Genomic DNA, 128,465 nt, shown 5'->3' with positions numbered 1-128,465 from the left:
TGCGACATTTTACTGATGAATGTTGACTGTGTAAATGGGATATTTTTCTGATAACTGACTGTAAATGCGATATTTTGCTGATGAACGTTGACTATGTAAATGCGGCATTTTACTAATGAACGTTGACTGTGTAAATGTGACATTTTACTGATGAACGTTGACTGTGTAAATGCGGCATTTTACTGATGAACGTTGACTGTGTAAATTGGATACTTTACTGATGAACGTTGACTATGTAAATGCAACATTTTACTGATGAACGTTGATTGAGTAAATGGGATATTTTTCTGATGAACGTTGACTGTGTAAATGCGACGTTTTACTGATGAACTTTGACTGTGTGAATGGGATATTTTACTGATGAATGTAGACTGTGTAAATTCGATATTTTACTGATGAACTGATGATATTTGACTGTGTATATGGGATATTTTCCAGATGTACGTTGACTGTGTAAATGCGGCATTTACTGACGAACGTTGACTGTGTAAATGTGTTATTTTACTGATGAACGTTGACTGTGTAAATGGGATATTTTACTGATGAACGTTGACTGTGTAAATGCGACATTTTACTGATGAACGTTGACTGTGTAAATGGGTTATTTTACTGATGAACGTTGACTGTGTAAATGCCGCATTTTACTGATGAACGTTGACTGTGTAAATCCGGCATTTTACTGATGAACATTGACTGTGTAAATGGAATAATTTACTGAAGAACATTGACTGTGTAAATGCGACCTTTTACTGATGAATGTTGACTGTGTAAATGGGATATTTTACTGATAAATGACTGTTAATGTGATATTTTACTAATGAACGTTGACTGTGTAAATGTGACATTTTACTGATGAACATTGACTGTGTAAATGCGGCATTTTACTGATGAACGTTAACTGTGTAAATGGGATATTTTACTGATGAACGTTGACTGTGTAAATGCGGCATTTTACTGATGAACGATGACTGTGTAAATTGGATATTTTACTAATGAATGACTTTAAATGCAATATTTTACTGATGAACGTTGACTGTAAATGCAGCATTTTACTGATGAACGTTGACTGTGTAAATGCGGCATTTTACTGATGAACGTTGACTGTGTAAATGCGACCTTTTACTGATGAACATCGACTGTGTAAATGGGATATTTTACTGATGAACTGATGATATTTGACTGTGTATATGGGATATTTTCCAGATGTACGTTGACTGTGTAAATGCGGGATTTACTGACGAACGTTGACTGTGTAAATGGGTTATTTTACTGAAGAACGTTGACTGTGTAAATGCGGCATTTTACTGATGAATGTTGACTGTGTAAATTGGATATTTTACTAATGAATGACTTTAAATGCAATATTTTACTGATGAACGTTGACTGCAAATGCGGCATTTTACTGATGAACGTTGACTGTGTAAATAGGACATTTTACTGATGAACGTTGACTGTGTAAATGCGGCATTTTACTGATGAACGTTGACTGTGTAAATGCGGCATTTTACTGAGGAACGTTGACTGTGTAAATAGGGCATTTTACTGATGAACGTTGTCTGTGTAAATGCGGCATTTTACTGATTAATGTTGACTGTGTAAATAGGACATTTTACTGATGAACGTTGACTGTGTAAATGCGGCATTTTACTGATGAACGTTGACTGTGTAAATAGGACATTTTACTGATGAACGTTGACTGTGTAAATGCGGCATTTTACTGATGAACGTTGACTGTGTAAATGCGGCATTTTACTGAGGAACATTGACTGTGTAAATGGGATACTTTACTGATGAACGTTGACTATGTAAATGCAACATTTTACTGATGAACGTTGATTGAGTAAATGGGATATTTTTCTGATGAACGTTGACTGTGTAAATGCGACGTTTTACTGATGAACTTTGACTGTGTGAATGGGATATTTTACTGATGAATGTAGACTGTGTAAATTCGATATTTTACTGATGAACTGATGATATTTGACTGTGTATATGGGATATTTTCCAGATGTACGTTGACTGTGTAAATGCGGCATTTACTGACGAATGTTGACTGTGTAAATGTGTTATTTTACTGATGAACGTTGACTGTGTAAATGGGATATTTTACTGATGAACGTTGACTGTGTAAATGCGACATTTTACTGATGAACGTTGACTGTGTAAATGGGTTATTTTACTGATGAACGTTGACTGTGTAAATGCCGCATTTTACTGATGAACGTTGACTGTGTAAATCCGGCATTTTACTGATGAACATTGACTGTGTAAATGGAATAATTTACTGAAGAACATTGACTGTGTAAATGCGATATTTTACTGATGAATGACTGTAAATTCGACATTTTACTGATGAACGTTGACTGTGTAAATGGGACATTTTACTGATGAATGTTGTCTGTGTAAATGCGGCATTTTACTGATGAACGTTGACTGTGTAAATGCAGCATTTCACTGATGAACATTGACTGTGTAAATGGGATACTTTACTGATGAACGTTGACCGTGTAAATGCAACATTTTACTGATGAACGTTGACTGTGTAAATTCGATATTTTACTGATGAACGTTGGACTGTGTAAATGCGGCATTTTACTGATGAACGTTGACTGTGTAAATGGGATATTTTACTGATGAACGTTGACTGTGTAAATGCGACATTTTACTGATGAACGTTGACTGTGTAAATGGGATATTTTACTGACGAACGTTGACTGTGTAAATGCGGCATTTTACTGATGAATGTTGACTGTGTAAATGGGATATTTTACTGATGAAGGTTGACTGTGTAAATGCGACCTTTTACTGATGAATGTTGACTGTGTAAATGGGATATTTTACAGATAAATGACTGTTAATGTGATATTTTACTAATGAACGTTGACTGTGTAAATGTGACATTTTACTGATGAACATTGACTGTGTAAATGCGGCATTTTACTGATGAACGTTAACTGTGTAAATGGGATATTTTACTGATGAACGTTGACTGTGTAAATGCGGCATTTTACTGATGAACGATGACTGTGTAAATTGGATATTTTACTAATGAATGACTTTAAATGCAATATTTTACTGATGAACGTTGACTGTAAATGCAGCATTTTACTGATGAACGTTGACTGTGTAAATGCGGCATTTTACTGATGAACGTTGACTGTGTAAATGCGACCTTTTACTGATGAACATCGACTGTGTAAATGGGATATTTTACTGATGAACTGATGATATTTGACTGTGTATATGGGATATTTTCCAGATGTACGTTGACTGTGTAAATGCGGCATTTACTGACGAACGTTGACTGTGTAAATGGGTTATTTTACTGATGAACGTTGACTGTGTAAATGCGGCATTTTACTGATGAACGTTGACTGTGTAAATGCGGCATTTTACTGAGGAACATTGACTGTGTAAATGGGATACTTTACTGATGAACGTTGACTATGTAAATGCAACATTTTACTGATGAACGTTGATTGAGTAAATGGGATATTTTTCTGATGAACGTTGACTGTGTAAATGCGACGTTTTACTGATGAACTTTGACTGTGTGAATGGGATATTTTACTGATGAATGTAGACTGTGTAAATTCGATATTTTACTGATGAACTGATGATATTTGACTGTGTATATGGGATATTTTCCAGATGTACGTTGACTGTGTAAATGCGGCATTTACTGACGAATGTTGACTGTGTAAATGTGTTATTTTACTGATGAACGTTGACTGTGTAAATGGGATATTTTACTGATGAACGTTGACTGTGTAAATGCGACATTTTACTGATGAACGTTGACTGTGTAAATGGGTTATTTTACTGATGAACGTTGACTGTGTAAATGCCGCATTTTACTGATGAACGTTGACTGTGTAAATCCGGCATTTTACTGATGAACATTGACTGTGTAAATGGAATAATTTACTGAAGAACATTGACTGTGTAAATGCGATATTTTACTGATGAATGACTGTAAATTCGACATTTTACTGATGAACGTTGACTGTGTAAATGGGACATTTTACTGATGAATGTTGTCTGTGTAAATGCGGCATTTTACTGATGAACGTTGACTGTGTAAATGCAGCATTTCACTGATGAACATTGACTGTGTAAATGGGATACTTTACTGATGAACGTTGACCGTGTAAATGCAACATTTTACTGATGAACGTTGACTGTGTAAATTCGATATTTTACTGATGAACGTTGGACTGTGTAAATGCGGCATTTTACTGATGAACGTTGACTGTGTAAATGGGATATTTTACTGATGAACGTTGACTGTGTAAATGCGACATTTTACTGATGAACGTTGACTGTGTAAATGGGATATTTTACTGACGAACGTTGACTGTGTAAATGCGGCATTTTACTGATGAATGTTGACTGTGTAAATGGGATATTTTACTGATGAAGGTTGACTGTGTAAATGCGACCTTTTACTGATGAATGTTGACTGTGTAAATGGGATATTTTACAGATAAATGACTGTTAATGTGATATTTTACTAATGAACGTTGACTGTGTAAATGTGACATTTTACTGATGAACATTGACTGTGTAAATGCGGCATTTTACTGATGAACGTTAACTGTGTAAATGGGATATTTTACTGATGAACGTTGACTGTGTAAATGCGGCATTTTACTGATGAACGATGACTGTGTAAATTGGATATTTTACTAATGAATGACTTTAAATGCAATATTTTACTGATGAACGTTGACTGTAAATGCAGCATTTTACTGATGAACGTTGACTGTGTAAATGCGGCATTTTACTGATGAACGTTGACTGTGTAAATGCGACCTTTTACTGATGAACATCGACTGTGTAAATGGGATATTTTACTGATGAACTGATGATATTTGACTGTGTATATGGGATATTTTCCAGATGTACGTTGACTGTGTAAATGCGGCATTTACTGACGAACGTTGACTGTGTAAATGGGTTATTTTACTGATGAACGTTGACTGTGTAAATGCGGCATTTTACTGATGAATGTTGACTGTGTAAATTGGATATTTTACTAATGAATGACTTTAAATGCAATATTTTACTGATGAACGTTGACTGCAAATGCGGCATTTTACTGATGAACGTTGACTGTGTAAATAGGACATTTTACTGATGAACGTTGACTGTGTAAATGCGGCATTTTACTGATGAACGTTGACTGTGTAAATGCGGCATTTTACTGATGAACATTGACTGTGTAAATGGGATACTTTACTGATGAACGTTGACTGTGTAAATGCATCATTTTACTGATGAACGTTGATTGAGTAAATGGGATATTTTTCTGATGAACGTTGACCGTGTAAATGCGACATTTTACTGATGAACGATGACTGTGTAAATTGGATATTTTACTAATGAATGACTTTAAATGCAATATTTTACTGATGAACGTTGACTGTAAATGCAGCATTTTACTGAGGAACGTTGACTGTGTAAATGCGGCATTTTACTGATGAACGTTGACTGTGTAAATGCGACCTTTTACTGATGAACATCGACTGTGTAAATGGGATATTTTACTGATGAACTGATGATATTTGACTGTGTATATGGGATATTTTCCAGATGTACGTTTACTGTGTAAATGCGGCATTTACTGACGAACGTTGACTGTGTAAATGGGTTATTTTACTGATGAACGTTGACTGTGTAAATGCGGCATTTTACTGATGAATGTTGACTGTGTAAATTGGATATTTTACTAATGAATGACTTTAAATGCAATATTTTACTGATGAACGTTGACTGCAAATGCGGCATTTTACTGATGAACGTTGACTGTGTAAATAGGACATTTTACTGATGAACGTTGACTGTGTAAATGCGGCATTTTACTGATGAACGTTGACTGTGTAAATGCGGCATTTTACTGATGAACATTGACTGTGTAAATGGGATACTTTACTGATGAACGTTGACTGTGTAAATGCAACATTTTACTGATGAACGTTGATTGAGTAAATGGGATATTTTTCTGATGAACGTTGACCGTGTAAATGCGACATTTTACTGATGAACTTTAACTGTGTGAATGGGATATTTTACTGATGAACGTTGACTGTGTAAATTCGATATTTTACTGATGAACGTTGGACTGTGTAAATGCGGCATTTCACTGATGAACGTTGACTGTGTAAATGGGATATTTTACTGATGAACGTTGACTGTGTAAATGCGACATTTTACTGATGAATGTTGACTGTGTAAATGGGATATTTTTCTGATAACTGACTGTAAATGCGATATTTTGCTGATGAACGTTGACTATGTAAATGCGGCATTTTACTAATGAACGTTGACTGTGTAAATGTGACATTTTACTGATGAACGTTGACTGTGTAAATGCGGCATTTTACTGATGAACGTTGACTGTGTAAATTGGATATTTTACTGATGAATGACTGTAAATGCAATATTTTACTGATGAACATTGACTTTGTAAATGGGATACTTTACTCATGAACGTTGACTGTGTAAATGCAACATTTTACTGATGAACGTTGATTGTGTAAGTGGGATATTTTACAGATGAACGTTGACTGTGTAAATGCGGCATTTTACTGATGAACGTTAACTGTGTAAATGGGATATTTTACTGATGAACGTTGACTGTGTAAATGCGTCATTTTACTGATGAACGATGACTGTGTAAATTGGATATTTTACTAATGAATGACTTTAAATGCAATATTTTACTGATGAACGTTGACTGTAAATGCGGCATTTTACTGATGAACGTTGACTGTGTAAATGCGGCATTTTACTGATGAACGTTGACTGTGTAAATGCGACCTTTTACTGTTGAACATCGACTGTGTAAATGGGATATTTTACTGATGAACTGATGATATTTGACTGTGTATATGGGATATTTTCCAGATGTACGTTGACTGTGTAAATGCGGCATTTACTGACGAACGTTGACTGTGTAAATGGGTTATTTTACTGATGAACGTTGACTGTGTAAATGGGATATTTTACTGATGAACGTTGACCGTGTAAATGCGACATTTTACTGATGAACGTTGACTCTGTAAATGGGTTATTTTACTGATGAACGTTGACTGTGTAAATGCCGCATTTTACTGATGAACGTTGACTGTGTAAATGCGGCATTTTACTGATGAACATTGACTGTGTAAATGGAATAATTTACTGAAGAACGTTGACTGTATAAATGCGATATTTTACTGATGAATGACTGTAAATTCGACATTTTACTGATGAACGTTGACTGTGTAAATGGGACATTTTACTGATGAACGTTGTCTGTGTAAATGCGGCATTTTACTGATGAACGTTGACTGTGTAAATGCGGCATTTCACTGATGAACATTGACTCTGTAAATGGGATACTTTACTGATGAACGTTGACCGTGTAAATGCAACATTTTACTGATGAACGTTGACTGTGTAAATTCGATATTTTACTGATGAACGTTGGACTGTGTAAATGCGGCATTTTACTGATGAACGTTGACTGTGTAAATGGGATATTTTACTGATGAACGTTGACTGTGTAAATGCGACATTTTACTGATGAATGTTGACTGTGCAAATGGGATATTTTACTGACGAACGTTGACTGTGTAAATGCGGCATTTTACTGATGAACGTTGACTGTGTAAATGGGATCTTTTACTGACGAACGTTGACTGTGTAAATGCGGCATTTTACTGATGAATGTTGACTGTGTAAATGGGATATTTTACTGATGAAGGTTGACTGTGTAAATGCGACCTTTTACTGATGAATGTTGACTGCGTAAATGGGATATTTTACTGATAAATGACTGTTAATGTGATATTTTACTAATGAACGTTGACTGTGTAAATGTGACATTTTACTGATGAACATTGACTGTGTTAATGCGGCATTTTACTGATGAACGTTAACTGTGTAAATGGGATATTTTACTGATGAACGTTGACTGTGTAAATGCGGCATTTTACTGATGAACGTTGACTGTGTAAATTGGATATTTTACTGATGAATGACTGTAAATGCAATATTTTACTGATGAACATTGACTTTGTAAATGGGATACTTTACTGATGAACGTTGACTGTGTAAATGCAACATTTTACTGATGAACGTTGATTGTGTAAATGGGATATTTTACTGATGAACGTTGATTGTGTAAATGCGGCATTTTACTGATGAACGTTAACTGTGTAAATGCGATATTTTACTGATGAATGACTGTAAATTCGACATTTTACTGATGAACGTTGACTGTGTAAATGGGACATTTTACTGATGAACGTTGTCTGTGTAAATGCGGCATTTTACTGATGAACGTTGACTGTGTAAATGCGGCATTTCACTGATGAACATTGACTCTGTAAATGGGATACTTTACTGATGAACGTTGACCGTGTAAATGCAACATTTTACTGATGAACGATGACTGTGTAAATTGGATATTTTACTAATGAATGACTTTAAATGCAATATTTTACTGATGAACGTTGACTGCAAATGCGGCATTTTACTGATGAACGTTGACTGTGTAAATGCGGCATTTTACTGATGAACGTTGACTGTGCAAATGGGATATTTTACTGATGAACGTTGACTGTGTAAATGCGACATTTTACTGATGAATGTTGACTGTGTAAATGGGATATTTTACTGATAAGTGACTGTAAATTCGATATTTCACTGATGAACGTTGACTGTGTAAATGCGGCATTTTACTGATGAACGTTGACTGTGTAAATGGGATATTTTACTGATGAACGTTGACTGTGTAAATGCGGCATTTTACTGATGAACGTTGACTGTGTAAATGCGGCATTTTACTGATGAACATTGACTGTGTAAATGGGATACTTTGCTGATGAACGTTGACTGTGTAAATGCAACAGTTTACTGATTAACGTTGATTGTGTAAATGGGATATTTTACTGATGAACGTTGACTGTGTAAATGCGGCATTTTACTGATGAACGTCGACTGTGTAAATTCGATATTTTACTGATGAACGTTGGACTGTGTAAATGCGGCATTTTACTGATGAACGTTGACTGTGTAAATGGGATATTTTACTAATGAACGTTGACTGTGTGATTGCGACATTTTACTGATGCATGTTGACTGTGTAACTGGGTTATTTTACTGATAAATGACTGTTAATGCGATATTTTACTGATGAACGTTGACTGTGTAAATGCGGCATTTTACTGATGAACGTTGACTGTGTAAATGGGATATTTTACTGATGAACGTTGACTGTGTAAATGCGACAGTTTACTGATGAACATCGACTGTGTAAATGTGATATTTTACTGATGAACTGATGATATTTGACTGTGTAAATGGGATATGTTACTGATGAACGTTGACTGTGTAAATGCGGCATTTTACTGATGAACGTTGACTGTGTAAATGGGATATTTTGCTGATGAACGTTGACTGTGTAAATGCAACATTTTACTGATTACGTTGATTGTGTAAATGGGATATTTTACTGATGAACGTTGACTGTGTAAATGCGGCATTTTACTGATGAACGTTGACTGTGTAAATGGGATATTTTGCTGATGAACGTTGACTGTGTAAATGCAACATTTTACTGATTACGTTGATTGTGTAAATGAGATATTTTACTGATGAACGTTGACTGTGTAAATGCGGCATTTTACTGATGAACGTTGACTGTGTAAATGGGATATTTTACTGATGAACATTGACTGTGTAAATACGACATTTTTCTGATGAACATCGACTGTGTAAATGGGATATTTTACTGATGAACTTTGACCGTGTAAATGCAGCATTTTACTGATGAACGTTGACTGTGCAAATGGCATATTTTACTTCTGAACGTTGACTGTGTAAATGTGAAATTTTACTGATGAATGTTGACTGTCTAAATGGGATATTTTACTAATAAATGACTGTAAATGCGATATTTTACTGATGAACGTTGACTGTGTAAATGCGGCATTTTACTGATGAACGTTGAGTGTGTAAATGGGATATTTTACTGATGAACGTTGACTGTGTAAATGCAAGATTTTACTGATGAACGTTGACTGTGTAAATGGGATATTTTACTGATGAACAGGAGGCTGTGTAAATGGGACAGAATTTATTTTGACAAGATGAATTATCCAGACCAATATGATCTTTTTCTCCTTTCCATCTGCAACTATTTTTTGAATTTTGCCGTTTTCATTAATTGAAGTTGCTTTGTGTTTTGTATTTAGTGCAGAAAGTGTATCGCCGCACTCTTGCAGCCTGACTCAAACCAACTCTCCTCATGTTATGAAGGTAGCTTGCTATCAGTTCTAAGCTTCACTGTGTTGTCCTGCATGGTTTGGGGACTGGAAGCAAAATGTGCTCTCTACTTGAGGAATAGATTACTGTCCAGACTTGCTCTTTTCTGAGCTATCTGTGTGAATTTTCTGTTGAACGGAGGAACAGCTGGCATGGGGATCATCAGGGCTTCAGCCTCAGTTCTCCACTCTTTCAAGTATGCTGGGTTGTTGGCATTCAGCACGTGTGTCTTACAGGACAGGCTCTGGATCTGGGTAACATTTGGCAGCTGTCCACCAGGTGGTGGGCAGGACACCTTCTGAAGGCTTTTCCTTTCAACTTGTTCATGGTCCGAGATTGACTGAGACTCTTCTTGCTTTCTGACAGGATTTTTCACCAAATATTTTGGCTGTGAAGTTTGTTTAAGAAGCATAGGGGAAATCTTATCTTCTCTCCCTGGTATTGACCTCTGTCGCCTTTGCATGCCATTGTAGATCAGCACAAACTCTCTTTGTGACTCAAGTGGTAAGGTGAGCAACCCTTTCCTGCTTTTCTTGAATATCTCAATTACTACATCTGAAAATGAAGAGGGGACATTGTCTGACTTACATCTCATTTCATTATTAAATATATTTACCTTGTATCATTTAAAATGTGTTTTTTGAATGAAACAACAATGTGAGTGCTGACCCTCTTACCAAGAGTCTCATAGACCAGCCGGGGAATGAGAGATTGGAGTACAGAAGAGTGTCTCTGTAGGGATGGGTTGGCGTTTATCTCCAGTAACCAGACCTACAAACAAATCACACACAGCTTGTAAGCCAGGTTCAGTTTTGCATAGTAGATGAATTAAGGGTTATGAGTTTATGGGGAAAGGCAGGTAGGTGGAGATGAGTCCCTGGCCAGATTAGCCATGATCTTATTGAAGGGCTGGTTTGACAGGCCAAATGGCCAACATTTGCTCCTGTTTCTTACATTCTTATGTTCAGTTGTGCACAGGACAGATGAACTGTTGTGTATGTAGAGGAACATGGTTTAACCATGTGTGGATGAGTCTGACCTGCTCTGACCCAATGCTTCTGTGTAATATGAACATGGTTCGCCCAGATATGGAATGGTCTGACCTGATCTGGCCCAACGTTGTCTAGCTGAATTGAAGAAGTGTCAAAAAAAGATGATAGTGATGAATTGGTGATGAAACATTTGCAATCAAATTCCAAGATTGGAGAACTACTCAACCCCACCATGGACCACCCGAGCTACATATTTTCCTGAATTATTTCCAGAAAAAGATTTGCATGGATGTTTCCAGAACTGAGTGGGTATCAAGGGATATGGGGAAAAAACTGGAAATTGGGACTAGGAGAATAGTTTAGCTCATGGTGGAGTGGTGGAGTGGTGGAGCAGACTCGATGAGCTGAATGGCCTATTTTTGCTCCTTTGTCTTGTGATCTTGCCTGGCAATTGCAATGGTATTGTCCTTTGTGATTCACCTTCTGTGAAAATAAATCATGTGTGATAATTGTATTTCTGTCCCTTGGCTTGCGAAGTTGTTGCATTTTGTCCCAGATTTACAGTTGTTTGGAGATCCTGGGCCTGACAGCAGCTCTCAGCCATGTGTTGTAAATGTCTGAATACTTGTGCTTACTCAATGGAGATGTCCACACTGTCCATAGGCATCTCATGAGAAACCATGCTTCACGATACCCCCTCAGCCAAACCCACAGCAGAGCAACACCCTGAATCAGGAGTATTCACCTTTATTTACAGGCTCCTTTCAGACTTCCTGCCCTCTTACCTACTGACCCTCAACTGTTATCCAAATCCCACTGTGCCCAACATCCTGTTATATCATTAAGGCACCTACATCTCCTCATTCAGCTCCGAGCTCCAGCCCAACCTCATTGCCCCTCATGGGATATGGGCCTTGAGGCAAGTCCTGCCTCTCTGTCCACCAATGTTATCCCGCCTCCTTGCCCTCTCTTCACCAACTCCACACTTCACTCCTAAAAACCCTTCGCCCTCTGATCCATCAGTCAGGCCTCTGGCTCTGGCAGGCTCTGCATTAATGATGACTCTCTGGACAGGAAGGAAGGGCTCTCCCCTGTAGAGTTTTGAGTAACACAGTCATCGAGTCGTACAGAAACGGCCTTTTGACCGTCATGTCTCTGCCAACCATTCAGCTTGTCAACACTAATCCCATTTGCCTGCGTTTAGTCTGTACCTTTCTGTACATTTTCATTTCATTGCCTTTGAAGGCTGTGATTGTTCTCACTGGAGTGCTGTCCAGATAGAAACTGCACTCTGTGGAAAAACCTTCCATAAGAGTCTCATTAAACTCCTTCCTCTCACCTTAAGTCTACCCTCTTGTTTTTGATAACTCAAGCATGGGAGAAGGATTCTGAAGATCTTATCTGCAACTCTCATATACTGACTTCCTTCCACCCATCAGCTTCCTTTCCTCCACAAACAACAAACACATATCCAGCCTCTCCACATAACTGAACCCTCTAATCCACACAACATCCTGCTGAATCTTCTCTGTCCTTTCTCCAGTTCAACCACGTCTTTCATCCAGTGTGGAACGCAGTACACCAAGTGCAGCCTAACCAGTGTTTTGTAACATTATCACATAACGCCCTTTCTCTGGCCTGTGAAAGATTTCCTGACATTCAGTCCTCAGGTTCCAATAAACAGAACTATGCCTCATGTGATGTCACCTCTTTGCAGTACAGAACCCTGGAGCATTTCAGTTCTCTCAGAAATTACAAAAAGGTTCCTTGAGGGTAGAAGTGGTTTGTACTTTCAGGTTGACCTAAATCTATCATATGAGAGTTAACAGGAAATGTAGCGAGGGTTGCCAGTGAGGGAAGGAAGTGCTGCCAGCTCCAGCTAGTGGTGGTCAGGTGAATGACAGAGAGGGATCAAGGTGAAGTTAGATAAATATGGGGGCAGAACCTGATGTAATATGGCGGTAAAGGATTAGATAGTTTGGATCTCTTGGACCAAGTTACCTGTTTTTCTTCTGTAAACGCTCTAAATGTCTTTGGATGGGACTCAGTACCATCACCAGGCCCATCATCAGGAACCTATTCCGAGGGAGTCAGCATGGTTTTGTGTGTGGGAATTCATGTCTCATGAATTTGATTGAGCTTTTTGAAAAAGTTACCAAGAGGATTGATGAGGGCAAGGTGGTAGATGTTGTCTACATGGACCTTAGCAAGGCCGTTGAGAAGATCCCGTATGGTAGATTGAACCAGAAGTTTAGATCACATGGGATCCAGGGTGGATACAAATTTGTTTTTCTAGTTTAGGGGATGGTAGTGGAGGGTTGTTTCTCAGATTGGAGACCTGTGACCAGGGGTGCTTCGCAGGATCGCAGGAGCAGTACTGTTTGTCTGCTGTTGCTTGCCGTATGTGTTAAGATTGGATGAGGAGCTAGGTGGTAGGATTAATAAGATTACCCGTATCAGCAAAGTTTGTGGTATAGTGGACAGTGAAGAAGTTGTCTAAAGCTACAATAGGATTTAGAGCAAATGGGAAAGTGGCATGGGACTAGGGAATGGAAGTTAACTCAGGAACATTCAAAGTGATACAAAGACAAGCTCCACAAATCAGGTACATAGTATCTACAGAGGCAGAGGGATGCCAATGTTTTGGGCTGACACCCTGCTTCGGGACTGAGTCTTGGTGGGAATGTGGTTGTGGAGCAGAACAGTGAAAAAAGTGAGGGGGGAAAGCATGGTTGGGAACTTGGCTGATGTTGGGTGAGATGAGAACTAGAGGTCATGGGCTAAGGGTCAAAGATGATGTGTTCAAGGTTAGCATAATGGGGACCTTCTCTCAGAGGGTGGTGAGAGTGTGGAAAGAGCTGCTAGTTCAAGTGGTGGATATGGGGTCAATTTCAACATTTAAGGGAAATTTGGATGGGAAGGGAATGGAGGGCTATGGTCTGGGTGCAGGTAGATGAGACTAGGAAGAATAATGGCTTGGCATGGACCAGATGGGCCAAAGGGTCTGTTTCTGTGCTATAGTATTCTATGACTCTATGACTAACCTTTTCAGAGTGGCCAAACTTTAGAGAATTCAGAGAGGTGGAATGGAGACACAGAGACTGCAGAAAATGGAATCTGGAGTGAAATAAAAAAGATCTGCTGGAGGAACTCAGTGAGATGAGCAGCTTCTGTGGGGGCGAAAAGATGTGGTCAACATCTTGTGTCATGACACCACATCATAACCCCCGCGTTAGGAAGCTAAGCCAGACAAACACAGTGTATGGCAGGGCTCTGGGACAGTTGCTGACCAGAGATATAGAGTTCCTGAAAGTGCCAGCAAAGGTAGACAGGGTAGTGAAGAAGGAATATAGTTCAGGCTTTGAGTACAAGAGTTGGGACATTGTGTTACAGTTGAGTAACGATTATGTTACAGTTGAGAGATCCAGCACTTTGCTGTCCCTGAGAAGATTCCAGGAAGCAAACGTGTACTCAGACAGCCTCGATGCAGAGAAACATTGAGGTGTAGCACAAGTCAATGTTCGACTCCATTTTGCTGATTAAAAAATCCATTAATTGCTGATTAAGGTTTCGAGGAAGATTGAGACATCGCAGTGAATGTGTAAGTTGAGCAAGAGTTCAGCGCCGACTGTCTTCCTTTTGATTACTGTCAAGATGGGGTCTGTGAGTGACCTATGTGGCTTGTTGTGGCCTTTCTGTTGATGAATGTTGGTGATATTGGAGGATGGTATCGTGGTTCTGTGTTTACGGATTGCACTATTGCATTTAGGGACTGTGGACATTTTCAGACTCATGGTTTTTATATTCTGTGTTTTTTGTCATCTCTTCATTTTCCATTTTGCTGTGTGAAGGGAGGGGTTGATGTTCTATTGTGTTCTGTTATTTTTTTTGCGGAGTTTTTTGGGGGGGTTGAGGATCATGCCCCTTTTTTGGGGGTTGATGATCAGGATGCCATTCATTTTTGTGTGGGGGGATGCATTTGATGTTTCTCTCTGAATGACTTACATGTTCTTTCTTTGTATTGTGGCTATCTGGAGAAGATGAATTTCAGAGTTGTATATGCATACATGCTTTGATAATAATAAATGAACCTTTGAGTTATACATATATGTCACTGGCAGGGCTGTACTTGGCTCTCAGTAAGTACAAAAACACAATAGAATCAATGAAAGATCAAACCCAATAGAATGGACAAACAACCAAATTGCAAAAGTCACCAAACTGTGCAAAAGCAGAAAGAGGGGAAAAAAATAACAACAATAATAATAATAATAATAATAATAATAATAATAAATACAAAATAAACATCAAGAACATGAGATGAAGAGTTGCTGAAAGTCAGCCCGTAGGTTGTGATAACAGTTCAGCGATGGGAAAGTGAAGTTGAGTGAAGTTTGTCCACTCTAGTTCAAGAGCCTGATGGCTGAGAGGTAATAACCTATCCTGAACCTGGTGGTGCTGGTCCTGAGGCTCCTGTGTCTTCTTCCAGATGGCACCAGTGAGATAGCCTGGATGGTGGGGGTCCCTAATGATAGATGCTGCTTTCCTGTGACAGCACTCCATGTTCAATGGTAGTGATGATTTTACCCATGATGGACTGGGCCATATCTACTACTTTTTGTCAGCACTACAGGAGGTGTGTGATTAAAGGGGAGAAGATGCAAAAGAGATTCACCATGATGTTGCCTGGATTGAAAGACTTAAGTTAACAGGAGAGATTGGAGAGTTTAAGTTAACAGGAGAGATCGGAGAATTTAAGTTAATAGGGGTCAATGTACCTGATCCATTTTGTTTGTTTTTTGTGTGGGAGGGTGGATTTGAGGAAGGGTCGATGTACCTGATCAATTTTGTTTGTTTTTTGTGTGGGAGGGTGGATTTGAGGAGGGGTTGATTTTTTTTTGTGGGGAGATGGGATTTAGGTTTGATGATTGTGCTGCCTTTTCTTTCTTGGTTTCATGGCTACCCGGAGAATTGAAGAATTTATTTGCAATATTGCCTTAAAATTCCCCTTTTCTTTAAAGCAGTGACAATCTAGTGTTCGAATCTTCAAATCCCTGTTATGAGGGAAAATGCTTTCTGAAGATAGACATGGTATACACCCTTCTATTTAGACTTCTAATGAATGGGTTTGCACTCACACAGAATGTAAAGAAAAGTTAAAATGGAAGAAAATGAGAATGATAATCACCTTGAAATTTTGATCAATAATAAAGTCACAGCCCATGAGGTCAAAGAAGCCCAATTTTGAGTCCAGTTTGGTCTTGGCACAGTTTAAACAAGTTCTCATAATCTCCTGCATTCTCCTCTGGAGGAAAAAATTGAAGTTCTCAATCATATTCATGAATAAATGTTAATACATTAACATATATTAATAGATTAACCCTCATGTCTATCCTATCAGAGACAACCCTTTCTTCTCTTTATCTCCCCCACTTTCTGCAATGTTACACATAGTTTCTACCTTCTCTAGAAAGGTTGGAGAGTCTTTGGTGCGAAATGTTAGCTTTGTTTCTCTCTTCACAGATGTTGCCTGACCCATTGAATATTTCTAACATTTCATGTTTTATTTCAAATTTCTAATATCTGCAGATTTGTTTTAATTTCTGTAACCAGTTTTGTCTTGCAGTGATTAGTGCTGGGACCTCTGTGGTTTGTCATGTATATAAATGATTTGGATGACAACATAATGCCTTTGAAGACAGGATAATTTCATTAGTTGTAGAGAATGAAGAAGATTGTCCAGTAATACAGATAGGACAAAGATCTGCCAGAATTTAATTTAAACAAGTATAAGGTAATGTACTTTGTGAAGTTAAATTCTGGTAGAATGCTATATATAATTCTTTATATAAATTCTAGTAGAGTAAATAGAAGGGATCTTAGAATGTTGATGTATAGAGAGACTTTGGGCCACAAGTTCAAAACACTCTGAAAATGGTGCTGCAGGTCGATAGGGTAGTGAATAAGGAGTTCGGTAAGTTAGCCTTCACTGTCGGAGAAACTAAGTCTAATTTGGGCTGTCATGTTGTAGCTGTACAAGACATCTTTAGACCACACTTTGAGTATTGTGTCACCACACAACAGGAAGATGTGGTGGCTACAGAGAGGATGCAGAAGAGATTTACTAACTGTTACCTGGAAAACAGGGCTGTAGATATAAAGTGAGATTGGATGAGCTGGGTTAATTTTAAATAAGATCTTCTACCCTGTTTAAGCAAGACTAAAATTAGAGGGTGCTTGTTTATAGCGAGAGAGGAGGGTTATGATGGGCTGAGTGCAGGTAGGTGGACTAGGTGAGAGTAAGCATTCGGCACAGACTAGAAGGGCTGAGATGGCCTGTTTCCAAGCTGTAATAGTTATATGGTTATATTTAAAGATTTGTTGGGTAGGTTTTCCCCACAGAATAGTGAATGTCTGGAACGAGCTGCCATAGGAGGTGGTGGAGGCAGATAAAACTACAATGTTTATTTGGCATTTGGAGAGATAATTGGATCAGAAAGATGTAGAGGCATTCAGCTCTAAAGCAGGCAGATGGGATTAGTGTAGACAGCGAAATGTAGTGTAGAGAGTTTAGTGTCATGTTAGTGTAGTGTCGTGTAGTGTAGAGGGTGTAGTGTCATGTTAGTGTAGTGTCGTGTAGTGTAGAGAGTGTAGTGTCATGTTAGTGTAGTGTCGTGTAGTGTAGAGAGTGTAGTGTCATGTTAGTGTAGTGTCGTGTTAGTGTACTGTCATGTTAATGTAGTGTCATGTAGAGTAGAGAGTGTAATATAGTGTTAGTGTAGTGTAGAGTGTAGTGTAGTGAGTGTAATATTGTGTAGTATAGTATAGAGAGTGTAGTGTCATATCAGCGTAGAGTAGTGTCGCATTAGTGTAGTGAGTGTAGTGTTGTGTGGTGTAGTGTCATGTTAGTGCAGTGCTGTGTTAGTGTGGTGTTGTGTAGTATTAGAGGAATGTTGGTATAGACAGGCTTTAGGGTTGGTGTTGATGAGGTGGGCTGCAAGGCCCCATTTCTGCGCTGTACGATTCCATGATTTGATGAATATTTGCGTCCACCAGTGACTTAGGCAACGTGTTCCAGATTTCACCTGCCCTCAGGGTGAAGAGAGATTCCACAAATTTCTTTTAACTCTCTTGTCCCTTACCTGACACCCCTGCCTTCTGTAACCCACTACTCTGGCGTTAATATGACCAAATCTTGGTGAGGGACAGAAAACATGCTCACTGTAAAATCAATGAAGACCCAATCCTTTGGGAGATGTTTCGATTCCATGTACTTCTCATTAATGTAGTCATTCAAGCGTTCCATTGACCAGATCGTGTCTTCCTTCATGTCCTTGTACCTAGGGTTCTTTCTTTGAATGAACTGTAGGTAAGAAAAGACAGACCCAGCAAATGAACAGTGATTGGAGGAATATATAGGGGGGATGTCAGAGGTAGGTTTTTTTATACAGAGACTGCTGAGTGTGTGAGCCTCACTGCCAGGGGTGGTACAGTACTCCAGAGGCCAATATAATAATTGAGCACATTTAATCCTAGATGGCCAAATGGATGATAGAGAAATGGAGGACTATGTGGGAGGGAAGGGTTAAATTGATTTTAGAATATGTTAAAAGGTCAGCACAATATGATGGGCTGAAGGGCCTGCACTGTGCTGAAATGCTCTATGTTTTACAAAATGAGGAGGAGTTGCACCTTACCCCTAGTTCTAGAAGCACGTCAGTTTGAAGTGTTCAAAGCCTCACAGGTACATTGGCATGGTTGGGTACAGGCAGACACTGGGTCAATGAGATCTGTGTGGGTGACTCAGTTCCCCATCACCATGCCATTTACCCCATGTCTGGGCCAAACAGGTTTTTGTCTGCCCCAAACCTGGAACTGGTTCCCAGAAGTGGAAACAAGAGGATGGGGTTTTCCTGTCCAGAGGTTCCTGGCTTCTGGCAACATCATGTTTATTTTCTGGTTTCCAATGGATTGAAAAGCAGACCCATTCATTCCAGCCCGGGTCTTCCTCTCAGCCACCAGCTGAGCTCTCCAAATAGAATGGGACTGTGTGTCCATAAGACCAGAAGACATAGGAGCAGAATTAGGCCATTTTGCCCATTGAGTCTGCTCCGCCATTCCATTATGGCAGATTTATTATCCCTCTCAACCACATACTCCCTTTGACACCGTGTCCTTGTCACTTTGACCTGGCCAACTACCTGGGCCACCATTTCCTAACCCTGATGCCGGACTGACTGGTGCTCTGATTGCTGCTGTACAAGTTCAGCCGTTCTGAGGAACAAGCTATACAAGTCTATCAGTTAGGATCCTGGGAAACATATGAAGACCCAGTTGGGATGTGCTGAGGGGTGTGGCATCACCACATGCATACTCGACTTGCCTGATTGGTCAGGTGACATGTCAGGTCATCAGAAGCTGGGTTATATATGTTGCAGGTTGACTTGGCGTAACCATGGTGAAAGAAGGCCATATATGGTGAGGTGCAGGCAATCAGGAAGAAGGAACGGACGTCAAACTTCCTGCCATCTAGAAGTAGTGGTCGGCTGATGTATCTAAGGGTAAACCGCACAGACATTTCAACAACACCTACACATAATTTATTCAATGATCTGCCAACTCAACTGCTCTGGAACTCAACCCTGATTATTCTGCGATAGAAGAGTGTGTGATGTCATTTCCCATAGCGACTGTGTCCTCAGTGCACTGACTTTTAAATTGTTTCTCGGTGGTTGGACAAGACTATGCTTGCTCACCAGTCTACTGAAACTACAGGTTACCTATACCTTACTTCCCTTCCCCCACACTGAACACATGCCCACGATTTGCTTCATTCCACGGGTAGCGTAGCAGTTAACATGACACTATTGCACGGGTCGTCCTGGAGATCAGAATTCAATTCTAGCGCCCTTCTGTAAGGAGTCTGTACATTCTCCTGGTGGAATGCATGGGTTCTCCCCACAGTCCAAACTCATACCGGACAGGTTAATTGATCATTGTAAATTGTCCTGTGATTAGGCTACGGTTAATCAGGGTGTGAAGTTGCTTGGGGGCGGGCATGGCTTGAAGGGCAGGAAGGGCCTGCTCCACACTGTATCGATAAATAAAAGTAACTAAATAAAATTCTCTGTCCAGGCTAAGAACTTTTGTAATGTCCCTAGCCTGAATGGCTGGCCCTAATTCTGTTTCTACACCACCCCACTAATTCTCGACTCCCCAGTCTTGGGAGACACTTTCACTGTATCAATCCTGTAAAACTCCAGAAGTATTTGTGTCAGGAAGAGCTCTCTTATTTTTCTCAGCTCTGGCTAGTAAAGTCGCAAGTTGTTAGATCTCTGGTTTACTGTGATCTACTTTACCTCTGCACCACCCTGTGGACGATGGAATTATACTGTGTAGGCTTGAGCAGTGGGTTCTGTTCCACACTTTGCAGCTTTTCACGGAGTACTTTCACATCATTCACAGACCTTAGGAGGAAGATTCCTCGTCCCTCTTGTAAATTGCCAGGTTTACAAATCCAAATCTGACCTGCTGTAAGAAAAGGTAAGAAGCTGAAACTGAAGTGTAAAAACAGAACCAGCATTGTCCATGGTCACGCATTTCTAGTCAACAGGGCAGGTTTTTATTCAAAGACTGGTGGGTATGAGGAACGTGCTGCTGAAGTGGTGCTGGAGACAGATATACAGAGCTGGTTATAGAAATGTGCAGAAAATGAAGTGATGTGGACATTGTGCAGGCTGGAGGAATTAGGAACATGAATCCCAGACAAGACTTCTCTCAGCCTGTAGCAGACATGTCTTCTTGGTTCTGCTTGGAGTTTCGAGAATGATTTACTTTTAAGCTCAGTGCCAAGTGGCCAAAGAGTGAAACTCTGTGAGTCTGTAAGGGTGGGAGAGGGATGATAGATTGGTGAGAAGGCCAAGAGGAGCCAAAGGAGAGGAAAGGGAAGGATGGTGAGAAGATTAAATTTGGGAGAAATATTGGGAAGAAGACAGGTTTTACCTTTGTAGGCATCAAAGAAAGCCTGTCGCTCACTTTTCACATCCATGCGGTACGACTCGGGGAAAAACTCAACTAACTTGATGGTCTTACTGAGGAACATAATAACAAAGAATCAGTCAAAACTTCCAGGCTGGTTACAAGAACGGCAGGTGATCCCAGTTTCAATACAGTACTTGTTAATATTGAGATTTCTGATGATGAGGTGACTAAAATAGCTGATGAGGATAGAGAGGTAGGTGTGCTTTACATGGACCTCAGGAAAGTTTCTGACAAAGTACTGCATGGAAGCTGGGCCAGAGGATTAAGACACATTGACACAAGGTGTGTTGGCTTGGAGATAGGAGACTATATGGAGAAGGGGACCCTTGGTCCATACCACAGACCCAGAAAGATCAAGTTATTCAAATAATACCCAAGAAGTGAGAAAAGGGATATCCAGAGTATTTTTATGAAATTACTCTTTTCATTGCAAGGATAAAGTTGATTATCCAGATGCTGATGAATTAAGGTCAGGAGACACTGAATCCTTTCACTGGTTTGCTGTGGATAAGGAACACCTCTGTTAATGGCTTGAGGAAATGTCAGCCAAGGAATTCCAAAGGAACAAGATGGCAGTGGCAATATATGACAATATTTTGTGGGCGGCTCTCAAAGATATACTCCTTTTGAAATACAATCGCTGCACTCCACAGCCTGCAGTTTCCCACTGAGACCTTTGAACCATTTGTAAAGGGGGTTTCTTTTTTCTTTGTTACCGTGTATGTAATCAAAATGGTTTCTTTGTTTTGTTAAAAGCAGGAATGCTTCTTTGTTGCGAGAGTGCTGGAAGCTTGTTTGGGTTAAAATTTACTGATAACGAGAATTGTATTCCTTTGTAAACCAATTGGGATTAATGTTGTTCTTTCTTCTGAGTCTGTAAACTATTGTTGGCGGGCTTTTGGGGAGATCGGCGCAAGGGGGTGAGAGAGAGAGGGCGCGATGCTGTAAACTGGGCGAGGAACGGACCCCAAGTGGGGCTCCGAGGCCAGGAGGTACTCCGAGGAGAGGAGATGAGGCTAGACGTGCTTGGTTGACTATTTCAGATGGTCCTAACCTGCGAGTCGAGGAGTTCGGAGGGGATCGAATGGTGGCCAGAAGACTTCAGTAATTGAGCTCCAACTGTTGTGCACGGTGTTTTGGACTTTGATAAGTTTGGTGCCTTTTCTTTATTTTTTTCTTCATATATACTGTATCGTTATTAATCATTTAGTTATAGTAACCTTTATAAATTGTACTCATTTAATCGCATATGGTGTACTGTCTGTTTTTGGGCAAGGCGGGGACATCACACAGTATCCACACCAGCTGATTACCCAGTTTGGCGGGGCCGAAGGCTGCTCCCCCTAGACGAGAACGAGCTGAGCGAGCCTGAGGTGACCCAGGGGGTTACACATTTAAACCAGAAGTTCCCTACCTTTTTCAAGCCATGGACTAGTACCATTAAGCAAGGGGTTCATGGCTACCAGGTTGGGAACTGTTGGTCTAAATGAATTAGCGATTTTATGATCTCCTGAAGGAGTCAGCAAACTTAAATGCAGTTATGGCACCTTAAGGTGGGCAAAATTCAGCCATTTTTGCCAGAAGAGCGGGCAGAAGAAATGGCCAGACGGGCTTCAAACCAGATTAAAATGTTAAGGTGTGAGAGTGGAAAATGATAGGATGTTTTGCTCTGCAACTCTGCACAGGCCAAGATCTCCCACTTGAGCCTATCCCACCTGCCTGTGTGTCTGTCTCCCTCTCTTCTTGTACCACCATTAGGCAGGAAGCACAGGCATCTTGGGTTCCATACTGCCAGCTTAGGAAGGAGTTTGGCAGGCTCCTGGACCAGCTTCACTCGCTTCAGCACTGAACTGACTGCACAACCTATGAACTCACTTTTGGGGACACTGCAGCTCATGTTCTCCGTATATTTATTAACCTCTTTAAATTGCACGATCTGTCCTCTTGTTTTGTCCTTTGAATGTTTGTTGGTCTTTGTTATGTGTGTTTTTTTGTAGATTCTATTGTGTTTCTTTGTTTTGTGGCTGCCTGCAAGAAGATGAATCTTGGGGTTGTATATAGTATATAGTAAATGTATTTGGAATTTTGTTGATCACAATCTCTTTGTCATGTATACATCAGAGCATACAGTGAAATGTGTTGTTTACATTAACTAACAACACACCTAAAGATGTGCTGGGGGCAGCCCACGAGTGTCACCATACGTTCCGGTGCTAGTTTTATGCCCTCCCTCCCATGTTGCTCTCTACTGCACCAGACCTGTTTTACTGACAAGTACACAAAGCCACAAGCAACAATACTCACTGTGAATTCACGCCCTTTGAATATTTCATTGCTACTCTCTCATACTCCTTGAGGGAAGTGCAGAGACCTACTTTAGTGGTCAGTATCCTGTTGTTTGGGATCTGGCTGAGAATCTGCCTACCTATCAGCAGGAGACAATCAAAAGGAACAGAATATTAGAGAGAATGGGATCCATCAGCACAGAGCCCACTGAGATCTCTTCTGAAGATTGTACAAACAATGCTTATTTTAGTAAACTCTTCCCTTCTCTTTTATTCCAGTCTTTCCTCTTATCTCCTGACTTTCCATTTGTACATTTTCTGTGTTTTACTCTGTGAGGGAATAAAAACCATTGAGCATCAGTTCCCAGTTCACCTTCTGCCATTGATGGTAACTGCGGTGATGACAAGAGTCACCATGTCATAGAGAGATACAGCACAGGAACAGCTCCTTGGAACCATGCAGTTCATGCTGAGCTATTAATTGTACTTAATATTTCAGTAACATTTGAGTACTATTGTAAATATATTGTTTAGTTAAGTATTTTTTGTTTACTTACATAACTCATTAGGGGTTGTATGTGAGAAGTATGTGTATGGCATATGTCATAACACCACTATGACATATGTGAGCACCTTACTAGAGAAAAACTAAGTAGGCATTTATTTCAAGAGGAATAGAATATAAAAACAAGGAGATAATGCTGAGCCTTTATAAGACATTAGTCAGGTTACACTTGGAGTATTGTCAACAGTTTTGGGCCCCATATCACAGAAAGGATGTGTTGTCATTGGAGAGAGTCCAGAGGAGATTCACTAGGATGATTCCGGGAATGAAGGGGTTAACATATGAGGAGCTTTGGGCCTGTACTCACTGGAATTTAGAAGAATGCAGGAGGGATCTCATTGAAACCTACCAAATGTTGAAAGGACTAGATAGGGTGAATGTAGAGAGGATGTTTCCTATGGTACAGCCCTCTATTTCTCAAAATTGTGGGGCAATCTTTTAGAACAGAGGTAAGGAGGAATATTTTTAGCCAGAGTGTAGTGAATCTGTGGAATGCTCTACCACAGACTGCAATGGAGGCCAAGTCTGTGGGTATATCTAAGACAGAAGTTGATAGTATCGTGATCAGTCAGGACACCAAAGGATGTGGCAAGAAGGCAGGTGTTTAGGTTGTGTTTGGGATCTGGGGTCAGCCGTTATGGAATGGTGGAGCAGACTGGATAGGCTAAATGGCCTAATTCTGCTCCTATGTCTTATGGTCCAGGCAAATATCCTGGCTCCTATGCTTTTCTTTCAATTACTTTCTGGATTTATAAAACATAACAGTGGCAATGAGGAATCTGAGACGACTACCTACCTGTTGAAGTGCAACATATGTTTTCTTTGGAATGGGAGCAAGAGGTGTTCAAATTTAAAAAAAGGGCAGAAACAGACAAAATTAACAAGCAACATGTGCAGCCATAGGTCCATAATAAAAAAAATAACAGAAGTAGCAGGCTTTAATCAGAAAGATAGGCATGTTGGATTGCACGAATGATGTATATTGAATGAAATGGGTAGTATTTTGAAGCAAATGAAATAGCTAATGAGAAATGAGTGCCGGTTTGCTTAGAAGTTTTACTGCTCCAAATGAGCTTTGTGTGAACGTAATACAGGAACATTTAGAACTGAAACCATTGTTAATTGCAGAATGTTTTAGGTTTCATAAATGGAATCAAAAGGAAGGTGAGTCCACTTAGCTTGTGTGGCTGAATTGAAGAAATTGTCTGAACATTGTCAGTTCAGTGATGAGCTTAATGAAGCACTGAGAGATCATTTAGATTGAGGAATCTTACAAGAAAGCATTCAAAATAGCTCCTAAGCACAGCTCACATTTAAAAGAGCAGTTGAAATCAATGGAAGCAGCAGTCAGACACACAATTACGTTGCAGTCAGGAATGACCAGAATTACAACATTTTAACAGAAACCTTTTAGGCAGAACAAATTGCTTCACCATTGTGGCCAGGGCTCACATAGACAAGACCAGTGCAGGTTTAAAGGCAAAACTTGCAGAAAATGCAACAAAGTAGGACACATACAAAGATCATAATGGACAGACAAAAATAAATGAACTGCACAGGGAAAAGAAAACAATAAAAAGTCAAACTGCAGTTTCAGGAAGAGTGCTAATCTTCATGCTGTTAATAAAAAATCTGATAATGATGACAAAGACATTGGACTGAGTAGCCTTGAGATTTACAACATTAAAGCTAACAACAGACAAGCAATGTGGCTTACAACAGAAGTGAACAGCAAATTAACTAAAATGGAATTTGGTACTGACTTGTCTGTTTCGGCCATTCCACAAAATGGCATTCCAAAGGTACTGAACTGAAACCTGCAAATATCCAAATAAGAACTTATACAGGGGAAAAGATAACACCTGTGGGAATGACATTCATATCAGAGAATCAACCAAGAAGACACTGTGGGCTTGTATGTGGTTAAAAACAGGAGGGCTAGCACTTTGGGTTCAAGATTGGCTGAGGAATCTGTAACTTGTCTGGAGATCCATCCACCATTTTCATGCCACATCCCCTGCAATAGAGTCAACTGAAAGCAAATTAAGAAAGATACTGGATGATGCCACAGCAGTGTTCAAGGATGGCATTGCAAAACCCAAAGGTAAAATAGTGCTAAATGAAAATATCACACACAAATTTTGCAAAGCCTATCCAGTTCCTTATACCATCCATGATAAAGTAGCCAGTAAGCTAAATCACAAGGAGGCTGAAGAAATTCTTTCCAAGGTTGAGTACAGCCCATGGGCAACACCAGTGGTCCCAGTAGCCAAGAAAAATGGGGTCTGTCAGGACATGCGGTGATTTTAACATCACCATCAACCCAGTACCCTCTGCTCAGGATAGAGGGTATTTTTGCAAACCTTTCTGAGGGAAAATCTTCAGCACAGTGGATATTGCTGATGCTTACCGACAGATGGAGATGGAAGAAGAGGCTATGGCGTTTTGCAAACAAGACGGTGTGAGGCATTTTAATTTAAGGAAAACTGTAACAACTCATTGATTGTTGGCCAAACACAGAACATAAAGCATAGTATAAAACGTCATGTAATTATGTCATCACGTCAGACCAGCCTTTTAAGATGAACCCCAACTCAATGTTGGTGGTTTGAACTATGAATTTTTCCACCAATTACATTACCCTACACAGACACCCTCCCCCAGAATTCACTAAAAACGGCAGTGTGAGCCTGTCCGGAGTTCGGATGAGCTGCCCGGCTCAGGTCCTATGTTCCATGGGTGGAGTAACAGCAGGTGGTTCTGGTTCATCCAGAGCTGTGTTGCCATGCACACGGGCACGGTAATGAATCCTCCAAACCTCGGAGGGCCAGCTTGTGGCAATCTAATGAAGTACATCCAGGTTTAGCTCTCCTATCTATGATAAAAGTCCTTTCTCTCCATTCCAAAATGTGGAATGGACCATCTTAAGAGTGCTAAGGGGATGTTGGTGTATATAATGTCAGAGGAAAACAAACAACGTGGAATGTAGGTAAACAGGAACCCAAGGGTGCTCTACACTCTGATGGGCGGTAGGAATAGGTGCAAAGGAATTGAATTTACTGAGGAGGGTGGAGTGCTTGAAGACCATGATCTCATGCAACACAACTCGGTGGATACGATTAAATATTCCCTTTTCAGCCTGATACAGCTGAGAGTCACAACTGTTTCCAAGGTCTGTACAGTTAATAAAGATGTCTCAATGCGAGTGAATAATCTATCACAGCATAATACCAATGGAAACAATGCCAATTGTGGCCGTACTTGTTGCCGGACTCCTCTTAGGAAATGAGGCTGCCGGTCACGGATATATGTGTGTGTAAGAAAATGGAGTTTTCGACTCCCAATACCAACTACCTTGCTGACGAACGTACAGTCTCTAGTAAATAAAATCAAAGATCTCAGAACTAGGGTGCTATATCAGAGAGACATTAGGATCACTTGCGCCCTTTGTTTCACAGAATCCTGGTTAACCCTTCCATACCAGATGCAGTGATTTCAGATTGACAGGGTCACAATACACCATGGGGTGTCGTGTCTATCCACAGCAGAGGTGGAGGTGATTGCCTCATGATCAACTCCTTTTGATGCACAAATGTGTCAATGTTGTCCCAATTCAGGGCATGCCCTTTTCTCATTGTTACCATCAGGAAGGAGGTATAGAAGCTTGAAGGCACACACTCAGTGATTCAGGAACAGCTTCTTGGTGATTGTAGGGATGGCTTGAGCATGTAGATATTAAGAAAGAGGATGAGCTGGAGCTTTCAGAAAACATCAAGTTGGATAAGTCTCCGGGACTGGAGGGGATGTACCCCAGGCTACTGTGAGGAGGAGATTGCTGAGCCTCTGGCAATGATCTTTGCATCATCAATGAGGATGGGAGAGCTTCTGGAGGATTGGAGGGTTGCGGATGTTGTTCCTCTATTCAAGAAAGTGAGTAGGGATAGCCTAGGAAATTACAGGCCAGTGAGTCTTACTTCAGTGGTTGGTAAATTGATGGAGAAGATCCTGAGAGGCAGGATTTATGAACATTTGGAGATGTAGATGTCGTGTACATGGATTTTAGCAAGGCATTTGATAAGGTACCCCATGCAAAGCTTATTGAGAAAGTAAGGAGGCATGGGATCCAAGGGAAGATTGCTTTGTGGGTCCAGAAATGGCTTGCCCACAGAAGGCAAAGAATGGTTGTAGATGGGTCATATTCTGGTTACCGGCCTCCATGAAGAATATGACCCATCTACAACCACTCTTTGCCTTCTGTGGGATTCAATCATAATATGAATCTGGAAGATCAGAGCAGTGACCAGTGGTGTGCCTCAGAGATCTGTTCTGGGACCCCTACTCTTTGTGATTTTTATAAATGACCTGGATGAGGAAGTGGAGGGATGGGTTTTTAAGTTTGCTGATGACACAAAGGTTGGAGGTGTTGTGGATAGTGTGGAGGGCTGTCAGAGGTTACAATGGGACATTGATAGGATGCAAAACTGGGTAGATGGAGTTCAACCCAGGTAAGTGTGAGGTGGTTCATTTTGGCAGGTCAAATATGATGGCAGAATATAGTATTAATGGTAAGACTCTTGGCAGTGTGGAGGATCAGAGGGATCTTGGGGTCCGAGTTCATAGAACACTCAAAGCTGCTGTGTAGGTTGACTCTGTGGTTTAGAAGGCACAGGGTGCATTGGCTTTCATCAATCGTGGGTCTGAGTTTAAGAGCCGAGAGGTAATGTTGCAGCTATATAGGACCCTGGTCAGACCACACATGGAGTACTTTGCTCAATTCTGGTTGCCTCACTATAGGAAGGACTTGGAAGCCATAGAAAGGGTGCAGAAGAGACTTACAAGGATGTTGCCTGGATTGGGGAGCATGCCTTATGAGAATAGGTTGAGTGAACTCGGCCTTTTCTCCTTGGAGTGACGGAGGATGAGAGGTGACTTGATAGAGATGTATAAGATGATGAGAGGCATTGATCATATGGATAGTCAGAAGCTTTTCCCCAGGGCTGAAATGGTTAGCATGAGAGCACAGTTTTAAGGTGCTTGGAAATAGGTACAGAGGAGATGTCAGGGGTAAGTTTTTTTTACACAGGGAGTGGTGAGTGCGTGGAATGGGCTGCCGGATCCGGGCAGTTGTGGAGGTGGAAACAATAGGGTCTTATAAGAGACTCCTAGATGGGTACATGGAGCTTAGAAAAATGGAGAGCTATGGGTAAACCCTAGGTACTTCTAAGGTAGGGACATGTTCAGCACAACTTTGTGGGTTTAAGGGCCTGTATTGTGCTGTAAGTTTTCTATGTTTCTATGGTTCTATGCTTCTTCCCCTCTACAATGCGATTCCTAAATGGACATTGAACCCATGAAGACTACCTCACTTTTTGAAAAATATATTACTTCTGTTTTACTCTATTTTAATCTACTTAATATACATGCATATATACTCACAGCTATCTATTTATTTATTTATTTATCTATCCAGCGATCTATTTATTTATTTATTCATTCATTCATTTATTCATTTATTTATTTATCCACTTATTTTTCCTTTCAATGTTATCATGTATTGCTTTGAACTGCTGCCAAGTTAACAAGTTTGACAACAAATGCTGGAGTTAATAATCCTGATTCTGAGGTCGTCAGTGTCGGGAATAAAATCACCTGCCATTTGTAATGGCTGCCCGTATACAATGCCTATAAAATGCATTCACTGCCTCTCTCCCACCTCCAGAAGTTTTCATAGAACCGTAGAACACTACAGCACCATACAGGCCCTTCAGCCCTCCATGTTGTGCTGACCCATATAATCTTTAAAAAAAGTACTAAACCCACACTACCCCATAACCCTCTATTTTTCTTTCATCCATGTGCCTGTCCAAGAGGCTCTTAAATACCCCTAATGTTTTAGCCTCTACCACCATCCCTGGCAAGTCATTCCAGGCACTCACAACCCTCTGTGTAAAAAACTTACTCCTGATATCTCCCCTAAACTTCCCTCCCTTAATTTCGTACATATGCTCTCTGGTGTTTGCTATTGGTGCCCCGGGAAACAGGTACTGACTATCCACCCTATCTATGCCTCTCATAATCTTGTAGACCTCTATCAAGTTCCCTCTCATTCTTCTACACTCCAAAGAGAAAAGTCCCAGCTCTGCTAACCTTGCTTCATATGACTTGTTCTCCAAACCAGACAACATCCTGGTAAATCTCCTCTGAACCCTCTCCATAGCTTCCACATCCTTCCTTTAACGAGGTGACCAGAACTGAACACAACACATCTCACCAGAGATTTGTAGAGTTGCAACATGACCTCTCTACTCTTGAACTCAATCCCCCTGTTAATGAAGCCTAGCATCCCATAGGCCTTCTTAACTACCCTATAACCTGTGCAGCGACCTTGAGGGATGTATGGATTTGAACCCCAAGGTCCCTTTGTTCATCCACACTCTTAAGTAACTGACCATTAATACTCTGTCTTCTGATTTGTCCTTCCAAAATGCATCACCTCACACTTGCCCGGATTGAACTCCATCTGCCATTTTTCTGCCCAACTGCCTGTCTATATCCTCTTGTAACCTTCAACAACCTACAGCTCCATCCACAACTCCTTCAAACTTCGTGTCATCTGCAAACTTACTTCATGTTCTATTGTTAATTTGTTTTTTTTTGACACTGATCAACAGAAAAAGATTCTTGTGTCAAAGTGAAAACAGATCTCTAAATAAATTACAAATATAAAACTCAAAATAATTGATTGCACAAGTATTCACCTCCTTCATATGACACACTAAATCATCACTGGTGCAGTCAATTGTTTTTAGAAGTCACATAACTAGTTAAATGGAGCTCTTTTTTGGAGATTTCTGTACAGTCAAGGTGTTTCAATTGATTGCAGAAGAAGTGCACCTGTATCTGGAAGGTCCAACTGCTGGTGAGTCAGTATCCCAGCAAAAACTACACCATGAAGACAAGGGAACACTCCAAGCAACTCTGCATTGAAAAGCACAAGTTAGGAGATGGATTCAAGAAAATTTCCAAGTCACTGAATATCTCTTGGAGTACAGTTAAATCAATCATCGAGAAGTGGAAAGTATATTGCACAGCTATAAATCTGCCTAGAGCAGGCCGTCCTCAAAAACTGAGTGACTGTTCAAGAAGGGGACTAGTGAGGGAGGCCACCAAGAGACCAATGACAACTCTGGAGGAGTTATGAGCTTCAGTGCTTGAGATGGGAAAGACTGTGCATACAACTGTTACCCAGGTGCTTCACCAGTCGCAGCTTTATGGGTGAGTGGCAAAGAGAAAGCCACTGTTGAAAAACACTCACATGAAATCTCGGCGGGAGCTTGCCAGAAAGCATGTGGGAGACTCTGAAGTCAGCTAGAAGAAGGTTCTATGTTCTGCTGAAACCAAAATCGAGCTTCTTGGTCATCAGACTAAACGCTATGTTTGGTGTAAGCCAAACACCACTCATCATCAAAAACACACCATTCCTACTGTGAGGCATGATGGTGGCTGTATCTTGCTGTGGAGATGCTTCACTGCACCAGACTGGAAGGCTTGTGAAGACAGAGAGTAAAATGAATGCATCAAAATACAGGGAAATCCTGAAGGAAAACCTGATGCAGTTTGCAGAAGAACTGCAACTTGGGAGAAAATTTGTTTTCCAGTAAGACAATGACCCCAAGCACAAAGCCAAAGCTACACGGGAATGGCTTAAAAACAACAAAGTTAATATCCTGAAGTGGCCAAATCAGAGTCCAGACATCAATCCAATTGAGTATTTGTGGCTGGACTTGCAAAGGGCTGTTCACTCATGATCTCCATGCAATCTGACAGAGCTTGAGCAGTTTTCTAAACAAGAAAGTGGAAAAATTGCAGTGTCCAGATGTGCAAAGCTGATAGAGACCTATCCACACAGACTCAAGCCTATAATTGCTGCCAAAGTGCATCTACTAAAGGGGTGAATACTTATGCAATCAATTATTTTGTGTTTTATATTTGTAATTAATTTATATCACTTTTTAGAGATCTATTTTTGCTTTGACAAGGATGATGATTTCCCAGAAGAGAGAGCATTTTGTCCATTAGCTCCAATGGCCCAGCATTCCCGGGGCCGGGCAAGGAGAGCGACTGATTGGCATGCTGACTCCAATAGTCCAAAAGTCTGTAAAAAATGAGTTTTCAGCGATTGGTATTTATCGTGTTCAGGCAGATGTTCAAGTAAACTCACCTCCCTCACAGTTGTGGAGTACTGAATAATGTTACCATGTGATGATATTTGATGTCGCCCACAGAGATTTCTCCCAGCGTGCATTGGGTTCCGGCTTCTACAAACCAAGTAACGGTATTCTGCTCCCAAAACTTCAGCAGTTTCAAGGTGACTGTGTTGGCCAACATGTTCAATAACTGGAAGCATCCTAGAGCATCAGAGTCACCAGTGTAGGTGTTCACCAATTAAACCACGCAAGACATATTAGGTTTAGGAAAAACTGCAACAGCTCATTTATTGTATTCCAAACACAGAGCATAAAGCATGATAAAAAACTTCACATAATTACGTCATCATGCCAAACCAGCCTCTTAAAGTGAAATCCAACTGAACATCAATGGCTGTGACTTATGTACATTTCCACCCCTTACATTACCCTGCAAGTTCAAAGCATTTCTCACCATAAACATTTACAGAGGGTTTTATCACTATACTGTGCTTATATTTGGAGTAGCATCTGCACCTGCACTCTGGCAGAAAGTTATGGATCAGGTGCTGCAAGGCTGCCCAAGCACTCAGTCGTAACAGTGAGGATGACAAAGAACTTCTCCCAAATCTCAAGACAATATGAAAAAGAATAGAAGATTATGGGGTCACAGCATCAAGTGTGAATTCTTTAAATCAAGCATCTCTTATTGTGGTCACACCGTTGACTCACAAGTATTTACATAAGTGTGCTGAGAAAATTCAAGCAGTGGTGAATTCCCTAAGGTCAGAGGATGTGACAGTTGTGGTCCATTTTAGGATTTGACAATTACTATGACAGATTTCTGCCAAACCTGGCTGCTGTGCTTCACCTTTTGATCTCATTACTGCTGATCAGGAAGGAAATGGCAATGGACAAAGCAGTGTGAGGTGGCTTTCCAAAAGTTAGTGGTGATGTCAGACACTGTACTGACTCATCATGATCCATATCGTCCAGTGAAACTTGAATGTGACACCTCACTTTATGGTATAAATTACACACACAGATTAACCAAGAGGCCTTGAGTCTGGTTTGAGGTGTAAAAAGGTTCAACCAGCACTTGTATGGGAGAAAGTTCACCCTCATTACTGATCATCAACCATTAGTGTCCATTCCAATGCTGAGGAGGGTGTCCCACTAACAGCAGCAGCACTGATGTAGAGGTGGACTCTGCTTTTTGGATTGAACTCAAGAGGATGAACAATCATGGAAATGCTGATGGATTATCCCATTTGCCCTTGAAAAATTTACACAAGAGGACATTCCTCTTGGTTTATTCTGCCGAATGCAAATGGAAAGTTTCCCTAGTAGAGGAGAGATGAATCAAAAGGAAACCAGAAAAGACCCCACACAGAGACTACAAGGCAAAGCAAAATGGCTGGAATATGAAGCAGGAACTCCAGCTTCCCCAATTTCACCATTCCCAGGATGAACTTGCCCTTGACGGGGGTTGCTTTATGTGGGGATTTAGAGTAGTTGCACCATCCAAGCTGAGAGCTAAAGTGTTGGAGGAGCCACATGCTGGTCATCCAGGTATGGGCTAAATGAAAGTGTTGGTTCAAAGCTTTGTCTGATGCTCAGGGATAGATCAGCAAATCAAGCAGCTTGCCATGCACTAACATATCCAGAAGGTGCCAGACCAGCACCTCTCCATCCCTCGGAATGGTCTGCATAACACTGCCAGAGGGTTCATGTGGACTTTGCCAGACCATTCATGAGCACAAGTTTCTTGGTAGTAGTGGACACAGCAGCAAAGTGACCAGAAGGGTTCCCAGTAATGTCCACGGCAGACTCACGTACTGCTGAAATGTCAAAAAGTCTCTTCTCAGAATACTTAGTCAGTGACAATGCAGAACAGTTTCAGTCATTCCTGAAAAGGAATGGAATAAGACATATTACATCTACACCGTACCACCCAGCTACAAATGGCTTGTGAGAAAGGTTTATCCAGAGCCTAAAGAAAGCATGGTGAAAAATGTCAGCAGAACACACTACCCTGAATTAGAACCTCATCAATTTCTTCACTGCATATTGCAATTTTGCACACTTCACAACCAACAACTCTGCAGTTAAGCTGTTCTGGTGTCACCCCTTGTGCTTACACTCTGATCTCCTCAAAGCCAGTCTCAGAAGAAGTATATAGATGTTCCCTTGGTAGATTCTATGAAATATTTATTTAGTAGATGGAACCCACTTACCTTTTCACTAGCTGGTCACATCCATATAGTCAAAATGATGATTTGACCAAAATTTTTATATTTATTTCAGAATATCCCTGTTTTTTTGACTAATAAGTTTTTTTGATTGGATTGATTCTATTATTACATCTTTTATTTGGAATGATAAAAGACCAAGAATTAGTAAATGTCACTTACAAAAATTGAAAAAGGATGGAGGTCTTGCTTTGCCTAATTTAAGAATGTATTACTGGGTTGTTATATATGTCCTTTTGGTTATACTGGGTTGATAAGAACAAACGGCCAATTTGGGTAGACTCGGAATTGAAAGCTGTGAAACAGTTTTATTTAACCTCGTTATTGAGAGCGGCTTTACCTATACAATTAGCTAAAGTTGCTGATTTAAATTTATACCCTGTGATTAAGCACGCTTTACAAATTTGGCTCTAGTTCCGTAATTTTTTTAACCTTAAAGAATTTAAACTTTGTAGTTTAATTTATCAAAATTACTTTTTTAAGCCTTCTTTGAGTGATCCAATTTTTTTACTTTGGAAAAATAAAAGTATTAATTCTTTTTTGAATCTATTTAAAGAAGATAGACTGATGTCTTTTGAACAATTAGTTGATAAATATTCTCTTTCATACTCACACTTTTTACAATACCTTCAAGTTAGACATTTCTTACAAAAATATTTAAGTAATTTTCCTTACATATTGGATGCTGACCTGTTAGACACTATTACGAGTATGAACCCTTTGATGAAGGGTTCCATTGGAAGAATTTATAATTTACTATTATAATAGGATAAGCGTCCTTTATTTAAGATTAAACAAGATTGGGGAAAAGGAACTTAATTTGACTTTTATGACGGAGGACTGGACGTGGATTCTGAAGTTGGTTAACTCTTAATCGATTTGTGCTAGTCATTCACTGATTCAATTTAAAATTGTACACCATTACTATTTGACGAAGGAGAGATTGTCTAAAACATTTCCTAATGTTGATGATTATTGTGATAGATGTAAAACTGAGACAGCTGCACTGACACACATGTTTTGGTCTTGTTCTATACTGGAACAGTTCTGGAAGTCAGTTTTTTTCTACAATTTCTAAAGCACTTGGAATTAATTTACAACCTAACAGATTAACTGTGCTTTTTGGAATAATTCCTCAAAATACCCACAGTATTTCTTTGTCTGACCAACATGTTATTGCGTTTGTTACATTGATAGCTCGGAGGGCCATTCTGTTGAAATGGAAGGATGCTTCGGCTCCCACTCTGTCACAATGGTTCTCTCAAGTGATGTTCTGTTTGAATTTGGAGAAAATTAGAAGTCGAACCTTTGAACCTATGTTTGATTTTGAGAAAAGATGGGGTTCATTTTCTCATTACTATCATTTGAGTTAATTGATAAATTTCCTCCACGATCTAATTGTAAATTTTGGTACTTTTTTTTCTTGCTGGTGGTTTGATGTTTAGCTTTAGAAGTTTTTTATATGACGCATGGCTCCGGGGTTGAACATCTAATGGTTTTTTTTTTCTCATTTTGCTTTCGTAGGGGTTTTTTTTCCCTTTTTTTGTCACCAAATTTTTCAATTTTTAAAATAATGTTTTTCTTTCTCCTTGAGACAGTGTAAGTGTTACCTACTTCGATGTACTCTTGTTATTTTGGATAATAATAATAAAATAATTTGAAAAAAGAAGTATGTAGGACCAACAGCAGAGTCAAATTATACGCTCCTCAACAAGGGATTTTGAAGTTTCACTCCTGTACATGCAGTTCTGGTGAAGGACCACAGAGACTATCATGGAAATGCTACAAGTCAGTACTTGGAAAGATTAAGGATAGAACTAGACAACTTTCTTATACAGAGAATACTGAAGAAAGAAATAGAGAACATTTAAAAAATGCAAGAGAACACTTAAGAAAGAAATCAGGATGACTAAAAGAAGGCAAGAGGTTGTCCTAGCAGACAAGGTGAAGGGGAATCCTAAGGGATTCTGCAGACATGTGAAGTGCAAAATGATTGCAAGGTTTATTCTCTGGAAGATCAGAAAGGTAATCCATGTTTGCAGCCAAAACAGATGAGGAGAACTTTAAATAATTCTATTGTGTTTATTCAGGAGACGGACACAGAGCCTATAGAAGTGGGGCAAAGCAGCATCAACTTCATGGACCCTATGAAGATTACACAGGAGGAATTGTTTGCTTCCCTGAGGCAGATTATGGTGGATAAATCCCAGGGCCTGACACGATGTTCCCTTTCCCTCGGACCCTACGGGAGGCAAGTGCAAAATTTGCCGGGGCCCTAGCAGAGATCATTAAATCATTCTTAGCAATAGGAGAGGTACCAGAGGATTGGAGGATAGTCAATGTTGTTCCGCTGTTCAAGAAAGGCTCTAAAAATAAACCAGAAAACTATAGGCCAGTGAGCCTGATATCAGTAGTGGGGAAGTTATTGGAAGATATTCTGAGGGTCTGGATATATAGGTATTTGGATATATATGGACTGCTCTACTCTCTATATATGCATGACTGTGTGGCTAGGCATAGCTCAAATACCATCTATAAATTTGTTGACGATACAACCATTGTTGGTAGAATCTCAGGTGGTGACGAGAGGCCGTACAGGAGTGAGATATGCCAACTAGTGGAATGGTGCCATAGCAACAACCTGGTACTCAACGTCAGTAAGATGAAACAGCTGAGTGTGGACTTCAGGAAGAGTAAGATGAAAGAACACATACCAATCCTCATAGAGGCATCAGAAGTGGAGAGAGTGATCAGCTTCAATTTCCTGGGGGTCAGAATCTCTGAGAGTCTAACCTGGTCCCAATATATTGATGTAGTTATAAAGAAGGCAAGACAACAGCCATACTTTATTAGGAATTTGAAGAGATTCGGCATGTCAATAAATACACTCAAAAACTTCTATAGATGTACTGTGGAAAGCATTCTGACAAGCTGCATCACTGTCTGGTATGGAGGGGCTACTGCACAGGGCCAAAAGAAGCTGCAGAGGGTTGTAAATCTGGTCAGCTCCATCTTGGGTACTAGCCTACAAAGTACCCAGGACATCTTTAGAGAGCGGTAATTCAGAAAGGCAGCATCCATTAATAAGGACCTCCAGCACCCAGGGCATGCTCTGTTCTCACTGTTACCATCAGGGAGGAGGAACAGCAGCCTGAAGGCACACACTCAGCGATTCAGGAACAGCTTCTTCCCCTCTGCCATCCGACTCCTAAATGGACATTGAATCTTTGGACACTACCTCACTTTTTTTTATTTTTCAATCTTTTTATTACTGTTATTAATATCAACAAAATACAATTGATACATAGATAATGGGATTACAAACATACACATTTCAACTGCACATGAAAGAATACATAAGCAATGATTACAGTATAAATGAGTATTCCCAAATCATGGACGATACAATATATAAATAAACAAGGCAAATCTAGGTATATCATAATATATAATTTAAAAAAACAGAAAAAAGAAAAAGAAAAAAAATTATGCAAAAAAAACTAATCTAACAATCTAATGGCTAATAAAGAAAAAAAAACAAAAAAGGAAAACGAGAAAGAGAAAAACTGGAAAAAGATAAAAAAGGGCTGTTTATAATATCTCACAAGAATACAAAATCATCAGTGTTGTCAACTCCGATCCTCTCAACATATATAAAATCAAAACTGGGAAATCAAATAGGCTTGAAACAGGGTCATATTATATCATATGGAAATATTGAATAAATGGTCTCCATATCTTTTCAAATTTAATAGAAGTATCAACCATATAACCATATAACAATCACAGCACGGAAACAGGCCATCTTGGCCCTCCTAGTCCGTGCCAAACCCTTAATCTCACCTAGTCCCACCTACCCGCACTCAGCCCATAACCCTCCACTCCTTTCCTGTCCATATACCTATCCAATTTTACCTTAAATGACACAACTGAACTGGCCTCTACTACTTCTACAGGAAACTCATTCCACACAGCTATCACTCTCTGAGTAAAGAAATACCCCCTCGTGTTTCCCTTAAACTTCTGCCCTCTAACTCTCAAATCATGTCCTCTAGTTTGAATCTCCCCTACTCTCAATGGAAACAGCCTGTTCACGTCAACTCTATCTATCCCTCTCAAAATTTTAAATACCTCGATCAAATCCCCCCTCAACCTTCTACGCTCCAATGAATAGAGACCTAACTTGTTCAACCTTTCTCTGTAACTTAATTGCTGAAACCCAGGTAACATCCTAGTAAATCGTCTCTGCACTCTCTCTAATTTATTGATATACACCACTTCTAATTTTTTATACACCATTTGATATACACCATTTCTAATTTTTTCTAAATTTAAACATACCATAGTTTGAGAAAACCAATGAAATACAGTGGGAGGATTAATTTCCTTCCAATTCAGCAAAATAGATCTTCTAGCCATTAGAGTAAGAAATGCAATCATTCAACAGGCAGAAGAAGATAAATGAAGTGAGTCCATCATTGGTAAACCAAAAATTGCGGTAATAAGATGGGGTTGTAAATCAATGTTCAATACCTCAGAGATAATATAAAAAATATCTTTCCAATATTTTTTCAAAAGCGGACACGACTAGAACATATGAGTTAAAGACGCTATTTCAGATTAACATCTATCACAAATAGGATTTATATAGGAATAAAAATGAGCTAATTTATCCTTAGACATATGGGCCCTATGTACGACCTTAAACTGTATTAATGAATGTTTGGCACATATAGATGATGTATTAACTAATTGAAGAATTCTATCCCAATTCTCAATAGGAATAATAAGATAAAGCTCTCTTTCCCAATCATTTTTTGTCTTATAAAGGGGCTCCAAACGTATCTTCATAATTATATTATAAAGTTTTGATATAAGCCCTTTTTGAAATTCAAACAAACTCTCCAAAATACCTAAAGACACAAAATTTGGAAAAGTAGGAAGTACAGTATTTAAAAAATGCCTAATCTGTAAATATCTAAAAAAATAAATCTAGGCAAATTATATTTATTAGATAATTGCTCAAAAGACATAAAACAATTGAACAAAAATAAATCAGAAAATCGTAGTAATCCCTTAGTCTTCCAAGCCGAATATGCTTGGTCTATAATTGAAGGGTGGAAAAAAACTTTTTTTTAATATACAGTATTTCTGTTTTTGCACATTTTAAAAAATCTATTCAATATATGAAATTGATTTACTTGTTTATTATTATTATTATTTTATCTCTGCTAGATTATGTGTTGCATTGAACTGCTGCAGCTAAGTTAACACATTTTACTTCACATTCCAGTGATAATAAACCTGATTCTGATTCTGAAGGATAGCTAGCATGGCTTTATGCATGATAGATCATGTCGAACCAATCTTAATGAGTTTTTACCAGGAAAGTTGATGAAAACATGGCAGTGGATATTGTCTACATGGACTTTAGTCAGGCATTTGAAAAGGTCCTACATGGGAGGTTGGTCAAGAAGGTTTAGTAGCTTGGCATTCAAGACGAGGTAGTAAATTGGATTAGACATTGGCTTTGTGGGATAAGCCAGAGAGAGGTAGTAGAGGGTTGCCCCTCTGACTGAAGGCTTGTGACTAATGGTGTGTCACGGGGATCGGTGTTGGGTCCATTGTTGTTTGTCAACTACATCGATGATCTGGATGATAATGTGGTTAACTGGATCAGCAAATTTGTGAATGATACCAAGATTGGGGGTGTAGTGAACAGCGAGGAAGGTTATCAGGGCTGGTCAAGTGGGATCTGGACCAGCGAGAAAAATGGGCTGAAAAATGGCGGATGGAATTTAATGCAGACAGTGCGAGGTTTTGCATTTCAGTAGGACCAACCAGGGTAGGTCTTACACAGTGAATGGGAGGGCACTGAGGAGTGTGGTAGAACAAAGGGATCTGGGAATACAGGTCCATAATTCAGTGAAAGTGGTGTCACAGGTAGATAGCGTTATAAAGGAATCTTTTGGCACATTGACCTCTTTAAATCAATGTATTGAGTACAGGAGATGGGATGTTATGTTGAAGTTGTATAAGATGTTGGTGAGGCTTAATGTGGAATATTGTGTGCAGTATTGGTCACCTACCAACAGGAAAGATATAAAGGAGGCTCAAAGAGTACAGAGAAAATTTACAAGGATAAATTTTTGTACCAGGGCCATTTGGCAGCTTAAGGTAAAAATAGCTCTTAGCAGCCAGTGATCACAATATGATTGAGTTCAACTTGAAATTTGACAGGGAGAAAGTAAAGTCTGACATAGCAGTATTTCAGTGGAGTAAAGGAAATTACAGTGGTATGAGTAAGGAGTTGACCAAAGTAAACTGGAAGGGGCTGCTGGCAGGGATGTTAGCAGAGTAGCAATGGCATGGGTTTCTGTGAAAAAATGAGGAAGGTGCAGGATAGAGGTATTCCAAAAACAAAGAAATGCTCAAGTGGCAAAATAGTACAATCATGGGTGACAAGGAAAGACAAAGCTAACACAGAGGGCATACGACAAAGCAAAGATTAAGGGGAAGATAGAGGACTGGGAAACTTTAAAAATCTACAGAGGGTAATTAAGAGAATCATTAGAAGGGAAAAGATGAAATATGAAAGCAAACTAGCAAGCAATATCAAAGTGGATAGTGAAAACTTTTTCAAGTATGTAAAAAAATAAAAGAGAGATGAGAGTGAATATAGAACCACCAGAAAATGAGGCCAGAGAAATAATAATGGGGGACAAGGAGATAACAGATGAACTAATTGAGTATTTTAGAACCATAGAACCATAGAACGTTACAGCACAGAAACAGTTGTTTTGGCCCTTCTTGGCTGTGCCGAACCATTTTTCTGCCTAGTCCCACTGACCTGCACCTGGCCCATATCCCTCCATACACCTCTCATCCTTGTACTTGTCCAAGTTTTTCTTAAATGTTAAAAGTGAGCCTGCATTCACCACTTCATCTGGCAGCTCATTCCATACTCCCACCACTCTCTGTGTGAAGAAGCCCCCCCCTCAATGTTCCCTTTAAACTTTTCCCCTTCACCCTTAACCCATGTCCTCTGGTTTTTTTCTCCCCTAGCCTCAGTGGAAAAAGCCTGCTTGCATTCACTTTATCTATACCCATCATAATTTTATACACCTCTATCAAATCACCCCTCATTCTCCTACCATCTTCACTGTGGAAGACAGGAGTGGTGTGACAGATGTTGTAGTGTGTGAGGGAAGAGAATGGGTGCAGTTACTGTTACAAGAGAGAAGGTGCTCAAAAAGCTGAAAGACCTAAAGGTACATAAGTCTCCCAGACCAGATGAACTGCTCACTAGTGTTCTGAAAGAGGTAGCATTAGAGATTGTGGAGGCATTAGCAATGACCTTTCAAAAATCATTAGGCTCTGGCATGGTGCCAGAGGACCGGAAATTTGCAAATGTCACTCCACTCTTTGAGAAAGGAGGAAGGCAGCAGAAAGGAAAATATAGACCAGTTAGCCTTATCTCAGTGGTTGGAAAGATGTGGTGAGGCCTAATTTGGAGTATTGTGTGCAGTATTGGTCACCTAATCTTAATCAATTGTTAAGGATGTGGTTATGGGGTACCTGGTAACACAGGACAAGATAGGAAAAAGTCAGCATGGTTTCTTAAGGGAAAATCTTGCTTGACAAGCCCGTTGGAATCGTTTAGGAGTTTACATATAGGATAGATAAAGGCGATACAGTGGATGTTGTATATTTGGACTTTCAGAAGGCCTTTGACAAAGTGCCACACATGAGGCTGCTTACCAAGTTAAGAGCCCATGTTGTTACAGGAAAGTTACTGACATGGTTAGAGCACTGGCTGATTGGTAGGAGGCAGCGAGTGGGAATAAAAGGTTACACAAGTGAATCTGCAGATGCTGGAAATAAATAAAAAACAAAAAACACAAAATGCTGTCTGGCCTGCTGAGTTCTGCCAGCATTTTGTGTTTTTTGTTTTTGGGAATAAAAGGATCTTTGTCTGGTTGGCTGCTAGTGGCTAGTGGTGTTCCACAGGGGTTGATATTGGGACCAATTCTTTTTATGCTGTATATCAATGATTTAGATGATGGAATAGATGGCTTTGTTGCCAAGTTTGCAAATGATACGAAGATTGGTGGAGGGGCAGGTAGTGTTGAGGAAACAGGCAGGCTGCAGAATGACTTAGACAGATTAGGAGAATGGGCAAGAAAGTGGCAAATGAAATACAATGTTGGAAAATGCATGGTTATGCACTTTGATAGTAGAAATAAATGTGCATACTATTTTCTAAATGGGGAGAAAATCCAAAAATCTGGGATGTAAAGGGACTTGGGAGTCCTTGTGCAGAACATTCTAAAGGTTAACTTGCAGGTCGAGTTGGTGGTGAGGAAGGCAAATGCAATGTTAGCATCATTTCAAGAAGTTTAGAATACAAAAGCAGGAATGTGATGCAGAGGCTTTATAATGCACTGGTGAGGCCTCACCTTGAGTATTGTGAACACTTTTGGGCTCCTCATCTAAGAAAAGATGTGCTGGCATTGGAGAGGGTCCAGAGGCGGTTTGCAAGAATGACTCTGCTCTGTCATATACTATATATCCACAGCAGAATTAGGCCATTTGTCATTCCATCATGGCTGATTACTTTTCCCTTTCATCCCTGTTCTCCTGCCTTTTCCCCATAACCTTAGACACCCTTACTGTTTAAGGACCTGTCAACCTCCAGTTTAAATATACCCAAAGGCTTGGCCTCTACCGGGATGATCTTCTATTCTGACGTTGTGCCTTCTGGTTTAACATCTCCCACTGTAGGAAACTTGCTCTCTATGTCTACTCTATCTAGGCCTTTCAATATTCAGTAAGTTTCAATGAAATCTTCCCCCTCCCCATTCTTTTAACCTCCAGCAAATACAGGCCCAGAGAGGGGAGAAGTTTAAATGAGTCCTGATGGGTAGGGTTTTCACACAAAAGGTGGTGAATAGCTGCAACCTCCAGGTGAGGTGGTACAGTGAGATATAACTACAATGTTTCAAAGCCATTTGGACAGGTGCTTGGATAGGAAAGGTGTTGGGGGATACAGGCCTAATGTGGAAAGTGTTGACAGGTATCATGGTAGGTCTGGATGATGTTGGTCAATAGGTCCCATTTTTGAGCTATACGATCTATGACTTTATCTTTCCTCTTGAGTTTCCTGTATGCAATGTGGACACAGTGTTGGGTCAGACTGGGTGATGGGTAGTGTTCCTGTTTAGTACCTTGTATTGAAACAGAGAGTGGGAATAGAAGTAGCCTTTACAGGCTTGTAGTGCTCCACAGGGGTCAGTGTTGTGTCCACTAATCTTCATCTTATATGTCAATGATCTGGATGCTGAAATTGAAGGCTTTCTGGCCGAGTTTGCAGATGATACAAAGCCTAGTGGAGGGACAGGTAGTACTGAGGAAGCAGTCATTTAAATAGGTAGGGCATAGAAGTATACAGACATAGTGTTGATAGCAGAAAGGTCAGCATGTTGATTGTGGGCTGAAGGACCTGTTTCTGTGCTGGGCCACTCAGTGGCTCTGATTTGATGATGTTCAGAGTGAGTGCAACCGAGGTAACAGAACTCACATTTCTCAGCCTTGGTATCGTAAGGTTTTTGCAATGAGCTCTCAGAAACGACAATCAATGTCATTGGAAACTAGGGGTGTCCTTTTAGAATGAAGATGAGGAGGAATTTCTTAAGCCATAGAATGGAATTCTTTGCCATAGTCAGATGTGGAGGCCAAATCTTTATGTATATTTTAGTTAGAGGATGATAGATTCTTGATTGGTCAGGCCATGAAGGGATATGGGGAGAAGACAGGAGATTGGGTGTGAGAGGAAAATTGGATCAGCCATGATGAAATGGTGGAGCAGACTTGATGGGCCAAATGGCCTAATTCTGCTCCTTTATCTTATGATCTTATGAAAACCAATGACATTTACAAGTTTAAGATTTTGAAAATGGATCCTTAAAGAAAATATGAAATAAACTTCATTTTCAACTAAAGTTAAAGGAACAACGAAATGTAAAAATTTTCAAATAGAAATGAATAATCCTGTCATGTTTTACCAATGAATTGTATAAAAGATTCAAACACATTGTAAGATGTTGTCTGTGTTTAGGCTGAGTATATGTACCCTTTGATAAACCAGATATCATGATAATCTATTTCACTTCTAATTCCACCTTCACCTTCACAGTCTATATCCGTTCCAGTAGCTCCCAAGCTATCAGGCTGTCTTTGTTCTTACCTGGTTGGAAGTTCTGGTAGTTGATAGCCATTTTGTGCTCAGACCATTTGAATAAATAGTCCCCCCGGTTGTTGTCATAGATTCTCTTCCATCCCTTGATCTCGCAGTAATTAGCAACTCTGCATTAAAAAGAAACAGTTGGACTTTCATCTGTATCTCCATCAGGGAAACAGACAAACAGAACAGACCAATTTGCAACATCCTTCACAAGCGGAGAGGAAGAGACTTAAGGCACGGTGTGGGCCAAAGGGATGCACAGATCCACCTCCTCTCCCAAGCTCTGCACACCTTCTCCAACTGCTCTTTGAGATACCACATGGACCAGTTCTGCAGCCTTTTGGGTGGAACACCTAGATCATCAGAGATCATCCAGGTTATCACAGATCACCCCATATCCCACATTTTGATATTTGGCAGATGCTGAAAATCTGGAGCTTTTCATGCTTTTTGATTCCATATCAACCCAAATTGAAGATGAAGGAGGTCACTGTTGCTGCTACTGATGGGAGAGGGACTTGGTTTTACTCTAAGCATCAGACTGAGGATTTAACTTACTGCCCTGCATGGTGGTCCATATTTCAAGGGCTGAAAAAAACCCCTCCTCTGTTGCTCTGCTGGAGGAGAGAGTGCTGGGGGAAGTGTCATAGAATCTTTGAGCACCAAAGCTCAAAAACAGGTACCTTGGCCCACCTAGTCCTTGCCAAATATTAACTTGCCTAGTCTCACCAGCCTGCACCTGGTCTAAAGCTCTCCATACCCCTCACATCTATGTACCTATCCAAGTTTCTCTTAAATGTCGAAGTCAATCCTGCATCCACCACTTCTGCTGGCAGCTTGTTCCACACTCTCACCACCAGCTGAGTGAATAAATTCCTCCTCATGGTCTCCTTAAACATTGTGCCTTTCTCCCTAAACCTTGACCTCTATTTCTAGTCTCACCCAGCTTCAGTGGAAAAAACCTGCTTGCATTTACCCTGTCTATATCCCTCAAATAAAATTATGTATCTGTCAAATCTCCCCAATTCTCCTGTGCTCCAGGGAATAAAGTTGTAATGTATTCAACCCTCATGTCCTCTAGTCCCAGCAACATCCTAGTAAATTTTCTCTTCACTCTTTCAACTTTATTGATAACTTTTCTGTAGGTACTGTAGGTGACTAGAACTGCACACAATACTCCAAATTAGGCTTCACCAATGTCTTACTCAACCTCAAAATAAGATCCCAATTCCGGTGCTCAGTACCCTGATTTATGAAGGCCAATGTGCCAAGATGGATATGGAGAATGAGGAGGAAAGGTCCAGGTACCAATGTGGATGGGAGAGGACATGCATTCTTGAACGTGTTGCCAGGGCAAGGACTGTCTCCAGGACATCAGACTGGGTTTGATGCGCAACCTGAGGAGTAGTATCTCAGAAAAAGTAAGGGGTTCTCACACCAGCTGGCTTTTGATAGCCAGTTATAATGATCACAAGCCAGAAGACTCCAGTGTGACATAAAATCATTTTGCCAGACCTTCACCACTCTTCACAAAAGGCCACAGTGGACTGGAGATTCAGCCATTCTATCATGGGTACAACCTTTCTTTCCATCAAAGTCACCTTCAAAAGCTGGTGCCCAATAACCTGGCATCGGTTATTAGTGACATGCCGGGACATGCTACCAACAGGGAAGAGGTACAGGAGCATGAAAACACCCACTCAACAATTCACAACCGGCTTCTTCCCCTTCATCATCAGGTTTTGACAGTCCATGAACCTATAAGCACTACCTTGTTTTCTTCTGTTTTGCAGTCTTGCAGTTGTAGTTGTCAGGGACACTGGAGGTCTCCCTGTCTTCCCACATCCTGCAAGAGCAGCATTCCACTATCCTGCCTGGAACTTTTACTGTCCAAACTGAGCAGATATAAAGAAGGAAAGGAGAAATAAACCTAACTTAGAGCGTTTCTTCTTCTTTTTTTTTGCTTACTCTGACTGAAGCCTTTCTTCGGTGAAGCCCCCAAGAGCTGAAGCCTCAGGATCACCACTCTGACTCTATCCACTCAGAAGATGGCCACTGTGTTTGCCCCTGCCTTACTTTAATTTGCTCTTGCTAATCAATATGTGGATTGGTTGCTGGTCAGAGCTCAGTTACACTGCCACTATCCCCTGCTCCTTTTTAGATCAGAAAACATAGGAGTAGAATTATGCCATTTGGCAATCAAGCCAGCTCCACTATTAAATCATGGCTGATCTTTTTTTCCCCTCCTCAGCCCCACACCCCGGCCTTCTCCCCGTAACCTTTGATGCTGTGTCCAATCAAGAACCTATCAAGCTCTGCCTTAAATATACCCAATGACCTGGCCTCCACAGCTGCCTGTGGTAATAAATTCCACAAATTCACCATCCTCTGGCTAAAGAAATTTCTCTGCATCTCTTTTTAAAATGGATGCCCCTCTATCCAGAGGCTGTTCTCTTTTGTCCTAGACTCCCCCACCATGGGAAACATCCTTTTCACATCTACTCTGTCTAGGCCTTTCAGCATTTGAAAGATTTCAATGAGATTCCCCCGTCATCCTTCTAAATCCCAGCGAGTACAGACCCAGAGCCATCAAATGTCCCTCATATGGTAACCCTGACATACCCGGAATCATCTTGTGAACCTCTTCTGGACCCTCTCCAATGTCAGCACATCTTTTCTTAGAGGAGGAGCCTAGAACTGTTGAGAATACCCAAGCAGAGACCTCACCAGTGCCTTACAAAGCCTCAGCATCACATTCTTGCTCTTATATTCTAGACATCTTGAAATGAATGCTAATATTATATTTGCCTTCCTCACCACTAACTCAACCTGCAAGTTAACCTTCAGGGTGTTCTGCACAAGGACTCCCAAGTCCCTTTGCATCTCAGATTTTTGGATTTTCTCCCCATTTAGAAAATAGTCTGCTCATTTTTTTTTCTTCTACCAAAGTGCATGACCATGCATTTTTCAATATTGTATTTCATTTGCCTTTTTCTTGCTCATTCTCTTAATCTGTCAAAATCCTTCTGCAGCCTTCTTGTTTCCTCAACACTACCTGCTCCTCCATAAATCTTCATATCATCTGCAAACTTGACAACAAAGCCATGTATTCCATCATCTAAATCATTGATATTACAGTGTAAGAAGAAGTGGTCTCAATGCTGACCCCTCCGGAACACCACTAGTCATGGCAGCAAACCAGGAAAGGATCCGTTTATTCCTGTTCCTACCAATCAGCCAGTGCTCTAACCATGTTAGTAACTTTCCTGTAACAACATGGGCTCTTAACTTGGTAAGCAGCCTCATGTGTGGCACCTTGTCAAAGGTCTTCTGAAAGTCCAAATATACAACATCCACTGCATCCCCTTTATCTATCTTATGTGTAATCTCCTCAAAGAATTCCAACAGGTTTGTCAGTCAAGATTTTCTCTTAAGGAAACATTGCTGACTTTGTCCTGTCTTGTCCTCTATCACCAAGTATTCCATCACCTCATCCTTAACAATTAACTCCAACATCTTCCCAACCACTGAGGTTGGGCTAACTGGTCTATAATTTCCTTTCTGCTGCCTTCCTCCATTATTATTGGTGTGACATTTGCAATTTTCCAGAACTCTAGCACCATGCTGGTGTCCAATGTTTTCTGAAAGATCATTACTAATGCTTCCATAATCTTTACCACTACTCTCTTTGAGAACATGAGGGTGCAGTTCTGATCTTGGTCTGGGTGGCTTATGTACCCTTAAGTCTTTCAGCTTTTTGAGCACCTTCTCTCTTGTAAAAGTGACTGCACTCTTATCTCTTCCTTCACACACTACAACATTTGTTACACTGCTAGTGCCTTCCACAGTGAAGACTGACACAAAATACTCATTTAGTTCATCTGCCATCTCCTTGTTTCCCATTATTATCTCTCCACCCTCATTTTCTACCAGTCCTATATCCACTCTTATCTCTTATTTTTTTACATAATTTAAGAAGCTTTTATTATCCACTGATATTGTTTTCTAGATTGCTTTCATATTTCAGTTTTTCCCTCCTAATGATTCCTTTATTTGCTCTCTAGGTTTTTAAAAGCTTCCCTATCCTGTCTTTCCACTAATTTTTGCTTTGATGTATGTCCTCTTTTTTTTAAAGTAGCTTTGACTTCCTTTGTCAGCTGCGGTTGTACTATTTTGCCATTTGAGTGTTTTTGGAATACATCCATCATGCACTTTCCTCATTTTTCCCAGAAACTCACTCTGCTTTCATCCCTGCCATCATCTCTTTCCAATTTAGTTTAGCTAACTCCTCCTTCTTATCACTGTAATTTCCTTTACTCGTTTCTACTCAGGCAGAGTATCTGAGTGAAATCCCTTCCTCTCAAACTTCCGGTATCCGGATTGGTTGCTGGTCATGGCTCTATTTAGAAGAGTACAGCACAGTACAGGTCCTGCAGCACACAATGGAGTAACTTACTGCATGATCAAGTTCACCCTCTCTTCCTACATAGCCCTCCACTTTCTAATCATCCATGTACCAATCTAATAATCATTTAAAAGTCCTTAATGCATCTGCCTTTACCCCTGCCTCCAGCAATGCGCCTGGCACCCACCACTGTCTGTTTAAAATGCCTGTAGTGTACTTAATACTTCAGTAATAATTGAGCAATATTTCCAATGTTACCTGATTAAATATTCTTTGTTTACAGGATGTATACAGCTTATATGTAAAAGTACATGAATAACGTACATCAGGACACCACCATGTCATATGCGTGATGCCTTGCTGAAAGTATAAATGAAGAGCACACGAGTTATCTCCCTGTATTTCTTTCAATTATTTTTCATGTTTTGGAGTTCACAAAGCATAACAAACCTGCCTCTGACATCCCCCCTATACTTCCCTCCAATCACTTTAAAATTATACCCACTTGTATTACCCATTTCCACATTGGGGAACAGAGCTGGCTCATCACTCAGTCTATATCTCAGCATCTTGTACATCTCTATCAAGTCACCCCTCGTCCTCCTTCACTCCATAGATAAACACTCTAGTTCACTTAACCTTTCTTCAAAAGTCACCCTCTCTAATCCAGGCAGGTAAATCCCATCTGTACACTCTCTAAAGTTTCCACAGCCTTCCTATAGTGAGGTGACCAGAAGTAAACACAGTTCTCTGTGATCTAATCAAAGTTTATAGAGCTGCAGCATTACCTCAGAGTTTTTGAACCCAGTTCCCTGAAGGTTATGTAGTTTTCTGGGAAGCTTCCTGGGAATTTTGGAGAGTTAGAGCTGGTGCATCTCCCACCTTTGCAGCCAGTCAGTTCTGATGCCAGGATACAGGTCACAGAGTTGAGGGGCCATTCACCTTAATCTCAGTGATCTGGCTGAAAGTTTTCTCAGGTATATTCACTTTTATTACTCTCTTCTTATTTAGAAATGTATCTAAGCCCTTGCCACTGGGTTTTCACACACTTATTCTTATAGTTTCTTTATTCTTTCTCTTTTATTTACTCTCTCAATATTTAGTCACTTTTTTCTAGTTTCTAAATTCCCCGCAGTTCTCAGTATTTTCCCCTGGGAGATGCAGGAGGAAGTGCTGAGATGCATGGAGCACAAAGAAACTTGAGTTTATACGTACAGATCTGCTCCATTTGATCCTCCCACATAAAAGAAGGGTCCATGATCCCTGACGTCAAGTAGTCTCCAGTGTCTGTCCATCTTGGAGATCACATCATCGATAGCTGTGGGATCTGTGAAGCTGGATGCTGCCCAGGGGCCTTCAGGGAGAAAAGCATTGGCTGGTTCCGATGGGACAGAGCAGTTCCAAGTCAGACAAGAGAGAAGTGTTAGGGGTGGTCAACAGGAAACAAAAGCCCCATAAATCCCAAACCAATGCCCTGATCCAAACATTGAGACTTGGGATTAAAACCTTTGCAGGTGTCATCAACCTGGTCAACTGGTCAGAATGAAAAACAGCATCTTTCCGAAACAAGAAGTCTCAAAGGGATCAACTGTAAATTAAACCTGGAGGAGCAACTATTTTCAGACCAATGAAGCAGAAGAAATGGGCTGGACCAGAGGCAAATGGCATCAGATTGATGATGTCCAGCTTTGGAATTACTGTGTATTTGAGGGAGCTCAAAGGTGCGGCGGTCATGCCGATATTTTCCTGATGTTTTCACTCATGTTGGACTCAGTGGAGGGACATGACTTCCCAGATTCCCTGTGCTTCCAACAGAGTATCCATTGTTCAAGGCTCAGTGAGTGATGGAAACAATGAGAAGGTTTACAAGCGGGAAGGTTAACTACAAATAGTCTACTTCTTAAATTAGCTTAATTTAGCATTTTTAATTTTTTGTTAAGTGTTTTAAAATTACTTACTTACAATTTTTATTTCTTTAAAATTTTGATAGACTTTTAATTGATTTTGTATATTCCGGGTATTTAAAATCCTGATGATCTGTGGCTAGACCTTGTCCAATGAATACTAACTACATCACTGTAGACAAGCCTTCACTACTTTGGATGTGGAAATTACCAGCAAGTCAACAAGGAGAAACTGCAATATTTCTAAATACGATTTTCGAGAGGTTATATCCAGTAAGTTCAGGGAAGGGGTGATGAACCAAGGACTGGGGAGTTGAGGCCATGGCAAACGATGATAACAAGAGAATCAAGAAGGAAGAAATGGCCAGAATTGGAGAAGGAGAAGGTTTGAGGTTGGGAAGAGGTAACAGAAATAGAGAGACATGGCAACACTGAGTCAGCAAGAACTGATGGGGGAATGATGACCAAGTCTGGAAACAGGGAATGGCCAGGAGAGATCAGGATAATAGATCAGATTGATAGAAAGGATTTCATCAGCATGATGGGTTGAGGTGCAGGTCCAGCGAGCTGGTGATAAAGTGATTTTACTAACAGCAAAATAAAAGCAAAACTCCACCGTGGGCGGTCTTAAGCCTGGCTACAAAAGGAGAAGGGTTGGGCTTGTGGCTGGCAACCTATCCTGTAAAAATTCAGAACTACAGAAATGCCCTAGGAGAGGAAGGATTTCACTTAGAAGTCATGTGGTGAAAGTGGACACACAGGGCTGATCAACTTTCAGCCCAGGCCAAAGGACTCTGCTGAGTTGCTGTCAGCTGCCCATGTCCAAGTAAGAAGTAACTGGGGGGTGGGGCGGGGGCTTTAACTGAAAGAAAAGGAATAGATGGAAAGACATTGGCCCAGTATTGTGGTTATCTGTGGCAAATATTTACAAATTATTTTCCATTCTCAGTCTGTGATGGTGGTGGCTTCAGGAGAGGTAAGGTCTTTGTGATGTAAGGAGTATGTGACAAGACTAAGTACAATATCAGAGAGGAGAAGGCCCTGCTGTGAGCTCAGGCCATCCTTTCTCCCTGTCTTGTGATGTTTGTTCTTCATACTCAGTTTGGTATCTATAGGTGAATGGAAGTGTTAACAGATGAAGGTCTACACATTCCTTCGAGAACTGTCCAGGAGCATTAGTTTACATCTGGACTTCTGGGACTGAAAAAGTCAGTGCTAGAGAGTCTAGAGGGATGGCATGAACCAAGCCCTTCAGCCCATCGAGTTCAGGTTGACCAGGAATCACCCCAAGCACCAATCCTGCCCCTGCTCTCAAACAGAGGGAGGTTCTACCAGACCTTTCCTCTGGTATTAGCAGTTATTGCAGTACTCTGGACCAATTTCTCACCAACCTGTTGATCTCTGGCGCTGCTTTACCTCCGGGAAGTGCAGCTGACTGCTTAAGAGATGGTTCTGTAATTCTCTTGTGTTGGAATAGTAATTTTCATCTGGAGTTAAGGCCATATCTTCCTTGGCCTGAGTGTCCCGTTACTGAAATGCTTTATGTTGTAAGCCAAAGACAGCAAAGCATGAGTGGTTTATGACACGTGCCCTAGGCTGGAAACTGTCAGCATTAATCCCCACTCAACAGATTCCTGCTGTCTTTGACAAAGTGTCTTGAATTAAATTGGACAATGTTTGATCCATTAACAATCAGGGAAGGTAAGAGGTCCATGGATTGTTCACTGTGAGGGGGCACTGTGACATCAACACATAGGGAATGTTGTGACTAATCACGAGGGAACACTGAACTTGCGTTTATAAGAGCAGCTGTTTTGTGCTGTGGTGTGATGTTCTCTGTTGCTAGCAATGTGACATGGGGTCAAAAGCGATGATGAAGCTAATGCTTTAAGTCTTTCCATCTCTCATCTCCCCAGATGGAAGGGACTGAAAGTTTGACTTTTATCACCCCATCAACTGGGAGCTAAACATCAAATACCAGAGGACAGAGCTGCAAGGTGAGAGGGCAAGTTCAAAAGAGATGTGCAGGGCAAGATTTTTTACCTAGAGAGTGGTACGTGCTTGGGGAGGTGATGGAAGTAGATTCAACAAAGGCAGTCAGGAGTCATAGAGGGATATGGGTCATGTGCAGGCTGATAGGGTTAGTTCAATTTGGTATTAGGGTCGGCATATGCACGATGGGCGGAAGGGCCTGTTCCTGCATTGCACATGTAAGTGTCATATTGTAGTACAGTCACTGCTGTGATGTTGGAAATTGGCCTTCCCTGTCCTGCATTGACATTGTACTGCTCCTATCTGCTGAGTTTCTTCAATGTCACTGTTCGAAGGTGCCAGGTACCAGCTTTCTCTGATCCACACCTGTCCTTAGGTGATCCTCCCTACCTGATATCCACACACCTTGCACTGTGGCTTTATGTCTCCTGTCCTCCACTGTGGTTCCCAGTATCATAGGGCGCTGATACCAGAGCAAATGTAAAAGAACAAAATCACTGAAAGTAATGATTATCGTCCACTCTCCTTGCCCACAGACTGCCTACTCCTTTGGTTAGAAGTTTTTTTTAGTGTGTCACTCCAGACAGCCAGCCATTCTTATCTGGCACGTGGTGTCAGGATTGGTCTCCTTTCGGATTAAGGGTCACAATATAAACGTTCCTGACTCGACCCTTGTATTTTTTATGAGGCCGAGTGGCTAGCTCGACACTCAACCCGGCACGGATGGAAAGCATGCTCAGGGGTGGCCCAAGTTGGATTTGAACTCTGGAGCCTTCGCTTCGGAATCCAACGCTGATGCCATTGTGTCACCAGTCAGTTAGAAGTGAATAATGCAAACAAAGACATTACCCTTAACTCTTGTTATCAGTGTCAGCATGTAGATAACAAAGTTCTATGAAAGACACAGGAAATGGAAGTACAGCAGTCAGTGTAAAATAATTTTTGATAGAATCTTGTAGTGAAACCCAATACTGGTTGCAGATGGGATACCTTGTAAAGATCCCGAATTTCAGCAATGCATTAGGATGTTCATCAATACTGTGATATCTCCCAGCTGACTGTGATCACCTATGAATTTCCTGAAGGAGTAGCTCACCATGTGTGATGTCACAGCTTTCCAGTATCAAGCCATTAAGTGAAGTAATCAGAAAACCATTCCAAGAATCCAAGGTCTCCAGTCATGACATCACTCAATGCTGACTGTGTGATGTCACAACTGGGGGAAGAGGTGGATTCTATCGAGAAGTTCCTTCCAGAGCCTTTGGCCACCAGGACCAGCTGCAGATGTCGTGGGACTCATCAAAGTCCTTCTCTCTGGGTCATGTCACATTTCAGGGAAGTTACAAGAAAATATTATAAGCACAAAAGATTCTGCCGATGCTGATAATCCAGAGTAACACATACAAAATGCTGGAGGAACTCAGCAGGTCAGGCAGCATTTATGGAAACAAGCAGTTGACCTTTTGGGCCGAGTCCTGCTGAAGGGTCTCGTCCTTAAACACTGACCGTTCATTATTTTTTATAGACTTGCTGAGATACAAGAAGATGACATCTTGCTTCAGAAAGAAATTACAAATCTGGGAACTATATGTGCATTCCGTCTTTCTCCTTTCCCCAGGCTGAGCCTGGTTTACTGATGGACTGTGGTGAGAGAGTTCTCTGGGCTTCCCTCACTGCCCTACCCAGGCCTCATGAGCGTTTCATGTAGGCCTGAGGCTATCCTTTCCTCTGGAGTGACCCAGTAACACGTCGGAGTTAGGTTGGTGAAAACCGAAGGATTATTGCAGGAATGAAAAGCAGATTGACAATGTTGAGGATGGTTCTCACTTCCCCTCCCTTATTCCTACAGCAGCATGAGTTACATCTCATCAGGCTCTGGGGCTTTATCCACCTTCATACAACCCAAAACATCAACATGTTTAAATTGTTTCAAAACCATTGGATTTAACAACTCTCTCTGCAAACAGAGACTAACAAACAACAATCAGAAAGAACAGGCAAGAACTTAAGACCATAAGATACAGGAGCAGAACTAGGCCATTTGGCCCATCGAGACTACTTGTCCATTTCACATTGGCTGATTCAAATTCCTCTCAGCTCCAATCCCCTGCCTTTTCCCCGTACTCCTTCCTGCCCTGACCAATCAAGGATCTATCAACCTCTGTCTTAAATATACATAAAGTCTTGGCCTCCACAGCTGCCTGTGGCAATGAATTCCACAGATTCACCACTCTCCGGCTAAAGAAATTCTTCCTCATCTCCATTCTGAAAGGATATCCCTCTATTCTGAGATGTGTCCTCTGGTCTTAGACTCTCCCAACAGTGGAAACATCCTCTCCACATCCACTCTGTCAAGGCTATTCACCATTTGATAGGTTTCAATGAGGTCACCCCTTCATCCTTCCGAATTCCAGTGAATCCAGACTCAGAGCCATCAAACGCTCTTCATGTGACCAGCCATTCAATCCTGAAATAATTTTCGTGACCCTCCTTTAAACCCTCTCCTGCTTCAGCACACTCTTTCTAAGATAAAGGGGCCCAGAACATTACATCCTTGCTTTTATGTTCTAGACCTCTTGAAATAAATGCTAACATTGCATTTGCTTTCCTCAACACAGACTCAACCTGCAAATTAACCTTTAGGGAATCCTGCACAAGGACTCCCAAGTCCCTTTGTGTCTCAGTTTTTTGTATTTTCTCACCATTTAGAAAATAATCAACCCTTTCATTTCTTTACCAAAGTGTGTGACCATACTCTTCCTGACACATAAAACATAGAATAGTACAGCACAATACAGTCCCTTCGGCCCACAATGTTGTGCTGACCCTCAAACCCTGCCTCCCATTAACCCCCCACCTTAAATTCCCCAACATACCTGTCTAGTAGTCTCTTAAACTTCACTAGAGTATCTGCCTCCACCACTGACCCAGGCAGTGCATTCCACGCATCAACCACTCTCTGAGTGAAAAACCCTCCCCTAACATCCCCCTTGAAACTCCCTCCCCTTACCTTAAAGCCATGTCCTCTTGTACAGAGCAGTGGTGCCCTGCAGAAGAGGCACTGGCTGTCCACTCTGGTCCTCTTAATATCTTGTACACCTCTATCATGTCTCCTCTCCTCCTCCTCTCCAAAGAGTAAAACCCTAGCTCCCTTAATCTCTGATCATAATCCATACTCTCTAAACCAGGCAGCATCCTGGTAAATCTCCTCTGTACCTTTTCCAATGCTTCCACATCCTTCCTATACTGAGGCGACCAGAACTGGACACAGTACTCCAAGTGTGGCCTAACTAGAGTTTTATAGAGCTGCGTCATTACATCGTGTCTCTTAAACTCTATCCCTCGACTTATGAAAGCTAACACCCCATAAGCTTTCTTAACTACCCTATCTACCTGTGAGGCAACTTTCAGGGATCTGTGGACATGTACCCCCAGATCCCTCTGCTCCTCCACACTATCAAGTATCCTGCCATTTACTTTGTACTCTGCCTTGGAGTTTGACCTTCCCATGTGTACCACCTCACACTTCTCTGGGTTGAACTCCATCTGCCACTTCTCAGCCCATTTCTGCATCCTATCAATGTCTCTCTGCAATCTTCGACAATCCTCAACACTATCTACAACACCACCAACCTTTGTGTCATCTGCAAACTTGCCAACGCAGCCTTCTACCCCCACATCCAGGACGTTAATAAAAATCACAAAAAGTGGAGGTCCCAGAGCAGATCCTTGTGGGACACCACTAGTCACAACCCTCCAATCTAAATTACTCCCTCCACCACGACCCTCTGCCTTCTGCAGGCAAGCCAATTCTGAATCCACCTTGCCAAACTTCCCTGGATCCCATGCCTTCTAACTTTCTGAATAAGCCTACCTTGTGGAACCTTGTTAAATGCCTTAATAAAATCCATGTAGATCACATCCACTGCACTACCTTCATCTATGTGCCTGGTCAGCTCCTCACCAAGAACTCTATCAGGCTTGTTAGGCACGATCTGCCCTTCACAAAGCCATGCTGACTGTCCCTGATCAGACCATGATTCTCTAAATGCCCAAAGATCCTATCTCTAAGAATCTTTTCCAACAGCTTTCCCACCACAGACGTAAGGCTCACTGGTCTATAATTACCTGGACTATCCCTACTACCTTTTTTAAACAAGGGGACAACATTTGCCTCCCTCCAATCCTCCGGTACCATTCCCATGCACAACGAGGGCATAAAGATTCTAGCCAGAGGCTCAGCAATCTCTTCCGTCACCTCGTGGAGCAGCCTGGGGAATATTCCGTCAGGCCCCGGGGACTTACCTGTCCAAAAATATTTTAACAACTTCAACACCTCCTCTCCCTTAATATCAACATGCTCCAGAACATCAACCTCACTCATATTGTCCTCACCGTCATCAAGTTCCCTCTTAGTGGTGAATACCAAAGAGAAGTATTCATTGAGGACCTCACTCACTTCCACAGCCTCCAGGCACATCTTTCCACTTTTATCTCTAATCAGTCCTACCTTCCGTCCCGTCATCCTTTTGTTCTTCACATAATTGAAGAATGCCTTGGGGTTTTCCTTTACCCTACTTGCCAAGGCCTTCTCATGCCCCCTTCTTGCTCTTCTCAGCCCCTTTTTAAGCTTTCTTACTACCCTATATTCCTCAATAGACCCATCTGATCCTTTCTTCCTAAACATGATATTCCACCTGTTTTTCCTTTGCCCATTCTCCTAATCTGTAACCTTCTGTAGCCTTTCTACTTACTCAAAGCTACCTCTGTTTCTCTGCCTATCTTCATGTTGTCTGCAAACTTTCTAACAAAGCCATTAATTCCATCATCCAAATCATTGACATATAATGTAAAAAGCATCGGTCCCAACACAGACCCTTGTGGAACACCACTAGCAGCCAACCAGAAAAGGCTCCCTTTATTCCCATTCTTTGCCTCCTGCCAGTCAGCCACTGTTTTATCTATGCTAGAATCTTTCCTGTAATATCATGGGCTCTTAGCTTACTAAGCAGGCTTAAGTGTGTCACCTTGTCAAACTCCTTCTGAATATCTAAGTAAACAACATCAATCAATTCTCCTTTGTCTATCCTGCTTGTTATTTTCCCCTGAAGAAACCATGCTGACTTCGGCCTATTTTATCATGAGCCTTCAAGTACCCTGAGACCTCATCCTTAATAATCAACTCCATCTTTCCAACCACTGATGTCAGACTAACTGGCCTATCATTTCCCTTCTTCTGTCTCTCTCCCTTCATGAAGAGTGGAGTAATATTTGCAATTTTCAGTCATCCAGAAGCATTGGAGAATCTAGTGATTCTTTAAAGATCACTACTAATATATGGAGAACCCTGACCAGAACCCTGGACGCCATCTAGTCCAAGTGATGTATTTACTTTCAGACTTCTCAGTTTCCTGTCTCTCCTAGCAATGCTAGCTTCACACACTTCATGATTGCTGACACCTGGAACTTCCACCATGCTGCTAGTGTTTTCCACAGTGAAGAATGATGTAAAATACCTATTCAGTTTGTCCACCATCTCATTGTCCCTCATTACTACCTCTCCATCATTTTCCAATGGTCCAATGTCACTCTCACATCTGTTTTGCACTTTATTAATCTGAAGAAACATCACCACAATTATCCTAAAAACTGGTATTCCACAATAGTGAGTCCTCAGGCCCCTCCTCTGCTCCCTGTACACTCTCGACTGAGTGGCCAGATTCTGCTTCAATGCTGTCTACAGGTTCACAGGTGATGCCATCCCAGTGAGCCATATCTCAAATAACCATCAGTTAGAGTACAGGAAGAAGATAGACAACCTAGTGTCATGTTGTCATGATGACAACCTTTCCCCTCAACATCAACAAAACAAAAGAGCTGGTCTTTGACCTCAGGAATGGGGGAGGGGTGCACATGCTCCCGTCTACACCAATGGTGTTGCATTTGAAAGGGTTGAGAGCTTCACGTTCCTAGAAGAGAACATCACTATAATTGGACCTTTCCTGGTCCAACCACATAGAATCCACAGCCTAGAAATCTCTCCAATGCCTCTACTTCTTGAGAAGGCTAAGCAAATTCAGCATGTCCCCACCACTCTAGAGAAATGGATGGATCACGACTTGGTACGGCAACTGCTCTGCGCATGAGCAAATGAAACCGCAGAGAGCTGTGGACACAGGTCAGCACATCACAGAAACAAGACTACCCTCCATAATCTCTGTCCATACTTCTTGTTGCCATGGTAAAGTAGCCAGCATAATCAAAACCCTCATCCACCCCAGACATTCTCCCTGATGGCATGAGACTTCCAGGTTCAAGGCAGCTTCTAACCCCCTCTTATAAGATGACTGAATGGACCCCTAATATGATAAAAAGGACTCCTGACCTCCCAATTGACCTTGTGATCTTGCACCTGCCAGCACAGCCATTTTCTCTGTAGCTGTGACACCTTTTTCTCCATTGAAGAACACAATACAATATCATTCAGGCCCAACAGCCCATATTTAACTTTCTCTAGGATCAATCTAACCCTTAGCTCTCTATTTTTCTTTTTTCTTTTATCCACATGTCTATCTAAGAGTTCCTTGAATACCTCTAATGTATTTGCCTCTACCACCGCCCGACCAGTGTGCTTCACACACCCACCACTCTCTGTGTAAAAAACCCTACCACTGACAGGCTGTCTGGACTTTCCTCCAATTTGTTATTGTCTTACCTGGTTTTACCCCACTGCACCATGTGATGACTTGATCTTGATGGACAGCAAGCAAGACAAAGTTTTTCCACTGTACCTTGATACATGTTACAATAATAAACCAAGTTACTAATTAATTTACCAATGAATTCCAGTGGCCCTATGCTCTGAAACAGGTCAATTCCTGCAACTGAATTATGTGATCTTTGCAACTGAGAAATATGGCCATAGTGCTGAAATAGAATGAGGGAGGCATCAGGATAAAAAAAGATTTTCTTTATTCCACAAAAATATCTGATACCATCCAAATAGGGACATTTTCTGTTGAGTTTAGAAACATAGAAAACCTACAGCTCAATACAGACCCTTCGGCCCACAATACTGTGCTGAACATGTGCTTACTTTAGAAATTACCTAAGGTTACCCATAGCCCTCTATTTTTCTAAGCTCCATGTACCTATGCAGGAGTCTCTTAAAAGACCCTATCGTATCTGCCTCCTCCACAGTCAGCCACTGGCTCCACTGGCAGCCCTTTCCATGCACTCACCACTCTCTGTGTAAAAAACTTACCTCTGACATCTCCTCTGTACCTACTTCCAAGCACCTTAAAACTATGCCCTCTCGTGCTAGTCATTTCAGCCCTGGGAAAAAGCCTCTGACTATCTACATGATCAATGCCTCTCATCATCTTATACACCTCTATCAGGTCACCTCTCATCCTTCATCACTCCAAGGAGAAAAGGCCAAGTTCACTCAACCTATTCTCATAAGGCATGCTCCCCAATCCAGGCAACATCCTTGTAAATCTCCTCTGCACCCTTTCTGTGGCTTCCACATCCTTCCTGTAGTGAGGTGACCAGAACTGAGCACAGTGCTCCAAGTGGGGTCTGACCAGGGTCCTATACAGCTGTAACATTACCTCTGTAACAACACCCCCAACCTTTGTGTCATCAGCAAATTTACTAACCCATCCCTCCACTTCCTCATCCAAGCCATTTATAAAAATCACAAAGAGAAGGGGTCTCAGAACATATCTCTGAGACACAACACTGGTCACTGTTCTGATCTTCCAGAGGACCAATTTTGTCTCTTGCAATCCTTTTGATCTTAACATATCTGTAGAATCAGTGAGGATTCTCCTTCGCCTTGTCTGCTGGGCCACCTCATGTCTTCTTTTCACCTTCCTGATTTTGTTCTTCAGTGTTCTCTTGCATTTCTTATACTCCACAAGTACCTCATCTGAGGAGGCTGGAGCTTAGGATGATGGTGCCCAATGGCAACTCCCTTGCTTGCATCTTTGGAAACAGCTCTACTTCTATCTTTAATATCTCCTTTTTTCTTCTTCAAGGTTCTTTTGAAGACCCTGACCTGGAGTTACACGCTGACTTTGGTTCTTTGTGGAAATGGGACCCGCTCTCAGGGCTTCACGACTGGCCGCTTTTCGATATGCCAAGGACACGGCCTGGAAGACTAGCGCACCTTGAGGGTGCTGGATTTCCGTGGCTCTGGAGGCGGGTGGATTCGAGGTCAGTGCTGCTATCTGATGTGTCGTGGGAGACGGAAGATCGTAAGCAGCAAGCTGGCTGCTGGCTGTGTGCCCAGAGACCTGAGGTCTTTGGGCACAGAGGTCAGTAAAAAGCGACACAACAAACTTTTAACACCATAAATTGACGAGTTGTTTTGTTCTGTCTTCCCTGTCGCCGTGAAATGGGGACACCTCTTCTTCCCTTATTTGGGAGAGACTCTGTGGTATATTGAATTACCGGGTGAACAAGTAGTCTTTGGGGTACTGTGAGTCCGTGTCTTTATTAATACTTGGCTGCATGTTGAGTGCTCGGTGGAGGGCACCAGTGCTTTCTCGCTGGTGGGGGAGGAGGAGTTGTTGCCTTGCTGCTACTTGTGTGTGTGTGGGGGGGGGGAAGCTGGAGGGGCTTTGGGGTTCTAACGTTTAACTGTCATTCATTCTTCAGGGCTCTCCTCTGTTTTCATGGATGTTTACAAATGAAAAGAATTTCAGGATGATATATTTCTATTATGCTGAACAATGAATGAACATTACAACACTCCCATGGGTTTCTGAGAGAAATGCTAATGTTGTAGCATTAAAGGTTTGTAAACAAGAGCTGAGGTGGCCCTTCTTGTGAATGAACTATTCAGAGAGCCACGCCTTTCTAGGCGGCATCACCTGATGCTATTTCTTCCTCTTTGGGTCTTCCCTTGAGCTCAGATGCTTTGGCAGCCATCTTGTTGAAGTGAGGGTGAAAGGTATTCCTCATCAAAGAGATGCCCTGGGGCCTGGGACCTTGCTGGGAGTTCATGAAGGGGCTTCTACTGCGTAAGGGTTTTATTTGCCCAACAGAAGGCGTTGGTCTGAGGGGTTCCAAGTTTCTGCTGACTCGGAGCTGCCCTTGGGTGTGGTGATCGTGTCTGTCTGTGCACAGGTTCAGACTGAGTTGTATAGCTGGCAGCTTCCTGTAGGAGACCAGGGAAACTGTGCTTCGCAGAATCTTTGCAGGAGCAACCACAGAATCTGATGAAGGAGACACCTTCTTCACAGGCTTGCTAGCAGCTCGGTTCAAGGGACACAGAGGCTGCTTTAGAGCTGCAGAGGACGTGTTCCTTTCTGTAATGACTGGCTTGGATCTTGTGAGGTTTCCTCGAAGATTACTGTTATGCAACAAGACAAAGTCTTTCTGGGACTGGAGTGGTAAGACTTTTAGTCCTTTATTGCACTTCCTGAATATCTCAACTACCAATTCTGAAAATAAAGAGAAGAATATTGTTGAATACACCAGTGTGACCATTTAACATAGAAAAGAGAACATTACTGCACAGTCAGCCCATGATGTTGTGCTGACCTTTTAACCTAAGATCTATCTAACCTGTCCCTCTCACATAGCCCTTCATTTTTCTATCATCCACGTGCCTATCCAAGAGCTTCACAAATGTCCCTAATATACCTGCCTCTACCACCACCCCTGGCAGGGCATTCCATGCACCCACCACTGTGTAAAAAACCTACTTCTGACAACCCTCTTACACTTCCCGTGTGCGTTGCTTGGATTTCCAGCATCTACAGACTTTCCCTTTTTTTGTGATTTAATGTATTTTCCACCAATCACTTTAAAATTATGTCATCTCCTATTAGCTTTTCCTGCCCTGGTAAAAACTCTCTGGCAGTCCACTTGATCTGTGCTTCTTATCATCTTGTCCAGGCCTGGCAAAGGAGGATGAGAGGTGCCTTTATGGAGCTGTCACCTCTCAGCTTCCTTCTCTCTGAAGAGGAGAGCCCCAGCACGTTCAACCTGTGCTCTCTAATCCAGGCAGCATCCTGGTGAATCTCCTCTGCACCCGCTCTAATCCAGGCAGCATCCTGGTGAATCTCCTCTGCACCCTCTCTAATCCAGGCAGCATCCTGGTGAATCTCCTCTGCACCCTCTCTAATCCAGGCAGCATCCTGGTGAATCTCCTCTGCACCCTCTCTAATTCAGGCAGCATCCTGGTGAATCTCCTCTGCACCCTCTCTAATCCAGGCAGCATCCTGGTGAATCTCCTCTGCATCCTCTCTAATCCAGGCAGCATCCTGGTGAATCTCCTCTGCACCCTCTCTAATCCAGGCAGCATCCTGGTGAATCTCCTCTGCACCCTCTCTAATCCAGGCAGCATCCTGGTCAATCTCCTCTGCACCCTCTCTAATCCAGGCAGCATCCTGGTGAATCTCCTCTGCACCCTCTCTAATCCAGGCAGCATCCTGGTGAATCTCCTCTGCACCCTCTATAATCCAGGCAGCAGCCTGGTGAATCTCTTCTGCAGCCTCTCTAATCCAGGCAGCATCCTGGTAAATCTCCTCTGCACCCTCTCTAATCCAGGCAGCATCCTGGTGAATCTCCTCTGCACCCTCTATAATCCAGGCAGCAGCCTGTTGAATCTCTTCTGCAGCCTCTCTAATCCAGGCAGCATCCTGGTAAATCTCCTCTGCACCCTCTCTAATCCAGGCAGCATCCTGGTGAATCTCCTCTGCACCCTCTCTAATCCAGGCAGCATCCTGGTCAATCTCCTCTGCACCCTCTCTAATCCAGGCAGCATCCTGGTCAATCTCCTCTGCACCCTCTCTAATCCAGGCAGCAGCCTGGTGAATTTCCTCTGCACCCTCTCTAATCCAGGCAGCATCCTGGTGAATCTCCTCTGCACCCTCTCTAATCCAGGCAGCATCCTGGTGAATCTCCTCTGCACCCTCTCTAATCCAGGCAGCATCCTGGTGAATCTCTTCTGCAGCCTCTCTAAAACTTGCCCATCCTTCCTATAATGAACTAAATACTCTAAGTGTGGTCTAGGCAAGATTTGATAGAGCTGCAACATTATCTCACAGCTCTTGAACTCCATCTCCTGACTAATGAAAGCCAACACCCATACACCTTATTAACAATCCTACCAACTAACACAGCAATTTTGAGGGATCTATGGATGTGGTCTTTAAGATCCTCTGTTCCTTTAGTTTATAAAATCAATCCTGCACTGCTTGGAAAATTATCTATGCCACAATCTTTTTCTACAGCAGAATGATCAAAGCAATAATCATCTTACCAAGAGCCTCGTAGACGACTTTAGGAATGACTGTTTTGAGAACTGAACAATGTCTCTGTAGAGATGGATTAGCATTCATCTCCAACAACCAGACCTGGAATACATCAAATACCGAGTTAGCAGTGAGCTTGCTCACCTTCCCGTCTCACATATCCGGGATTGGGTAGAGACGGGAACACCATCTTCCACCTCCGTCTAGTTCATACTTTGCAGAGAAGTCTTTCTATTTCTGTGTCTAAGATTTTCACAATCTGTATTAATTCTTATATGCACCTTATTGTCTACCTGCGCTGCATACTCTCTGTAACCGAACACAGGATTCTGGTGAAGGGTGCCAACCTAAAGCACAACTGTTTATTCCTCTCCATAGATGCTGTCTGATATGCTGAGTTGCTCCAGCATTTTGTGCACATTACTCCACATTCTGCATTCTGTTACTTTTTGTTCCTTATGCACTACCTCAGTACTGACACACCAACCCAGCTTCACTCTGTGCCTCAGTACCTGTGACAATAATAAACCAACTACAAATTATTTCACACCAGAATCACTATTCACAAATCAGGTAGATACGGTCGTAAAGAAAGCTTTTGGCACATCAGCCTTCTTAAATCAATGTACTGAGTACAGGAGATGGGATGTTGTGTTGAAGTCATACCAAGACGTTGGTGAGGCCTAATTTGGGGTGTTCTGTGCAGTTCTGGTCACCTACCTACAAAAACAATGTAAACAAAGTTGAAAGAATACAATTTGTAAGGATGGTGCTGGGAGAAGAGGAACAGAGTTACAAGGAAACATTGAAGAGGTTAGGATTTTATTCCTTGGAAAGTAGGAGATTGAGGGTAGATTTAATAGAGATATACAAAATTATGAGGGGTATAGATAGGGTAAGTGCAGCCAAGCTTTTTCCACTGTAGTAGGGTGGGACTACAAGTAGAGGTCATGGGTTAAGGGTGAAAGGTGAAAAATTTAAGGGGAACATGAGGGGAAACCCTCAGTCAGAGGGTTGTGAGAGTGTGGAATGAGCTGCCAGCGTAGGTGTGCATGCAAGCTCAATTTCAACACAAGAGAAGTTTGGATATGTACATGGATGGGAACACAGGTTTCCAACCTGAGTTTCACAGACCCCTTGATTAATGATATTGGTCCATGGCACAGGAAAGGTTGCAATGGGAGGGATATAGAAGGCTATTATCCAAGCGTAGGTTGATGGGACTTAGCAGTTTAAATGGTTTGGCATGGACTAAATGGGCCAAAAGGCCTGTTTCTGAGCTGTATTTCTCTATGACTCTATGTGTGAGTTGGATAATTGTTGCTGACCTAGTAGGATGAGAACTTACCAGGGATGATGACACAACAAATGAATTAATTTTTTTGGTAATCTCTCCTGATTAAGGAGGTAACCCAATGGTAAATGTTGAGACTGACAGGTACAGCTGTTGTTGCTGGTTGGTATCCATCAGGCTTTAAGATCAAAGACCATGAGATATCGGAGCAGAATTAGACCATCCGGCCCATCAAGTCTGCTCTACTATTCAATCATTGCTGACTTTTGTTTCTAACGCATTCTCCTGCTTTAACTCCTTAACCAGTAAGTTTTTTATACAGAGAGTGGTGGGTGTGTAGAATACACTGCCAGTGAAGGTGGTAGTGGCAGGTACAATGGGGTCTTTTAAGACACTCTTAGGTAGGTACATGGAGATTAGAAAAATAGAGGGCTATACGGTGGGGAAATTCTAGGCAGGTTACATGGTCGGCACAACATTGTAGGCCGAAGGGCCTGTAATATGCTGTAGTTTTCTATGGTCTATGGTCAATCAAGAATCTATGAGTCTCTGCCTTAAATACACTCAATGATGGCCTCTACAGTCCTCCCTTTGTAGGAAAGAATTCCATAGATTCACTACCCTCTGACTGAGTAAATTTCTCTTCAGCCTAAGTTCTAAAGGGACGTCCCTTTACACTGAGGCTGTGCCATTAGATCCTAGACTCTTATACTGATGGCAGAAATATGTCCCTGGTCACTTTATCCAGGCCTTTCAGTGAGACTTGACCCCCCCCCCCCCCCCACCCCCATCCTTCTGGATTCCAGAGATATCAAACGCTCCTCATAATGAATTCTGGTAATCATTCTGGTGAACCTCCTCTACAGCCAGCTCCATCATGGGAACAACCTTCCCTGCCATCAAGAACATCCTCATTAGGCCAAGCCCAAGAGGGTGGCATCGTTTTTAAGGATGATGGGTCAGTGATAATAAACTTGATTCTGATTTGAGACATGCCCTCTTCTCATTACTACCATCAGGGAGGTGGTACAGGAGCCTGAAGAACCACACTCAATAATTTAAGAACAGTTTCTTGCCTTCTGCCATCAGATTTATGAACAGTCCTGAACCCAAAAACACTATCTTATTGTCTGTCTTTTGTACTGTTTATTTACATGAGCAGCTTGTAGGTAATTTTGATTGTACAAGGAACACATTTCACGAGCTACACAATGCCAGTGATAATAAAGCTGATCCTGCTCTGGTCATTTACTGAACTCCCTGTCCCTGTGGTATTCTGCATGTGGTTCTGCAGCACTTGCGAGGTGAACTGTGGATCTAGTTAGTCACCGTTCCCTGACTGCTTCCAGCATGAGCTTCACCCCTATGTCCACTAGAGGTCGCTGTTTCCCACTCATAACCAGCTAATGGGGCCAAGCTGAGCAGTCAGTCACTCACTGGTTACCTGCCAACTGCCGGTGTTAACATCCCAGGAAAGTGCTATTACCATCTTGGGCAAATGAGGATGTCAGCAGGAAGCGAGGCCCTTTCCATCCCAGTGAATTCTCAGTGAACCCAGTCAACTGTGTTTTCATATGATCTGTACCCAGGAAGTTGGGGTCTCCAAGGTCACCAGTGGAAAACCACCCCCATTCCTGCAGCTCCAGGATGATCTGAACGGTCCCAGGCACCATAGGGACTTGGTTCTGGTTGTATTGTGATATGTGTAATGTTCAAGAAGAAATGTCAGGGGTCAGAAATCATGGGTTTGGAGTAGGAGCAAGGTGATGGAGAAGGGGCAGGTTAAGGGTTGGCTGCTGGAGCTTTTGGATGGGAAGGTGGGGGAAGAATAATCAAATTTGTAGTTGGGGAGTGGGAGTGATGTGGTATACTCCTCACCACAGGCCAGTGGCCAACTTTCAAAAGTTCAAAGTGCAAAGTAAATTTATTTTCAAAGGAGGTATATGTTACCATATACTTCCCTGAGAGCTGATAAGCGTGCATTCTGGGAGCTGGAGTGTGGGCAATGTGAGTCTGAGGGGCCCATGGTGGAAGACCATGCTGAAGGGGATGGGGGTTTGGAATCAACTGCCTGAGGTAGGGGCACATAAAGGATTTCACACTATAGTACAAAGGTTTTGTGATGAGTGGAGGTGTAGCACACATTGGACTTTTGAAGCAGCCAAAGTTCCCTCTATGTTGTGTACACAATGTACTGTGAAGAGCATTCTTACTGGTTGCATCACTGCCTGGTATGGAGAGGCCACTGCACAGGATTGGAAAAAGCTGCAGAAAGGTGTAAACTCAGTCAATTCCATCATGGGCACTACCTTCCCACAATTGAGGACATCTGCAAAAGATGATGCCTCAGAAAGGCGGCATCAATCATTAAGGTCCCCCATCACCCCGGCCATACCCTCTTCTCACTGCTACCATCAGGAAGGAGGTACAGGAGCCTGAAGGCACACACTCAACGTTTCAGGAACAGCTTCTTCCCCTCTGCCATCAGATTACTGAATGGACTATGAAACCATGAAGACTACCTGAATATTGTTTTGTTCTCTTTTTACTTAATTTAATTTATAAATCTTTTTATCATTTATAATTTTTTTATTATTGTTGTAACACAACAAAAGTCACAACATATGCCAGATATATTAAACCTGATTCTGATTCTGAATAAATGACTGGACTCTGATAATGAAGCAAAGCTGGTGACAGAGAAGGAGGAAACGGGACATTACCTTGAAGTCGTGATCAATGATAAAGTCGCAGCCCAATAGATCGAACAAGCCAAGTTTACATTCCAGTTTCCCCTTGACAGCAGAGAAACACTGTGCCATGATTTGCTGCATTCTCTTCTGCAAGGAAGGTGTAGAGTTTTCAATAGCACTTTTTCATTCAGGCTCCTGATCTCATTTCCAAGGGAGAGCACTCGTACTCTGTTTACCCCTTTCCTACCATCATCCCTTCTCAACATTCCTACTCTCCCTGGAGTGACAGAACATTAGAGGTCAGGAGGACTCCTTCTGGCCCATCTTGTCTGTGGCAACTCTTACCTGAGCAGCTCACTGATTCCACCACCCTGTAGCCGTGCAAAGTCTTTGACTGCTGACCTATCCAACTCCCTGCTAAAGGGACTTGCAGCCTGTTTTGGGTCAGGCTGAAGATGAAACAGCTAGAGGCTGTAAGTTTAATTATCATGCCAGAAACGAGATCCAAAGCCAGGCTGAGCCTGTGGGTGCTACACTTCAACAAGTGGGGTCCATTGGATAAGGCATTAAACTGCCCGTTCTTCACAAAGAATGCAGAGGATCCCAATGGTTACCCTGGGACCACGTCCTAATTCTGCAGCAGTTTTCAGAAAAACAAAGGGGTTTTCTTGAAGTTCTGGCCAATGTTTTTCTAACACAAGTTATCTGACTCATTTATGTTATAGTTTGCCGGACATTGGCATCTGCTAATTAATTGTTCTTTTCCCTTTGTTAAATGACAGCTCTTCTAAAACACTGCAGTGTGTAAAGAACCTTGGCAAGTCCTGAGTCTATGAAAAGTCCACATCTGTCTGGCTAGAGATCCCGGATCCATATCTCAGAATCTGAAGTCAGGTAGTGCCTGACCCGTTCGTGGGCTATTACGGATCCTCCGGGTAGTGTTCCACACTAGTTAACCCCCATACCCCATGCCTCCTCCATCCATTACCCCAATCACTGCAATGCTCTGTAAAACACTTTAACCACTATTTATAAAGCTGTTTATATTGTAAATACATGCTGCTATTTATGTACTTATGCACATTTTATTGCACATCTGTATTTTAACTTCTAACTTGATTTTTATATAATTCTTTATAATTGTTAAATCTTGTTTTTGTTGCATGTTACAACAACACACCACAGCAAATTTCTAATCCACGTAAATGTGAATGGTGAATAAAGCTGATCCTTGATCCTGTGTGTGCCTGAGGCAGCAGGTCCCATCCTCAGAGTCAGGAGGAGAAGGGTAGCTTAGCACCCAAAGGTTCACTTGGGTCTAACAGCATTGGTGGACTTTATACATCAAGGAGCCACAGGCCTATCCCTATCAGGGACAAATGCTCCTCATCCCCAACACTGTAGCGTTAACACAACATTATTACAGCTTGAGGCATCGGAGTTTGGAGTCCAATCCCAGCATCCACTGTGAGAAGTCTCTGTCAATAGACAATAGACAGTAGGTGCAGGAGTAGGCCATTCAGCCCTTCTAGCCAGCACCACCATTCATGGTGATCATGGCTGATCATACACAATCGGTACCCCGTTCCTGCCCTCTCCCGATATCCCTTGACCCCGCTATCTATAAGAGCTCTATGTAACTCTCTCGTGAATGCATCCAGAGACTTGGCCTCCACTGCCTTCTGGGGCAGAGCATTCCACATATTCCACACACTGTCCTCCCCGTGCCATGGGAGGGTTTTCCCCGGTGCGCACCACAGTCCAGAGCCTTGCCCAGTAGGTTATTGTAAATTGTCCGTGATTAGGTTTGGGTTAAATTGGGGCTCTTGGGGGTTGCTGGGCAGTGTGGGTGGTTGGGCCAGAGGGTCTATTCCACACTGCATTTCTAAATAAGTAAATAAAACCACTGAATCAGTGCTTCCATTCAGCACGAAGCACAAATAACCTACAGCCTTAGTTTGAAAACAATTGTCTGACTGGCCAAAAGGCCAGGGGCAGCACATGTTGCCATGGAAATCATCACTGACCCAGAGTCAGGAGGTGCCCTCACTCACATCTAGAACAATCTTTCCTAGTTTGTTCAATGGTTCCATCTGACAATATTTTAAAAAATCATGGGATCACTTCTCATTGCCAGCCTAGCGACCACAACACAATCCAGTTAGACCATAAGACACAGGAGCAGAATAAGACCATTTGGCCCATCGATTCTGCTCCTCCATTCCATCATGGCTGATTTATTTTCCCTCTCAACCCAGATTTCCTGCCTTCTCCCCATAACTTTTGACACCCTGGCTAATCAAGGACCTAATAACCTCTGCTTTAAATATACTCAATGTCATGGCCTCCACAGCCGTCTGTGGCAATGAATTGTACAGATTCACTACCCCTTGGCTTTTGAAATTCCTCCTCATCTCTGTTCTAAATGGATGTTCCTTCATTCTAAGACTGTGCCCTCTGGTCCCACTATAGGAAACATTCTCTCCACATCCACTCTATCTAAGCCTTTCAATATTCAATGAGTTCCCCCTCATTCTTCTGTACACCAGTGAGTACAGGCTCAGAGCTATCAAAGACTCATTACACGTTAACTCTTTCATTCCCGGATCAGTAAAGGCCAGTGTACGTAGATATGATTACAGAGCACCATCTGGTGAGAGCAGCAGGTAGGGAATGCACACTTACAGCAAACACAGTGAAGACCCAGTTCTTTGGAAGACCTTTTGCTTGCATGTACTTCTCATTAATGTAGTCGTTCAGGTGTTCCATCGACCAGACTGTGTCCTCCTTCATGTCACTGTACCTGGGGTTCTTTTTCTGGATGGCCTGTGGGTGAAACAAAAATCACAAGACGGAAACTAGTGAAGTCAAACCACCTCTTCAGAGCAGTTGGGAGACCAGCAGACCTTCTGGAAAATGCAAGGTGAATTATTGAATGGCAGAGGTGAAAGGACACCTCAGGCCTGTAGTTGTGGCAGTGATGGACAGACAGTAAGGAAGAAATCACAGGGGTCTGGGGATAGAAACTGTACCTCAGAGAGGAACAGATTAGGTTGCAAAGCTACAGGCTGTTACTTCCAGGCCAGAGGAAGGCCCTTTGTTGTTGGTGTGACCGCCCCTCACTTATTCTGCCAGCTATTGAGCACTGGCAAACCGGTGTTGAGGCACTGGCGAATCTCCGATCTGTCTGAATTTTCTCATCCATGTGTATGTTCCTAAGTGCATCCGATGTTGGGGCACTGGCAAATTTCCGATCCCTCTCATCCGTGTGTCTGTATCCAAATGCAGCTGGTGGCTCTTTGACTACATTGTTCCCTTTCTATCACAGTATGTTGGGCAACTTTAAATCACACGATTTTGTTTGATAATGCTCCTATAGAGTACCTTTGGACATCTTACAAAATGAATTTCCTTTGACGTGCTTCCCTCAGTGCTGGTGAATGTTTACGCTTCTCAACCAAAAACTGGGGAAACCTGAGGGAGAAGATCTTCACTAAGGGTGGTGAGAGCGTGGAACGAGCGGCCAGAGGAAGTGTTGGATATGAGTTTGATTTCAACGTTTAAGAGAAGTTTGGATAGGTACATTGATGGGAGGGATATTGAGGGCTATGCTCTGAGTACAGGTCGATGGGATTAGGCAGTTTAACAGCTTGGCACGGAAAAAGAAGTCTTTCATTGATCTGTTATTGTTTTTATTCTATACATTTATTGAGTATGCCCACAAGAAAATGAATCTCAGGGTTGTATATGATGATATATATGTACTTTGATAACAAGTTTACTTTGAACTTTGAAGGGCCTGTTCCTGTGCTGTTAGGATCTTTAATTCTATAATTATGACTCTGTTTTGCTTCAATCAGACCAGTTTCTGTTCTGAATTTAGGAACCATAATTCTCATGAAGATTTACCTCCTTACTAATGGTTCCAGCTACTTCAGGAGGAATATATCGGCTGCGTTCTGCAAGAATGTGCAATGCGGTAAACCACGCTTGTCAAAACCTAATCCTTTCATTGACCAATAATTCACTCATTGGGCAAAGAGCAAATTTCTAGCTGGTGTGTTTGCAGACAACCAGTCCCAGGAAACCTCAGGCAAACACCTGGTAGTTCAGGGCGTCCTTGGCCAGATCACGAGGTTTACTGGGGTAAGCAGTCTTGGCCAGATCACGAGGTTTACTGGGGTAAGCAGTCTTGGCCAGATCACGAGGTTTACTGGGGTAAGCAGTCTTGGCCAGATCACGAGGTTTACTGGGGTAAGCAGTCTTGGCCAGATCACGAGGTTTACTGGGGTAAGCAGTCTTGGCCAGATCACGAGGTTTACTAGGGTAAACGTCCTTGGCCAGATCACGAGGTTTACTGGGGTAAACGTCCTTGGCCAGATCACGAGGTTTACTGGGGTAAGCAGTCTTGGCCAGATCACGAGGTTTACTGGGGTAAACGTCCTTGGCCAGATCACGAGGTTTACTAGGGTAAATGTCCTTGGCCAGATCATGAGGTTTACTGGGGTAAACGTTCTTGGCCAGATTACGAGGTTTACTAGGGTAAACGTCCTTGGCCAGATCACGAGGTTTACTAGGGTAAGCAGTCTTGGCCAGATCACGAGGTTTACTGGGGTAAGCAGCCTTGACAGATCACGAGGTTAACTGGGGTAAGCAGCCTTGACAGATCACGAGGTTTACTGGGGTAAGCAGCCTTGACAGATCACGAGGTTTACTGGGGTAAGCAGCCTTGACAGATCACGAGGTTAACTGGGGTAAGCAGCCTTGACAGATCACGAGGTTTACTGGGGTAAGCAGTCTTGGCCAGATCACGAGGTTTACTGGGGTAAGCAGTCTTGGCCAGATCACGAGGTTAACTGGGGTAAACGTTCTTGGCCAGATCACGAGGTTTACTAGGGTAAACGTCCTTGGCCAGATCACGAGGTTTACTGGGGTAAGCAGTCTTGCCAGATCACGAGGTTTACTGGGGTAAGCAGTCTTGGCCAGATCACGAGGTTTACTAGGGTAAACGTCCTTGGCCAGATCACGAGGTTTACTGGGGTAAGCAGTCTTGACCAGATCACGAGGTTTACTGGGGTAAACGTCCTTGGCCAGATCACGAGGTTTACTAGGGTAAACGTCCTTGGCCAGATCATGAGGTTTACTGGGGTAAACGTTCTTGGCCAGATTACGAGGTTTACTAGGGTAAACGTCCTTGGCCAGATCACGAGGTTTACTAGGGTAAGCAGTCTTGGCCAGATCACGAGGTTTACTGGGGTAAGCAGTCTTGACCAGATCACGAGGTTTACTGGGGTAAGCAGTCTTGGCCAGATCACGAGGTTAACTGGGGTAAACGTTCTTGGCCAGATCACGAGGTTTACTAGGGTAAACGTCCTTGGCCAGATCACGAGGTTTACTGGGGTAAGCAGTCTTGCCAGATCACGAGGTTTACTGGGGTAAGCAGTCTTGGCCAGATCACGAGGTTTACTAGGGTAAACGTCCTTGGCCAGATCACGAGGTTTACTGGGGTAAGCAGTCTTGGCCAGATCACGAGGTTTACTGGGGTAAACGTCCTTGGCCAGATCACGAGGTTTACTAGGGTAAACGTCCTTGGCCAGATCATGAGGTTTACTGGGGTAAACGTTCTTGGCCAGATTACGAGGTTTACTAGGGTAAGCAGTCTTGGCCAGATCACGAGGTTTACTGGGGTAAGCAGTCTTGGCCAGATCACGAGGTTTACTGGGGTAAGCGTCCTTGGCCAGATCACGAGGTTTACTGGGGTAAGCAGTCTTGGCCAGATCACGAGGTTTACTGGGGTAAGCGTCCTTGGCCAGATCACGAGGTTTACTGGGGTAAGCAGTCTTGGCCAGATCACGAGGTTTACTGGGCTAAACAGTCTTGGCCAGATTACGAGGTTTACTGGGGTAAGCGTTCTTGGCCAGATCACGAGGTTTACTGGGGTAAGCGTCCTTGGCCAGATCACGAGGTTTACTGGGGTAAGCGTTCTTGGCCAGATCACGAGGTTCACTAGGGTAAGCCAATGTTGAATAACCAACAAAAATGTCCGTTATTGTTGAATGGAAACATCAGTGAATATGAGCAATCAGCACGGCTATGGAACATACTCGAACTGCTCCTCCCAAGCCTGTGTCTGAAGGGATTGAAACTCCGACAGGAATTGTTCAGACTCAGGCTTTTTACAAACCATGACAATTGCTTCATAATCTTCAATGAAAATTACAAAAGGATCAATTGAAAGGGTGCCGAGGTGCTCATACTGGGAGGGTTTGGGAAAGCTGTTGATGTGGGTATGTTTGGCCCCTCTCTGGGGCTGCTGGGTAATTGGTTCGGTGCTAATGAACATCTGCCCTGAATTGAGCTGGGCTGCCCCAGTCTCAGCTGCACAATTCCCCGTGCACCGCAGAGACACGCACAAACAACAGAGAATCTACAGACTCCTTTGAATTCCCGGTTTAGAGAAGGGATTGGTTTGTGTTGCAATGAAAACACAGCCTGCCTCCTGTCATCAATGTTGTCTGCTCTCTCTGCACAGAGTCAGAATCACCGGCATAAGTCGTGAAATTTGTTATGCAGCAGCAGTACGTTGTAATACATAATAAAAACTATATATATATTAAAAAGTTAAATAAATAGTGCAACAACAGAGGGGAGAAATAGTGAGGTAGTGTTCATGGGTTCACTGTCCGTTCAGAAATGAGATAGTGGAGGTGAAGAAGCTGTTCCTGTTGTGTGTCTTCAGACACTTTTACCTCCTCCTTGGTGGTAGTAATGAGAAGAGGGCATGTTCTGGGTGATGGGGGTCCTTAATGATGTTTGGCATCTATTTGAGGCATCGTTCCTTGAGGATGTCCTGGCTGCTGGGGGGGTTTGTGGAGCTGACTGTGTTCATGGCCGTCTGCAGCTTATTCCTGTAGCCCCCCCACCCCCCAGCCTGCCTCCCCCATAGCAGACGGCGATGTAGCCTGTTAGAATGACAGCATCTGTAATGACTAAATGATGTGATAGGAATTTTGTGGCTACTCTCAATACCAAAGGCTTTTTGATTTAAAGGGATTGTAATTCAGGAGAAGAGCAGGTCCCTTGCAGTGGGGATAGAGGGTAATGGAACACTGGCAAGTTAATACAGGAATGTACGTAACTGTGGTGAACTACATATACCTGTCTGGACACGCCCCTCTGCTGACTGCTGCTGTGGCTCCTCCCACAGGCCCCTGTATAAAGGCGATTGGAGGCACTGCTCCTCCCTCAGTCTCCAGGATGTTGTGTGGTGGTCTCTTGCTACTAATCGTGGTCTCTTGCAGCTAATAAAAGCCTATCGTTTGCCTCCTGTCTCCGAGAGTTATTGACACTTGGAATTGAGATGGATCGGTTGGTTTTCAAGTCACTTACTGTCACTTGGTGAATTATTATTTTGAACTGTGTGCTTACACAGAACAGAGTCAGAATCAGAACCAGGTTCACTGTAACAACGACAAATTTTCCAACTTATCTCAGTGATAATAAACTTCTTTGTGAAACAGGCCATTCAGCCCAATTTACCCTGCTGCTCACCTGAGCCTGTCCCGTTTGCTTTTGTCGAAGGCTTCCCTATCCACATACCTGTCTTATTAACTGTTCACTGAACCTGCCTGTTACTGCGGTACTAACTGCTGTACAAAGAAATCCTCGTGCATGAACACTTCACACACTTCCACATTTACTCTATGTTCTTGTTATTTTCTACTGAAGATGAATCTGTGCACTCAGGTTGTCTAAAGTGCTCTGAGCCCCTCTGTGTTCTCACCGTTCACAGTTCAACCCGTTTTGTGTCATCAGCAAACTCAGATAGATTGCGTTTGTTCCCCTCATGAGACAAACCGACCCATCATGTGAAAGCCCCGTGCCCCCTGCAGTATCCCACTGGTCACTGATTGCCATCCCCTTTATTCCCACTCCCTCTACCAGCTGTTCAACAACTCTCCATCTATGCCAGCACCTTCTCCCAGTCCCATGTGCCTTAATGTTACAGAATAATCAGTTAAGTGGGATTTTAACAAGGATCTTCTTAGGGTTCAAATCCACCACATACACTGGTTGTCCCTTCTCCATTCTAACAGTTACACAGCCAATTATCTCCTGTAGATTTGTCAAACTCCCTTCCGTAAATCTGTCTGCACTTTGTCCTCCTGCACTAACACTGCCCCATGTCCAGTTATCGATACTTTATGTTGTAGCATCTACAGAACTATCTACACACTTCTGATTTATAAATGTTATCATTCAGAAGGGAAAATGCCAGAGGATATTGTTCAACCCACCTGATTAGTCAGGTGACTTGTCAGATCATCGGAGAGCAGATCGTATTTATTACATGACAATTTCACGTAACCATGACAGAAGAAGATCATGTAAGGGGAGGTGCAGGCGATCAGGAGGAAGGAGCGGACGTCGAACTTCCTCCCCTCCAGGAGTAGTGGTTTGTCCAGGTATCTGTTGGTGAGAAACAAAATCAGTGTCGTTGGAATCCACGGGACCAGAGGAGTGAGAGCTTTGTCACTTCCTGACTTCATTCATGCCAGCAGCAGTTCTCATACCAATCCGCAGAGAGGGAGCAACCTCCGCTGAAACACACACTGCCCACTGTCCCACAGGAACAGATAACCAGGAGCAGGAGAAGGCCACTCGGCCCATCTGTGCTGCCCCAGTGTTCAGTACGATCAGGGCTGATTGGTACAGGAGTCAGCTCCCCGTCACCCTCAGTTCCTCGATTCATTAAGGGCTTACCCATTCCCACCTAATGATCCGGCCTCCATCACCCTGGGCAATATTTAACTCCCTCTGAGGGAAGACATTTCTGCAGACCCATTTTAAATGACCAACCCTGTATTTATTTACTTATTTTTGAGATGCAGCAAGGAACAGACCCTTCTGTCCCTTTGAGCAGAGCCTAATTTACAGTGACCAATTAACCTACTAACTCATCTGTCTTTGGACTGTGGGAGGAAACTGGAGCACCTACGTGATCACTGGGAGAACGTACAAGCTCCCTACAGGCAGCAGCGGGAATTGGATCTGGGTTGCTGGTTCTGTAAAACATTGTGCTAACCACTACACCCCAGTGCTGCGACTGTACTGTACCTGTGTCTCTTCCAATGGTGAAAACATCTGAACATTTCCCTGTCAACCCCCAACCCCCACTCATCCATCACTCTTCGGCCCCCAACCCCCACCCATCCATCACACGTAAGCCCCCCAACCCCACCTATCCATCACATGTAAGCCCCAACCCCACCTATCCATCACACGTAGGCACCCCATCCCCCACCCATCCATCACACATAAGCCCCCCAACCCCACCTATCCATCACATGTAGGCCCCCAACCCCACCTATCCATCACATGTAAGCCCCCAACCCCACCTATCCATCACATGTAAGCCCCAACCCCACCTATCCATCACACGTAGGCACCCCATCCCCCACCCATCCATCACACGTAGGCCCCTAACCCCACCCATCCATCACCCTTAGGCCCCGAACCCCCACCGTTCCATCACATGTAGGCCCCCAACCCCACCCATCCATCACCCTTAGGTCCCCAACCCCCACCCGTCCATCACACGTAGGCCCCCAACACCCACCCATTCATCACCCTTAGGCCCCCAACCCCCACCCATCCATCACACGTAGGCCCCCAACCCCACCCATCCATCACCCTTAGGCCCCCAACCCCCACCCATCCATCACACGTAGGCCCCCAACCCCACCCATCCATCACCCTTAGGCCCCCAACCCCCACCCGTCCATCACACGTAGGCCCCCAACACCCACCCATCCATCACCCTTAGGCCCCCAACCCCCACCCATCCATCACACGTAGGCCCCCAACCCCACCCATCCATCACCCTTAGGCCCCAACCTCCACCCATCCATCACACGTAGGCCCCCAACCCCACCCATCCATCACACATAGGCCCCCAACCCCCACCCATCCATCACCCTTGGGCTCCAACCCCCACCCATCCATCATATGTAGGCCCCCAAACCCACCCATCCATCACTCTTAGGTCCCCAACTCCAAACAAGGAAATTCTTTTGCTTTTGCATTTGTACAGGGCCCTGGTGAGACCACACCTGGAGTATTGTGTAAAATTTTGGTCTCCAGGGTTAAGGAAGGACATCCTGGCTGTAGAGGAAGTGCAGCGTAGATTCACGAGGTTAATTCCTGGGACGTCCGGACTGTCTTACGCAGAGAGTTAGAGAGACTGGGCTTGTACACGCTGGAATTAAGGAGATTGAGAGGGGATCTGATTGCAACATATAAGATTATTAAGGGCTTGGACAAGATAGAGACAGGAAGTATGTTCCAGATGCTGGGAGAGTCCAGTACCAGAGGGCATGGTTTGAGAGTAAGGGGTAGGTCATTTAGGACAGAGTTAAGGAAAAACTTCTTCTCCCAGAGAGTTGTGGGGGTCTGGAATGCACTGCCTCGGAAGGCAGTGGAGGCCAATTCTCTGGATGCTTTCAAGAAGGAGCTGGATAGGTATCTTATGGATAGGGGTATCAAGGGACATGGGGACAAGGCAGGAACCGGGTATTGATAGTAGATGATGAGCTATGATCTCAGAATGGTGGTGCAGGCTCGAAGGGCCGAATGGTCTACTTCTGCACCTATTGTCTATTGTCACCCATCCATCACCCTTAGGCCCCAACCCCCACCCCTCCATCACACATAGGCCCCCAACCCCCACCCATCCATCACCCTTTGGTCCCCAACCCCACCCATCCATCACTCAGGCCCCAACCCCCACCCATCCATCACACATAGGCCCCCAACCCCCACCCATCCATCATACGTAGGCCCCCAACCCCACCCATCCATCACCCTTAGGCCCCAACCCCTACCCATCCATCACCCTTAGGTCCCCAACCCCCACCCATCCATCACTCTTAGGTCCTATATGTTTGAAGAAGGTTTCCCTTACATTCTTCTAAAGTCCAAGGATTGAGGAATCCTGTTGGCAAGGAGAGACGGGCTAGGTGGAAACAGGAGTTGACTGAGGGGTCAGTTAGCTGAACTATGACATCACAAGACAGGACAAACAGAAGGGATGAGTTTCCCTCAGAAGAGAAATCAGATATCAGGGGATATGGATTTAGGTAATTGATAGAGGATTAATTGAGATTAACTCTCAGCATATTTACATAGTTCCTGGAGAAGGTCAGGCCCGTGACCTACAGAGCAATAGACCAGCTACTGGGAGAGAATACGACGGACTGTGAGGCATGTTACAGCTGGAACAGGCCTATCCAGGCCCACAGTCCTATCCAAAGTGATTTCCTGAGGGAGGACAGGTGGCAGTTTGAGGATACAGATTTATGATTGGCCAAAGAGCCAATACTGACAAGCAAATGTGGCCCCCGGACACAATGATAGGATATCAGCTGAGGGATGAATATTGGGGGAGAACCACTGCTGTCCTTTGAAACATTTTCACATGATCTTCTGTGTTTCTGTGAGAAATGTTTACAGTCATGTCTGAGTTTCAGAGCCTATAGCATACAGGAGGGGCAGACAATGACAGGGGTCCTGAACCTGAAACCTTTGACCCAGACATGTGCCACACAGTAATGTGTGTGACCTGATTCTTGGTGTGTATTGTACAGGTTTCAGGTTGCCTGACAGTCTGATTGTACCTTGGTATGTGTTGTACAGGGTTTCAGTTGTCTGACAGTCTGATTGTATGTTGGTGTGTATTTTACAGGTTTCAGGTTGTCTGGCAGTCTGATTGTTCATTGGAGTGTATTGTAAAAGATTCAGGTTGACTAACAGTCTTGGTGTGTACTTTACAGGTTTCAGGTTGCCTGACAGTCCGATTGTACCTTGGGGGTATATTGTGTATGTTTCAGGCTCCCTGACAGTATGATTCTACCTTTGCACGATTCTGTTGAAGGGTAAACTGCTGTAACTCATCCTGCTGTTAGCGTCCTGTTCCACGCTCTCTACCTTTCTACGGAACTCCAGCAAGTCTTCTGGACACTTTAGCAGGAAGATCCCTCGACCCAGATTTGATCCACCTGGTTTGGAAATCCAGACAGACCCATCTGTGTGAACAGAAACAAGGATAACAGTCCTTTGGCAGAAGGAAATAACCAATCCTAGAAAACATAAAAATTTTTTCTACAGATTATTGTAGGGCCAGGAAGAAAGGGTAAACAACATGCACACGCCAACCCCACCTCTGCTGGTCATAGCACAGTAGACTAATCCCCAGTGCCACCGGAGGTCTGTTTTAGTCATAGCACTGTAGACCAATCCCCAGTGCCACTGGAGGTCTGTTGTTAGTCATAGCACTGTAGACCAATTCCCAGTGCCACTGGAGGTCTGTTGTTAGTCATAGCACTGTAGACCAATCCCCAGTGCCACCGGAGGTCTGTTTTAGTCATAGCACTGTAGACCAATCCCCAGTGCCACTGGAGGTCTGTTGTTAGTCATAGCACTGTAGACCAATTCCCAGTGCCACTGGAGGTCTGTTGTTAGTCATAGCACTGTAGACCAATCCCCAGTGCCACCGGAGGTCTGTTTTAGTCATAGCACTGTAGACCAATCCCCAGTGCCACTGGAGGTCTGTTGTTAGTCATAGCACTATAGACCAATCCCCAGTGCCACCAGAGGTCTGTTGTCAGTCATAGCAGTGTAGACCAATCCCCAGTGCCACCGGAGGTCTGTTGTCAGTCATAGCACTGTAGACCAATCCCCAGTGCCACTGGAGGTCTGTTTTAGTCATAGCACTGTAGACCAATCCCCAATGCCACCGGAGGTCTGTTGTTAGTCATAGCACTGTAGACCAATCCCCAGTGCCACTGGAGGTCTGTTGTTAGTCATGGCACTGTAGACCAATCCCCAGTGCCACTGGAGGTCTGTTGTTAGTCATAGCACTGTAGACCAATCCCCAGTGCCACTGTAGGTCTGTTGTTAGTCATAGCACTGTAGACCAATCCCCAATGCCACCGGAGGTCTGTTGTTAGTCATGGCACTGTAGACCAATCCCCAGTGCCACTGGAGGTCTGTTGTTAGTCATAGCACTGTAGACCAATCCCCAGTGCCACTGGAAGTCTGTTTTAGTCATAGCACTGCAGACTAATCCCCAGTGCCACCGGAGGTCTGTTGTCAGTCATAGCAGTGTAGACCAATCCCCAGTGCCACCGGAGGTCTGTTGTCAGTCATAGCACTGTAGACCAATCCCCAGTGCCACTGGAGGTCTGTTTTAGTCATAGCACTGTAGACCAATCCCCAATGCCACCGGAGGTCTGTTGTTAGTCATAGCACTGTAGACCAATCCCCAGTGCCACCGGAGGTCTGTTGTTAGTCATAGCACTGTAGACCAATCCCCAGTGCCACTGGAGGTCTGTTGTTAGTCATGGCACTGTAGACCAATCCCCAGTGCCACTGGAGGTCTATTGTTAGTCATAGCACTGTAGACCAATCCCCAGTGCCACTGTAGGTCTGTTGTTAGTCATAGCACTGTAGACCAATCCCCAATGCCACCGGAGGTCTGTTGTTAGTCATGGCACTGTAGACCAATCCCCAGTGCCACCGGAGGTCTGTTTTAGTCATAGCACTGTAGACCAATCCCCAGTGCCACTGGAGGTCTGTTTTAGTCATAGCACTGTAGACCAATCCCCAGTGCCACCAGAGGTCTGTTGTTAGTCATAGCACTGTAGACCAATCCCCAGTGCCACTGGAGGTCTGTTGTTAGTCATAGCACTGTAGACCAATCCCCAGTGCCACCGGAGGTCTGTTGTTAGTCATAGCACTGCAGACCAATCCCCAGTGCCACCGGAGGTCTGTTGTTAGTCATAGCACTGTAGACCAATCCCCAGTGCCATCGGAGGTCTGTTTTAGTCATAGCACTGTAGACTAATCCCCAGTGCCACTGGAGGTCTGTTGTTAGTCGTAGCACTGTAGACCAATCCCCAGTGCCACTGGAGGTCTGTTGTTAGTCATAGCACTGTAGACCAATCCCCAGTGCCACCGGAGGTCTGTTTTAGTCATAGCACTGTAGACCAATCCCCAGTGCCACCGGAGGTCTGTTTTAGTCATAGCACTGCAGACTAATCCCCAGTGCCACTGGAGGTCTGCTGCTGATGGTGGTTCCAGGGATTATGTGGTAACAGACTGGAGTGCGGCAAGTCTGAATTGAAAACCTCCGATGCAGAATGTGGACCAGCACAGGAACAGGCCCTTCGGTCCATCGTATCTGTGCTGAGCACGATGCCAAGTTAAACTAACTCTGTCTGCTTACACAATGATCCATATCTCTCCATTCCCTGCATATTCCTGCACCTATCTGAAAGTTTTTTTAAAGCCCTGCTTGTATCTGCTTCCACACTTTACCCTGTGGTCCATTGCAGGAACCTACCGTTCTCGGTGTGGAAGAACTCCCTGTCACTTGTGGAGAGTTGTCTACACATTCACTGACTGACTATGTACATTTTTCAAAGCTGCACCTTCTCATCCTTGTTGGACACGAAATCTATTGGGATATTAATGTCATATTGATGTACATTCATGTGCAAGCAATGTGATCAAACATTTCTCTTTGGTTAGGACCACACCGCTTCCTCATCAACTTTCATCCTATCTATTATTTCTGCTGTCAGATCATTGGGAGTGGTGAGGTGTCATGTTCTCCGGTTGCTCCTGTACCTTTTTTCCTTCTTCCTGAATTATGTGTTATGTGTTTTTTTCAACCTTTCAAGATATATACAATTAATATTAGCATGATGGATAAGTCTATTAATTTTATTTCTTGGAATACTAATGGTTTAAATCATCCGATTAAATGTAAAAAAATATTTAATGTATTCCATAGACTAAATGCTAATATTATCTTTGTACAGGAGACCCATATTAGGAGGGAGGATAATCAACGATTTTTTCGGTTCTGGAAGGGTCAACAATTTCATTCGAATTGTACTGCTAAAATTAGGGGTGCGTCTATTTTTATAGACCCCTCAATCTCGTTTATACATCATGAAATTATATCTGATCCACAGGGCAGATTTTTGTTGATTACTGGTTCACTTTTTAACCGAAAAGTGGCTTTAGTTAATATTTACGCTCCAAATTTTTTTAAACGTTTATTTACTACCCTTCCTAATCTAAATGAATATATGTTGATAATGGGTGGAGATTTTAATTGTTGTTTGAATCCTTTGATGGATAGATCTAAACCTATTCGAACTCTTCCGAATAGATCAGCTTTACTTATTAACTCTTTTATGGTTGATTCGGGAATTACTGAAATATGGCGGTTTTTGAACCCTAAAGATAAAGAATTTTCGTTTTTTTCACATGTATATCATAGTTATTCTAGAATTGATTATTTTCTTATTGATCATCGTTTATTAGCAGATGTTATTGATTGTAAATATGATTCTATTGCTATTTCGGATCATGCACCTTTGAAGTTATCTATCAAGATTTCGGACTCTTTCATTAATACTAGATCTTGGAGACTCAACACTATTTTGCTTCAAGATCCAGAATTTATTACCTTCATAAAACAGCAAATTGACTTATTTTTTTCAACAAACTATACCGAAGAGATTGACAGAGGAATACTTTGGGACTCTTTTAAGGCTTTTATTCGTGGACAAATTATTTCATATTCTGCTGGTAAAAGAAAACAAAGATATTTAGATATAGCTTTATTGGTGGATAAAATTAAAGAAATTGATAAGATTTATTCCGTTACTCCTACCAAGGAACTTTATAAGAAGAGAGTTGAACTGCAAATGGAAATTAGTTTATTGTTATCTTCTTCAATTGAGAATCAATTAATTAAGACCAGGGCTCAATTTTATATCCATAGTGATCGAACTGGTAAATTGTTAGCTAATCAATTAAAAGCTATTTCGACTAAGCGACAAATTATTAAAATTCGTAAACAAGACGGTAATCTGACTACTGATCATAAAGAAATTAATAATACTTTCCAAGATTTTTATAAATCTTTATATCAATCAGAATTTGATGGTGACCTGTCTATGATGGATAATTTTTTAACAATTTGAATATTCCCAAATTGACAGATGAAGATCGAAGTTTATTTGATGCTCCTATTTCTATGGCTGAGATAGGAGAGGCTATTTCATCGATGAATTCGGGGAAAGCTCCTGGCCCTGATGGTTATATTATAGAATTTTTAAAAACTTTTTCTTCTCTGCTTTCCCCTTGGCTATGTGAAATCTTTAATGATGCATATATTAAGACTACCCCAGTCCTTCTATGAAGCTACTATCTCTTTAATTCTTAAAAAAGATAAAGATCCTACTTTATGTGCATCTTATCGCCCTATATCATTACTAAATGTAGACTCTAAGATTCTTACAAAAATTTTAGCTATTAGATTAGAAAAGGTACTATCACAGATTATTTCAGGAGATCAAACTGGTTTCATTAGGAACTGATACTCCTTTTTTAATGTTAGAAAATTGATTAATATAATTTACACTTCCTCACCCACAACCCCAGAATGTGTTATTTCATTAGATGCTGAAAAAGCTTTTGATAGAGTTGAATGGACATACTTATTTAATGCTTTGAAGAATTTTAATTTTAGTTCTAATTTTATATCATGGATTAAATTAATATATTATAAACCTGTTGCCTCTGTTCTTACAAATAATTATAGATCCTCTTTTTTTCAATTACCTCGTGGTACGAGACAAGGTTGTCCCTTAAGTCCTTTATTATTTAATATTGCATTAGAACCTCTAGCCATTGCTATTCATGAATCTCCTAATATTTCTGGAATTACCCGTAATGAGAAATTATACAAGTTATCGCTCTATGCTGATGACTTGTTGTTATATATTTCTGATCCTGATAATTCTATTCCAGCTATTCTATCCTTGTTGGTTCAATTTGGTAGTTTTTCTGGTTACAAATTAAATTTGGATAAGAGTGAACTCTTCCCTTTAAATGCACAAACTTTACTGAATGACAGGATACCATTTAAAATTGTTACTGATAATTTTATTTATTTAGGTATAAAAATTACCAAGAAATATAAAGATTTATTCAGATTGAATTTTTTACCTATGCTTCATCAAATTCAACAACTTACTAATAGATGGTCTCCCTTATCCTTATCATTGGTTGGTCGGATCAATGCTGTTAAAATGATGATTTTACCGAAATTTTTATATTTATTTCAAGCTTTACCAATTTTTATTCCTAAGTCTTTTTTTGATAGCATTGATTCAAAAATTTCCTCATTTGTGTGGCAAAATAAAAACCCCAGATTAAGTAAAAGACAGTTACAGAAATCTAAAAAAGATGGTGGTTTAGCTTTACCCAATTTTAGATTTTATTATTGGGCGAATAATATTCGGAACTTATTATACTGGAAATTAGATTTAGATTTACCATTGTGCCCACAGTGGGTAAATTTAGAATGTAATGGTACACAAGGATATTCTTTATTTTCTGTTCTTGGCTCTTCTCTCCCTGTTGATTTAGTTAAACTTAATAAACAGATATCTAACCCTATTGTCAAACATACATTATGAATTTGGTTTCAATTTCGTAAATTTTTTAATCTAAAAAACTTCGTTCTTGATAGCCCTATCTTACTTAATTTTTTCTTTAAACCCTCTTTAACAGATCAAGCTTTTAGTATATGGAAAAGGAAAGGTATAATATGTTTTCGCGATCTTTTTTCTGAAGGTAGTTTGGTGTCTTTTGATCAACTTTCTAACAAATTTAAATTACCTAAATCTAATTTTTTTAGATATTTACAAATTAGAAACTTTTTGTATAAAGTTTTACCATCCTTTCCTAATTCAACTTTGATAGATTTTTCAGATATGATTTTTACTTTAAATCCCTGTCAGAAGAGATTAGTGGCTCTTATTTATAATATGATTATGAAGATACAACCAGAGATATCAGGTAGAATTAAACAGGAATGGGAAAAAGAACTTCAATACAATATTTCAACGGAAAAATGGGAAAAAATTTTACAAATGGTTAATTCTTCTTCTATATGTACTAAACATGCTTTAATACAATTTAAGGTTGTACATAGAGCTCATATGTCTAAAGATAAGCTTGCTCGGTTTTATTCTCATGTTAATCCTCAATGTGACAGATGTCATTTAGATGCAGCTTCATTGACCCACATGTTTTGGTCATGTCCTACCTTACATAATTACTGGAAGGACATATTTGCCACCATTTCCTCAGTTTGGAATATTGATTTACAACCTCATTCCATTACTGCAATTTTTGGTATACCAAATGAAGATGATAGTCGACTCTCCCCTTCAATTAGACGAATGATTGCCTTTGTAACATTAATGGCCAGGAGATCTATATTACAAAATTGGAAAGAAATAAATCCTCCTACCACATTTCAGTCGCTCTCTCAAACTATTTCTTGTTTAAGCTTAGAAAAAATTAGAAGTACTATTTTTGATTCATCAATTAAATTTGAAGAAACTTGGGGACCATTCATTCGACACTTTCATATGAATTAATTTGACTTCTTCCAGACCTTAACTCTTATTATTCTTGTTCTGGTATGGAGTTCCGGAGTTGTTGACACTATCATATACTTATAAAATATTATTATTGCCCATGTTAGTTTAGGTTTATTTTTTTATTATTTCCTTAAATATACATTTTTTCTTATATTTTACATTTTTTTTCTTTTGATGATTATTTTTAATCTTTTCATGTATAATCAATATAGATTAGATTGATATTGTATGATCCTTTTTTGCTGACAGTTTAATAAGATATTGTTATCTTGTTACCAACTTAATTTCAAATCTATTGTATTCATAACCTATTTAATATATTATGTTATGTTTTTTTTATAAAACTAATAAAAAGATTGAAAAAGAAAGATCATTGGGAGTGGGCCGGAGGTGAGGCTTTGGCTCAAAGGAGGCTTTGGCTCGGAAGAGACATTGGCTCTGGGTAAGTTTCTGTTAAATTTACTGTGTTGGTAGTTTAAATGGTCGTTGTGTGTCCTTCATGCCAGATGTTGGAGACATGGGAGACCCAGATTCTCCCGGGGAACTACATCTGCATGAAGTGCACCCGGCTGCAGTTCCTTGAAGACCGTGTTAGGGATCTGGAGCAGGAGATGGATGACTTTTGGTTTGTACAGGAGAATGAGTAAATTATCGATCAGGACTACTCCCATCGACCTAGACCCAGACCATAGCCCTCCATATCCTATCATCCATGTACCTATGCAAATTTCTCTTCAATGTTGAAATCAAAATCACAGCCACCAGTTGTATTGGCAGCTTATTCCACACACTCATCACCCTCTGAGTGAAGAAGTTTACCCTCATGTTCCCCTTAAGCTTTTCACCTTTCACCCTTAACCTATGAGGTTAAGGGTTCTAGCCTCACCCAAGCTCAGGGAAAAAAGCTTGCTTGCATTTACCCTATCTATACCCCTCGTAATTCTGGATACCTCTATCAAATCTCTCCTCATTGCCCCGTGCTCTAGGGAATAATGTCCTGGGGTCTTTGCACTCTTGCTGGTGGAATTACATCTTTCCTGCAGAGCAGTAACCAGAAATGCACTTTGTTATGTGGTTAACAAGTGTTTTTAAAATTTGTAACAAAACTTCTCAATATTCAATGCCTGCCTGATGAAGGCAATATTCCAATAGGCTGGGAAGAAATAATACCTCCCATAATTTCCAGGAAAGCCAGACGTTCACTTTTCACATCCATGCGATATGTTTCAGGATAAAATTCTTCCACCTTCAAGATCCTGGAAACAAAAGTTAGTGTTTATGTATTCTGTAGGTCTCCAAGTGCTCCATAATGAAATTACCTCTGGTATGCTAGTGAAAGTAGCCAGCATAATAGGAGCTCCTATCCACCCCAGACATCCTCTCTTCTCCCCTCTCCCATCAGGCAAAAGTTATAAAAATTTGAAAGTAGCTACCACTAAGCACAAAGAGAGCTTCTAGCCCCAGACTATTAAATGGTTGCCTAGTATGATAAGATAGACTCTTGACCTCGCAGCCTACCCCATTAAGGCCTGCACTGCACTTTCTCTGTAGCTGTTACACTTTATTCTGCATTCTGTTATTGTTTTACCTTGTTCTACCTCAATGCACTGTGTGACAATCTGATCTGTATGGATGGTATGCAAGACAAGTTTTTCACCAGACTTCGGTACATTTGACAATCATCATCATCATTCTGTGCAGTGTCTTTGACCATCATTGCTCTTGGCAAATTTTTCTGCAGAAATGGTTTGTCATTGCCTTCTTCTGGACAGTGTCTTTACAAGACAGGTGACCCCAGCCATTATCAATGCCCTGCAGAGAATGTCTGCCTGGCGTCAGTGGTCGCATAACCAGGACTTGTGATTTGCACCGGCTGCTCGTACAACCATCCACCACCTGCCCCCATGGCCTCACGTGACCCTGATTGGCCAAGGGTGACCCGCAGGCTAGCGGAGGGAAGGAGCACCGTACACCTCCTTTGGAAGAGACCCCACCACTCCACATTTAACAAAAGACCCAGTTTATCTACTTGCCAGTTTATTAACCAGAAGATTCATGGAGGTATTCAAAATTCTGAAGATTTTAAAAGAGGGTAAAAGATAATTTGGTGCTGGGAGGGTTGCTAACCAAAGGACACAGATAATAAGAACTAGTCATGAGCCCTGCTGACCTGTGCGGTGAGCTCCAAGGGTTCTAGAACAGTTGTATTTGTTAATTATCTTATTTTCAGCTGTTAACCCCTTGCGGCTCCTTAAGGTTGTTATAACTGGACAAGCTCCCACTGCCTATTAAATGCTCCCAATGGCGTGTACCGCAACTAGCCTCTGGCAACCAAGTCCAACTCCTGGCCTTCATGTGTGGCTTAACCACTAAACCTGGCGGAACTGTTTCTACTGACAGGAGAAGGGACAAAGAAGGGTTACCGGTGCCTTAAAACCAGTCACTTTGGGCTCATCGTCTGTGGTTGGCAGCTCATCTAGGTGTCATAAGGGGGGCATTGGGAGTGGACCCAAACGCAAGACACAGACACTGAACTGCCAGGAACAGGACTAGGCATGAGGAGGAAGCAAGGGAAGTGAGGAAGAAAGGACGCTGGACATGTCACAGGACTGGATGTGAGACACCCAGACAGGACAAGGGAACCCCAGCACCAGGCTGGGCAAGACGTGGCTACAGGACAAGGAGAGGCAACAGGGCTAGACGTGAGACTCCAGGACAGAACAAGGGAACCCTAACACCGGGCTGGGCAAGGAACACAACAAGACGAGAACACAAAGCCATGGCTTGGACAGGACAAGGACCTTGGATGTGACTAGGACTGGACGAGACCTCAAAGCCTTGACTTGGTCGAGGAAGAGACAGGAATGCAGAGCCTTGGTCGAGGAAGAGACAGGAATGCAGAGCTTTGGTCGAGGAAGAGACAGGAATGCAGAGCCTTGGTCGAGGGAGAGACAGGGACGCAGAGCCTTGGTCGAGGGAGAGACAGGAACGCAGAGCCTTGGTCGAGGGAGAGACAGGAATGCCGAGACTTGGTCGAGGGAGAGACAGGAACGCAGAGCCTTGGTCGAGGGAGAGACAGGAATGCAGAGCCTTGGTCGAGGAAGAGACAGGAATGAAGAACACTGAGCCTGGGTCGAGGGATGACAGGAACACAGAACACAGAGTCCCCTCCTTGGGTACAGGACGTAGGGCTGGGACTCATCATAGAGAATGCTGAACGTGACGAGACAGTTTCCAACGCTAAGTAGTGGCAAAACGGCCGGACCTACCTAGCGAAGATGTGGAGACAGCCAGACAGCTGCAGACAGGGCAAGGCTGGAGGAGGAGGAGGAGGAGGAGGAGGAGGAAGTATGCAGACAGCTCCAAACAGGGCGAGGCTCCAGGAGGAGGAGGAGGAGGAGGAGGAGGAGGAGGAGGAGGAAGTATGCAGACAGCTCCAAGCAGGGCGAGGCTCCAGGAGGAGGAGGAGGAGGAAGTATGCAGACAGCTCCAAACAGGGCGAGGCTCCAGGAGGAGGAGGAGGAGGAGGAGGAGGAGAAGGAGGAAGTATGCAGACAGCTCCAAACAGGGCGAGGCTCCAGGAGGAGGAGGAGGAGGAGGAGGAGGAGGAAGTATGCAGACAGCTCCAAACAGGGCGAGGCTCCAGGAGAAGGAGGAGGAAGTATGCAGACAGCTCCAAGCAGGGCGAGGCTCCAGGAGGAGGAGGAGGAGGAGGAGGAGGAGGAGGAAGTATGCAGACAGCTCCAAACAGGGCGAGGCTTCAGGAGGAGGAGGAGGAGGAGGAGGAGGAGAAGGAGGAGGAAGTATGCAGACAGCTCCAAGCAGGGCGAGGCTCCAGGAGGAGGAGGAGGAGGAGGAGGAGGAGGAGGAGGAAGTATGCAGACAGCTCCAAGCAGGGCGAGGCTCCAGGAGGAGGAGAAGGAGGAGGAGGAGGAGGAGGAGGAGGAAGTATGCAGACAGCTCCAAACAGGGCGAGGCTCCAGGAGGAGGAGGAGGAGGAGGAAGTATGCAGACAGCTCCAAGCAGGGCGAGGCTCCAGGAGGAGGAGGAGGAGGAGAAGGAGGAGGAAGTATGCAGACAGCTTCAAACAGGGCGAGGCTCCAGGAGGAGGAGAAGGAGGAGAAGGAGGAGGAGGAGGAGGAGGAGGAAGTATGCAGACAGCTCCAAACAGGGCGAGGCTCCAGGAGGAGGAGGAGGAGAAGGAGGAGGAAGTATGCAGACAGCTCCAAGCAGGGCGAGGCTCCAGGAGAAGGAGGAGGAGGAGGAGGAGGAGAAGGAGGAGGAGGAGGAGGAGGAAGTATGCAGACAGCTCCAAACAGGGCGAGGCTCCAGGAGGAGGAGGAGGAGGAGGAAGTATGCAGACAGCTCCAATCAGGGCGAGGCTCCAGGAGGAGGAGGAGGAGGAGGAAGTATGCAGACAGCTCCAAGCAGGGCGAGGCTCCAGGAGGAGGAGGAGGAGGAGAAGGAGGAGGAAGTATGCAGACAGCTTCAAACAGGGCGAGGCTCCAGGAGGAGGAGAAGGAGGAGAAGGAGGAGGAGGAGGAGGAGGAGGAAGTATGCAGACAGCTCCAAACAGGGCGAGGCTCCAGGAGGAGGAGGAGGAGAAGGAGGAGGAAGTATGCAGACAGCTCCAAGCAGGGCGAGGCTCCAGGAGGAGGAGGAGGAGGAGGAGGAGGAGGAGGAGGAGGAGAAGGAGGAGGAGGAGGAGGAGGAGGAGGAGGAGAAGGAGGAGGAAGTATGCAGACAGCTCCAAGCAGGGCGAGGCTCCAGGAGGAGGAGGAGGAGGAGGAGGAGGAAGTATGCAGACAGCTCCAAGCAGGGCGAGGCTCCAGGAGGAGGAGGAGGAGGAGGAGGAGGAGGAGGAGGAGGAGGAGGAGGAAGTATGCAGACAGCTTCAAACAGGGCGAGGCTCCAGGAGGAGGAGGAGGAGGAGAAGGAGGAGGAAGTATGCAGACAGCTCCAAGCAGGGCGAGGCTCCAGGAGGAGGAGAAGGAGGAGGAGGAGGAGGAGGATGCAGACAGCTCCAAGCAGGGCGAGGCTCCAGGAGGAGGAGGAGGAGGAGGAAGTATGCAGACAGCTCCAAGCAGGGCGAGGCTCCAGGAGGAGGAGGAGGAGGAGGAGGAGGAGGAGGAAGTATGCAGACAGCTCCAAGCAGGGCGAGGCTCCAGGAGGAGGAGGAGGAGGAGGAAGTATGCAGACAGCTCCAAGCAGGGCGAGGCTCCAGGAGGAGGAGGAGGAGGAGGAGGAGGAGGAGGAAGTATGCAGACAGCTCCAAGCAGGGCGAGGCTCCAGGAGGAGGAGGAGGAGGAGGAGGAGGAGGAAGTATGCAGACAGCTCCAAGCAGGGCGAGGCTCCAGGAGGAGGAGGAGGAGGAGGAGGAGGAGGAGGAAGTATGCAGACAGCTCCAAGCAGGGCGAGGCTCCAGGAGGAGGAGGAGGAGGAGGAAGTATGCAGACAGCTCCAAGCAGGGCGAGGCTCCAGGAGGAGGAGGAGGAGGAGTAAGTATGCAGACAGCTCCAAGCAGGGCGAGGCTCCAGGAGGAGGAGGAGGAGGAGGAGGAGGAGGAGGAAGTATGCAGACAGCTCCAAACAGGGCGAGGCTCCAGGAGGAGGAGGAGGAGGAGGAGGAGGAAGTATGCAGACAGCTCCAAGCAGGGCGAGGCTCCAGGAGGAGGAGGAGGAGGAAGTATGCAGACAGCTCCAAGCAGGGCGAGGCTCCAGGAGGAGGAGGAGGAGGAAGTATGCAGACAGCTCCAAGCAGGGCGAGGCTCCAGGAGGAGGAGGAGGAGGAAGTATGCAGACAGCTCCAAGCAGGGCGAGGCTTCAGGAGGAGGAGGAGGAGGAGGAGGAGGAGGAAGTATGCAGACAGCTCCAAGCAGGGCGAGGCTCCAGGAGGAGGAGGAGGAGGAGGAAGTATGCAGACAGCTCCAAGCAGGGCGAGGCTCCAGGAGGAGGAGGAGGAGGAGAAGGAGGAAGAGGAGGAGGAGAAGGAGGAGGAAGTATGCAGACAGCTCCAAGCAGGGCGAGACTCCAGGAGGAGAAGGAGGAGGAGGAGGAGGAGGAGGAAGTATGCAGACAGCTCCAAACAGGGCGAGGCTCCAGGAGGAGGAGGAGGAGGAAGTATGCAGACAGCTCCAAACAGGGCGAGGCTCCAGGAGGAGAAGGAGGAGGAGGAGGAGGAGGAAGTATGCAGACAGCTCCAAACAGGGCGAGGCTCCAGGAGGAGGAGGAGGAGGAGGAGGAGGAGAAGGAGGAGGAAGTATGCAGACAGCTCCAAGCAGGGCGAGGCTCCAGGAGGAGGAGGAGGAGGAGGAGGAGGAGAAGGAGGAGGAAGTATGCAGACAGCTCCAAGCAGGGCGAGGCTCCAAGAGGAGGAGGAGGAGGAGGAGGAGGAAGTATGCAGACAGCTCCAAACAGGGCGAGGCTCCAAGAGGAGGAGGAGGAGGAGGAGGAAGTATGCAGACAGCTCCAAGCAGGGCGAGGCTCCAGGAGGAGGAGGAGGAGGAGGAGGAGGAGAAGGAGGAGGAAGTATGCAGACAGCTCCAAGCAGGGCGAGGCTCCAGGAGGAGGAGGAGGAGGAGGAGGAGGCGGAAGTATGCAGACAGCTCCAAGCAGGGCGAGGCTTCAGGAGGAGGAGGAGGAGGAAGTATGCAGACAGGAACAATCCAGCAGCCAGAGGCTGAACCCTGAAGCTATTTATGAGGTCAGCTCAAACCAGAATCAGCTACCTCAACAGAAACTGGGGAAACCCAGAAAACCTGGAATAAGGAACATGGACTGGACCATGACACTAGGAGAAGGAAAACTCTAATCTAAACCTCCACTGCCTTGCGGCTATACCCACTCATAGGGAAGGCTTCAGGAGTAAACTCCAGGGTAAAATCCGGTGCTGGAGTCCCTGAAATAACATTGAGTTCAATGCTGACTGGCAACTCCTGTGATGCTGCTGGTGCCAAACTGTATCAGTCTCTGCCGCTCCTTTGGGCTCATCAGATGCGTGGAGAGGGGGAGCTTGCTACATGGACAACAGCTTGCTCACAATATTCTACTGCCCAGGCTTGCATATCTAAACAGCCAGGGTGCAACATCCATGGTCAACTCTGACCAACAGGGGCCTCAGGGAACCCGTGCTGCTTTCTGGGTAATCTTCTCAAGTTTCTTTTGACTGCCACGGGTTTCCCATGTACTGATTATTTAAAGTGGACTCCTGATTAGTGCTTATCGCGGGGTCCTTGTTCTGAGAATGTTTTGTCTAGTGGGGTAGATCAGTTGATCCACCGATATTCTGTCGGAATTCCTATGCATAATCCCTTGTTTCCATTTCTACAGGGGAGTCTGCCATTACTCTGCACCTGGGTTTGGCTGTTGACAGTGCATACCATGACAGAAACAAAGATGACAATTAGAGGAGTGCTGTTCTCACCCAGGGATGTATTGTGGTTTGCAGTGCATCACGTGAAGGAGCAGAGGAAACCAGCTCATCGGACTCTACAAACACTGAAATGCAAAGAACTTTCTGAGCCATGAGGCCAAAGTGCTGGTTCAGATGATGAGGACTGAGTAATGTGAATGAATGTGGTGGAAGTTTGTCTCAGGCAGTGGTCAACAGTGTTTGCTCAACCGTCCAGTCAGATAGTTCATTGTCAAGACAATAAGAGCATAAGACCACAAGATATAGGAGCAGAATTAGACCATTCAGCCCACAGAGTCTCCTCTGCCATTCCATTATGGCTAATTTATTATCCCTTTAAACCCCATTCTCCTGTCTTTTTCCCATAACCTATGATGCCCTGACTAATCAAGAACCTATCAACTTCTGCCTTAAATATACTCAACAACTATGAACCTATTCCATAGCTGTCTACGGCAATGAATTCTACAGATCCCCAATTTCAACCCTCTGGCTAAAGAAATTCCTCCTCACCTCTGTTCTATATGGGTGTCCCTCTAATCTGAGGCTGTGCCCACTGGTCCTAGACTCCCCCACTATAGGAAACATCCTCTCCACATCCACTCTATCTGTGCCCACTGGCTCTAGACTCCCCCACTACAGGAAACATCCTCTCCACATCCACTCTATCTGTGTCCCCTGGTCCTAGACTTCTCCACTATAGGAAACATCCTCTCCACATCCACTCTATCTGTGCCCACTGGCTCTAGACTCCCCCACTATAGGAAACATCCTCTCCACATCCACTCTATCTGTGTCCCCTGGTCCTAGACTCCCCCACTATAGGAAACATCCTCTCCACATCCACTCTATCTGTGTCCCCTGGTCCTAGACTCCCCCACTATAGGAAACATCCTCTCCACATCCACTCTATCTGTGTCCTCTGGTCCTAGACTTCTCCACTATAGGAAACATCCTCTCCACATCCACTCTATCTGTGCCCACTGGCTCTAGACTCCCCCACTATAGGAAACATCCTCTCCACATCCACTCTATCTGTGTCCTCTGGTCCTAGACTCCCCCACTATAGGAAACATCCTCTCCACATCCACTCTATCTGTGTCCTTTGGTCCTAGACTCCCCCACTATAGGAAACATACTCTCCACATCCACTCTATCTGTGTCCTCTGGTCCCAGACTCCCCCACTATAGGAAACATCCTCTCCACATCCACTTCACCTAAGCCTTTCAATATTCAGTAGGCTTCAATGAGATCCCCTCCTCATTCTTGTAAACTACAGAGAGTACAGGTCCAGAGCCACCAAACTCTCCTCATACATCAACTCTTTCATTCTCAGGATCATTCATAAGAACCCCCTCTGAACCCTCTCCAATACCAGCATGTCTCTTCTCAGATAAGGGGCCCAAAACTGCTCCCAATACTTCACTTTAGGGTTTCAGCAGGAGCAGTATCCTAGTCTCTAAACTATTTGTGCAAGGATTAAAGTTCAGCACATCTTTACTCTGGGCTGTGAAATGTTTCCCTCATGCAGAAATTTGGAAGGAGGAGATGATTTACCTTGGATTCATAATTGTTCCATATTTGGATAGTGCCTGTTGGTAGTTCTTTAGGACAGAGGAGAGGCCAACTTTGGTGGTGAGTAGCTTGTTGTTTGGGATCTGGTTTAAAAGCTGCTTACCTATCAGATTAATAGATGCAGAATATTATTATCATCAGAGAAACATCACAACAATGTCAAATGTAGTTTTTGGAAACAGCCAATGTTGACCTGCCTCAAACCGTCAACGTTAATGGTTTCTGTCCATTCTCGCATGTTTCGTATACAAACGCAGGTCAGACAGCACCAAGGCTCTGATAGCTCAACATCCCGTCATATCCTGATGGATGTCAGAGGCTGTGCAAGCAATTATTAACCCTCCCTTGTTTCCCTCCATTGAGTAGACAATTATTATTCCCTCACATCCCCTCAGGGTTTGGGTGGTCTAGGGGATGCTGGTGTGATGCAGTGGTTAGGTGTGGCTGGAGACACATAGGCTAAGCTGGTGAGGGACAGCAGATTTACTCCTCTGAAGATGATTTCTGATGACATGCTGGTCCTTTCCCACTCACTAATGATGCTTTTTATATGAATTTAATTCCTGAGCTGCTATAGTGAGCTTTGAATTCATGATGCTGGATCAATTGTATTGAAAGACCTAACCACTGCCTCACACCACCAGTCAACTATACCACCCAAACCCCAGCCTTAAACCTAACACTGCCTCACACCACCAGTCAACTATACCACCCAAACCCCAGCCTTAAACCTAACACTGCCTCACACCACCAGTCAACTATACCACCCAAACCCCAGCCTTAAACCTAACACTGCCTCACACCACCAGTCAACTATACCACCCAAACCCCAGCCTTAAACCTAACCACTGCCTCACACCACCAGTCAACTATACCACCCAAACCCCAACCTTAAACCTAACACTGCCTCACACCACCAGTCAACTATACCACCCAAACCTCAACCTTAAACCTAACACTGCCTCACACCACCAGTCAACTATACCACCCAAACCCCAGCCTTAAACCTAACACTGCCTCACACCACCAGTCAACTATACCACCCAAACCTCAACCTTAAACCTAACCACTGCCTCACACCACCAGTCAACTATACCACCCAAACCTCAACCTTAAACCTAACACTGCCTCTCACCACCAGTCAACTATACCACCCAAACCCCAACCTTAAACCTAACACTGCCTCTCACCACCAGTCAACTATACCACCCAAACCCCAACCTTAAACCTAACACTGCCTCACACCACCAGTCAACTATACCACCCAAACCTCAACCTTAAACCTAACACTGCCTCACACCACCAGTCAACTATACCACCCAAACCCTAACCTTAAACCTAACACTGCCTCACACCACCAGTCAACTATACCACCCAAACCCCAACCTTAAACCTAACACTGCCTCTCACCACCAGTCAACTATACCACCCAAACCCCAACCTTAAACCTAACACTGCCTCACACCACCAGTCAACTATACCACCCAAACCCCAACCTTAAACCTAACACTGCCTCACACCACCAGTCAACTATACCACCCAAACCTCAACCTTAAACCTAACACTGCCTCACACCACCAGTCAACTATACCACCCAAACCCCAGCCTTAAACCTAACACTGCCTCACACCACCAGTCAACTATACCACCCAAACCCTAACCTTAAACCTAACACTGCCTCTCACCACCAGTCAACTATACCACCCAAACCCCAACCTTAAACCTAACACTGCCTCACACCACCAGTCAACTATACCACCCAAACCCCAACCTTAAACCTAACACTGCCTCACACCACCAGTCAACTATACCACCCAAACCCCAACCTTAAACCTAACACTGCCTCACACCACCAGTCAACTATACCACCCAAACCTCAACCTTAAACCTAACACTGCCTCACACCACCAGTCAACTATACCACCCAAACCTCAACCTTAAACCTAACACTGCCTCTCACCACCAGTCAACTATACCACCCAAACCCTAACCCTAAATAAGTGACTTTTTAATTTCTTTAAGATTTAAGATTGTTTAATGTCATTTCCTGTACACAAATGTAAAGGAGAATGATATAATTGTTACTCCAGATCTGATGCAGCACAAAAAACCCCACAATAAATATGAATACATAAGATAGCATGTATACATACATTGATTGTATGTCCATAAAGTGATTAAACATCTGCTGAAGGCAGATTAAGCACAACAGGCTGATGGACAGAGACACAAACAGAAGGTCTCGTACTCGTGCTCACTTTGCAGGTGATGGTCCACGGTGGTGTGGACGTATCACAATGAGCTTGAGCGTCTGCACGTGAGAAGTGGAGAACCAGCTGTACTGATTCACCTCCAATTACTGGGGACCACATGGCGAGATAATCAATATACACGAAGGCACCGATAACTGTAGTAACATTAAACCCACATCCAGAGGATGGAACAAGGACATACAGTGCTGGAGCTCTGCGTCCACTGGATTCAGACAAGATTCAAGATCGTTTAATGTCATTTCCAACACACAAGTGTAAGGAAATCAAAATAATTGTTACTCCAGATCCAATCCAACACAAAAAAACTAAGATAAAGCACACAAAAATAAAAATCATGATAAACATAAATACATAAGATAGCATATCTAAGTAGATTGATATTATGTCCATAAGCTGATGCTAGGCTGTACATAAGGTGACTGACAGGATGTAATAAATTAGTGGTCAAGTTAGTGGGTGGAGGTGTTGATCAGACTTACTGCTTGGGGAAAGTGACTGTTTTTGAGTCTGGTGGTCCTGGTGTGGATGCTACGTAGCCTCCTCCCTGATGGGAGTGGGACAAACAGTCCGTGAACAGGGTGGGTGGGATCCTTCATAATGCTACTGGCCCTGTTCCGGCTCCTTTCTGTGTATATGCTCTTGATGACGGGTAGGCTGGTGCCTGTCATGTACTGGGCAGTTCTGACTGTCCATTTTTGGGCCTTCCTGTCCACTGCAGCACCGTTTCCATAATGCAGCTTGTTAGGATGCTCCATTGCTGCCTGGTATGGAAACTGCACTGAGGCACACAAGAAGGCTGTACAACTGGACAAGGCAGTGAGATGGGAATCACGGTTTGTAAAGAGAGTGTGCAAGGTGCATCTTATCACCGGATGAAGGGGAGGGAGACAATGAAAGATGAACAAATCTTCATTCTTAGATATTACCGGAGTTAGAGAGCAGTGTGCTCTCCCCTCAGGAGTGAAACAAAACAATCCAATCGAGATCTGAGATCGCCTTCCGGCCTGTAGTAGCTTGCTTGGAAAGACCCTTTACCTTCTTGGAAGTATTGGAAGTTGGATGATACATTCACTTCACACCACTTTAACATGTAGTCACATCTGTTATTGTCGTTTATTCTCTTCCAACCCCTGCTCTCACAAAAGCTGACAATTCTGTGTTAAAAAGAAATATTTTTACATCTTAATGTACAAGAGTGAATGCTGAACCAACCCAGTGAGTCCATTTTCCTTGTGTTTCCTGACGATGTGTGACTGGCATGTCACTAAGGACATTCTCAAATTTCCACAGATTACCATGGAGAGCATACTAACGGGTTGTATCACTGTCTGGTATGGGGGCGGGGGTGGAGATAGATACTGCATAGTACCAAAGTAAGCTTCAGAGAGTTGTAAGCTCAGTCAGCTCCATCATGAGCACGAGCCTCTGTAGTCTCCAGAACATCTTCAAGGAGTGATACCTCAAAAAGGCAGCATCTGTCACTAAAGACCCCCACCACCCAGGACGTGCCCTCTTCACATTGCTGGCATCAGGAAGGAGATGCCAGAGCCTGAAGACACACACTTGATGATTCAGGACCAGCTTCATCCCCTCAGCCAACTGATTTCTGAATGGATATTGAACCCGTGAACATGACCTCACTACTTTAATTTTTTTTAAATATTTGCACTGCTTACTTATTTTGTCTATTTAATATGTATATAGTTACTGTAATTCATGTTTTTCTCTCTATTATTATATATTGTGTTGTACTGCTGATGCAAAGACAACAAATTTCATGACATCTGCCAGTGATGTTAAACCTGATTCTGATTCGTGAAGCCCAGTGATTAATGCCTTCCTGGAAAATGTTCCCCAGCTGCTCGATACAGCTGATATACACAGTGCGGATACAAGGTCCTTCCTCCAGTCAATGGCCCTGGTTGTCGAGTACCTGGGAAACATTTGCCAAGTGGCACTGGCATCCGATACTTATAAAGAGAGACTGGATAAAATGGATTTGTTTCTTCTGGACCAGAGGGGGATGAGGAATAACCTGAGAGGCCACAAAAGGACAAAGGGAAGATAGTTAGAGGCTTTCCCCCTTGCTGTTGGACCTTGAAACAAGAGGCAGTGCTGATAAGCTAGAAGGAAAGAGGTTTAGAGGTGACCTGAGGTTGAATTTCACACAGGGAGTGACTGGAATCTGGAGGGTGCTACCTGAAGTGGTGGAGGAGGCAGGGGTTTTCATGACATATATGAACCATTTAGAGAAAGATTTGGTTCACCAAGAACTGGAAGACAGTGGCCCACCTGCAGATGGGTAGGTCAAGTATTGATAAGTAGAATGGCTGGAATGGATAGAGTGGGCTGAAAGGCCTGGTTCTCTGCTAAAGGCACTGAAGATGTGGATGCTAAATTTGTTGATGACACTAAAACAGGGAAGAAGGTAAATTGTAAATTGTATGAAAGCAACACACACAAAATTCTGAAGGAGCGCAGCATCTATGAAAAGAAATAAACTGTCGGGGTTTCAGACCGAGACACCTTCATCAGGACAGGAAAAGAAGGGGGAGGACAACAGAATAAAAAGGTGGGGGGTGGGGAAGGAGGACTAGCTTGAAAGTGATAGGTGAAGCCAGGTGAGTGGGAATGGTAAAGGGCTGGAGAAAAAGGAATCTTTTGAGTGAGGGCAGCAACAATGGTGAAGGAAGAAATCCCCTTTCTTTGAAGAGGGAGGACATCTCCAGATGTCCTGGAATGGAATGCATCATTTTGGGAAAAGATGCAGTAGGGATGCAACTGAGAAAAAGGAATAGCATTTTTACTGGAGACAGGGTGGGAAGAGGTATTGTCAAGCTAACCATGGGAATCGGCAGGTTTATACAAGATGTTGGCTGACAGTTTGTCTCTGGAGATCAAGAAAGGGGAGTGAGGTGTCATAAATGGGTTAATTGAATTTAAGGGCAGGGTGGAAGTTAGAGGCAAAGTTGATGAAATTGATGAGCTCAGCATGGGTGCATGGATCATCACACTGCAGTCTTTGACGTAGTGTAGGAAGAGTTGGGGAGCATTGCCAGGGAAGGCTTGGAAATTGGCCTGGTCTATGCAGCCAGCGAAAAGGCAGGCATAGCTGGGGCCCTTATGAGTGCCCATGGCTACCACTTGTGTTTGGAGAAAGTGGGAAGAGCTGAAGGAGAAATTTGTTGAGGGTGAGAACCACTTCTGTGGACGGAGGAGGGTGGTGGTGGAGGTGAGCTGATGAGGTCTTTTGTTGAGAAAGAAGCGGAAAGTTTTAAGGCCTTCTTGATGGGGGATAGAGGTGTATAGGGACTGAACAGCCACGGTTAAAATGAAGAGGCTATGTTTAGGGATTTGAAAGTTGTTGAGGAGATCGAGAGCATGTGACATATCGGTGGGATGGGACTGAACCATCAGGGATAGAATGGAGTTGAGGTATGCAGGCATGAGTTCGGTGGGGCAGGAGCAGGTAAAGATAATGGGCCTACCTGGACCATTGTAAAGGAGAATTGAGGAGGTTACAGAAAGACATAGTGTAGCTGTGTAAGATGGTTGGAAAAAATCAACACGCCACAATACATAAGGAAACAGGAAAAATAACCGAGTGTCGTTGTGTATGGCTGGGGAAGTCACTGATGAGACTAGAGAGGGAACACTCCTATAATACTGGTCAGGAAGTGTGTTACTCTATTAAATCAGTTCAGAGAAGGCTCATTAGATTTACCTTATTGATCTAATTATTTAATATGCAGATTATCTTATGAGGAAAGATTGGGCAGGATATTGGGAAATGGCTGGGCAGGCACTGTGCTTGGCATAGATTGGTTGGGCAGAAGAATGTGTCTCCATGGACCGTCCCCGTAACATTGGGTACACGGACCCTTTCTATGACATAGTGTACACGGCCCCTGTCCCTGATATTGTGTATGTGGCCCCTATCCTTGACATTGTGTACACGGCCCATGTCTGTGACATTGTGTACACAGCCCCGTCTCTGACATTACATACGCGGCCCCTGTCCCAGACATTGTGTATGCAGACCCTGTCTCCAACATTGTGTACACGGCCCCTGTCTTTGACATTGTTTACACAGACCCTGTCTCTGATGTAGTGTACAGGGACCCTGTCCCTGACATTGTATGCACAGCCCCTGTCTCTGACATAGTGTACGTGGCCCCTGTCTCTGACATAGTGTGCACAGACCCTGTCTCTGATGTAGTGTACAGGGACCCTGTCTCCGACATTGTGTACGCGGCCCCTGTCTCTGACATAATGTACACGGACCCTGTCTCCAACATTGTGTACACGGACCCTATCCCAGACATTGTGTATGCGGACCCTGTCTCCAACATTGTGTACGCAGCCCCTGTCTCTGACATAGTGTACAGGGACCCTGTCTCCGACATAGTGTACAGGGACCCTGTCTCTGACATTGTGTATGCAGCCCCTGTCTCTGACATAGTGTACAGGGACCCTGTCTCTGACATAGTGTACACGGACCCTGTCTCTGACATTGTGTACACGGACCCTGTCTCTGATGTAGTGTACACGGACCCTGTCTCCGACATAGTGTACACGGACCCTGTCTCTGACATTGTGTACACGGACCCTGTCTCTGATGTAGTGTACACGGACCCTGTCTCCGACATAGTGTACACGGACCTTGTCTGTGACGTGTGCACAGACCCTGTCCCTGACATTGTGGACACAGTCACTCCCTGTAATATTGTACTCTGTGCATATTGTACATGTGATATTGTTCCAGAATGCTTATAACATATTTCATCCAGCCTCTCCAATTTGCCACAATAAAATCCCTTTCTAAATAACTGAGCCATCTGTGAGAAAGACAGCAATTATGCATAACCTGTAATGAAACTACCTCAATACCTACAAGTCAGTCCCATTTGTTCCAGAAACATAGAAGCTTGGCTGGCAGTCCTCTTCCCTCCTGGTTCTGGGGGCCTTGGGTGTTATGGTAGCCTTTGTTTTCTGGAGAGGAATCCCATGGCGAGGTTTTGCATCTTCAGCTTTAGTTTGAGCAGCGTCAGTTCCTGCAGAGATGGAAGGAGAGTATGGTGGTTGAGATTGGAGTACACCTCTTCAAAAACACCACAATCATAGAGGTATCCCTAGCACCAGGCCCTTTGCCCATCCTGTCCATGTCGACCTTTCTTGCCCACCTGCACATCTGGCCCTCATTACTTCCATACCCCTCTATGTCTTGGCCACAAACAATCTGTTGGAGGAACTTACCAGGTCAGGCAGCATCTGAGGATGAAATTTGCTCCTGTGTGCGAACATTAAACGTTAAGAGTTGACAAACCTTTTGAGGCTGATATTCCCACATGCCAAAGGCGAATTGTTAAACTTCTCTTTGTCATTTTTTAACCAGGGCTGAGTGTGGATTGAGTAAGAGTCAGCAGCTGGAGTCTCACATTTTGCAAACATGTTTGATAAAATTCTGTGAAATAGATGTAAGAGACCAACCTGAAAAATTGCTGAGTGCCTGCCCAGGTTTTCTGCGTTTTTGATGTGGACTTGGACTATAGAATTTTTTTCAGTCTTGCAGTGTTTTGTATTCTGTGTTTTTCACCTGATCGTTCTCATTTTGTTTGTGTACAGGGGTGGGGATTTGGTGGCCGATGTGCCTGTTCCAGTTTTGTTCATTTTTTTGTACGGGGTGTGTGGGATTTGGGGGTTGATGCCATTCTTTTTCTTTCTTGGTTTTGTGGCTATCTGGAGAAGAGCAATTTCAGAGATGTACCTTTTGATGATAAATGAACCTTCAATCACTGACCTTTCTAGGAAGCATCTTGGGATTTGCTGCATTGCTAAGGAAGTTAGCTTTGAACTCTATTCTAATGGAAAGGTAGTTACAACTCTTTTTGAAGAGGTATTACGTCTTGCATTCTCCCTGTGATGCTACTGGTGACGATGATCTTCCTTAAGATGGTGTTGCTGAACCTGTCAAGTTTTGACAGCAAGGTTAAAATTCTTCAGTATTTCTTGCTTACTACTCAGATATTTAAACATCTGTGTCTAGTGTGCATTTGAACTGCAGAACAGGGAAACTAATTGAATAAGAAACCAACTTAGGAAGTTCAAAGTTCAAAGCGCATTTATTATCAAAGTATGTATATCATATACAACCTTGAGGTTCAACTTCTCACAGTTATGTATCAGTGTCTCTCTCAGCAGGACAGTCCAAGCCTGGACACAAATGCATAAGAACCACAGGTACACTTGCCAGCACTCCACGTTACCTGTACAGCACAGACACAGGTCCTTTGGCCCATCTAGTCCATACTGAGCCATTTAAGTTGCCTACTCCCAACACCCTGCACCAGGACCATAGCTCTCTATACCCCTACCATCTAGCTATCCAAACTTCTCTTAAATGTTGAAATTAAGCTCACATGTACCACTTGCACTGGCAGCTCATTCTGCACTCTCACCACCCTCTGAGTGAAGAAGTTTTCCCTCATATTCCCATTAAACATTTCTTATTTCATCCTTAACCCATGACCTCTAGTTGCAGTCTCACCCAATCTCAGTGGATAAAGCCTGCTTGCTTTCTCTACCCCTCTGTCAAAGCTCCCCTCAATCTTTTATATTCCAAGGAATAAAGTTCTAACCTATTCAATCTTTCATTATAACTCAGGTCCTCCAGTCCCAGCAACATCCTTGTAAAGTTTCTCTGTACTCTTACAACCTTATTTATATCTTTCCTGTGGGCAGGTGACCAAAACTGCACACAATACTCCAAATTAAGTCTCACCTATGTCTTATACAACTTCACCATAAATCCCATCTCCTGTACTCAGTACTTTGATTATGTAAGTCAATGTGCAGCAAAAGCTTTCTTTACAACCCTATCAACCTGTGATGCCACTTTCAATGAAGTAAGGACCTGTTCTGCCAGTTCCCTTTGCTCTACCGCATTGCTCAATGCCCTTCGATCAATGATTGTCACTGAGCATTGTCTAACTAGAAACAGAATCAAAGCTTCAGAGTACATTTATTACAAAAGTATGTACACAGAATACAACATCACGTTTCCTGATACCCTCCCAATTCACCTCTGCAACAGTACAACATTATGTAGGTAGCTGTTTTGATATTAGTCCATCACAGTACCATCCTGCTGTATAAAATGATTACTGATTTAAACAATAACAGTGCCAACAAATCCCATGTTCAGTCACTTTATTAATCTTCGATGCTGGTCTACCACAGCAGTTAACTTTAACCCAGAGGCATTCCATACAGTGTCAGTCTATCCTGTACCAATCATGTTAACAGTCACAACACAATTATCTCTCAGCTCCAGTCCATCATAATAACCATCAGTCTGAGTGCCAACTCCTCACAACACGAAACCTCACAGAAACAGCTTATCACACTGACAATCGAACATGCTAACAACATCTCCTCATCTCGAGCTGTCCTAATGCCGGTCACTGGAGCAATCCATCACACAAAATCACACATAATCTGCTTCCGTATCATACAGGAACACCTACCTGTGTCCCTGCAGATTAGTCCCATCCTGTCCATGTATGAGGAACACAACAAACAGGAGCAAGTGTAGGCCATCAGATGAAGGATCTTCGGCCCAAGGTGTTAATTTGGCTTCCCTTTTCACAGAGGCTGCCTGACCTGCTGGGGATTTGCAGCATTTTCTGCTTTTCTGTCACAGTAACAATCTCAGTGTTAGTTTGCCACAGTGCTAATCTATCATTGGTTCATTCCAACACAATGCCAAGCTATCATTGGTTCATTCCAACACAATGCCAAGCTATCATTGGTCTATTCCACCTCAGTGCCAATTTATCACTGGTCCAATAATCTCTTCTTGGGCTTCCAGCTGGGTACAGGTATTGCTTACAAACTCTGCCATTTTCTTCAGGGAAGATGCCTGGCCATTGCCAGTCCAGTGGTATTTATACCCCCTTAGTCTATCCTTCCTGATTGGTTAGTCCTCATCCATTTGGGTTCCCCATCTTGTTCTTACTTAGAGTGATATTTTGGCCTTTGTTAAATTTCTTTCCTCTAGGTTTACTTTAATGGCATCCTTTACCAGGCATTCTAAAACCCATTGGTGTGACACAGCAGTTTTGTGTCATCAAGGTTAATCCTATGGCTATTGCGAATGCAGGGTTCTGCTACCGACAATATCTTCAGAGAACCCAAGCGGATCCACTTCCTGTGCTCCTTGATGCGGGTTTCCACCATATGCCCTGTCTGAAGGATATACACTGCTCTGCATTCACAGGGAATCCTGGGATGGGGGAAGGAGCTGATGGTACTGGAGAGGGTACAGGGATGGGGAAAGGAGCTGATGGGACTGGGGAGGGTACAGGGAGATTCACTGGGATGGGGGAAGGAGCTGACAGGACTGAAGAGGGTACAGGGATGGGGAAAGGAGCTGATGGGACTGGGGAGGGTACAGGGAGATTCACTGGGATGAGGGAAGGAGCTGACAGGACTGAAGAGGGTACAGGGAGATTCACTGGGATGGGGGAAGGAGTTGACAGGACTGGAGAGGGTACAGGGAGATTCACTGAGATGGGGGAAGGAGCTGACAGGCCTGAAGTGGGTACAGGGAGATTCACTGGGATGGGGGAAGGAGCTGACAGGACTGAAGAGGGTACAGGGAGATTCACTGGGATGAGGGAAGGAGCTGGCGATAGTGGAGAGGGTACAGGGAGATTCACTGGGATGAGGGAAGGAGCTGACAGGACTGAAGAGGGTACAGGGAGATTCACTGGGATGAGGGAAGGAGCTGACAGGCCTGAAGTGGGTACAGGGAGATTCACTGGGATGGGGGAAGGAGCTGACAGGACTGAAGAGGGTACAGGGAGATTCACTGGAATGGGGGAAGGAGCTGACAGGACTGAAGAGGGTACAGGGAGATTCACTGGGATGAGGGAAGGAGCTGGCGATAGTGGAGAGGGTACAGGGAGATTCACTGGGATGAGGGAAGGAGCTGACAGGACTGAAGAGGGTACAGGGAGATTCACTGGGATGAGGGAAGGAGCTGACAGGACTGGAGAGGGTACAAGGAGATTCACTGGGATGGGGGAAGGAGCTGACAGGACTGAAGAGGGTACAGGGAGATTCACTGGGATGGGGGAAGGAGCTGACAGGACTGGAGAGGGTACAGGGAGATTCACTGAGATGGGGGAAGGAGCTGACAGGACTGGAGAGGGTACAAGGAGATTCACTGAGATGGGGGAAGGAGCTGACAGGACTGAAGAGGGTACAGGGAGATTCACTGGGATGGGGGAAGGAGCTGACAGGACTGAAGAGGGTACAGGGAGATTCACTGGGATGGGGTAAGGAGCTGACAGGACTGGAGAGGGTACAGGGAGATTCACTGAGATGGGGGAAGGAGCTGACAGGACTGGAGAGGGTACAGGGAGATTCACTGAGATGGGGGAAGGAGCTGACAGGACTGGAGAGGGTACAGGGAGATTCACTGGGATGAGGGAAGGAGCTGACAGGACTGAAGAGGGTACAGGGAGATTCACTGGGATGAGGGAAGGAGCTGACAGGACTGAAGAGGGTACAGGGAGATTCACTGGGATGAGGGAAGGAGCTGACAGGACTGAAGAGGGTACAGGGAGATTCACTGAGATGGGGAAAGGAGTTGACAGGACTGAAGAGGGTACAGGGAGATTCACTGGGATGGGGGAAGGAGCTGACAGGACTGAAGAGGGTACAGGGAGATTCACTGGGATGGGGGAAGGAGCTGACAGGACTGGAGAGGGTACAAGGAGATTCACTGAGATGGGGGAAGGAGCTGACAGGACTGGAGAGGGTACAGGGAGATTCACTGGGATTGGGGAAGGAGCTGACAGGACTGGAGAGGGTACAGGGAGATTCACTGGGATGGGGGAAGGAGCTGACAGGACTGAAGAGGGTACAGGGAGATTCACTGGGATGGGGGAAATGATTTAGGTAATGAGGGGAAGCTGGGTCTGTTCTCTCTGGAGAGGAGTAGGTGACATGATTGAGGTTATAAATTTGTGAGGTGTATTGAGAAGGTAAACTGTAGGAAGCATTTTGTTATCAGCACTAGAGAACATAGAGTTAGTGTAAAGTGTTTTAGGGTCTGAAGGGCACCTTCTTCACCCAGAGAGTGGTGAGATTGTGAGATTCTCTGCTGGAGAGTGTGTTTGAAGCTGGGTTGTGACCGTGTTTAAGAACTGTCCAGCCGAAAACCTGGAGTACTTTGAGCATGCACTGGGCCATGGAGTTAACACAGATGGGTCCCACATGGATAAGTGGGTCGAGTGGCCTGTTTCCAAACTGTATTATTTGATGATACTATTGTAAGGTTAATGTCCAGATTGTTTTGGCCAAAGTGGAAGTATTGGTATTGTTACACTTTCCATTGTTTAGATAGAAAGCTATGAATGCACTGGAGAACGTGCAGTGGAGATTTTCCAAGGTACTGCCTGGGATGGAATGCTTTGGTTATGTGGGAAGTCTGGATAAACTGGGCATGTTTTCCCTGGAAGTGAAGATGTGGGGATCTAATAGAACTTTAGAGCCATACAGTATGAAAAGTGGCCCTTCGGTCCATCTCATCCATGCCAACTTTGATGCCCATCTAAACTAATCCATCTTGCTTGCATTTGGCCCTCGAAACCTTCCCACAGGAGACAACGGTTTACACTCAATAGAGACCACACTGTGACTTCCAGCTGCAGTAGCCAGGCCTGTCTTGTTTGCCCTCTTCCACCATTACCCTGCTGTTGCATCCACAGATTTGTGCAAACAAGGACTAATTGTAAATAATCCGAAACTAGTCTCACCTTTATTGGAGAACCTCTTTGATCGGTAGAACAGAGCTTGGACTGTTTGGTTCAGAAGTCTTGTGTTCTCATTTGTCATAGCTTCCTCCGCATCCTCCCACAGGACAGGTCTACCTCCAGACACTCTGGCCAGATCGGGCAAATGCTGGCTCCTTTCCGTTCCAGGAACACCATTCATTTGCTCCTTGCTTATCCTGGGATTGTTGGTCAGTGGTATTTGTTCTTCAAAAATCTCATCTTGGACACTGTCACTCAGGATCCCTCCGTTCACTGTTCTGACAGTGGAGTCAGGTTGTTTCACTGTCTTTACTTCACCCTGTGTTTGTTTGACTGGTTGGTCAACACTCATTTCCACAATCACATGCTACTATTTCTAGTTTCTTGCATTTCTGCCTGAATTCTTTTCCAGTGCCTGATCCTCCCTGAAGCTTAGACCTTCAATGTAAATCTCTTCGTCCGTAACTGTACCGTTTGGAGCCTCTTCCTTGGCCACATTCTCAAAAAAAAGTGACTTTTCCTGGAAGGTGACTTGATGGAACCCAGTGATGCTCAGTGAAGTCGCTGGCAAGCTGGAAGACCAAAATGAACTTTTAACACATTTTCCTATAAGAGAAAATGGCTCAAATCACACTTGCTTTAGCTTCAGTCGTAGTGCTTTCATATCTGGGAAAACATTTGTGGCTTCAAGCTACTTTCCAGAGTCATTTGTTCTGCCACCCAGTGTACCAAGGAGTGCCAGAGGCCCTCCATTGGTTGGGGTCAACCATGGATAGTGCACCCTAGCTGTCTATGTGATACACAAACCAGGACACAAGCCATCACATTCAATATGGAGATCAAGCTGTTGCCCAAGCAGCAGGATTCCCTCTCCACGCAGCTGAAAAATCCAAAGGAATGACAGAGACATACAGTTTGGCACCAGCGATGTGCAACTTCAACATAACTCTCCAATTCCTGTACTCAGTGCCTTGATTTATGAAGGCCAATGTGCCAAAAGCTTTTTTTAATGACTGTCAATTTAATGCCAATTTTGAGGAATTACGGATCTGTATTTCTAGATTCCTCTGTTCTTCCACATTCCACGGTATTCAACTGCTCACCGTGTAAGACCTACCCTTCTTTGTCCTTCCAAAGTGCAACACCTCACGCTTGTTTGCATTAAATTGCATGTGTCGACTAGATAGCATTTCTCTGGCTGAAGACGTTGTCTGATCTGTTTAATGCATGTCAATGAATATTGTACTGGCATAATGTCAGTAAAGTGTCATGTATTGAATTGTAGGCCCAAAAGCCTTTCTCTTTCTCCATGGAGGTATAGGGCAGTTCCTTTACAGCCTTCAGTCTGGGTGATGGTGCTCGGGAAGGGGTGGGGGTGGGGGCTGGATGCAGGGAGGTCAGTCTGGTGATACAGGGTTGGTGAGGGAGTGAGAGTAGGCAGGCTGAATATCAGTTGGGTAGTGGGTGGTTAAATGGGGTTATGGGTTCTGGAGAGAACGAGATTGAAAAATTTCAGCCATGGCAGAGCAGATTCAATGGGCTGAATGGCCTAATCATGTTTTTTTTTCACTTTGTAGTCTTATGGGAATCACTGGAGAATTGGTGAGGGTGGTGGATTAGCATACTAATGATAAGACTTGGCAGTGTGGAGGGTCAGTGAGATCATGGGGTCCATGTCCATAGGACAGTCAAAGCTGCTCTGCAGGTTAACAGTATTGTTAACGAGGCATATGGTGTTGATGCATTATCAATAACTCCAAAAGACTGGAAGTAGAGTAAATACTGAAAGGTTTTTGTTAGCAGTAAAACGGAGCACGTCCATGCTGGATGACTGTGGGAGGAACAGAGACACAATCACCTTTATCCAGGGGTCTGTAGGAGGAGCCACAGGAGCAGTCAGCAGAAGAGTGTGTCCAGACAGATATACATGGTTTACCACAGGTGTGTTGGGCTTCATCAACTGTGGGATTAAGTTCAAGAGGTGTGAGGTAATGTTACAGCTATACAAGACCTTAGTTAGATCTCACTTGGTGTCTGACAATGTTTGGCACCTTCCTGTCCTCTGGTACTTCTCCTGTCTCTATTGATGATGCAAAGATCATCGCCAGAGGCGCAGCAATCTCCTCCCACGCTTCCCACAGTAGCCTGGAGCACATCTCATCTGGCCCCGGTGTCTTATCCAACTTAATACCTTCCAAAACTCCAAGGTTACATGGTTGGCACAACATTGAGGGCTGTAATATCCATGGATTTCTATGTTTCTATGTTTCCATTACTTAAAGATGACCTGAACTCATAAATTCACAGAGTAATGTAACACAGGGAAAGGCCCACCACGTCCAGATTGACTAAGTACACATCTCCACTAATCCATGAAACAGCACTTGGTCCATCAATTGCTATGCTTTAGTCACTTAAAGGTTCCCCTAAATAGTACATAAATGTGGGATTCTTTGTCTCCACCACCCATCAGGAGCAACATACAAAATGCTGGAGGAACTCAGTGGGTCAGTTAGCATCCATGGAGGGAAGTGGACAGTTGACATTTCAGATCAAGACCCTTAGTCTGGACTGAAATGCATATTGAGGATTTCAATTATTCTCCAGATGAAAAAGTTCTCTTTCAGGTCCTCTTCGACCTGCTACACCAAACCTCTGCCCTCTACATTTAGACATCTCTGTCACGGCAAACAGGTTCCTATCATCCATCTTATATAAGTTCAGCTTTATTTTGTAACCCCACATAAGTGGCAATTTCCCATCAATTTCCCACTTTAAACGCATTCATTGTGAAGACCTGGTACAAGTTGAATGGACCCTCGGTGGAACTCACAGCATATCTGTGGTTGTCCTTTACAGGTGGGTTTTATGAATAGTACATCAAGCATGCATCATGGGCTCAGGTCGCATAGTGTGAGTTAATATTGATCTGATAGCTCTGTGATAATTCCCACCATGCTTCAGAACTTTGCAACCAAGCCCAAGGGACCAGTTCGTCTCTTGCCCTCATCCGGGACTCCCTCCCACTTCTGCAAAAAGTCTGACACATTTTCCATTTCAAGCATTTTTAAATGTATGAAAATAAACAAACTCTAATTATATGTAAAGTATGATAATATCCAACCTTAAAAAGGATCTAGCGCTTTCCATGACGAAATAAGACAATTATGCACAACGTTCCTACAGAATGGCTACAAGGAGAAGGAAACCAATCGGGGCCTTAAAAGGAACCCATCGCTACTGCTTGTCTTCCTGATATTTCCATGGTTTGTCAGAATCCTGAAGAAATACCAGATTAATACCATCCACAAACCCGTAAGGAAGCACAAATCCCAGCTGATGCGGTGAAAGTTGACCTGGGACTCAGGACAGCTGGTGTTTACAGGATTCCTTGTGAATGAGGAACAGTGTATATCGGTCAGATCCGCACCGGGGCTACAGAATGTGTATCCATCTGGGTTATCCAGAGAAATCAGCAGCATTCACAATGGCCATAGGATTGACTTCAACGGCACAAAACTATTGCGCTGTGTCAATGGATTTTGGGACCACCTGGCAAAGGAAGCCATTGAAATACAACTAGAGAAAAAATATTTTAACAAAGATGAAGGTCTCACTCTAAGTAAGAATTAGACTTCAATTGTAAACAAAGTTGGACAGTGGAAACCTAATTAGATGAGGACTAGCCAATCAGAGGGACTGACAATGGGAGTTTATATACCATCGGACTAGACGTGCTCAGGCATCACCCCTGATGAAGATGGCAGAGTTTATCATTGAAATGTTGGTTAAAACTGATGCTTGCACCTGGCTGGAAGCCTGAGAAGAATTTATTCATACAATCTTAAGTTTTCCTGAGACATCTGAAGTTCTAAACACACGACTTATGTAGGAGTATTTGATATCCAGCCCTCCCGTTCAGGATCCTCAGTCACTGGTGACAGACCATCAACCTCCATTCAGTGTGGGGAGAAAGGAGGGAACATGCTGTTCACTCGGGCTTGACCAGAGCTCCAGCAATCACAGAAAGTAAAGTCCGGACATTCCTCACTCCAAAGCAGAGGTAGTGCAAAACACTCACAGCCTGCACTGCAAGAATCTGCTCAGATTTCTCCTGAAGCCCCAGGAACGGGTCCTGAACACACAGACTTCTCACTCAGAGGTGAGAACACCATCCACCACAGCACGGGATCCCCAGGCATCACAGAACATGAAGAAATATGAGAAGTGTTTGAAACATAAATAACAGCACCCAATGTAATCCGCAGCAGAGCTACTGGCCAGAAAACTAAAATACTGAGTATAGCTCTACACAAACTAGCGCTGAACCCATTAATACCCTGTCCACCCCAGCCACATAACATCTTAAAATACTCACAACATTTGTAGCATGCCATATGTAAATGTATATTTAGATTGCTATCACAACTTATAATACTTGTTCTGCTGTCACAGGAGATAGTTGTCTGCAAATTGATGAGGACCGGTCATTTCCACAGTACGGTAAACAACAGCTGTAACCAGGCAACTGCTGCTGGGTAGCTATTGGGAATTGTAATTACAGTACCATTCACAAAACAAAGCCTAACTAGTCTCTACTTTGGGAAGAAGGTGAGGGTAGTCCCCAAAAGTTAACAACTTTTAAATGGTGAATCAGTTTTTGTCTGTAACTGTTGAGAAGTTGATTATACAAAACAGAGACAAAACCAGTAACATATGTAAACTGCTGGAGGAACTGAAGTCAGGCAGCATCTATGAGGAAGAGTAAACAGTCAAAATGTCAGGCTGAAGCCCTTCACCAGGACTGGAAAGGAAGGGGGAAGAATCTAGAATCATAAGCTGGGGGTAGGGGGAGGATTACAAGCTGGCAGGTGATAAGTGAGCTCAGGTGAGGGGAAGTTGGGTAAGTGCCGGAGAGGGGATGAAATAAGAAGCTCAGAACATAAGACAATAAGATGCAGGATCAGAAATAGGTTATTTGGCCCATTGAATTTGCTCTACCATTTCATTACGGCTGATCCAATTTTCCTCTCAGTCCCAATCTCCTGCCTTTTCCCTGTATTTCTTCAAGCCCTGACCAATCAAAAACCTATCAACCCTTGCCCTAGATATACATAAAGACTTGGCCTTCACAGCTGCCCGTGGCAAAGAATTCTGCAGATTCACCACCCACTGGCTAAAGAAATTCCTCCTTATCTCTGTTCTAAAAGGACGCCCCTATATTCTGAGGCTGTATTCTCTGGTCTTAGACTCTCCCACCATAGGAAACATCCTCTCCACATGCAATAGGTTTCAATGAGGTCACCCCTCATTCTTCTGAATTCCAGTGAATACAGGCCCAGACCCATCAAACACTCTTCACATGACAAGCCATTCCATCCTGGAATCATTTTCATGAACCTCCTTTGAGCCCTCTCCAGTTTCAGCACATCATTTCTAAGATAAGAGGCTGAAAACTGCTCACAATACTCCAAGTGAGGCCTCACCAGTGCTTTATAAAGTCTCAACATTCCATCCTTGCTTTTATATTTTAGTCCTTTTGAAATGAATGCTAACATTACATTTGCCTTCCTCACCACAGACTCAACCTGCAAATTAACCTTTAGGGAATCCTGCACAAGGACTCCCAAGTCCCTTTGTGTCTCAGTTTTTTGTATTTTCTCTCCATTTAGAAAATAATCTATTTTTTCATTTCTTCTAACAAAGTGCTTGATCGTATGTTTCCTGACACTGTATTGCACCTGCCTTTTCTTTACTATTCTCCTAATCTGTCTAAGTCCTTCTGTGGCCTCTCTGCTTCCTCAAAACTAACTTCCACTTATCTTCATGTAGTCTGCAAACTTTGTAACAAAGCCATTAATTCCGTCGTCCAGATCATTGATATATAATGTAAAGAGAAATGGTCTCAACCCAGACCCTGTGGAATACCACTACTCACCGGCAGCCAGCCAGAAAAGGTTCCCTTTATTCCCACTCTTTGCCTCCTGCCAATCGGCTACTGCCATATCCATATTAGAATCTTTCCTATAATACCATGGGTTTGTAGCTTGTTAAGTAGCCTTATGTGTGGCACCTTGTGAGGTCTTCTGAAAATCCAAGTACACAACATCAACCTATTCTCCATTGTCTATCCTATTTGTTATTTCTTCAAAAAATTCCAACAGATTTGTCAGATAAGATTTTCCCTTGAGGAAACCATACTGACTACAGCCTTTTTAAATCACATGCCTCCAAGTACCCTGAGAACTCATCCCTAATAATCAACTCCAACACCTTCCCTACCACTGAGGTCAGACTAACTGGCCTATAGTTTCCTTTCTTCTGCCTCTCTCCATTCTTGAAAAGTGGAGTGACATTTGCAATTTTCCAGTTCTGGAACCATTCCAGAATCTAGTGATTCTTGAAAGATCTTTACTAATTCCTCCATATCTCTTCAGCAACCTCTTTCAGATCTCTGGGGTGTACACCCATCTAGTCCAGGTGACTTATTTACTGTCAGACCTTTCAGTTTTCCAAGAAGCTTCTCTCTAGTAATGGGAACTTCACCCACTTCCTGACCCCTCATACCTGAAACTTCCACAGTGAAGACTGATACAAAATACTTATTCAGTTCATCCACCATTTCCTTGTCCCTCATTACTACATCTCCAGCATCATTTTCCAGTGGTCTGATATCCACTCTCACCTCTCTTTTACACTTTATGTATCTGAAGAAACTTTTGATATCCACCACTGAAGCCAGGCTAATTCTTAATTCTTGAATCTATTGTCTTTCTTTGTACTTACTGCAAATGAATCTCAGGGTTGCATATGGTGACATATATGTACTTTGAAAATAAATCTACTTTCAATTTTGGACTTTCTATGCCAGAAGACGAGTCATTCACCACAGAATTCCCAACCTCTGACCTGCTCTCGCATCTGTAGGATGTACCTGCTGATCTATGGTGACCCCTGCATGTTGACTGTAGGATGCTGGAAGATTGCAGTGTTGTTGAACATCAGGGTAGGTGTTTGGAGGTGGTTTGTGCCTGGCAAACAACATTGATGGACTCAGTGGGCTCTGACACACAACTTTGTGCACCTGTGGATCATGTGTTGCAGTGATTATGGTTTTGAAAGACTGGAAAATTGCAAATATCACTCCACTCTTTAAGAAGGGAGAGAGGCAGAAGAAAGGAAATTATAGGTCAGATAGCCTGACTTCAGTGGTTGGGAAGATGTTGGAGTCCATTATTAAGGTTAGGTTTCAGAGTACTTGGAGGCTCATGATAAAATAGATCGAAGGCAGCATGGTTTCCTTAAGGGAAAATCTTGACTGTTAAAATTCTTTGAGAAAATAGTAGGCAGCAAAGACAAAGAGAGTCAAAGGATGTTGTTTAATTGGATTTTCAGAAGGCCTTTGATAAAGTGTCACATATGAGGCTGCTCAACAAGAGCCTATGGTATTACAGGAAAGATTTTAGCATAAATAGAGCTTTGCTTGATTGGCAGGAGGCAAAGAGTAGGAATAAAGGGAGGCTTTTTCTCAGTTGGTTGTCGGTGATGAGTGGTGCTCCGCAGGTAACAGCATCGGGGGTTTCTTCTTTTCACATTATATGTCAATGATTCGTGTGATGGAATTGATGGCTTTGTGTTCAAGTCTACAGCTGATACAAAGATAGGTGGGGGCAGGTAGTGTTGAAGCAGATAATCTGCTAAAGGATTTAGTTAGATTAGGAGAATAGGAACTCTATGTTGGGAAGTGTATGTTCATGTACTTTGGTAGACAGGATAAAGGTGGAGACCATTTTCTAAACGGGGAGAAAATTTAGAAATCAGAGCTGGAAAGGGACTTGGGAATCCTCATGCAAGATTCCCTAAAGGTTAATTTGCAGGTTGAGTCGGTGGTGAGGAAGGCAAATGCAATGTTAACATTCATTTCAAGAGAACTAGGATATAAAACCAGGGATGTAACGCCTGAGGCTTTACAGTAAACAGTAACACTGCTATACTGTTTGGTACAGGGTGTGGTGTAAACGGTTTGGCTTGCTACTTTGGTCTGATTGTCAGGCATATTTCACATGAAGCACTGGTTTGGCTGATGTCTCAGTTCATTCTTGGCTAGTACGTCACTTCACGAGTTCTACGTTTACGTTTCTCCTCACCAAGATGCCCCTCATGTAGCTTCTGGATCATTTCTTTGCATTGCAACACTGGAATCACAAACCTGTTCTCTCTGAAGACCATATCTTCTACTATTGACAGTTCAGCTCTGCATTCCCAATAATCCCAATAATTCCCAATAATCCAGTACCAGAGGGCATGGTTTCAGAATAAGGGGTAGGTAATTTAGGACAGAGTTAAGGAAAAACTTCTTCTCCCAGAAAGGTGTGGGGGTCTGGAATGCACTGCCTCAGAAGGCAGTGGAGGCCAATTCTCTGGATGCTTTCAAGAAGGAGCTAGATAGGTATCTTATGGATAGGGGAATCAAGGGATATGGGGACAAGGCAGGAACCGGGTATTGATGGTAGATGATCAGCCATGATCTCAAAATGGCAGTGCAGGCTCGAAGGGCTGCATGGTCTACTTCTGCACCTATTGTCTATTGTCTAATCCCGAATACATATTGGACAGTCATTCCTAGTTGCTGGCCATCCTTTCGTATTGTATCTTTGAGTCCTTTCATTGTTTTATCTGTCCCTGCTGCTTTCTAAATCACTGTTCTATCAGGAGACACTGGAATGGAGGTGACAATCATGTCAACATAGGCCTGTATCTCAATATCAGTCTCTTGGTCACTCTCTTCTTTGTTGTTGACTGCTCAAGACAGCACATCAGCAGCAAACATCTATTTTCCTGCTGTGTACTGTATATCATCTTCACGTCATATTTCTGCAGCCTTATCAACACGTGCTGTATCTTCATGGACCAGTCATACAGTGGTTTGGACACATTTGAGACCAATGGTTTATGTTCTGTCTCCACTTCAAAAGCTTGTCCATAGATGTACAGATGGAATCTTTCACATGCATACATGCTGGCAAGAAGCTCTTTCTCCATCTGTGCATAATTGGCTTCTACACTTTTTAAAGCCCTTGATGCATAGGCCATGTGTCATTGTGCTGCTGTAGTAGTACTGATTCAAGGCTGTGCTGGGAAGCATCAGCTAAGATCCTAGTACACCTTTCCAAATCATAAAACGTCAGCATGGGCTCTTCAGTTAGGACTCTTTTCAGCATCCAGAAACACTCTTCTTGCTTGTGAGACTAAATCCACTAATTTCATTGATCAAGGAATGACCTAAGTGGTGTTGACACAATAGACAGTTGAGGAATGAACTTAACCAGGTAAGCCACCATCTCCAGGAAACATCTCACCTCCTCTTTGCTTGGGGCCTCTCCATGTTTTCATGCCTGACTTTTTTCTTGAGTCAGGCTTCACTCCCTCTTCCGATATGACATCTCCTTTCAAAGTTAGTGTCTTAAAACCAAACTCACATTTCTCTTTATTTAATTTAAAATTGACATTCCACATCATGTCAAGCACCTGTCTCAGTCGTGCATCAATTTCATCCTTGGTGGACTCCAAACAATGATGTCGTCCATCATGGTCTTGATGCTAGGTTATGCCCTCAAAGATCATGTGGATAGTTTTATAGAAGACCTCTGGTGTCAACAGCATCCCATTCAGTAGCCAAAGGAAGCAATATCCCTGTGATATGTTAAAAGTACACAGTCTCAAACTTGCCTCACCAAACCTCATCTGCCAAAACCCAGATGATATGCTGAGTTTGCTGAATCACCTGGAACCTGCTAACTGGAACATGATTTCCTCCCATGATGGAAATTTAAATTCCCTCTCTTGATGACTTTATTGAGATCTCTTGGGTCTCAACATATTTGCAATGCTCCATTTTCCTTTTGCGCAATGACCAGTGAGTTCACGCAATCTGTGAGTTCTTCCATTTTCTGTATAACATTTATCCATTCCATGCATACTAGTTCTTGTTTAGTTCATTTCTAAGTGCAAATTGAATTTTCCTGCATGCATGGACAACAGGGGTTGCTGACTCATCTACATGAATTTTGAGCACAGCTGGTAAGCATCCAAGCCCCCCAAGGATGTCTGTGTAATCTTCCATGAGTATTGTGTGGTCATATTTCATCTGTGAAGCCACGGTGAAGATTCTTTTCACATGCACTCAGTCCTAATATTGGTAGTACTCACTTATCTACAATCAGAAGCTGTGCCTTGAGGAGCTGCCCATTGTGCTGGAAGGTTACTATTCAACCCCCTTTAACATTATTCCATCAGCTTTGTTTAGTCAACATTCTGCTTTTAGCCTCTATATCGCAGCAAAGAACTTTGCTGATTTGCATTTTGTCTATTAAGTTATTAGGGCAAAAACTTAACAAGACAGACATTTCTGTAGAACACCGAAGAATAAGAAAAAGGACAATAATTCCACAAAATGGAGCAAATAGCTAGTGTAATAATATATTCTTTGTTATATCTGTATCAAAAACATTTTAATTTTATTCATTACAGCTGAGTAATTAACTTCACATTGTCAGACATGAAATAGTCTCTGACTCAACTCTGGTCAGGCTAATTAATTATTTAGAACACTTTTATGAAAATAATAGCTTAATTCAAACATTGACAGTAAAAATATATCTCCATGCACACAGTTAAGAGGTCAGGGCATGTACTGATTGCTTTGGATGATTCCTTTGCCTCAGCTGATTTGGATGTAACTTTCTTGGAACTAAGTGATTCCTTGTGATGATCAGGGAATGAAAGGAAGCATGAGATGTGAAGAGGTTGTCCTGCAAACTCTTATGTAAGTGTTGGCTGGCTGAATGTTGTTTGGTGAGTGCTAGCCTTAAACACGGATACATCATCTGTCGCTTGGAAAGACCAAGATCTGGAGCATGATTCTGAAGACCTCGTTCATCTGAAGAGACTATGGCTGAGTGATTGCTGGACTGAAGGTTACTGTCGTTCCCTGTACTGGCAGAACAAAGATGCTGTACCAGCGAAATCTCTGGGAGTGTTCCTGGATGGAGAAGGGTGTTCTTCTGTCTTCTCTGAACTGAGGGAGGCTCTGCTGCTGACATTAGGTCAAAAGTTGATCCAACCTTAAAGATAAAGATGAGTTGTATTTGTCGCATGTACATGGAAACATATGCAAAATGCAGAATTTGCATCAAATTAAAACAGCGAAGATTTTATTGGGTGGACCACAAGTGTCACCACACTTCCAGCACCAACATATTGAAAATGAACATCACAAAAATGATTCTGGAATTGAAAGGCTTGTCAGATAAGGAGCTCTTAATTGCTCTGCGCCCCTGCTCACTGCCATTCAGAAGGATGAGGGGTGACCTCATTGAAAACCTTTCCAATGTTGAAAGGGCTTGATAGAGTGGATGTGGAGAGGATGATTCCTATAGTGGGGGGAGTCTAGGACCAGAGGACACAGATAGAGTGGATGTGGAGAGGATGTTTCCTATAGTGGGGGAGTCTAGGACCAGAGGACACAGATAGAGTGGATGTGGAGAGGATGTTTCCTATAGTGGGGGGAGTCTAGGACCAGAGGACACAGATAGAGTGGATGTGGAGAGGATGTTTCCTGTAGTGGGGGAGTCTAGGACCAGAGGACACAGATAGAGTGGATGTAGGAGAGGATGTTTCCTATAGTGGGGGAGTCTAGGACCAGAGGGCACAGATAGAGTGGATGTGGAGAGGATGTTTCCTATAGTGGGGGAGTCTAGGACCAGACAGCACAGATAGAGTGGATGTGGAGAGGATGTTTCCTATAGTGGGGGAGTCTAGGACCAGAGGACACAGATAGAGTGGATGTGGAGAGGATGTTTCTTATAGTGGGGGAGTCTAGGACCAGACAGCACAGATAGAGTGGATGTGGAGAGGATGTTTCCTATAGTAGGGGAGTCTAGGACCAGAGGACACAGATAGAGTGGATGTGGAGAGGATGTTTCCTATAGTGGGGGAGTCTAGGACCAGAGGACACAGATTGGATGTGGAGAGGATGTTTCCTATAGTGGGGGAGTCTAGGACCAGAGGACACAGATAGAGTGGATGTGGAGAGGATGTTTCCTATAGTGGGGGAGTCTAGGACCAGAGGACACAGATAGAGTGGATGTAGGAGAGGATGTTTCCTATAGTGGGGGAGTCTAGGACCAGAGGGCACAGATAGAGTGGATGTGGAGAGGATGTTTCCTATAGTGGGGGAGTCTAGGACCAGACAGCACAGATAGAGTGGATGTGGAGAGGATGTTTCCTATAGTGGGGGAGTCTAGGACCAGAGGACACAGATAGAGTGGATGTGGAGAGGATGTTTCTTATAGTGGGGGAGTCTAGGACCAGACAGCACAGATAGAGTGGATGTGGAGAGGATGTTTCCTATAGTAGGGGAGTCTAGGACCAGAGGACACAGATAGAGTGGATGTGGAGAGGATGTTTCCTATAGTGGGGGAGTCTAGGACCAGAGGACACAGATTGGATGTGGAGAGGATGTTTCCTATAGTGGGGGAGTCTAGGACCAGAGGACACAGATAGAGTGGATGTGGAGAGGATGTTTCCTATAGTGGGGGAGTCTAGGACCAGAGGACACAGATAGAGTGGATGTGGAGAGGATGTTTCCTATAGTGGGGGAGTCTAGGACCAGAGGACACAGATAGAGTGGATGTGGAGAGGTTGTTTCCTGTAGTGGGGGAGTCTAGGACCAGACATCACAGATAGAGTGGATGTGGAGAGGATGATTACTATAGTGGGGGAGTCTAGGACCAGACAGCACAGATAGAATGGATGTGGAGAGGATGTTTCCTACAGTGGGGGAGTCTAGGACCAGAGGGCACAGATGGAGTGGATGTGGAGAAGATGTTTCCTATAGTGGGGGAGTCTAGGACCAGAGGACACAGATAGAGTGGATGTGGAGAGGATATTTCCTATAGTGGGGGAGTCTAGGACCAGAGGACACAGATAGAGTGGATGTGGAGAGGATATTTCCTACAGTGGGGGAGTCTAGGACCAGAGGACACAGATAGAGTGGATGTGGAGAGGATGTTTCCTATAGTGTGGGAGTCTAGGACCAGAGGGCACAGATAGAGTGGATGTGGAGAGGATGTTTCCTATAGTGGGGTGTCTAGGACCAGACAGCACAGATAGAGTGGATGTGGAGAGGATGTTTCCTATAGTGGGGTAGTCTAGGACCAGAGGACACAGATAGAGTGGATGTGGAGAGGATGTTTCCTGTAGTGGGGGAGTCTAGGACCAGACATCACAGATAGAGTGGATGTGGAGAGGATGATTACTATAGTGGGGGAGTCTAGGACCAGAGGACACAGATAGAGTGGATGTGGGGAGGATGTTTCCTATGGTTGGGAAGGCTAAGAACAGAGAACACAGCCTCAGAATAGAGGGATGTCCTTTTAGAACGGAGATGAGGAGGAATTCCTTTAACATGAGAGTGGTGAATCTGTGGAATTTGTTGCCTCAGGTGGCTGTGGAGGTGAAATCATTGGGTATATTTAAGGTAGAGGTTGATAGATTCTTGATTAGTCAGATCATGAAGGGGTACGGGGAGAAGGCAGGAATTTGGGGCTGAGAGGAAAATTGGATCAGCCATGATGAAATGGCAGACTCCATGGGGCAAATGGCCTAACACTGCACCTGTATCTTATGTCTATGGTCTTATATCATGCCCAGAACTTAATAACTTTAACCTACATGTCTTTGTAATGTGGGAGAAAACTGGAGCACCAGGGGGCCGCACAGCCACAAGACAAGCATACAAACTCTTTACAGACTGGAATGGGAATCTTCCAGTAAGATGGTGGTGCACGCGAAAACAGCAGAGTCTCTCGGGGGGCCAAGCAAAGGTGCTTTTTGCTTTGTAAAATGTGTTTTTTATGATCCAAAGACATTGTGGACTGCAGGACCACTCCATCAGTGAGCTGCTCGATGAATGGAGTAGCTGGACTGGTGTTGGCAGCAGTTCCAGCCCGAGGTGTCGGAGGGGCCAGCTGAGGTGTCAAAGGAGATGGTCGGGATATCGGAGGAGCCGGTCGGGATATCGGAGGAGCCGGTCGGGATATCGGAGGAGCCGGTCGGGATATCGGAGGAGCCGGTCGGGATATCGGTGGAGCCGGACGGGATATCGGAGGAGCCGGTCGGGATATCGGAGGAGCCGGTCGGGATATCGGAGGAGCCGGTCGGGATATCGGAGTAGCCGGTCGGGATATCGGAGGAGCCGGTCGGGATATCGGAGGAGCCGGTCGGGATATCGGAGTAGCCGGTCGGGATATCGGAGTAGCCGGTCGGGATATCGGAGGAGCCGGTCGGGATATCGGAGTAGCCGGTCGGGATATCGGAGGAGCCGGTCGGGATATCGGAGGAGCCGGTCGGGATATCGGAGGAGCCGGTCGGGATATCGGAGGAGCCGATCGGGATATCGGAGGAGCCGGTCGGGATATCGGAGGAGCCGGTCGGGATATCGGAGGAGCCGGTCGGGATATCGGAGGAGCCGGTCGGGATATCGGTGGAGCCGGTCGGGATATCGGAGGAGCCGGTCGGGATATCGGAGTAGCCGGTCGGGATATCGGAGGAGCCGGTCGGGATATCGGTGGAGCCGGTCGGGATATCGGAGGAGCCGGTCGGGATATCGGAGTAGCCGGTCGGGATATCGGAGGAGCCGGTCGGGATATCGGAGGAGCCGGTCGGGATATCGCAGGAGCCGGTCGGGATATCGGAGGAGCCGGTCGGGATATCGGTGGAGCCGGTCGGGATATCGGAGGAGCCGGTCGGGATATCGGAGTAGCCGGTCGGGATATCGGAGGAGCCGGTCGGGATATCGGAGGAGCCGGTCGGGATATCGAAGGAGCCGGTCGGGATATCGGAGGAGCCGGTCGGGATATCGGAGGAGCCGGTCGGGATATCGGAGGAGCCGGTCGGGATATCGGAGGAGCCGGTCGGGATATCCGTGGAGCCGGTCGGGATATCGGAGGAGCCGGTCGGGATATCGGAGGAGCCGATCGGGATATCGGAGTAGCCGGTCGGGATATCGGTGGAGCCGGTCGGGATATCGGAGGAGCCGGTCGGGATATCGGAGGAGCCGGTCGGGATATCGCAGGAGCCGGTCGGGATATCGGAGGAGCCGGTCGGGATATCGGAGGAGCCGGTCGGGATATCGGAGGAGCTGGTCGGGATATCGGAGTAGCCGGTCGGGATATCGGTGGAGCCGGTCGGGATATCGGAGGAGCCGGTCGGGATATCGGAGGAGCCGGTCGGGATATCGGTGGAGCTGGTCGGGATATCGGAGGAGCCGGTCGGGATATCAGTGGAGCCGGTCGGGATATCGGAGGAGCCGGTCGGGATATCGGAGGAGCCGATCGGGATATCGCAGGAGCCGGTCGGGATATCGCAGGAGCCGGTCGGTATATCGGAGGAGCCGGTCAGCATATCGGAGGAGCCGGTCGGGATATCGGAGGAGCCGATCGGGATATCGGAGGAGCCGGTCGGGATATCGGAGGAGCCGGTCGGGATATCGGAGGAGCCGGTCGGGATATCGGAGGAGCCGGTCGGGATATCGGAGGAGCCGATCGGGATATCGGAGGAGCCGGTCGGGATATCGGTGGAGCCGGTCGGGATATCGGTGGAGCCGGTCGGGATATCGGAGGAGCCGGTCGGGATATCGGAGTAGCCGGTCGGGATATCGGAGGAGCCGGTCGGGATATCGGAGGAGCCGGTCGGGATATCGGTGGAGCCGGTCGGGATATCGGAGTAGCCGGTCGGGATATCGGAGGAGCCGGTCGGGATATCGGTGGAGCCGGTCGGGATATCGGTGGAGCCGGTCGGGATATCGGAGTAGCCGGTCGGGATATCGGAGGAGCCGGTCAGCATATCGGAGGAGCCAGTCGGGATATCGGAGTAGCCGGTCGGGATATCGGAGGAGCCGGTCGGGATATCGGAGGAGCCGGTCAGCATATCGGAGTAGCCGGTCGGGATATCGGAGGAGCCGGTCGGGATATCGGAGTAGCCGGTCGGGATATCGGAGTAGCCGGTCGGTATATCGGAGGAGCCGGTCGGGATATCGGAGGAGCCGGTCGGGATATCGGTGGAGCCGGTCGGGATATCGGTGGAGCCGGTCGGGATATCGCAGGAGCCGATCGGGATATCGGAGGAGCCGGTCGGGATATCGGTGGAGCCGGTCGGGATATCGCAGGAGCCGGTCGGGATATCGGAGGAGCCGGTCGGGATATCGGAGTAGCCGGTCGGGATATCGCAGGAGCCGGTCGGGATATCGGAGGAGCCGGTCGGGATATCGGTGGAGCCGGTCGGGATATCGGTGGAGCCGGTCGGGATATCGGAGGAGCCGGTCGGGATATCGGTGGAGCCGGTCGGGATATCGGTGGAGCCGGTCGGGATATCGGAGGAGCCGATCGGGATATCGGAGGAGCCGGTCGGGATATCGGTGGAGCCGGTCGGGATATCGCAGGAGCCGGTCGGGATATCGGAGGAGCCGGTCGGGATATCGGAGTAGCCGGTCGGGATATCGGAGGAGCCGGTCGGGATATCGGAGGAGCCGGTCGGGATATCGGTGGAGCCGGTCGGGATATCGGTGGAGCCGGTCGGGATATCGGAGGAGCCGGTCGGGATATCGGTGGAGCCTGTCGGGATATCGGTGGAGCCGGTCGGGATATCGGAGGAGCCGGTCGGGATATCGGAGTAGCCGGTCGGGATATCGCAGGAGCCGGTCGGGATATCGGAGGAGCCGGTCGGGATATCGGAGTAGCCGGTCGGGATATCGGAGGAGCCGGTCGGCATATCGGAGGAGCCGGTCGGGATATCGGAGTAGCCGGTCGGGATATCGGAGGAGCCGGTCGGCATATCGGAGGAGCCGGTCGGGATATCGGAGGAGCCGGTCGGCATATCGGAGGAGCCGGTCGGGATATCGGAGGAGCCGGTCGGGATATCGGAGGAGCCGGTCGGGATATCGGAGGAGCCGATCGGGATATCGGAGGAGCCGGTCAGCATATCGGAGGAGCCGGTCGGGATATCGGAGGAGCCGATCGGGATATCGGAGGAGCCGGTCAGCATATCGGAGGAGCCGGTCGGGATATCGGAGGAGCCGATCGGGATATCGGAGGAGCCGGTCAGCATATCGGAGGAGCCGGTCGGGATATCGGAGGAGCCAGTCGGGATATCGGAGTAGCCGGTCGGGATATCGGAGGAGCCGGTCGGGATATCGGAGGAGCCGGTCGGGATATCGGAGGAGCCGGTCGGGATATCAGTGGAGCCGGTCGGGATATCGGAGGAGCCGGTCGGGATATCGGAGGAGCCGATCGGGATATCGGAGGAGCCGGTCAGCATATCGGAGGAGCCGGTCGGGATATCGGAGGAGCCGGTCGGGATATCGGAGGAGCCGATCGGGATATCGGAGGAGCCGGTCAGCATATCGGAGGAGCCGGTCGGGATATCGGTGGAGCCGGTCGGGATATCGGAGGAGCCGGTCGGGATATCGGAGGAGCCGGTCGGGATATCCGTGGAGCCGGTCGGGATATCGGAGGAGCCGGTCGGGATATCGGTGGAGCCGGTCGGGATATCGCAGGAGCCGGTCGGGATATCGGAGGAGCCGGTCGGGATATCGGAGGAGCCGGTCGGGATATCGGTGGAGCCGGTCGGGATATCGAAGGAGCCGGTCGGGATATCGGAGGAGCCGGTCGGGATATCGGAGGAGCCAGTCGGGATATCGGAGGAGCCGGTCAGCATATCGGAGGAGCCGGTCGGGATATCGGAGGAGCCGGTCGGGATATCGGAGGAGCCGGTCGGGATATCAGTGGAGCCGGTCGGGATATCGGAGGAGCCGGTCGGGATATCGGAGGAGCCGGTCGGGATATCAGTGGAGCCGGTCGGGATATCGGAGGAGCCGGTCGGGATATCGGTGGAGCCGGTCGGGATATCGGAGTAGCCGGTCGGGATATCGGAGGAGCCGGTCGGGATATCAGTGGAGCCGGTCGGGATATCGGAGGAGCCGATCGGGATATCGGAGGAGCCGGTCGGGATATCGCAGGAGCCGGTCGGTATATCGGAGGAGCCGGTCAGCATATCGGAGGAGCCGGTCGGGATATCGGAGTAGCCGGTCGGGATATCGGAGGAGCCGATCGGGATATCGGAGGAGCCGGTCGGGATATCGGAGTAGCCGGTCGGGATATCGGAGGAGCCGGTCGGGATATCGGTGGAGCCGGTCGGGATATCGGAGGAGCCGGTCGGGATATCGCAGGAGCCGGTCGGGATATCGGAGGAGCCGGTCGGGATATCAGTGGAGCCGGTCGGGATATCGGAGGAGCCGGTCGGGATATCGGAGGAGCCGGTCGGGATATCAGTGGAGCCGGTCGGGATATCGGAGGAGCCGGTCGGGATATCGGTGGAGCCGGTCGGGATATCGGAGTAGCCGGTCGGGATATCGGAGGAGCCGGTCGGGATATCAGTGGAGCCGGTCGGGATATCTGAGGAGCCGATCGGGATATCGGAGGAGCCGGTCGGGATATCGCAGGAGCCGGTCGGTATATCGGAGGAGCCGGTCAGCATATCGGAGGAGCCGGTCGGGATATCGGAGTAGCCGGTCGGGATATCGGAGGAGCCGATCGGGATATCGGAGGAGCCGGTCGGGATATCGGAGTAGCCGGTCGGGATATCGGAGGAGCCGGTCGGGATATCGGTGGAGCCGGTCGGGATATCGGAGGAGCCGGTCGGGATATCGCAGGAGCCGGTCGGGATATCGGAGGAGCCGGTCGGCATATCGGAGGGGCCGGTCGGGATATCGGAGGAGCCGGTCGGGATATCGGTGGAGCCGGTCGGGATATCGGAGGAGCCGGTCGGGATATCGGTGGAGCCGGTCGGGATATCGGAGGAGCCGGTCGGGATATCGGAGGAGCCAGTCAGAATATCAGTGGAGCCGGTCAGGATATCGGTGGAGCCGGTCGGGATATCGGTGGAGCCGGTCGGGATATCGGAGTAGCCGGTCGGGATATCGGAGGAGCCGGTCGGGATATCAGTGGAGCCGGTCGGGATATCGGAGGAGCCGGTCAGAATATCAGTGGAGCCGGTCGGGATATCGAAGGAGCCGGTCGGGATATCGGAGGAGCCGGTCGGGATATCGGAGGAGCCGGTCGGGATATCGGAGGAGCCGGTCGGGATATCGGTGGAGCCGGTCGGGATATCGGAGGAGCCGGTCAGAATATCAGTGGAGCCGGTCGGGATATCGAAGGAGCCGGTCGGGATATCGGTGGAGCCGGTCGGGATATCGGAGGAGCCGGTCGGGATATCGGAGGAGCCGGTCGGGATATTGGAGGAGCCAGTTGGGATATCGGAGGAGCCCACCAATGTGTCAGATGAGCCGGTTTAGGTTCAG

The 128,465-nt window shown here is 44.4% G+C and overlaps 2 protein-coding genes across 2 annotated transcripts; both read right to left on the bottom strand.

Annotated features, from left to right (window-relative positions):
• Positions 1-10,227: 10,227 nt before the first annotated feature.
• On the bottom strand, positions 10,228-50,598 carry LOC132381954 (protein polyglycylase TTLL10-like). Its single transcript, XM_059951656.1, has 10 exons — positions 50,499-50,598; positions 44,882-45,000; positions 23,652-23,772; positions 21,309-21,397; positions 20,666-20,837; positions 19,690-19,861; positions 18,529-18,669; positions 16,495-16,611; positions 10,992-11,085; positions 10,228-10,869 (listed from the first exon to the last, which is right to left on the bottom strand). Exons 1-10 carry the CDS (start codon positions 50,576-50,578, stop codon positions 10,382-10,384), a joined length of 1,593 nt encoding a protein of 530 aa, XP_059807639.1. The 5' UTR covers positions 50,579-50,598; the 3' UTR covers positions 10,228-10,381.
• Positions 50,599-60,308: 9,710 nt separating this feature from the next.
• LOC132381917 (protein polyglycylase TTLL10-like) lies at positions 60,309-109,400 on the bottom strand. Its single transcript, XM_059951630.1, has 11 exons — positions 109,052-109,400; positions 103,120-103,279; positions 99,261-99,379; positions 95,935-96,055; positions 88,137-88,222; positions 80,348-80,519; positions 76,734-76,905; positions 71,122-71,262; positions 68,467-68,583; positions 64,458-64,551; positions 60,309-62,631 (listed from the first exon to the last, which is right to left on the bottom strand). Exons 1-11 carry the CDS (start codon positions 109,398-109,400, stop codon positions 62,045-62,047), a joined length of 2,118 nt encoding a protein of 705 aa, XP_059807613.1. The 3' UTR covers positions 60,309-62,044.
• Between the last annotated feature and the right edge of the window lie 19,065 nt (positions 109,401-128,465).

Source organism: Hypanus sabinus, chromosome 27, assembly GCF_030144855.1.
Source record: "Hypanus sabinus isolate sHypSab1 chromosome 27, sHypSab1.hap1, whole genome shotgun sequence".
NCBI lineage: Eukaryota > Metazoa > Chordata > Chondrichthyes > Myliobatiformes > Dasyatidae > Hypanus > Hypanus sabinus.
The sequence above is the reverse complement of the archived record's forward strand: the minus strand, read 5'-3'. Positions and strand labels throughout refer to the sequence as shown.

Coding starts and splice junctions, on each gene's coding strand:
- LOC132381954 (XM_059951656.1), bottom strand. CDS start 50,578: ATGGACAGACACTGGAGACTACTTGACGTCAGGGATCATGGACCCTTC. Junction 18,670..19,689: donor CATGTCACCTGACCAATCAG/GCAAGTCGAGTA, acceptor TCTTACCTACAG/TTCATTCAAAGAAAGAACCC. Junction 11,086..16,494: donor TTATTGATCAAAATTTCAAG/GTGATTATCATT, acceptor ATTTGTTTGTAG/GTCTGGTTACTGGAGATAAA.
- LOC132381917 (XM_059951630.1), bottom strand. CDS start 109,400: ATGAGTGTTGACCAACCAGTCAAACAAACACAGGGTGAAGTAAAGACA. Junction 96,056..99,260: donor CTTCCAATACTTCCAAGAAG/GTAAAGGGTCTT, acceptor TTAATCTGATAG/GTAAGCAGCTTTTAAACCAG. Junction 68,584..71,121: donor GGGTCTTCACTGTGTTTGCT/GTAAGTGTGCAT, acceptor CCTTCCTTGCAG/AAGAGAATGCAGCAAATCAT.